The 144,179-nt window shown below is 48.8% G+C and overlaps 1 protein-coding gene across 1 annotated transcript; it reads left to right on the top strand.

The window, feature by feature from the left end:
• Positions 1-24,957: 24,957 nt before the first annotated feature.
• MCM6 (minichromosome maintenance complex component 6) lies at positions 24,958-114,145 on the top strand. Its single transcript, XM_085647531.1, has 17 exons — positions 24,958-25,195; positions 31,298-31,444; positions 33,255-33,365; positions 36,775-37,024; positions 37,378-37,543; positions 37,617-37,762; positions 38,146-38,296; positions 38,517-38,658; positions 39,761-39,902; positions 42,992-43,099; positions 43,182-43,337; positions 44,589-44,717; positions 51,054-51,215; positions 66,573-66,711; positions 66,800-66,964; positions 71,796-71,935; positions 113,557-114,145. The coding sequence occupies exons 1-17, from the start codon at positions 25,098-25,100 to the stop codon at positions 113,677-113,679; spliced, it is 2,475 nt and encodes an 824-aa protein (XP_085503657.1). The 5' UTR covers positions 24,958-25,097; the 3' UTR covers positions 113,680-114,145.
• The last annotated feature ends 30,034 nt before the right edge of the window (positions 114,146-144,179 follow it).

Below are 144,179 nucleotides of genomic sequence, written 5' to 3'. Positions count from 1 at the left end.
ATGGTGGGAGATTTTAATCACAAATTAAACCCAAAGAAGTTAGATACCTGGTATATGGAAATCTTGGAGTCTCATTATATAAATCAAGCAAAGTTCCCTGAAAGCCTCTCCTCAATCCACGATGTAAAGTTGGGAAATTACCTAGCGACAAAAAGCCTTTTTTGCTTAAACGGTAGGTTAGCCCAAGACTGTCCGGCGAAGAAAACTTTTAAACTGGGGACACAAAATTGCCCTATAGATTATGGTTTTATGCCAGTATGGAATTTTGTATTAGTAAAGGGCTTCAGGATCTGCCATAGAGAAGGCAGTGACCACAATATAATGGAATTAGAGCTTGTAGATCTCCATCAGACTGCCTGCGATAATGTAATCATACAACAGATGGATTATCCCAGGCGTATAACAACAAGGTTAACTGAAGAATACATAGAAAGGCTAACCAGGTTAAAACAAAATATTGACCTAGGATGTGTGAGTGGCCTAAACTTGGCATGGTATGTAGAGAAAATAGAACAAGTGGTACAAAGCCTTCGTATAGAACTCAGAATTGATGCAAGGGTTACTAAGAGTAAACAAAATACACCAGCTAGACAAGGAAAGTGGTTCAACACAGATTGCCTAAATAAGAAAAGGGAATTAAGAAGAGAAGTGCGCAGTCTGCGTAAAAAAATTGATCAGATCAGGGCCGAAAACCTTGTTAAGCTAAAGAGAGATTACACCATGCTAATTTGTAGTACAAAAAGAGCCCATAAGGAAACCTGTTGGGGAAAATTGTTGGAGGCAATCGAATCAAAGAACGTACGTCGGTTCTGGAAGCTGATACAATCAGCAACAGAACCTTTGGTTGCCTCAATAAATTGTGTGGTGGAAGAGGGTGCATGGGAGGAATATCTGCTGGAACTGTATACCCCGGAGAGAGAAATTGAAGAGGATGTATCACGGGACTGGAGTGGCCTAGTAGAAGACCTAAAAACAGATTTTTCAGTAGCAAACGTGTTTAACACGATAAAGATCTTGAAACTAACAAGAGCAGCAGGTCCGGATAACTTACCAGCCCTGATAATAAAATCAAAGTTGTCCTGGTGGGCAGAATTCTTCTCGCTTATGTGTTTAGTAATCTTAGAATCTGGGACAATCACAATAAACTGGAAGGGAGCGATAATAAGGCCGATACAAAAGAAAGGAGATGTCTATGCCCCAAAGAATTATAGATTAATTAACTTACTGGACATTGGCGAAAAGATCTTTGCTAAAATAATATTAGGTAAGTTAAAAGATTGGGCAGAGCAGGGATCAATTGTTCCAGTTGAACAGGGGGGCACTCCACTATAGACCATTGGCCCGGAAGTCGATAGAGCAAAATGGGAAGCTGTATTGCTGCTTTGTCGACTTTCGGGCATCCTTTGATTCTGTGGATCGTAATTGCCTCTGGGAAGACCTGAAAAAGTATGGAATCCTGGATGGTATACTAATGATTCTAAAAGAGTTACATAGAGGGAATTGGGCCCAGGTAATTAGAGATACGCAAGGGTCACTGACTCGTAAAATAACTGTAGGGAATGACCTTAGACAGGGGAGCGTCTTGGCCCCCTTGTTATTTGCAATTTTGTTTTGCAGACCTCCCTGCAGTATTAGAAGTAGAAAGAAGTGCTAGCCCTAGAATGAGTGGAAACAAAGTGTGCTGCCTTTTATACGCGGATGATCTTGTGATCCTTGATCAAACGGAGCTAGGACTCCAAAGGAAATTAACTGTTTTTAAGAACTACTTTGATAGAAGTTTTTTAAACGGTAAATATGGTAAAAACATAGGTCTTATGCTTTGGGAAAAGAGGCAAGAATTTTTGTTGGTTTTTAGGTCAAGACAAACTGGAGATAGTTAAGGAATATAGATACTTGGGGTCTCTGGTTTGATAATACACTAAAATGGTGTACTCACCTGGAGACCCAAAAAGCGAAAGTCTTCTCGTCAGTTTGCGGGTTGAAAAAATTCAATAAAGAATATGCTGACATGTCACATAGACCCCTGTTAAAGGCATTTCAAGCAATGATCCCCCCGCAAGTACTGTACGGGGCAGAAGTTCTTTACCTGAGTGGTAAATGCAGGTGGGATCATGAAGAAGGGAAGATCTTAAAAATGCTATTGCCATTACCAAGTTGCAAAATGATCCACGCTATCAGAATGGAGTTAGGGTTAATAGCATGGAGTGTACAGACCCAAATGTCTTTAAGACTCTGTAAACGCCAGGACCCAGATGGGGTGCAGAAGATCTCACATTGGTGCAGAGTGGAGATTCAATCTAGTAGCCTAAAATGGGCAAAGGATGCAAGAAGGAATCTCCAGAAAATAGCAGTGCACCTTAAGGTGAGACTTGTGCAGCAATCCCTGGATGTAGATTTCACAAAGAGTACCCTCAGATACCAAGGGCAGAAATATTCAAGGTCGTTGGACCTAGAATACATGAGAGCGAAAAAAATCAGTCCAGTGGTTAAGGAATTCATGAGTAAATGAAACATGGTTCCCGTACTTGGATATCTTGCCTAATCAAGGGCTAAGGCATGAAATTTTAAGGGTCCGAGTTGGCATTAATCCTTGGATGATGGAAGAAAAAATAAAAGCAGCAATGATTCAGACAGATGGTATTTGTAAATGTGGGCTAGGAACAAGAAACAACATTTTGCACGTATTGCTTGATTGACCTTGGTTTTAGCTATATGGAAATTGCTTTTACGCCCCTTATTTTTAAAACCCGAGATAAGCTTTCGTGCCCAAGCGGTCTGTCTACTTACGGAAATGCTATCTCTTGACATTGCAATCGCTATGGAAAAATATCTGAAAGCCATAAAAGATTTCGTAAGGGAGAAATTAAAGGAGGGGCATTGATTTTAATTTATCTAAGGCCTTTCCCATTAATGTGAGTTTTTAATAGTTTTAGGTGTATTTACAAACTGTGTATAATGAATTATGATTGTATGAGGATGCCATTTTTTACAAGTGTGTTTTATTAGTAACTTATTTGCTATAAAATGTATACTGTCACCGTTACTTGAGTTCCTATTGTGTTTAAAGACTATGGTCTAAATAAACAAAGTTTTCTCTCTCTCATATGCAAATCAGTCTTGACCATGTGCCTCACGGGAACAGTCCAGACCGAACTGCCAAGCCAGGTCCTCACTGGACCGGAAACAAGCATCCTGGTACCGGTTGTTCCTTTTGCATTTGTCACCCCGAGTGGGACGGGTATGCCCAGACATGGGTCCCGTGCTCTCCATGCTACTGGAGTCAAGCTATCCTTTCTGATGTGGGCTGAAAGCCCGAAACCGGTCCTAGGATGCTTGTTTCCAGTCCAGGGAGGACCTGGCCTGGCAGTTCGGGCTGGACTGTTCCCATTGGACGCAGGGTCAAGACTGATTTGCATATGGCTGGGTCCAAACTGGAATGGCATGGTGAGCAAAAATATTATGGATTTAGGCCCAGATCTCTGTACTAGGGTGAATGTATGACATTGTTCTGCATTCTGTCCATCAATTGTTCTTTTTCCACATATCCTGAATACAGCATGTCTAAAAGAGACAGTGCAAGTGCTGCCTAGGTGAGACCTAAAAACCGTGCTGCATATAGAAAAAAAACACTGATACAAAATAACACACTTATACAGGTAAGTAGTAAAGCTCTCACAGTACCTAATGAGCCATCCGCACAAATAGCCCTTGCAACATGTTTCAGGCCTAGTACACTGGAGCCTGGAAATGCAGTTCCACTGCTATGCTGACTTAGTATTTGAAACCCCTTGACAAGCCTCAACCTGATGTTCTACTACTTAAAAGTGTAGTCTAACATAGTCTGTAGCTAGGCCATATGATAAACTGGTATGTGTGTACAAGCAAAGACATGTAGTTTGAAGTTTTAGGTACAATTGCTAACTTATACATCATGTATTCTACATGCAGTTGAGTATCATGTAAGTAGTTATGAAACAGTGCAACTACTGATGTATTCGCTCAAACAGTGTTTCAAGCATGTACACCTTCACTCAGATGCGCTCACACAACTCTAATGTATCTAGCACTAATAAAGGCAGTGACATTCTCTCTTAAGCAACTCATTAGTGACTGACAAACCCAACAAAGTATGCCACCCCCTACATATAGATTCACAGAACCAGAAAGAGACCCAGAAATGTACTAAAATACTTTATTGCATATAGAATAAAAAGGGATTGATAGGAACTAAGACACTTATCCAGTTATGTAGTAAAACTGTACACAAGCAAGTGAACCATCTACACAAGTGACAAATGTAACACATGCAAATACTCACCTACACAGCCAACCAACTACACAAACAGTACAACAGTATTAAACCCACTGAGCTTTCCATACACCTACTTATAACCTCAGACACTCATCTATCTACCTACTTATACAGTAACTTCATCATTCATAGCACCAGTTGCACAACTTGTCCCTCACACAGTTAGTCTTACAACTCTCACACACATGCAACCACTACTTCATCCATTGACTTATACACCTAATTATACACCCACTTACTCATGAATCTAGTAACTGACACACCCACTTTCTGACGCATATAATAAGTGATTCCAGTCTTTTACTTGGGTATACAAATGTTTTAACTACTCTTTCACACAGTGTTTCACTTACTTACATAATTGTTTACTTATCTATGGAAACACTCATACACCTCTTTCTCATATACTTATACTTCCAATTTGTTTTATATTATAGCCATTAGTACACATTTTTACTCATCTACATACTAAGTCAAACATCCTTTCTGTCACTTTTTCAGTAACTCTGTAACTCGCTTATTTTTCCATGCACCACTTGTACAAATTCTCACTCACTAAAATTGGAACACATACAGCTACTCAATGTCATACTGTTAGAAATGGGATTTCTGGTTGGCTAGGGCTTGCGCCAAAGCCAGGCAGAAACCACCACTCTAGTCAGGGCTGGGGAGTTACACGCCAAAGATAACCCCTGCTCACCCCCTTGGTAGCTTGGCACGAGCAGTCAGGCTTATCCCGGAGGCAATGTGTAAAGCGTTTGCGCGCGCACCCAGCAACAATACCCAAGGCCCACCACAAAAGAAACTCCACACAAGGTATTATATAAAAATAGCCTTTGTATTATACCAAAACACATTAGAAAATAAATACACACTTTACAATGTGCCACTGGCACGGGCAGAATTTACAGGGGAATTATCTACATGGGACAGGGCCTCATGGACCACTGTCCGGAATAAGCACTTTTAGAACTAGCACTTTGTAGGACTAACACTTTAGAACATAGCACATATAATCACTGTAGCACCAATTAGAAAATGTAGCGCACAACCAGTAACCACTGGTAACAGGTAAGTACCACCTACGCAACCCTAACCACCTTAGGAAAATATTACGCAGGGAACCATGAACTCACTAGTATCACTATACTAGGTAACACAACCTCCTAAGCATAAACAGTTAGGAATAAAAATAAGCATAAAGGCAAGGTGCAGGCGCAAAAGTATACACGTTAAAAATCACCACGAACCCTAGGTGAGGGCACAACACGGGGAAACTGTCCCCAGGCCAACTTGGCCTTTCAGGGGCTCAAACGCCCTTTGTCCACAGAGTCAGGGCTGGACTGCGCACGCCAGAAACAACAGTGCACAACCTAAACGTTGCAGCTGCCCACTAAGGGCTGGGCAGCTGTGAAGGAACCTGGCACCGGCGTGCCTCTTGAGCCCTCTCTGGGCTCTGGGAGGCCCAGAACAGCGTGGGAGCCTCGTGGGCTCTAGATCGGCAAAAGAAATATGCCCCAGTCACGTTGGTGCCTCGTGGGCTCGACAACAAACACTGCGCAGGGCTGGAGCCACCTAGGCTCTGGGAATAACTGTGCCACGTTGGAGCCTGTCAGGGCTCTAAAACAAATAAGGCCCGTTGGAGTCCCTCTGGACTCTATCACAAATATGCCCCAAAACGTTGGAGCGGCCCGCTGCCTTCCGGGGCCGCTCTTCTCCCCAAAGCAAAGAATGTCCCCCTTCGTTGGAGCCTCACGGGGCTCGTGAAACAAACAATGCGGGCCCCGTCGTTGGAGCCTCTCGGGGGCTCGAGCACACTGCCCCAGACGTTGGAGCGCACTAGCGCTTTAAGCAAGCACTGCTGTGTACGTTGGAGCCCTCTAGGCTCTTAACCAATTACCAGCGCTGCGCGGGGCCGGGGAGAGACCTGCGGGGATGCCCCCACTTACCGTCTCTCTCAGCGTCGTCTCCACACTCGTGATCTCCCGGGCTGCTCCCGGGTGCGCTGCTCTCCGCACGGTCCTTCCCCTGGGACCGGGGCCTCAGCCTGCAGCACACGAAGGCGGGGCAGGCTTCCGGGTCTTCCTTAGCTCACGGGAGGCCCGGCTACTTCCGGGGGCGCGTCACCGAGACCCGCCCACCAGCAGGGCTTCCCTTAGTCTTTCCGGGTCGCCGCGGGCAGCGCGGCGGCCTTTAGGGCTCTTCGTGTTTCTTCCTCCTTGCACCAATACGGGGTAGGCTCCCGTTTTCAGATATCCCACAGCGGGGTGGGCACCCGCATTTTTGCTAGGTGCAAAGCGGGGTGGGCACCCGCGTAGAGAAGTAATTAAATAAGCGGGGTGGGCACCCGCCGAGCGCCACAATGTGGGGTGGGCACCCGCTTTAAATCGCGGCAGCCAGCGGGGGAATCCCTACGCCGGGGATTCCCTGACACAGACGATTGCAGCTTCGCGCTGCTGTCGGAAATCGCCAGGCGGCTTCTTATCGGCGCAAATAACTAGCGCTCTCACCAGGAAACAAATGTACGTCGCTCCCCAGGCTCTGCAGCACCCAGTTCCAGGGAGAAAGGGGAAAGCTCTCCTCAGCCAGGCAAAGTCCAGGGAAAGTCTTCAGATGCAGGGGGGCAAAGACTGGGCCCAGGGGCCAGCTCACAGGGCCCTCCAGCAGGGAGGCAGTCCCCGGTGGCGGTCTCTCCTGGCGCCCAGCAGCAGCAGGCCCCCCTCAAGTTAGGATCAGAAGAGAGAACATTTTACATGGGGTCACAGCCCCTTTTTATAGACAGGTTACCTTTGTTTCAAGGTGCAGGGAAGGGGCGAACCAGATGCAACTGGTTCCTGAGCACTTTGTTTTGCTCAGCCCCTCTCCCTATTCACAGGACAGGCCAGGGTCATCAGTCGCACCACAGGGGGCGGAGCCAGCATTGTGTGGGGAAAGCCCAGCCCTATTCAGGTCTCAGGTGTACTCCTCCCACCCATCTGGCTGCTGATCTCCCCATTCACCACTGGGTGACTCCTCCTGACTCTGGAGATTCCCTAGCCCATCACATGACCTCAGCCAGCCAATCGCCAGACAAGGCACTCATCTCACACTGCACACAGAAATGCCAACTTCTAGAAGTGGCACTTCCACACTAGGTACATTGACGCCGCACACATCATCACGCAGCATTTCATCACACGAGTCCGCACATACCAAACTCGCACCTGCACTCCCCACACATCAGGAACTACCAGGGACACATACATTCCCCCATGCATTCCTATGGGAGGGCAGGCCAACCTCACTACACGCACGCACTTTACCCTGGGACACAGTGGTAAAGTGCGCAGAAGCCAAAAATCACTAACACCAGGTCACAATAAAAAGCTAAAAGTTTAGGGGTGAACCTGCCAGAAGGGCCAAGTCCAACACATACAATCACATACAAAGACAGTCAGACACTGGTTTCATTTGTCTCATACTGAATCACTCACTAAATCATGTATTCATACACTCGGGTGTTGCCAAATAGAAGCACTCATACACTATTCAGACATCCATATTCTGACGTAGACACTTCTCACCCAAACACACAACCAATAACACACCCACTTTTTTCCTCATACAAGCATTCAACATCCATTTCACTCCTACACACCTATTCATATAATCTTTTAAATAGTTAATCTCATACTTACTCACTCATATAAACAACAATTCATGTAGTCTAGCACACATCTATACAATCAGTCATACACTCAACAAGAAAAGCAGTAGCAAATATACACATTTACTAATATACACACGTTCTTACACACCAAACCATTAAGCAACATGTATACACACTATGACAAACATAAATATAAAAAAAAAATCTTTCATGAACCAGAATAGGTGGTTCTAGAACAACAGGTTTTTTTTCACTGTTTTTTTAACTGTTTTGTTTAGCATTTTCAAAACTATTTCATGTTTTATTTGGTTTTTTCTACATTTTGAGAAAAAAAATATATGAAAAAAAAAACTTCGGACACAGTGGTGCCTTCCAGCAAAACAACAAACTTGAGGCAGGAAAATGTAAATAAAATTAACATTTGTGTGTCTTGATCAAAGTAATAATGATAGATATTGACTGTACACTGGCGCACACAAAATATTTTGGCACTTCTAGCAATGTATGCAAGCGTTTGCAAACTCAGGAACTGTCTGGGGCTGTGGAGATGTGAGTAAAGCTGCAGAAGATGTGCTTGGCAGATCTAACTCCCCATGAGCAGCTTGCACTCTTCTTTCTCCTGCAGCTAGCTCCTTTGCAAGACGACTGGAATGCATCATCTCCAGATGTTTTTTCATAAAGGACGTCCGGCAAGAATATTTTGGCTCCGACCATCTTGACAAAACTTCTCCACGTAGAGAGCACGTGACCCTTCTGGCATTTACCTTTTTCTCGCCTTCAGGGATGGTGAAGAAGGCCCTCACAATGCTTTCTTTTCTTTTCTTGGGAGATTCTAACTGCTCTTTAACATCTCCAAAAAACTCCTCGTCCTGTACATCAGCAGATGCAATCTTCCTTCTGATGAAAAGTAGCAGAAAACACCAAAAAAAACACCAATTAGTTGGACACAATACAAAAAGGTGTCAAACTGTACAGACACACCGAAAAGAAATGAAACATGAATTGGATCCTCCTTTTAACAGAATTGAAAGCTTTTTACCCAATCAAAGGTTTCTTTTCATATAACATGACGTTGCGACGGGGTCACTTTTCCATGGTGTTCCCGTCGCATATCTGTGACATGTACAATATCCGATTTAAAACAATGAATTTATAATAGAAAAAATATGTTTTCCATGTTTTACACCAACCTCTTAAACTAACAAACATATTTAATTTATATAGTACAATATTTATATCTTTTAGAAATCCAGCTGGAGTCGCATCCCCTGTGTGGACCCGGAAATACGTGATGGCAGGGTGAGCAACAGCATCGCAGACCCGTAAAATAGCTAAAAACCACTTTTAAAATAATATCTTCATATTTGTTTTAGTATTCTGTTAGTAAATCCTTTCCCTTAAAATTATCATTAAAAATCTTTTTGAATGTATTCTACACTATTAAATATACGCTAGGTCACGACCATATCGTGGCTTCCAAAACCCCCCAAAAAACAGATGTGAGACGGTGCGTCTCCGTAAACCTGATATAGGAATATACAAATACTTTTGCATTTTAATATTAAACCTTTTCTCACAGAGGTGCAAAAATAAGCAGTCACCTAAAGCCATATTTTTAGCACTTATCTGTACATACTTCAAACAGCAACTATAAATAGAAAGCACTTTTAATTGTGTTGAAGGGCTGCCTGGATGAATCATGACTGATAATTAAAGGGAATAAAGACAGAGAAGTCACATTACAAATGAATACATACTTTTTTATTTATAACCCTATTTAGTGTCAAGGTGAGGTCATTGCAGGCTCTTTGATCAGTACATAGCTGGATTTTTCTTTTGCCAACCATACTTTATATTCCTTTTCATGAAATGCATTCTCACACAACGGCAGTAAATGTAAAATACAAATGTAAGGGATGGGCAGAGTGGGGGTCCAGGCATAGCCGCCAAGGTTTCAGATTGCTTATGTGTGGCATTTTCATAATTTGAGTGTAATTATGAGTGACATTAAGCGATTATGAGTGACACTTTCTTGCAAGCAAAAATCAAGCAATGAAGACAAGGGAAACATATAAATATCAGAAATAACACCGATTTGAGCAACAAGAAACACTAAGGAGATCTTAACATTTCTGCAAAGCACCAGAAATGAAAGGACACTAACCTAGTACCCTTGTAAGCTGATCATAATATTAAACAACTGTGTAAGCAACAACAATTAAACAGATCCTGCCTTAGCCAGCCTGCGCCGACCTGGCTTCTCCCTGGCAATCAATCAAATTACTGCGCATGTCATGCAACTAAAAAAGGTACGCGCAGTAATTGAAATACTTCACATACAGGCTACTCTGATGTTGAAGAATTTCTTCACTGAAATGTGAACATGACATCCACTTGCCTAAAAACGTGGCTGACATCCAGTGGAGCGTGAATGACAGAGAATTAAAGAAGCACATGAACACCATGCATTGAAACCAGAATGGCATGCAACTAAACCTATGAAAGGTGTGTACTGAAATGCTAATGCACCATATATTGAAACGAGACTCCCATGCATTGAAAGTTCCGAATGGTAGGAAATGAAACATGAACAGCACAACACATGGAATGAAACATGCGAGAGACCCCAGTGAGGAGTCTGTGCCAGCCTCACCAACTGACGCTGAACTCCACTTAGTGCAGATTGCTAGGGACTGCAATTATGCAGATCTCAGCAGTAACTTTACTTACAGTAACAGGGCTGAATGATGACACACTCCTCAAGAACTAGTAAAATTAATATGGAAGTTGGCTCAGTGACACTAACTTACAACTTTGTGCAGACTGCAGACAGACTAGTTGTGACTACTGCAATTATGGCGAGCTCAGCAGCTGTAACTTTACTTACAGTAACAGGCTGAATGATGAATGATGGACGACAGAGGTATGGAAGCTGATATGTATGATGGCATAGTCAGAAGAGATGGGCTAATGATAGATAGACAGTGAGTGAGTCTTTAAACTCTGGATCAGATCACGTGAGACTGAGTGTGGAGGAGCGAGTCATTTGCAGGGAACAGCCAAAAAGTAATTGGGTGGCATACTGTTGGCGATTGCTTGAATTTAGTTTGTCACTAAAAATAGTGACGTGTGTAAAGGGGCTAAAAAGGTTTCCTAGAAACTTTCACAGATTTGTTCACAACGTGCTGTCGCAACAATTTGATTTCATGTTATTCTAATTTGAAACATACGTTCATCCCAGGAATTCAACTGTTACCCGTTTACAGGAGACTTTATGCATTCACTAGAAGAACATCGTAAGGTATGAGCTTAGTTATAAAGGAAAGGACTGCTCTGCCAAACCACCCGCTGAGGCTTGACAGAATTGTAGCACTTTGCTTTTCTGACTCATCCTGCAGGAATAGAGGTACAATTGGTGTATTATTGGGAACAAATGGCTTAGCAATCAGCCATATTTGGTTCTTATGAAGAAGTTAAAAGGTCATGAGTCAGAGTGGCACTTACTTTGAGTCAGGAGCGGCTGACGAACTGTATGAGCAAGCCGCGACGTGCTCCAGGCACTGGGCAGCGCAACCGTGGTCCAAGAGAGGACCCAACTAAAGTCGCGCTGCGGCGGCATATTCATGACTCCAGGCTGCACTGGACTGCACAATGTAGAGCGATCAGTCAGCTGAGGGCGAGGCACCCATTACACCCGCTAGGCCCTGATTTGGGCCGCAGAACACAACGTGGCGCGAGCTGCAGCGGCAGGCTCCCGGCGGCTGCACAGTGGCTCAGACTGCTAAACTTAAACTGTGCCTCTACCCTCACACTGCGATTGGACAAATGAGTGCTCAAGAGTTTACTGAATCTCGTGACGTTGTCAATCAGTAAATCTCAACTTGCCGCGCCGAGATGATGATGGGTGAAAGTTACATTTGTAGCAGGTCCAGAACGTGCTGAGTGAGCCAGCCCCCAACCAAGCCTGCTGCAAGAAGGGCATAGACACGCTGCCAGTTAAGAGCTTTTCACTCCGTGTGGTGCTAATTTAGCAGGCTCCGGCTTGCAGAGGAGGAGCTATAAATGTGTGACAATGCATTTCAGTGCGGTGATGTGGACCACCACACTGAAATGCGTTAGTCTAACGCCTGATGTATGGTATTTGGAAGGACTGCCCAGGGGGTACTGGAACCAGAAAAAAAAACTAAGCCTCTGTAACCAGTTGACAAAGGTTTAAAAATATGCTAATTATCTTTAAAGACCTGTGAAAAACTTGGTTGTGCCGGAGATAAGACTCCAGACACTGCCCAGCCGAGCCCACAGCAGGTCCGGCTGCAGCACGCTGGGCTGAGAGACACAATGAAGTCCTTTCAGCCCTATGGGCGTTGCGTGCCTGTATTTTACACTGGTATTTCAGGCTGTGTAGTCCTTTCCTTCTCTTCCTGTCAGCAGGTGCAATTCTCCTGAACCTTTGAGAGAAAAGCCAGCTGACTGGCAATTGTTGTAGAATCGAATTACGTACCTTTAAGTCTGCCCTGGACACACCATGTAGGGTGTGTCTCGAGATGCGTGTGGACTGGCAATTGTTGTAGAATAAAAAAATTAGCTAGCATTCGCGCCAAGAATTTTCAATTCTATTAAGGACACGGAGGCGAGGATTATGCTTCTCTTTCTTTTATTTGCTACTCACAGCAGCCAATGAAAATCGTTTTGTATGTAAATAAAACTACATTTCCCATGATGCTTGTCCATACATCACATCCTGTATAGCCCTATAAGAGCCACCGCATCCTGTTTCTGCTCCTCTTTCTTTAGTCGAACTTTGACAGTCAATAACATTAACAACACCAGTCCAAAATAAGGAACATCATACCCAACAATCATCCTCCAACGTGGAAGAAACCATAATCAAACTGGAAAGTTTATATCCTCCAAACCAGAAGTACTTCTGCTCCATCTTCTTTTTCAGAACCTGAAAGGAATGAGACAGGAAAAAACCCGTAACTTCTGCTTATACAGAATATCAAGTACATGTGGGTGGGTAATTATTACCAATCATTGTAATAAAACCGGGTGGGATAATCCTCGCCTCCGTGTCCTTAATAGAATTGAAAATTCTTGGCGTGAATGCTAGCTAATTTTTTATTCTATTACAGGACCGGAGGCTTCGGATTATGCTAGTTTAACGCTTATTAAAACATTACTACAACTATATCACCCACCGGTGTACAATAAACTGTTTAAATGTAGACTGAGAAAAAAACAGTTAGAAGAACTCAAGATGTCTGGAACAGTGGATCCGATCTCCAGGTGAAAACAGTTGAAAGTGATGAATTAATCTTGACGCTAAAAGGTCTATTGGACAAGGACCCTGAAACCAACAACCACTGAATTTCATTCGGTCGAGGCTGCTAAGTACTGTAATGTCGGAGCTACCTGGGGTACCAGTGTGGCATAGAGTGCTATTGTTGTGGAATGTATGCTGCAATGACCTAACTCTGGTGCCTTGAGGCAGAAGGCCCGAAGTCCTTCACTATCTCCACTAGGAAATGACCTCATACCTTCTAACTTGTTGATGGCTCTCATTGCTCATTGAAATTCGGGAATTGAGCCTATGACCTTTGGGTTAGGAGTCTGCAACCTTATCCACTAGGCTATGGTGCTACATCGTATGTTGGGTCGGAAGTGTCAAAGACCTGTGAGATGCCAATTTCACCATTACTATGGCAAGTTATAATCAAATCAGAAGTCCACTGTCCGAGACGGACAAAGGAATGAGATAATCCTGGAAAGTTCTAACCCAAAATACAAAGATACTGATTTTAAGTCGGGACCGGCCATTACACATTGCCTACCCGAAGGGAAGGGAAGCTGGAGAGGAAATCTGACGTCAGGAAATTTGCGAGGCTAAGTCCCATGTCTGTACCAAAATGAATATATATACATCCCGATAAGCACGAACCGAAGGCTGCCCTATACCCCTAAGGGAGCAATCACCGAATGTAGTCAAATGGTGAAGCACTAGATAATAGGTGAAACATTGGAAAGGGAGTTGATAAACTCTAGTAGGAATCACTAAATGGTCCGTGGAAAACTGGCATTGTGAAGAAAATCCTCTGGAAAGGATTTGTGTCTCTCGGGAGAGATGGAGCAGATGGCGTCGCTCATGGTGCTAAAGGTCCCATGCATAAGTGTTTGTCCTGGCAACCCTGCCTGGTCAAAAAAAAACTTTTTTGTGATCTTCACAACTAAGAAGAAGGAGGGTGGCGTGTACGTCAGGCGACTCCGGCACCGTAATTGGAATATCCGACCGTAGCACCCTGATCGTCGTCTAATGCGCCCTTCAGGGCGAAGCCCCGTTAAACGCGTGTGCGTGTGCACCGATGTCCGTTGGGTAACAAAATCCATGCCCAGGGGTTTGTATCAGTCAACATAATGAAGGCGGTAAACCAGGCTTGCTACACAGTGTTAGAGACTGTAATTTCTGAGGCCCTGGTGACCGACTCTAGGATGGGGATATCCTGAGCATCAACAAAGTTCTTCTAGGGGCTATTCTGCGCCCAGTATAAATCACATCCTCCTTGTATTTCACCCATGCCATGCTTAAGGGTGTCTACATGCAATATTGTAGTGCAAAGCACAGAATTACGGAGGAGTAGAGGGGGAGCCAACCCTATGCACACGAAAATGAAGAAGAATGTATCTAGCTCCTCAGCAAAACTGTAGCCCAAGTTGTTTCAGCCCACAAGGGCGTAAGAGCCATATATAGATTTCAGGAGCGTGTGCGCACTCCAAGGGCCAGCATGTTGTTGCAGCTGGGAAGGCGTAAAAGAAAAAACTGCTCCGTCTAATGTATGAGGCCGTATAAGCCTCGGAGCAAACGGGGGACGCGTGCAAAGTGCGTAACTCAAATGTCCAAATATATCTACATATATAGCCCAATTAGGCTACGTACCTCGGAGCGTGATCGGCTCCATCCCGCACTCGGCAACTAGGGAAAGCCTTTGGCGGTTAAGCGCGATGACGCGCAGCGAACATAAAATATTGCTGACATCCATCAAAGAAATTACTTTGTCAAATTTTTTTTTTTTACTTCAGGAAAAATATTATTGACAGAAGAACATTATAAAAAAACACCAGAAGTTGAACACATAACCTTGAGAATCAGAGTCAGATACCTCAACCACTACATCACAGCGACTCGTTAGGAACGCTGTTGGCAACAGCGCGGTATCCCCGCTCCCGAGGGGGTTGGGGGGGGGTCATGATTGTTTGCACCCCGCCAGGCAAATCCGTGTAATGCCAACGCACATCTTTGCTCCCGCGGGAGCCTCATATGCTGTGCCTGGGGCAACTACGTAGCACTATCACGCAGTAAGAAGGAGGGTATCAGGTTTCCCTACAGGTGGGACTTAAACCCACAAGCATTGGCTCGGAAGGCCTGTGCCTTATCTCCTAGGCCACCGAGGAATACATCTACCAAGCATGGAGTTTCAAGCGTGCCTCGCGGTATGGTGCCTGTGCCCACAATTGCTAATAAAAGCTGTAGAATACGTAACACAACCGTACTAGACAGTAACCCAATAGGACTATACACATGAAAACGTGAAAGTAAGCAGGCTCAGGGCACATCTGGCCAATGAGAGGAGCCTTGCCCCGAAAGACCGTGTGGGCTAAATGCTGTTTAAATTACTATTGCTTATATTTTCAATTGGAGAAAAACAAATACATTGAAATACCAGGAATTGAACACGTAACCTTGAGAGTAAGAGTCGAAAACCTTAACCATTAAGCCAGTGACTCAGCACGGCACGCTGCCGTAAAACTGGCTATGCATAGTATAAAGAATACGAGCTCACAGTTCGGATTCGAACCTGCTTCCTTTACATGCAGAAATGTCAAAAACAAAGCGCGAGTAGCGCGGTGAAGGAAAAAATGGCGGGGCGTGCCCGCTTAAACTATAATCACGCCGAAGGCAGAGCGGAGCTCTGAGTCCAGCAGGGAGAAAAGCGAAGCCCGATCAGGCCGCCAGTGTAACAATAACCTCCCGCTGCGAGCCACTCAAGACGCTCGCAGGCCAGCGGGAATGAAACAATGCCTGGTGGGGCCGTCCGCAGTAATCACACGCACTGCTCCCAGCGGGAGCGCCTCACAGGGGAGGGCTCCGTGAAGCTTATCGAGGTAGCGCCTCGAGGCCCCGTGATCTGGAAGAGCCGGGAACAAGGGGATCTGTTCTGTCCTGGCCCGGGCCATTGACATTCGGTTGAAAGGCACTGTGGAACCTCTACCTTATAGTGAGACTGAGGACCTAAGGCGGAAACTGAGTCACTGAAGCAAAGCAGCCCTCTGTGTCCCAGTCTCGTGTGATCTGGGGCTTGCGACACAAGACCTGGTAGCCATGGCCATATCCATCGCAGTGCTGGACTGCGATCTCCTGCTCTATGGCCGTGGACATAAGACCCTGGACCGCTTTAGACTGGAAGATGTCACAGATGATTATCTGGTGTCAATGTATGGCTTTCCCCGCAGGTTCATAGGCTTCCTGGTGGATCTCTTGGGGAGCAGTCTTTCACGTCGCACGCAGCGATCCAGGGCGATCAGTCCAGAAATTCAGATTCTGGCAGCCCTTGGCTTTTACACCTCTGGATCTTTTTAGACTCGGATGGGAGATGCCATCGGAATCAGCCAGGCCTCCATGAGCCGCTGTGTGGCCTATGGGACAGAGGCACTGGTTGAGCGCGCCTCTCAATACATCCATTTCCCAGTGGAGGAAGCCTCCTTGCAGGAGCTGAAGGATGAATTCTATGCGCTGGCAGGAATGCCTAACGTGCTGGGTGCCATGGACTGCATCCATGTAGCTATCAAAACACCTCACGCAGAGGACCTTTTATATGTGAACCGGAAGGGCTTGCATTCTCTGAACTGCCTGCTGGTCTGCGACGCCAAGGGGAAGATACTGAGCGCTGAGACGCATTGGCCAGGGAGCCTTCAGAACTGCACGGTGCTCCAGCAGTCGGCACTGACTCACCAGTTCAAAGAGGAGATGCATGTAGATGGCTGGTTGCTGGGTGATTGTTCATTTTATCTTCGCAGTTGGTTGATGACACCTATGCACATACCCCAGACACCTGCTGAGTTACACTACAACATGGCACACTCCGATACCCATGACATGATGGAACAGACCTTTCGATCAATACGTGCTCGGGTCAGCTGCTTAGACGGCTCCAAGGGCACTCTCCAGTACTCTCCCGAAAAGTCCAGTAACATCAATCTGGCATGCTGCGTCCTGCATAATATCGCCTTACAGCACGATCTTGGTGTGTTGTGTGCGCCAACATCCATAAATGCAGAGCAGCAGCAGCCAGAAGAAAATTTCGAGCATCTGGATGCACTGGATGTGAAGGCTGAGCGGATCCGCCAGAAACTTGTTCTCACTCACTTCAGTGGGGAGTGTGATGGCCTTACAAGGAAATGAGGGCGCAGCACACCAAGGGACACTTAAGCATGGAGAATCTGGATGCCAACAGATGTGTGGACACAGGCCTAGAAATCTGTTTAAAAGCATAAGTGAAATGATTTAATGCTGGTTTATTGGCCCTGAACATAGCTGGGGCCAAGATTGTGTAACATGGGTTTTAAACAGTTCTTTAGGCAGTAGGAAGGGGAAACTGCCATCACATTGCATGCGTTAGAACGCATGCGATTACAACTCGGTCGTTACAACAACTTGCTCTGGGGGGCGCTCTAAACTGAGGAATGGTATAATTCACTATTCCAACACCTTTCCTACTGTTGCACACACTGGAGTTGGAATAGTAAATTATACTATTCCTGAGTCCAGCGTGCCCCTTAGAGCAAGTCGTTGTAACGACTTGCGTTGTAATGGTACTGCGATTTAACAACGCGGCCGTTGTAACTACCGCATTGTAATCGCATACGTTGTAAACGCATGCGATGTAAAGGGCTATTTCGTAGGAAGACCGCATTCTCAGTCAATATTGTATCCCTTCCATGGTGTCGGTTTTGTCATTATTTGGAATAAATCATATTCTTTTAAGTCTGACATTCTGGCCTACATTACAATGAATATTTTGTTAATCACATTCTCATGCCTTGTTCTTTAGTCCTTTTTCTATTGTTTAAAATCAGTTCATAAGATTGCTTCTTTCTAGCAAAAGTGTTTGTTCTCTGGAAACAGCGAGGCTCCACTTAAGTTCATATGTGTTTCTCTCACTTTCGGTTGCACAAGTTTGTTGTAGGTGTTCTGATTTATTTTGATATTTTTTGTAAATTGTCTCCGGATATTGATCTTATGATCAGTTAGATATGTGTTCTTGATCAGGTTGAGGTTGGGTTTTCTACTACTAAATTAAGCTCTCTCTGGGAGAGGAGTTGGCCTAACGGCTAGGGCGCTCGACCTCGGACCTCGGGAACTGGGTTCAAGTCTCAGTAATGATGCCAAACGTCCTGTGATTCTGGGCAAATCACTTAATCTCCCCATGCCTAACAAAAAATGAATGTGTGTCCTCATGTAATGTAACTGGTGCTATGTAAAGCGCTCTGATACCTGATTGGAATCCGGTCAAGTTCGTGCTATATAAAACCCTGAAAAGAAAAGAAAAAACCCAGATCCCACCGCTCCACGCAGGGGCTTCTCAAGGTGCCCGCAGGCTGAAACACGTTAGCACCAGCGAGAGCTAACGCGGGAAAATTATTTCCCAACACTTATCAGATAAAGTACCATTGCCTATACATTTATTTCAGAAATCACAACCACTGAAAAACAAGGATGACATAATTGTTCACAGCGTGAAAAAGCGCACATACTCAAACACAATTAATGAATTTAGCGCGCTATAAGCGCAAACAAAAGTGCAAGATCGCAAAGTCATTTTAACAGTCAATTAAGACATAAATCACAATATAATGCATTGAGCACTTAACTTCCTGCTTGAGCAGCGAAGAAAGAGGAGCAGAAACAGAATGCGGTGGCTCTTATAGGGCTATACAGGATTTGATGTATGGACAAGCATCATGGGAAATGTAGTTTTATTTGCATACAAAACGATTTTCATTGGCTGAAGTGAGTAGCAAATAAAAGAAAGAGAAGCATAATCCGAAGCCTCCGTTCCTGTAATAGAATCGGATTACCATGATGCGTGTACGACAGCTACAACGACAACTTGTTTGTTGGTGGCGACTCATACGCTTTGACGCTGTAATGTCCGGCGCGCGTCTAGGCGTTCTAGCCTTCCACGCTGCCGGGGCGCGCTAGCGCTGACGCGTGACGTCAGACGCTAGCGAGTATAAAATAAAGAGGCGTGGCCTTGGAGGGCAGTCGGAGCCGCGTGTAAAACCAAAGTCACCGGCTCCTGTGTTTATTTAGCGCAAGCGCGCCGATATGCTGATTAGCATAAACCAAAACGCTACACTGGCGACGAAGGAGTGTTTTTGAACCCTGCTAAATGTGCCCATGTCCCCACAGGCTGAGTGTCTGCTCCATGCTGGTGGCCTGTGATTGCTGATCTCCCCGCCTGGAGGCCCTGCAGAGGTTGCTGGTGCTGCATGGGGGACGTGAGGTGAGAGCCCCATCCCTGGGCCCCCCTGGAGCGCTGTCCCACGCCCATTTGGTGGCTGAGAGCTAGCTTGGTGCTTGCCTGCTGATGCCTGTCCAGTGCCCCGGAGTAGGCCCACGCCCGGTTGAGGCGTCCTGGCTCCTAGGACCCTGCAGCTGGCTCCGTGAGTGACGCGTCCCCGCTCAGTGGAAGGGTGCAGGTGGGCCACACCAGAAGTGCGTAGGGCGTCAACCCTTTGCGTCTGTCTGGGGGAAGAGAATCAGACAGTCTCCGCAGCACGCTGAGCACGTGCCAAGATGGCGTTGATTCCCGCCCTGGAGCCGTTCATCGTCGATGGTGCCCCGTCGTCCCTCACCCCGCGCTGGAGGGATTGGACAGACTGCCTACAAATATACTTTGAGGGGGCCGGCATATCGAGAGAAAGACGCAAAGCGTTGCTACTGCATCTGGGAGGCAAGGACATCCACCGCATTTACAAGACCATCGTGGAGGCGACGCCGAAGACTTACCTCACACTGCTGAACGCTCTGAATGCCCATTTCGAACCCATGGCGAACAGAGACTATGAAAGATTTATCTTTCGTCAAGCCAATCAGGAGGAGGAAGAGTCTCTAGACGCGTTCCATGGCAGATTGAAGGAGCTAGCCAGCACGTGTGGGTTCCGAGATGAGCAGGAGGAGATCCGAGGGCAGATCATACAAGGGGGTTACTCATCCAAGCTCCGAGTCACCATCCTCCAGGAAGACGGCAAGCCCCTGGCGGACATCCTCACACTGGGCTGGTCAAAGGAGCTATCGCAGGCGAGGGCCTAGCACATGGAAGCAGCCCTGCATCGCCCCGTTAAGACGGAACAAGTCCAGGTGGCAGAACAGGTGAATGTGGTTCGGCCCAAGGTGAGACCTGCCGGAGGGAAAATACAACTGGACACAAAAAAGAAAGAATGCGGGTATTGCGAAGGCCAACCCCACCGCATACAAGACTGTCTGGCAAGAGGGAAGAAATGCAGCGCATGCGGGTGGATGAACCACTTCGCAGCGGTGTGCAGGTCCACCAGGGTCAAGAAAGAAGCTGCACATGCGGTGCGAGAAGAGGCGGATAGCGAGGACATGGACGATGACACCGGGGAGTACCCAGTCCACTACGTGTTCGCGATCAACCAGCCACAAAGGAAGAAGCGCAGACTTCCAAAATGTCGCATCGTGATCCACCAACAGAAAATAAAAGCGACCATTGATACAGGGGCGTCCATTGAGCTGATGGCCGCCAACGTCTATCACCAGCTACGCACCAAACCCCCGCTGCGAGAGGCAAAGATACGCGTATTTGCATATGGCCAGAAGACGCCCATCCCACTCATCGGGTGTTTCAAGACGGAACTGCAACACGGGGAGAGGAAAATAAGCACCACCATCTATGTCACGGAAGAAGGCAGTGGTATGCTGTTGAGCGGGCAATCGGCCGAAGAGCTGTGACTGATATCCTTCGCCATGGCGGTCCTGGAAGAGGAGCTGGATACCATCATGGAGGAGTTCGGGGAAGTGTTCAAAGGAATCGGGTGCCTAAAAGGGAAGGAGGTGTCCTTACACATTGATCCATCTGTCCAACCGGTGGCGCTGAGGCACAGGCGAATTGCATTCCATCTGAGGCAAAAGGTCGAAGAGGAGCTGGAGGCTCTGAAAAAACAAGGCATCATAGAGAAGGTCAGCGGACTAACCCCATGGGTGTCCCCGATCGTCATCGCCAGGAAGCCGAAACAGCCCAGACAGGTCCGCATCTGCATGGATATGCGCCTCCCCAACGCCGCCGTAAAAAGGGAACGACACCTGACACCCACCATTGATGACATCTTAGGGGAGTTGAATGGGGCCAGGTGGGGTTCGAAGATGGACCTCCGATCAGGCTACCACCAGCTGCCACTCCACCCAGACTCAAGGTACATAACCACCTTCTCCACCCATGTAGGCCTCAGACGGTATCGGCGCTTAAACTTCGGCATCTCGAGTGCCGCGGAGGTATTCCAAAATACCATTAGAGAAGTCCTCAGCGGGCTCCCTCGAGTGCTGAATGTAAGCGATGATATGCTGATCTATGCGTCAACCATAGAGGAACACCATCAGAGGTTGAGGGGAGTCCTCAAGAGGATCCAGGTGTCAGGCCTGACTCTGCACCGGGAGAAGTGCCAATTTTTGCAGAACAAGATTAGTTTCTTCGGGTACACGTTCTCGGATTCAGGAGTGGCCCCAGACCCGGACAAGGTGAAGGACGTTCAAGAAGCCCCAGCCCCAACCAACATCTCAGAGGCAAGAAGTTTCCTGGGCATGGTAAATTTCTGCGGGCGCTTCATCCCCGATCTCTCCAACCTCACCAAACCCCTGAGGGAATTGATGAAATCTACGACCACGTGGCAATGGGGCCCCGAACAAGAGCAAGCTTTTCAAGCAACTAAAGCAGCCCTTTCGGCGGACACCACCTTGTCGTACTTCGACCCGGCGAAGCCCACCAACGTGGCGGTGGACGCGAGCCCCTATGGTCTGGGAGCGGTGTTGGCTCAACTGCAAAGCAATGGAGAGTGGGCCCCCATCGCCTACGCAAGCCGGTCGTTGACCGAGACGGAACAACGCTACTCGCAGATTGAGCGAGAGGCCATCGCCATCCACTGGGCCTGTAGACATTTTCACGTATACGTGTATGGCCACCACTTCACGGTCGCGACTGATCATAAGCCCCTCATCCCTCTCTTCCAAGGGTCAGCATCGAAGCCACCACCCAGAATCGAACAATGGATACTCCAACTTCAAGGGTACGATTACCGGGTGGAGTACAAACCGGGGGCCACAAACCCGGCGGATTACCTGTCGAGGCACCCGCGGAAAGCCACCAGGGAGGAACGGGAAGAGGCGGAGGACACAGAAGAATATGTCCGGTTAGTGACGGAGCGATCACGACCCCTTCCGATGAGTCTAGCTGCCATCATCGAAGCATCAGAGAAGAGACGAATGTCTGCAAGCAGGGGCGGATGCCGTCAGGTCAGGGGATTGGAAGACCATCCAAGAATCGCTAAACAGGAGGACACCCCAAGCCAAAATGACACTGGAATCCATCCTGAGGGTAAAGGGGGAACTGTCCATTGACGGCCAAGGATGCCTTCTACGAGGCCCCAGACTGGTCATGCCGGCCAGCCTCGCCCAGCAGGCGGTAGACCTAGCCCATAGAGGACATTAGGGAATGGTGAAGACTAAGGGCAGGCTCAGAGCCAAGGTATGGTTCCCTGGCATGGATGCTATGGTAGAGCAGACCGTGAGAACCTGCAATTGGTGCCAACCGGACCGCCCTCACCCAGTGGTGACAGAAGAAAACCCCCAGAGGCCGTGGGAGTGTGTGAGTGTCGACTTCGGACACCTCCCAGATGGACGTTATGCACTATTCATCATCGATGACTTCACCAAGTATCCAGAGGTCGAAATAGTGGGGAGCCAGACAGCCACGGAGGTGATTGCGAAGTTTGAGAAAACCATCGCCACTCATGGCATATTTGAAGTGGTCAAGACGGACAACGGACCCCCCTTCCAGGGAAAAGAGTTCACCGAGTACCTCAGGAGCTGGGGGATCCATCATCGCAAGGTGACACCTCGCTGGCCACAGGCCAACGGAGAGGTGGAAAGATTTATGCGCACCCTCAATAAGACAATACGCATAGCTGTGGCGGATGGATCTCCTTTGGAAAGGGCGATTTACAGTTTTCTGAGGGAATACCGGATGACCCCCCACGTCACCACGGAGGCAGCGCCGGGAACAGCCACCATGGGATGAATAGTGAGTGATACGCTTCCACACCACCCGACCTGGGTTCCGGTACAGGCCAGTAACGAGAAGACTCTGGCCAATCGGACTCGCCAGCGGAGAGGAGCCAAGGAGTCGACGATCCAAAGGCAAGATCCAGTGTATGTCAAGGACCGGTACCCTGGAAGCAAGTTCAGACTCCCTTTCGAACCACGGCCATGGACTGTCACCCTGCCGAACCGGCACGATGGTGACCGCCCAGAGAGGAGCTGAAACTGTCACCAGGGATGTGTCCTTTTTCAAGAAAGTCCATCCTGGGACGCTTTTGGGTCCCGGGCTCGAGCCAGAGGGACGAAGCCCAAGCCAACTGAGCGGAGACCAGGAGGGGGAGGAGGGTCCGGATGAAGATGGTGACCCCAGAGATCATGACCCCCAGTCCCTGCCAGCCACTCCTGGGGGTAACCCTCCCAGCTGCTCCCCGTCCCTGGAGGAGCACAACACCCCAAAGTGCAGGACCCCCGAGGTGGCCCTGTCCAGAGGCGGCCAATCCCGCTATGGCCTTCGGAGGAATCCTGCGCCGTCGTCCAAGCTGGCTGACTATCTGGTGTAACCCGCAAGGACTGGCAGACTGGTAACAGATCCATCGTTCTTTGTGCCTCTTGCATTATTTGTTTGTTTTGATAAAGGTTGGAAGGAGTGTAATGTCCGGCGCGTGTCTAGGCGTTCTAGCCTTCCGCGCTGCCGGGGCGCGCTAGCGCTGATGCGTGATGTCAGACGCTAGCGAGTATAAAATAAAGAGGCGTGGCCCAAAGTCACCGGCTCCTGTGTTTATTTAACGCGAGCGCGCCGATATGCTGATTAGCATAAACCAAAACGCTACAGACGCTACAGGCTCGTAGTCATCTTTGATTACATGCTTATCCAGTTCAACTAAGCCAGAAAATTGATGTTTAAAAGCAATATGACAAAGTTCTGACGCGGCATCTACAGTAATCTGATCTCAAACATTTTTCTCTTGGACGTAGCTTTCGCTTCTGCACTAGTGGATCTACTACGATGTAGCATTAAAAAACGCTACTGTGGATGTAGTCCGTCCGCTGCGCTGCCGCCTCTGGTGCAGGAAACCAGGGTTCGAGTCTCGAGGTCGCGTCCACATCCTGTGATTCTGGGTAAATCACTTTAATCTCCCCGTGCCTGAATGTGTAATGTAAATAGGGTGCTATGTAAAGCGCTCCAATACCTTCGGGTCGAGTTCGCGCTATATAGATATGCACCAAAAAAAAATATGTCCTGACTTTACAGGTCTTTTTCGCCTGCAAGTGCTTTATGTTTCCTTAAAGGCAAAAGTGTGCCGTGTGTTTGTTATGTCGTAGTGTTTGCACGGTTGCTTTCGTAAGGAACATTAATTAACATTAATTATCCGTAAAGCATGAAATGGAAGGAATTTTTTTTGCCTGATATTAAGATGGCGCTTCGAGAAGCAACGTTCTTCTGACGCGCACCTACGTGAAACCATAGACATAAAGGACAACTTACTTCTACTTTGGACCCTGCTCTTCCATGTGATCTTGTTGCCCAGCCTCGTTCAGCTATTGGATAAAACTCCCGCGAAACTAAGTCGAGGGATTTGCCCAACAATGTTGCTATTGGTCTGGTGTGGCGCGAACGAGTCACGTGATGCAGTCTGTGGCGCGAAACTTTCTCATTGTACCGCAGGAAGTCTTTGGTTGTAGGGACGGAGAGTGGCTGGAGGTAATCGGGTCCTGGGATTAACGCGTTTAACCCCAGCTGCAGCAATATGGACGTTACTGAGCCCGCAAGCGGCATCGCGGCGCAGCAGGTGAAAGACGAGGTGGCCGAGAAGTGTCAGAAACTATTTTTGGACTTCTTGGAGGAGTGAGTACCACCCCCATGATCTTTCATGAAGAATGCATTTAGGTGCTGACCCATCCTTGAAATATCCGAAATTAGTTCATATGTCCCCTAGTGCGCGGTAGGGTCGGCAAACCAGAACGTGGGCTTTGGATTTTTGCTGTACTTCCTAACATGTAGTTACGCCGCTAATCCCCAAGCGTGAGTGGTTGATTAGTTGATTTTTAAAATGTGTCGCATTGTCTTTTCGGTGTCTTCACCTATTTGAAATCGCCGCACCCGGTAACTATACACATTTATGGCAGTCGACCTCATTGCATGGCGATTTACTGCACTAACCTGAAGGGTGTCGAACTGTTAAACACAAGGGCAGATTTACAAGTCCGTTGCGTCGCTTTTGTGACGCGGCGGCGTAAAACCAGCGCCATGCTGCGGGGTATTTACAATGTGACGCAGAGATGCGTCACGTTGTAAAGCCCTGCGCCGGAAGTAGGCGTTCCTGCGCAGGGAGGGGAGGGGGGGGGGGGGGATTCCGTCGCAGGAACGCCTCATTAAAGTGGCTGAGTGAAATCTACAAGATTTCACTCAGTCACTTTTGAGCCCATACTGCGTCAAAACCCTGCGCCTGCTTGAAGCAGGCGTAAGCATTGACACAGCATTGTGAAGATAGGGCACCCCAGAGTCTTGCTGGAGCTGTGCCGCGTTTGCGACGCAACTCCAGCAATGCGCTGCCTTTATGGCACAGATGCGTCATGCATCGGTCTATTTTTTTGCCCCATGGTGCCGGAGCCGTGACTCACAATAACTGGCGCATCCCTGCTGATATGCAGGGATGCGTCAGTTACTGTAAATCTGCCCCATAATGTGATTGGAGGAATGCTTGCTATTTCGTCAACCACAGGGAATTGCTGGGGGTAGCATCCCAATCCATTGTACTTTTGCTCACCATGCTCATTGTGGCCCTATCCTTATGCGAATCACTCTTAATTCTGCTCCTCATGGGAACAGCCCAGCCGGAACTGGCAGGTCCTCCCTGAACTGGAACACAAGCAACCAAGGATCAGTTTTGCATTATTTATGACCTTATCAGTCGGGTACAGCTTGGTTCCAGTCACATTGACAATTGGACCCAGGTCTGGGCATAAATAACCATGCCGCTTATGGATGTATGATATATTTCAGTACATGAAACATTCAAAGGGGATGGTAGGAATGCTTGCAGTTTGTCTAACCACAGGCAACTTCTCTGGTAGCATCCCAACCTACTGTTCTATTGCTTGCTGTGTCACCTTGGTTTCGACCCAGTCGTATGCAAATCAGTCTTGAGCTAGCTCGTCATGGGAACTGTCTAGCTCAGTGGTTCCCAAACTTTTGACTCCTGAGGACCCCCATTGAGTCACCACTGGAAGCCGGGGACCCCCAAGCAATTTTTAGGATTTAAGTTTCAAATATTAAAACAGTAATTTGAAAAACATTAACACACGTGTGTGCACACAAAACAAGTACTCGAATTACTAATGATTTTAGGTGCATATTTCCAAGCCCCTATCACCATGGGAACATCACTTTTTGAGACGTTCCAGTGGCGATAGGGGTGTCGCCTTATTTACAAGGCAGCGTTAAGCTACTTAACGTGGCTTACCGCTGTCTTGTAAATAAGACCCCCTTTCACCCAATGCTTAGCGTGAAAGGGGTGGGTGTGGCGGTGGGCGTTTCCCCTGCAACACCCATTGATTTTGACGCGGCGCCTATTTACAAGGGCAGCGTAAATGAGAGGCAGTGCCAAAATTAAGACCAGGGAAAACCTGGTCTTAACTTGGCAAAACAAGGAGAAATGCTTCATTTCTCCCCGTTTTTACAAAACGCCTTGGATTGTTTATGTTCAGCAATGTGACCCTTCCTGCACATCAAGGAGAAATGCTTCATTTCTCCCCGTTTTTACAAAACGCCTTGGATTGTTTATGTTCAGCAATGTGACCCTTCCTGCACATCAACAATCTTTAAAACAAAAATTACATTTTGTAACTTCCATATGTGCTGCATTAAGCAGCACACATAGAAGTGTCAAAACGCCATTTCAAGATTTTTTTATGTGCAGGAAGGGGAACCTTCCTGTACATAAACAATCTTCCCCTGTTAGGTGTAGCGCCAGCGCAGGGGAAACGCAGGGATGCACCATATTCTTGTAAATATGGTGCAGCCCTGCGTTTCTGAAGTGGTGGATTGTGTTGTTAAGCCAAAGAGGCCAACAGCACTCTCCGCCACGTCTGTATTTTATATTGAAAGAATTTGCAAGAAAACTAATAAAGTTAATGGGAAGGTTGGTGCTGCATCCACGTGACTAACTTTTCAATGGTTGGTTTTATTTCGCAGTACGAGGCTCCTGCTCCTGCCAGGGCCAGACTGGAAGTCCGAAGCAGCCCTGGCAAATGATTTCAGACCAGTCCCCATACCATGCACACCAAGTGCAATGAGTGAGCCTGACCACTACAAAGGGGGCTTTGGGAGGGTCTCCCCCCAAAACAATTAGGAAACAATGGTGCAGTCTACAACACATTTATCATTATATTGAATTGTATTAAATTTTAAAGAATAGTAAATGAAGACCTGACTATGCACCAGAATACGACAATCTTTCTGGGGGGCCTTCAATGATTCCCCCACTATCACCCTCCAACAGTGCTTCTCATCTCCCCATAGCCCCCCTGTCACCTGTATTTCATTTTTTATAGCATCTCTAATACCATTGTAGGATGTCAGAACACTTTACATCACACACATATAGGGACAGTGAATCTTGTGTGTAAATCAGTGTATAGAAAATATTACATAAGGCAAAGGGGACTACAAGGTGTAGAATTCACGTGTCATTCATACTGGTAGGCATTTTTAAAGAGTGCTTGGTCTGGAGAAGCACAAACTCAGGATTCAGAACATAACACAGTGGTTAGCATTGACTTTAACAATAAAAATGTATTTCCACCCAAATAAACCTTTTTTAGCAGCATCAGGATAATGAAAGACTGGGAAAAAACATATGTCACTAACTTGTACCTTGCAGTTTGCAAGCAGCTGTTTGACAGTTTATAGGTCACTGTGCTAGATTACGATTGTCACTTATGAACTGCACAGTAACAAAAGAATCTCTCTGACAAAAGCAGCAACCCACTGGCCTATGCATATAAAATACTGTTTTTTAAAATGCATGGTACAGGTTCTTTGCAGTAGGCATATTAACCCTCTGTGCTACATTAGTTAAGTCAAAACTGCCACTGGACAAAACTCATCTCTCTCCAGCAGGGACATTAATCACTGGTGTTATCGTGACACTTTTATTGTTCTTTGTAAACTGCTAATTAAACAAGATACTTTGCAGTGCTTTCAAAACTGCTGCCTGCGGACCCCCTAGGAATGTGTCGGGGACCCCTGGGGGTCCGCAGACCACAGTTTGGAAAACACTGGTCTAGCTCGAACTGCCAGGCCCTTCCTGAACTGGAACACAAGCAACCCAGGAACGGTTGCGCCCTAATTATGGGCTCATCGGCCAGGCACATCTTGGTTCCAGTGAGTATGGGACACTTGTCTGGACATATCCATGCCAGTTAGGGTGGTACATGAAGCAGATGTGAGTTTTGGCATTTTAGGCTGGACTGCTCCCATGAGGAGCAGATTCAAGACTGATTTGCATATGGCTGGGTCCGGGTGGCATGGTGAGCAAAAGAGCAATGGGTTGGGATGCTACCCCGAACGAATGCCAGTGGTTAGACAAATTGCAAGCAATCCTCCCATCACCGTTTGTGTTGTATGTAGAACTGTGCCATTGTGTAAATGTTTCACGTTTTAGGCAGAAATATTTATTCTGTTGTCCTGACTGTTCCGCTTTTTAGCCACTCTTCAACTGACTGCTTGTTTTACTGACATGATTGAAATTGTGATCTTCTGGAACACCACTTCACTGGAGACTCCACCTGGTGCTGGCAGAGCTAGGGCCCACGCCAAGAGCCTCAGGGTAGTCCTTGGCAAGAATCTCAATATAACCGCCTCATGCTTCCACACCCTGAAGAAGCTTAGGAAACCTTTTTCAATGGCCCCTAATCGGCACCTGTAAAACTTTCATGCAAGCCCACGTTGTAAGCAAGCTGGACTCCAGGAATACACTTTACGCTGGGATGAACAAGTGGCAGCCGGAATCACATCCAACCTCCTATGCAGTACTCTTATCACACCTCAAGGAGCTCCGTTAGCTGTCCATACACAAACAAACATGATTCAAACGCCTCATCCACACTTTTAAAGCACTACATAACACTGTCCCCTGCATACCTCAACTAGCACATCTACTTCCACAAACCCACCAGAAACCTCACTTCGTTTGGACTCCTACTGGCACCATTCCACCCCATATGGTAAACCAGAACATACGTTGAAGCCCTTTCCAATAATGCTCCTAAAGCGTGGAATGACATGCCACTACACAAATGTCTCCTCCTCATTTCTTAATTCCCCCTAAAAACTGAAGACCCGGCTTTTCTAGTATGCCCTAGGTTTGGCCTGACTCGCACCAGGATACCCTCCTGGGTAATAGTGTGCTCTACATAACGTAGCTTCTGGTTATTTCTTTCCCACTTTGTCACACTGAGTTGGATTTGTATCGATACGCATTCTGTTTATTTTGATGGTTAATTAGCCTAAACCGGTTTTCTTCTTTAACTCAAGTGCTTGGGTCTGGTGTTTTTGCTTGACAAGCTTTGATGCATCTTGTGCAGGTCAGGATGGGGTAAAGAGCATGAAGGATTACTTTCGTCAAGTTTCCCATTATTGTCCTTGAATATGGCAACTTTAATGATAAGGATGTGAAGCATTTTCTCTGGGCAATGAGGCAGCCAGTGATTACTGGGCGTCATCAGTGGTCGTACCGGCCCCACAACTCAGACTGCCGTCCCCGGTAATGGTTACTGGTACACTCTATTTACTAACTAAGCAAGTGCTCTAGTTGCTAACTAAGCAAATTGGAGATAAGCAGGCCAAGTGCATTGAAAACACCCTTGGTATGTACGCATGGATGATAGATTATCTTAAATACGAATGTAACGAATCCAAAACGCTATGGCCACTGCAGGGTGACCTGTGGATTTTTATGTTTTTAACAAGATACCTAAATAACTTATTTTATGGTGCCTAATGTTACTTTCTAAAGTCAAGTCTCTTAACAGACTTCCTAGTTATATGATGCAGCAATACGCAGTTCAGGATGCAACTAGTTAGTTGCCCAGCTTGTCACTTTAAACAAAGTCTTACTGGTGCACAAGTTGGGCTAGCGCCATTTGAGTCTGGAGATGCCAAAGTTTACAGGTATGTATCTTAAAACTTGCTGTTTGGGATTTGTGGTTGTTGGGTAATATCTGCAGTAAGGTGACCCACACTGCTCATAAGCAGTGTGGGTCCATGGTCTTGAAGCTCAAGGTCTGAGGCTCCTTCCAAAAGTACTTTCTTCGGCCACTATTACACTAATTAAACCCCCAAATTACATGAAAGCATCTTATTGAAAGGGGGTAAGTGCGGGCTTCCACAATAGAGAAGTAGCGTGTGGTCTGTGGGTGGTGTATTTTCGTCATAGTCAGTCCTGAAATGCACTCTGTGATCTTCATGCATGCTCTTTTCCGTTCTGGCCACTTGGTTTGTTCACTTCCTCGAGGTGGACTCCGTTCAACTTCCAGGCTGCTTTGCCTGACAATTTGCAAGCTGATATTTGTTTTCAATAGGATTGCAGTTATAAGATGTTTCCAAGACTTGAAGTTAAATAATTTATGCGGCGTTCGAAAGGCTTTGCTGCAGATCTTGGTGCCAAAATGCACTTAACTGCATAGGGTGTTATTTCATGACGTTTGGAGGTGTGCGGCATCTAGATTAATGTTTTTCTTCTCTTTTGCTGCATAACAGCTAGGTATGTAAGATAGTGTAACCCTTCTGCTTTTGTCATGTCTCTAACTTGTACACTAGCACAGCTGGCAAGGGCTCTGTGCATATAAAGGTTCTTTCAGTAAAAAAGCAGCCCTTTTATTGCACCCGCGCACTCTAGGCAAAATAAATGCTTCGATTAACAAGTACGTTCGCTGTTTCCTTCAGGTTCCAAAGCAGCGATGGTGAAGTTAAATACTTGCGAGACGCTGAGGAGTTAATTCGTCCAGAGAGGAACACCCTACTAGTCAGCTTCCTGGACCTGGAGCAGTTTAACCAGCAGTTGGCGACCACAATCCAGGAGGAATTCTACAGGTAAACTTGGTGTGATTGTCTGCTTTTCACTAGTTTTCTTAGTTTCCAGTTGAACGTTTATTGAAGGTACTTAGGGGCATATTATCCAGAAACGGGGTTAAAATTATCGCCAGAAAACTGCCGCTAAAGCAGCGATAATGGGCTTGATAATACATGCTCTTGAGAATTCCCATCGAAGTCCATGTTCTGGTGTCAACATAGGCTTCTATTGGAATTCTCTGCGGCATTTTATCAAGCCCATTATCGCCGCTTTAGCGGCAGTTTTTTGGCGCTAAAGCGGCGATAATGTAAACGCCTTGCTTGATAATATGCCCCTAAATGATCTGTAGCCCTAACTATATCGCATGCATATTCTTGACATGGCAAGTGTGGTGCACATGTATTACTGTAGTTGGGATGTATGTAGGTGTTTGTTTATTTTTCTCTTCTTTAGAACAGTTTTCCAAAACCAAAAATAAGTACTTAAGATACCATATTCTGCCACGAGATCCCAATTATACCTAAAAGGACACGGCTTGGGTATATAGTCAATATAGTATAGTTTGTAATCACCTGCCGAACCTCTCCATCTGTATTTGGAATTTAGTGGTTTATATTGTTTCCATTTATGCAATCTGGTATGAAGTTGTTGAAAGAGGGTCTTCTAGGCTGTGGTAAACACCGCTCTAATGTTCTTTGGGTTTTCGTTCTTTACAACAGCAAGGTGGTAGTTTATGATGAATTATTGGTGCAGTGTTCAGAGGCACGGATAGGGTGCAGCAGTTATCCCTCCACTCGTATAAGAATCAGTTGGTCAGGCAGCCAGAATTCCCTTATGTATATGCACATTAACTACGTTAGATGATTAAGTGTATTGTTTTTCTTGTATATTTGCCAACACTTGTTAAGTACACGCGCTGACAAGACTATCCTGCAATTAAGACATTTAGGGAGGGCATTCTATTTCCTAAACACATAGGTAAAGCATCCACATTTATTTAGTTGCTTGTTGCTGCTTAGCACGGTTTGTGTACATGGTCTTTCCTTAAATGTTTCACTACATAAAAGTAGTCTTTCTAGTTGGCTTGTATGTAGTCTACCTCGGAAGGTTTTGAGTGGTAAAATGCCAGCAAACCAAACATTTAAGCACATTAGTTATCGCTTTACATGCGTAAATGCAATATTTGGTGTAGGGGCATTTCCACGTAACTAGCTGATCTGCAATATAGCATTTTCAGCTTCTAATTTTTTTTCACTACTCCCTTTTAAATTCCATGTGAAGTGCAGTATTGCCTATTGATATTTTGAGTTTATGGCTTCTCTCTCTCTTACCCTGTGTCCTTTAGACCTGGCACTATTTGTAGTTTGGACCTGTAGAGTTCACTATGCTCTTAAGTCCTGCTTGCAGTGCTTTTCACCCACCTTTGCGTTCAGGTTCCCCCACCTCCCTCCTATTGGTGTGCTGATGGCCCCGTTGGACTGTTTTAACTTTGTCCGAACTTCATTTTGTGGAATCGAGCCACCAGCTGGGTGACGCTTGGCCTAGTGGCCCGAGCGGCTGACTCCGGAGTGTGAGGATCACGGTTCGATCCCCGGCGGCAGCTCGGCATCATGTGACTCTGGGCAATAGCTCACTTAATCTGCCAGTGATTAGCTCGTCGTGTTTTGTACAGCAAAATGTTTTTCTCTAAATGGATCAACTAGTACGGAACATTTCAATCATGCCTGTAAATGGCCCCTCTACTTGACTGTTCTTGGGCACATTGGAATTGTATTTGTCATTAGAACTACAACTATGGGGATTGGACACTAACACCATTTTGTCTTTCAGAGTGTATCCATACCTGTGCCGAGCCGTGAGAAGCTTTGCCAGAGACCATGGCAATGTTCCCCCAAACAAGGAGTTCTATGTGGCGTTTCAGGACCTGCCGACAAGACACAAGTAAGTTGGTGTTCGAATGGGTTGTTGAGGGCCTAATTTCTGTTTTAACACTTGTAGCGATACTGTTTTCTGGAATTTTGTTGCCCAAAATATTGTGCATCGCAGTTTGGGATTTCAAAGTTTGCACTCTATTGAGGATCCCGATCCTTGCTGCTGTAAAGGCCAGCCTTCTAAAGTTCAGGGCCCCACTTTTTAGGGAACTATTTTGTTTTGGGTGATCTACTGGGAGTCTGTGTTGGCTGAGGGATCTGTACTTAGTATTCTCTAGTTATAGTGGCTAGATGTCCATCCTTTGCAGAATTGATCCTCCCTTTTGGGAAGGAGGTGCTGTTGGGGAAGGAGGTGAGGGAGGTAGCGGTGCACTCATAAAGATTAGAGGTAGCCCTTGAGGACACACACAAATGTGTGGAGGAGCTTGGAGTTAATGAGAGGAAATACACGTCGCCCATATTTGTTAATTTGAAAGCGACTGACCTACGAAAAGGTGAATGGGTTTGGAAAGTTGCTATAGTTTCAGTGAGAGATCGTATGGGAAGGAGAGGCTCTGTTCGAAAGGTAACTTTTAATTTGCTTTATTTCTCTTTTGCTTTATTTCTCTTATGCATTTTGCACTACAATACCATAACAGATAACCATAGGAACCGTTATGCAGCATAGTTGTCCCCTGCTTCTCAGGGGTTCTAATACAAGCAATTTCCTCCCACCCAGGAGCTGGGGGGCGGGGGCAGCGACATGTATGCCCACACACATAGAATTAGAAATCTGTTAACAGTGCGGGTAACACTGGGTGGGGGGCAACAGTTAAGCACCAGGCCTCTGTCACACTTCTCACAAACCCCAGCGCCGAGGCTGTCTTGACCCCCTCACCCCATCCCCTTTTAGGTGGGGGGTGCGTGAAGCCAACAGCAAGGCTTGTCTCGGTCTCACTATTGTGAGGAGCCCCCACAGGACCCTCCTGGGGTCGGAATCCTCAACCACCGCTTCTCTATCCTCTCGAGGTCTACCATCGCACCTCATATCTCCAGGTCCCTCTCTGCATTGTCATCTGTGCAGACTGTTCGGAGGCTACATTCTTTAGCATCCGCCCATTCCAATTGGTCAGTTCTCAATTTACCCTGCGTCGGTGGTGTTGGGCTGGCCCAGTGGAAAACGATGCACCAGTCCCATTTGGGGAAATCTGTATCCCATATTCCTACGGTCTTTAGGGGGTGGGAAGAGTCTCAATAGGCAATGGCACATTTTCAGTTCAGCCCTGACTCCAGTTATCCGCTTCATATCCTGTAGTTTTTCCTCCGAAAGGGGTCTTCTCTCCTGGCACGTCCTCGTGGCGTGCTAAAGTGAGCCGGGTCTCTCTGCACCATGTACACCCAGCTGAACTCGTCTGGCAGACCCTGTGTAGCTTCTCAGGCGTCAGGTGAGCCTTGTGTAGGTAATACAATTGTCAGTTTAAATCTAGAGTTTCTGGTTGCTACTTGCATCTTTGTCCAAACGTTCCTCCACTCGGTCTGAGAGAAGGGCCCACAAGATCCCATTCCAATTTGCGCAGGCAGAATCCACATCTGTCTGCCTGTTGCTCGTAAGGTCAGTGCACAATCGAAAGATTATACCTTCAGTGAAACCAGAGTCCAAAACCACTGTCAGGACGTGGGAGTCTGTGTTCATCAGGGAACGTTGAGCATGTCCCGCACGGTCCAAGACACATGGACGTGTACTGCAGAAACTGCCCTGGTCCCACACCAAAATGTGTTCCTCCTTCCGCTAATGTCATGAAGGTACCATTCAGAAACTGGTCTCCTGCCCTTCTGACTACCCAGTGCAAAAAATCGATGGAATTGTGATGCGCGTGAAGGGGCACAGCCACCGAATGGCAAGGTTAGCATATGGGGCACATTTCAAAACCAGCATGACCATCTTTTCCCATGCCTCTGTGACTTGGGACACTACATAGATGGTACTTGCTGGCAGTCCGTGGCCCCACATGAGTAGTTTGAGGAGGTCCTCCGGCTTAACAGTCTCTTCCAGAAGTGCCATTTCTCAGTTGGGGCCATCGTTGCACCACAGTGTAGCATGCTGGAGGAGGCCTGCCAAATACTCCAACCTGAGGTCTGGGAGGCCCAGCCCACTCTGTAAGATCCAACTTCAGGACCTCTATTCTGACCCTGGTCCGTCTCATACCCAGACCAAGGACACCAAAAACCCATTTAGCTGTCGAAATGAGTTCAGTAGGACGCAAAACAAATCTTGCATAGTGTAGAGGCACTTGGGCTGCAGGACCATTTTACTGAGTGCCACTTTGCCTGTGACCGACAAGCGGGAGCGTGTTCCAGGAGGTGATGGAGGAAGTGAGACCGCGGACCACCCTACCCATATTTAACTCGTATTGTTGCAGGTGGTCATACGTTCTTTACTTTCCCAAATAAGGAAATTGCTGCTTCTCCGAGAGCAATCCCACCTCGGGGAGTTCTGTTGCCCTGCTACCAACCAAGGACCCAGAGGAAAAAAGCACTGTTTTATGGATGGGGGCGGCTCCTCTGCTAAGGTGGAGGAGCTTCACCCCACTGTCAGTGAGAAGGAAAAATGAAATAACATAGTTATCATTTTTATTTTAAACAGGTTCAGGGCTGGGTTAGGGAGTGGCTGGAGGCACAGGGGAGGAGTGGTTTGCCCATTTCAGATGAGCATGACTACTTGGCCCGACCTAACAGTCAAGCGCACTTTGTTTGTTCCCCACCTGGATGCCAGTACCCATCTGAGCGCCGATCCACAGCCCTCAGAGCAATCACAATGCTGCATTGGAGCGTTGTGATTGGCTTAGGGGAGTGCATTGCTTCATGGTTCTGCAGACCTGGTGGTAGAGTAGTAGGTGTCTGGGGGGCTTTACTAAGTGTCTGGGTGGTAAATATCACTGGGGTAATGAGTCCTTTGGAACGAGCCTGTTGCTATGTCCAAGCACTGAAGGAGCACAAAGTCTGACTAGGGATGGTAGTCCTATCAGAAGAGAGAGTTTAAGCCTGTGCTGCAGATTCAAGAAGTCCAGTGTATTGGTCAATAGAGTTCGGTGTTGCCAGGTGACCATTATGGTGGACCAGTATAAGCGTTTGTGGTCGAGTGGCAATTAAAATCTAAAGGTGTTACTTTGCCGCCTAGAAGCATTGTTTGTGGATTAATGCCTGACATGGAAGAGGGAGCTTGATGTTTGAAGGCGAGGAGTACCATGGAGGTGGACGCAAGTCAGAGGTTCAGAAATATATTAGATTATACATCTGATCTTTAGGCAGTGATCTGTTTGATTCTAAAACCTCGTTGTATTTTAGGTTGTTTAAACATACATTTTTGCATTGCTTGTGGCAGTAGTTTACACACCGTGTATATCGTACCTCACTGACCTTCCCTCTGATTGTCCCCACAGAATTCGAGAACTGACGACTCCCAGAGTCGGCTCCCTGCTGCGCATCAGTGGGCAGGTTGTCCGTACCCACCCTGTTCACCCCGAGCTCGTTAGTGGCACCTTCTTATGCCTGGACTGTCAGACGCTGATCAAAGACGTGGAGCAGCAATTCAAATACACACAGCCCAACATCTGTAAAAATCCTGTTTGTGCAAACCGCAGGAGGTTCATGCTGGACACCAATAAATCAAGATTTGTTGATTTTCAAAAGGTAGACTTTTGGTTAATTTTTCAATCAAACCTGTCTGGCATAAATTAACCAGTGTATACTTAAAAAAAGAATGTTGCTCAAATAGTTTACATTTTATCAGAAGAATTCACCCTGCACTAGTTTTTCCCCTGTACCCACCACCTTATGTCTGGGTTGGGGATATTTTATTTATACCACTGTGGTTTAATTGTATTCTTTTAACTCTATATGAAGGGAAGTAAACGTGAACTGCCCTAGTAGTTAATCCAGCAGATACAGTGCAGTAATCTGCCTACAATCCTTTGGCAATAAGTAACTTGACACAAATTACCATTAAATATGGTTTTGCTGTTTCTCTTGTGGTGATCTCGTAGGTGCGCATTCAAGAGACCCAGGCGGAGCTTCCTCGTGGCAGCATTCCTCGCAGTGTAGAAATAATCTTGCGCGCTGAAGCCGTGGAGTCGGCGCAGGCAGGAGACAAGTGTGACTTCACAGGGACGTTAATTGTTGTGCCAGACGTCTCTCAATTGGCCACTCCTGGTAAGATGGCTTCCCATTCTTCTGTGATTCAGGCCTGTGTTTAAAATTTTTATTGATTATCGGTTTATTTCAGGTGTGCGCGCGGAGACCAGTTCCCGGATTGGCGCTCCTGAAGGCTTCCAGAATGAAGGCGTGCAAGGACTCAAAGCCCTTGGAGTGAGGGACCTGTCTTACAAGCTGGTGTTCTTGGCCTGCTACGTGGCACCTACAAACCCCAGGGTGAGTTCTGAGTCAGGAAAATTCATCTGTGTTTTAATGAATGGTATGTTCTTTTCATATTTGGTGATTAAGCTGGTGTGAGGAAATTACCACCACGGTTCACCTTAACTTCTGCATCCATTGTAATCTGTGGTAAAACTTCGTTTGATCACCCTGTACTTAATGTGCCTCTTACAAGAATGTGCAAGTCATACCTTGCGTATTGTGATGCGACTTAAAAGCGCAGTGTGCCCTGTCCTGGTGCACTCTTCCTAGAGTGACGGTGGTTAATGCTGACTTCCTTTTCCGCTGAAGTGCAAATCCAAAGAGCCAGGGACGTTACAATAAGCTCTGGTATGTGGGCAAACTTCGTGAAAATTGACTAAGTTTTTCTTTCTCCTCAGTTTGGTGGAAAGGAGTTGAAAGATGAAGAACAGACTGCGGAGAGCATTAAAAACCAGATGTCGGCCAAGGAGTGGGAGAAGGTCTTCGAAATGAGTCAGGACAAAAATCTTTACCACAACCTGTGTACCAGCCTCTTTCCAACTGTTCATGGTAAATCATTTTTCCTTTACTGCCACAGTCTGATGTTGCTGTGGAAACTTACTAGAAATGAAGTATTGATACAGGCTTGTATGTTCTGTTTTGAATGAAAGACTTGTATAAGGTAGGTAGAGCATCTGCCATTGAATGGGCACCATGTAGTTGGATAGAGATTGGTTTTGATGTCTACAGTTGGAGAATCTATTGTTATTGTGCTTTGCATTTGATTTAGGTAACGATGAGGTAAAGAGGGGGATTTTGCTCATGCTGTTTGGTGGTGTTGGGAAGACCACAATGGAAGGCACTTCGTTGCGTGGGGACATCAACATTTGTATTGTTGGAGACCCAAGTACTGCCAAAAGCCAGTTTCTCAAGTAAGACTTTCACACCTTCTAATTTTGTTTTAACTGTTACATTTTTCAAAAATTATTTGCTTTTATCTCTAGGGGGAAACGCATATATGTCAGTCTTGACATTGGTTCACGTTTCAGGTCTTGGTGCATGCAGAAATCTTTGTCTTTAAGTTTGGAAAGAAATCTAGCTAGAAAGTTATTTTTAACATTAATACAGTTGCCTTCCGTTTAACCCAGCTTAATGCTCCACTTTCATCTGTTTATTGAGCTACATTTCACGTTTGCTAATGTATTCTTGCATGCAGGTCACAAATATTACTTAATTCAGGAATTCGCTTTTTGCTCACTTGTTACTGATTTTATTTTTAATGTATTTATACATCGTATGATTTGATAACTTATGAAAGGAGAGGGATAAAAACATGAGCGCGCTCTATGGAAGTGTTGGTATTATAAATATTAAAACTGCTTGCTAAATGCAATTTTGTGCACACTTGGTATTTAATATATACCCAACCTATTTCAATTGTGTGGACACTGATATCCCCTGTTATTACCTTCATCACCTGTACACCAACTCTTCCATCTTGCAAGCTTTCGATGAATTAAAAAAAAAAAAATGGATACGATCCCCGTTTTGTAAAGATCAAGCATTGCTTCGGCCTTGGATGGGGGCCAAAACATGTCTGTATCGTCTGTTTAATATAGTGGAAATCAAATTCCAATCCGTAGCATCAATCGGCCTTTGACTATAACAGTAATTGAGTGGTAATGGTAACTGTTATGGAGACGTTTAATTTAATTTTGCTGCCTCTTACCATTAAATTATATGTTCCCATACATTGTTATATTTCTCGTCCCATACCTTAACCTTATTATATTTATAGTATCTTAAACCTCCATATATTGGTGGTCTGACTAGTCCTACGGTAACTTTGTTTGCTTTATTGAATGCAGTATTACAGTAATCTAATACAGTTCTTGGAGCATAGTTTATTTAGTTTGATTTCAAATGTACAGTTAAATATTTAACTTATAAAGCTTTCACGTTTATGGATTGCCATGTGCTCGTTCATAAATGTGGTTATCTGTTTCTGGTTGAAACCTATTTACTCTTCCCTAGGCACGTCGAGGAGTTCAGCCCACGTGCTGTGTACACTAGTGGTAAAGCATCCTCTGCTGCTGGTCTCACTGCAGCTGTTGTAAGAGACGAGGAATCTCATGAATTTGTCATTGAGGCTGGAGCTCTGATGTTGGCTGATAATGTGAGTAGTGCTTGTGCAGTGGCTTAATGGCCTTAAAAGTTAAGACTAACCTAAACGTGGAAACTTTATTTTTGCTTGCATGTTTTTTTTAATTTAAAGTTTGTTTTTCTTGATTGCACAAAACATGGAATGATAAAATGTGATGCCTTTAACGCAGTGTATCTGAGGTGGCAGGGCTGAATATCTTGAACTTTCATGCTGAATATGGGTCTACTCAAACTGCATGAAAGCCGCTGCTATCCTGGTCCGCTTCGCCAAAGCCTTCACTCCTCCTACCTCACTGTTCTCCACGGCTGCTGTGTAGGAGTCTTGTGTTGCAGGGTGAGTGGGGGTCCACAGGCTGTAATGAGTCCACCAGCAACCTCACACCTTCTCAAACTTCCAGGCTCAGCCTTTCACTTCATACACTACTCATTCCGCAGCTATTCACACCAGCCAACCAATTCCTTAGTTTGGGCCAGTGGACTCCCTCAACATCTTGCGATGGCTCACTTTGCTAACACAAATCCCTCCCCCGTGAAGCTCAACAGTTCGACTCAGCAAGTGTCGCACAGATTACACAAAACTAATTGTGGGTTAGCTGGTATGGGAGTTGCACAGACTGACAGCTCTGTATCAACTGTCAGTATTTCTGTATCAGGGGGCACAAACATATAGTGCGGAGGAAACTGATTTCCACTGTGCGGCGGCTGCACGCGGGGGGGAGGGGGTTTAAGGGGGGCGTGCCCTGCTAATCTTAAATAGCCACCTTGTGTTATAGTGCACCCTATGGAGCACTTTCAGCTGGATAAGTCTCGAGCTCACCTCGCCTGCTACCTCCCGTGGATGCATTCAGTGTAGCCTCCAATCTATATCCTCTAGCTGTCTGCAGTCCAACACCCACACAGCTCTTGATGTTTTTTGTAGATTGTCAGGCCTTTTAAGTAGCGTGCAGTATGTGTGGCAGATGGCCTTACTGGTCATCTCCTCTGGCACCATTTCCAGTGGGTTGCTTGCTGGAAGATCGGATCAAACTCTGCATTGAGGGCATGGCTAATCTGTAGGTATTTATATTTCTGGGTGGCAGCTAAGCCATTTCCCCCCTGCAGGTCTTTTAAATTATCAGTTCCTTTCCCTTAACCATGTTGCCCAGTGTGTAGATGCCCATCAGGTCACACCATGTAAAAACCCATCAATATTCTCACTTCAGCAGTTGTACCCCTTCTGCAGCGGTGTAGCATGTGAGTCTACTCTGCAATCCCACATATTCAATGGCTCTATCCCGTGCCTCCAGAACACCCCTGATGAGTTCTAGAAGTGTTTTCCTATAATGTTTCCTGTATACAAAATGTACTGTGCGTATCAGTGTTCATTGGAATCCCCTCTACACTTGTTGCTGGTTCTTACTTGCGCCTACCACCTCTCCTGGGGTATAGGCTATCAAGCAGGACTCTCCTGCAATCTATCCTGGGCTTTTCTTTCAGTCTAACTCCAGGTGTAACCATCACCTTGCAGTCAGCCTTGAGGCCTCAGAGCCAGGTGTTTCTTGGCCTTCCTCCTTTCCCTTGAGTGTTCCAGGTCAGGGCTTGCCTGGTGGCGTTTGGTGCTTGCTTGTGAACAGTGTCCTATCCTGCCCAGCATCTTTTCATGATTTTTTGCTAGAAAGTCTGCTGCTTTAGGTCGTTTATGGTTCTTGTAGTCGTGTAAAGCACCATTCATCATCACCTGAAGCTTGGGATACAGATATGCACTGAAGTCTGACAGATACCACTGTTGTGTATCTCACTGTAGTGTTTGCAGTGCTATTCTAGCCCCATTCCCCCTCCCCCCGAGCAGTGTATGGTAATGTTGCATCTACCTTGTTGTGGACTTGTTCAGGGCTCGTCCTGAATTCTCTGGAGGGTATAAAAAATTTGGGAAATGTGGTCATTTAAAAAAAGCTGTTGCTCTATCAGTGAGTTTGGGGGGGGGGGGGGGGTCTCTGCCACCTGCCCAGGACTACCTCTAGGTGCCTTTCAAGGGACTATGACCTGTGTGGTTATTTCAGCGCATAAGTATCAGAACCCATCCCCTGATTACTTAATGTTGAGATTGGCTGGGGCAACTTTGTTGCACTTCCTCATCTAGAACAATGGAGACGTCTCCCAGCTTGGCTTTTATTGGCTCTTTAGCTTTTTAATAGAATACATTTGAAGGACCTTTTTATAAGTCTCCGTGCGGGCCAGAATGCTGCATGAATAAGCATGGTTTTAATAGCAGAACTTTCTCTCAAAAGCTGAAATGGAGTGGGTCAAGGCCACTTTGATGGCCCGGATAGGGGCAATTAGCATTTTGTATATTTGCAGTTATTGTTTACAAAAGTGTGAGGTTTGTGTTAACAGTCCTTGATGCTACAGGTGTGTATTTGCAATGATTTTAAGTACTTATGTAATAAAAAAAGTATTCATTCTTAAAGTAGCAGCACCCATTAACCCTTTGGGTGCCAGGCCTTTTCCCCCTCCTGTGCCTGGCGATTCCCTAGTGGGTGGGTGTCATGACGAGATGGTCTCGTCATGGGCACAGCGCGACTGTGCTCCATGACGAGACCATCTCGTCATGGGTACAGAAGAGGTTAACAGAAAAGACCGAACCCAATCATTTTAGAACCAGAAATAAGTGCACCTAGTGCATGGAGTCTAACACTTCCTCAGCGTCTAAGGCTATGAGGGCCTGTGGTTCCAGCACTACCATAAATTTTCTAGCCCGTTTCAGAATTGTCGGAGGATGAGTTTCTTTGCTCTGCTCCCCCACCACCAGCATATATCCCATTTGCTCCATGTACTAAGGGAGAAATTACATTCACTATGCGTAGCGCAGGCACTGTAGCTAGAATTTTGACTTTTCAGAGAAGTTGCTTTTTTCTAGTATACAGGTACCACTGGGTTTTGCTACTGCACTTTTGGGTCCTGTTAGTACACATTTCCTGTCTGGACCCTAGTCTTAACTGTAAAGTCAGGAAAGAGTAGTTGCCCCTTGCAGAAGTCATTATCTTGTTTTTATCAGCATACAAATTGTGCAGTTAAAACGATTAAATATTTGTCAAACAATCTGTTATGTACTTGCTGTTTCAGGGTGTTTGCTGCATTGATGAATTTGACAAAATGGATAATAGAGATCAAGTCGCCATCCACGAGGCCATGGAGCAGCAGACTATTTCGATCACTAAGGCTGGAGTTAAGGTACGTTGGTCCCCATTCTTTGCAGAGTGATGCACACTGGAAAACCACTTGTTTAATGCATTTGTTTTTTCCCCCCCCTCAGGCTACTCTGAATGCTCGAACCTCCATCTTGGCAGCTGCAAACCCCATTGGTGGGCGTTACGACCGATCAAAGTCTCTGAAGCAAAACATAAACCTGTCCGCTCCCATTATGTCCAGATTTGATCTCTTCTTCATTCTTGTGGACGAGTGTAATGAGGTAAAGTGCTCATTGTCTCTACATGTAAAGAGGATGTCTTAAGAGGGGGCTCTGCAATGGTGCTTTTGGTTCAAAAGGCCAGTTGCACATATTTACGTAAACTGTTGTTGGCTGTATAAAATGTCAATTAACAACCCAGCTTTTGTTTTCATTGGATTGCCGCTTCCTCACTGTTGGATCCTACATTACTTGTACTCTCAGTCCTACTCTCGTGCTCGCAAGTTTGTGGTGAGCAGCTCCTGTATATAGTGCCCTATAGCACCAGCGACACTAAATTCGCTCAGCTCGAACATCTATTTAATCATTCCTGGTTTGCTTGGATCGTGTTACCAATCCAAAGCTGTGATACTGTGCCTGGAGTGGTAAAAGGCCTTTGTCATTTTACAGCTCTACGTTGTTGGCACTGTGCAAATTTATGTTTAAGACTTTCAGGTAGAAATGGCAACAGACTTTGTCCCTGTCTAGCTCCGCATGCTTAGCACTATGCTAATTTTATGCTTAAACTTCACTAGAAAAACAGACATTTGACGTGAGAAAATTCAGCGTCACAGGTGTTGTAGGGCGCACTATACAGGAGCTGCTCTCCACCTAAACTTTGCAACTACCCAGAGTTCTCTGCTTTTTTGCATGCATAATTTGTGTCTAAGCCTGAAAGGTAATTGCTTTGTGTGTATCTGTGTGCGTTTATACATGGGTATAATATATATTTGTCCTGCCATGCACCGTTTTCTCATGTTAATAGCAAATCTTGCAGTGAGATCAACAATGTCGTGAGTGATGTAAAATATAGCGCAATAAGCAGTGTTTAAGTGTTAGGTTAGCTGAATCTGTAACCCTCTATTCTGTTGAAGAGCTTGTCAGTTTGGGTGCTGCTAAATATGGTCCCATTCATATTAGATACACAGTACAAAACTCTGAACTAGTGGTTTCAAACATTTAATAACGTACTACATCGGAATTTGGGTTAACTAAATGGGAATTTATAAACTTATAATCATTTAATGTGCATTTTGATGTATACTTTTTTGTGCTTGACTCCTGATGTACCTGAATTACATGACGAAATTACTAATAGCAGACAACTGCTTTCAGTAAGGCATTCCTATGTGGCCAAACTAAAGAAATAGTTTCTTTGGAGGTTTGCTGGAATTTGAAAGCCTGAATAGGTGAATTCAATGACTGTTGAGACCTGAAGAATGTTGTTGCATGCTTGTTCTTTGAGTAACTTCAACCCTTTTTTTTTTTTTTTAGGTCACAGATTATGCAATTGCCAGGCGTATTGTGGACCTTCATTCCAGGATCGAAGAGTCGATTGATCGGGTCTATTCTTTGGATGACATTAGAAGATACCTTCTGTTTGCAAGGCAGTTTAAACCAAAGGTAGCGTAAAGTGTACTCGTATCCCTAACTCTTCATGAGCATTTTGGATAGCTCACGGAGGCTTTCAGAGGGTATCAAACAGTGCCTTATTAGAGAATTTGCATCTCAGTTGGTATTGCTGTTCAAATCACTTTTCTTTCCCCTGATTACACCTCCACCCCTATACTAACTTGCAGGAAATCCCTGTAAAACAATTCAGTCATGGGATTTAATGAACACCATTGTTTTATCTTGCTTTATGTAGTCTGCAGTCAATGAGTATATGTATGAATGCAGCCTAAGAAATGGCTTAGTGTGGATCGTTCCTGTGGTGAGACTTTAGCCTGCTGTCTTACTGCTTGACTTATTACACATCTGGTGAGCAGCCCTTTAAGTGCTAGTTGAAACAGGCTGTTATGCCAAGTGGTTTCCGGCTGGCAGGGATGCAGCGAAGCCAGTCGGAATCCACTGAATGGGAGGAGTACTAAACACATGTCTGATAACCTGTCTCACCCATGGGTAGCTTGGCACCAAGCAGTCTAGCATTATCCTCAGGGCCGTAGTGTAAAGTATTGGCACAACAAAAAAACAAACGTTCCCAAAAAGAAAAAGCGTATGTGCAAAACAAGGCTCCTACTTGGCCTGCAATTTAATTGGTCATATTTTTTAGAAAGATCACTATCTCATTTGGGGTTACCACAATAAAGACTTTTCTGACGTTAACCCAGTACAACATGCAGTTTCAAAAAGACGTACTATTCAATACAGTCACAGTTAAAAAGAATTTTTATTAAAAACAATTTATATAGTTAAAGTGCTATGTGTAATTTTCCTCCCATTGAAGGTTACAATCTAATATTAAAAATGAAAACAGTCGACGCAGCGTTTCGGTGTTCAATGGTTTCACCTTCTTCAGGACCAAGAATTTTCATAAAATCTTAATTTTGCTAGAGATTAAGTTTTTCTCAGTTACATAATCCTCTTGGGGCACCTTATCAACTTAATGGTTTCGATATAGGGCATTTCTATAGATAAGTAGTTTTTCCTCTATCCGTTGACGCCACCGTTTTTGTGGTTAGAGATAAATGAATATGGATTGATATCATCTTTATCTATGGAGTTCTATTACAAAAGCAGGTTGAATACTTTTTGCGTTTTTTAGAATGGCTTCTTTTTGTTGTGATGCTCTTTATCGCATTCACGATGTCAGATTTGTTTCTGAAGATGTATACGCGGCCTCCCTGCGTCAACGGATATCCGGGGTTCTGGCACAACACCACCCTCAACACAAGGCGTACGCCACAAAGCATACAAACAGTATGTATAAAACGCTTGTCTTTGCATTACACAGACACACACAGGTGCGCGCGCACACAGGCGCGCACACACGCACCAAAGCGAGAAGCACATGGTTTATACACTTTACAGTTGTATGCAATTGTTGAACTTTCCCATTCACAGAGAGGTCAAACAGTCATAGGTCTTTGACTATCCCTCGTGTCCCAGCCCTTCAGTCATTCAAGTACACCAGCCAACGATACATTGCTCCTGCTGGTGCCCGTTAACTAGACAGTTGGAACCACCTAACACAAAGTTATTTACTTCATCCATCTGTATTAGACCTGCGGGCACCCAGCGGCTCAAATGGTTGCGACCCGGGAAGCTGGTGCGCTTCCAAGTCCTTTAGACATGTTCCCCTTAGTCTTGGCTCCCAGCTCAGGTTCCCCCAACACCACTCGAACACCATACACTCTGGAGCGCATGGTTCTGAACAAGGTTCCCTCGACTCTGCATGCTTCCTAACACTCCTTATTTCTCAACACCTCTGGTGCCTGCTGATCTTTGCAAACACACCCCTCTGCACAGCGTTATGATTTACGTCCGGACAGTCCTTGTCCAACCAACAATCACTTCCACCCTTTTCTACAATCTTGTGCAAACTGTGAGATTCTTTGTGTCCCTGGGGTCTCGTGGACAGGAGTCCAGCTAACCGGCCCTTGGAGAGTACTTCCAGACCAGGGCCACGTAAGTTGGCACTAGCTGCAGGCCAGAAACATCAGGCAAAATCCAGCAAGTTGTGATCCCTTTTCCTGGAGCATCACAAGCCCAAGTTGAAGTCCCTCCTGCCCTAAGGATACCTCGTATCGCTGTCCCAGTATTGAATCAGTGTAGTATTGTTCCAAATCTAAAAGCGTCCCAACTGCTGATGCCAGAGTCCCAATAGTTATGCCCTCGTGCCTTTGAAAATGCAGTCGGTTAAAGAGGCCACCTTTTGAAATGCGCAGGCCCTCTCTAAATTCTGTACTGTCATTCTACTCTGGGAGGTTAGATCACTTTCTTTAGTGGGGCCAAGTTGAAAAAGGCTTTATTATACAAAGTTGTTTTCTTACCCCTTGAAATGCGGTTCTAATTCCACTCCCTCATGACCATCCTGGCAGTGGTCTGCAGTTTCCCATGAGCCCCTAGTTAAGGCCTTCAATCGGGAATGCACAGGTGTAGCTGTCCCCAGCTGCAAGATGTTAAGTTGAGACCGGCTGATGGGCACATAGCCATGATCATCAAAATGCCCACTTTCCTCCAAAGTGACATTTCCACACATGTTATGTCTGGTCCACTCGCACTACCAGAGAGTATTCCTGATTACAAACTCATTGATTATGAACTCGTAGTTATCAAACATGATACTGCCACTTCTCTACCCATTGGAAATACTGCTCAGCCTTTCCCTACATTTCCCCCGTGCTAATCCAATGCTAGAAGCTGGCCCTGTCATACCGACAATACCACCTGGTGCTGGTCACAACCCTTGCATGTTACGCACACACCCTACTGTGAGAAAGTGCCCTCTTTCTGCATGGTTGCCCCCAATTTTCGGTGAACTGCTGATGTGCTTTGACTAAGTATGGCCTGGGCTCCTGCCAATCAGGTATTTGGGGCCTATGTTCTTTCCCTAAAACTGCGTTGAAAACAAAACCCAATTGGTATCTCTGGCCACAGGTCTCCCCAACCCCCCCCCCCCCCCCTCTCCTGGTAAATGGTGCCACAGGTACCCAGGGCACTGTGATCAGGGAAGACCTCCAAGGGCTGCAGCACTTATTGTGCCAACCTTGGAGGCCCTTTACCCTTAAACTTGCACACTGCCTTTGTAGGCTGCATGTCTTGGTTTAGAACAAAGTGAAGTAGACATGATACACTACCCTGTGTACCATGCCTGCAACCCACTGCCCTGGCATTGATCAGGCACCCTTCCAGCTGGGTACACTATACCAGTGGTGAGGGTACAGGAGCATGAGCCCTTTACCCCTACAGTGTTTAAGTCCATTCTTAACCATTGTAAGTGCAGTGCTGCCATTAAGAGTATATGGTGCTGCGAGTTTGTTATCAAACTTCTCAGCACATTAAACCCACACTGATGCTAGTGTGGGAATTAATGAAAAATGCACACTGAGGGCTTCTTAGAGATGCCACCTGAAAAACGACCTGTCGCCAGTGCCCAGGCTGAGTGGCTGCTTTCAGCTGCCACCACCAGACATGTTTGTGGACCCCTGGGGCGAGAACCTGCCGCTCTGCTGGTGGGGGGGGGGATAGGTTCCTGAAACAATGCACATTCTGGGATGAGGTGCCAAGCCTCCTCCCCCAGGATGGGCAGGGTCCACGAAGGGGAAGCTTCAAAGGCTAGCCGCCTTTGTGAGTTTCCCTTGGCAACTTGCTGCTTCCAGCAACTGTCCCCTGGTTCTGACCCCCCACTTTGGGCGGGAGAACCAGCGGGAAAACCAAGTGAGGAAGGGAGGTGTGCCCACCTCTGCCAACTCCACCCCTCAGGTGGGGGAGGCGAGGTGAAGCCCCACTCAGTCTCCGCTGTCTCGCAGATGTGGGGAGGAGGGGGACCCAGCCAAACAGGGTGAGGCTTATGCCCCCTCCCACTGGAGGATGGCATAAAAAAGGGGAAACTACCCCCTCCCGGGAAGGGACCCGTTGGTCCCAACCTTCTACCTACCTGTAACACCTCTAAATCTTGTATTTAGGGGCACCCCTGAACCCTGCTTCCTCAGAGAAGAAACTACAAGAAAAGAACTGAACAGCCGTGCTGAAGCTAAGGGGACGCCCACTGACTTGGCCCCAGCCCTGCCGGCCTGTCCCCACCCTGAGCCTGCAGAAGCGAAACTCCGATGCAGCCAGCAGCCTCAAGAAGCCAGAGGACCTGCCCTCCCTTCAAAAGAAAAGACTGTCTCCTGTGAACACCGTATTTGTTCACCAACAGACTCCAGGTCTGGCAAAGTCTGCACCCGATGCCCACAGCCTGAGTTCGAGTGGCCCAAAACCACGAGGTCTCCCCGGCGATCCTGACCCGAGATCCGGTTGCCCCTGACCTGCCTCCAGCAGATGCCTGCAGCCTCAAACTGGAAGGTCCCCCCCCCCCCCCCCCCCCCCCCCCCCCCTCCGCAACCAGGAGCTCGTAAGATACGACCCTAAAAGGCACCCTTGCACCTGACGGCCTTGGGTGGCCCAACCGACGGTGCCTAACCAACCCTGAGCATCCCAACTTACCTCCCCCAAGTGGTGGTCGCACCCAGAAGACCTTCGTCCCTGAGCCTGCAGTGTTTGCAAACTGGAGACTCCCCATTGAAAGCCACAGGTCTCCCAACGCCAAAACAGTACTGTGCACCCGGCTGCCTCAGTGCCACGGAGGGTATATCTTTTGTGCTGGCTTGAACCCCTATTTGCCCTGAGCTTAAGTCTAAGAGCTTTGTTCCCACAACCTTATGGCCTGCTAGTCAGCAACCACCAACTAGAGGCCCTCCATCCCCCATTGGATACCATTGGGCCTCAGCACTCTGCTTCCGGCCGCCCTAGTGCTGCTTAGGGTGTAGCAAGAGTGCATCCTTGACCCTGGGGGACCCCTGAGTCTACCACCAGAGTACCAACTCCTACAACCGAATACTTGAACCGAAAACCCAGAAAGCTAGAACAGGTATAGTTCTCTTTGACATATGGTTTTTCATCAAGTATTATTGGTATTGTCTAGGGTAAAAACTGGCAAGGCACAAGGGCAGACTGTGCCCACAGATGGGAGTCTTATTTAAATATCTGCATAACCACGGTCCTCTGTTCATTTTGGATTTTTTTTTTCTAAATTCTTTTCAGAAAGCTATTGTAAGAATACAGCAGGATCCCAAGACAGTGTCCTTGAGGGTCTCAAAGACACCTTTTCCTTTGTTCTTGACATGAAGAGCAGTTCAAATTAAGTGAATTACCATAAGCTCTTAAAGATAACATCAGATTTTCATGTCTGTGGGCTTAGCAGGGGAAACTAATAGGAGAACTAAGCAAGGGTGATGCCTTGCCTGGTGGGTTGTGGAGGGCAGTAACCTGACCAATAAAATTCAGATTATCAAGGGTGTGCTCTTGCACCACTTTTGGTTTACTTAATATGAAAAATAATGAAGTTATACTTTGGGAAAGATGTCCCTTTCTAGGTGGGGTCCAAGTACCAACTTGTTGCTAGTTTATGAAGTATTTTGTGAATGACAGAATCTACATATGTCTAAATCCTGCATATCTGGTGCACTATGGATTTAAGTTCACGTGTTTCAAGAACTTGAAAGCACAAATGAGGCAGTGGAGATGGCAGACTTTGACTTGACTGTCCTAATCAAGAAGCAATTGGCACCTAGGCACATCAAACTATTTGGGAAGGAAGGTGTTGCTGTTTCTTTTTTTTTTTTCCCCTGCCTCTGAGGACACTCAGAATTAGAAATGTATTAAAGGGTTGCTTGGTGTTTGTCCCAAACGCAAGAAACAACCTAAGCATTTATTCTTGTCCTTTTTTTAATAGGCTGCTTGAAATGACTGTTCTCTCTGACAGTGTTCATGTAAGACGTGTAGTGTAGTAAATGCCTTGGGTCTGTCATTCGGCAGAATGACCGTCATGTTTGCATTAAAGATTATATAGCTCTTGGGTATTGAGAGGATTTCTTAAGATTTGATTTACCTCCAGGATTCGTCAATTGGAATTGAATGAAGCTACTTTTATTTATTTTTAAATATGCAATGTAAATTTTGTGGTTTGCACTTTTATTCCTACCGGTTTCCTTATTTATCAAATTAAACTGTTTTATATGCGGAAAATATATACATCTTGTACTTTTTTTTTTTTTTTTTTTTGGCTCTGCATTTTTATCAAGACTCTTTGAAGAGGAAGATCAGCAAGACTGCATGAGTTTTAGGGTTTAATTACGCTTAACTGTTAAACAGTATACCGCAAAAATCTGTTTGCCAAGAGAATTAATCCTTAATTTTGAGGACTATTTTGTCGAAGACATTGCATGACTCAAAGGTGCTGTCATTTTATTGCAGATTTCGAAGGAATCTGAAGATTTTATTGTTGAGCAGTACAAGCGCTTGCGTCAGAGGGATGGCTCCGGAGTTACTAAGTCTTCCTGGAGGATCACGGTGCGACAGCTGGAGAGTATGATCCGTCTGTCTGAAGCCATGGCCAGAATGCATTGTTGTGATGAGGTAGGAAATGTGGACTTTATTTTTTGTCGGTTTGTGGTTTTGTCTAGTTTTATGCTTTGATCGGTTTCTAGTGTCTCTTGTGGGTTTTTCCCCCCACACTCAATGTAAGTCTAGAGTTATTTTTGCTTAACTGGTGGCGCTACGGTATCACTTTAAGGAAGACTAAAGGCATGGACAGGGGCTCTTGTCATACTTTCTCACCAGTTTTGTCATTTTAGTTCCAGCATCTCCCACTAGGTTACTTTTTTCTATTTAATTGGAAATTAACATTTCTGATTTAATAAAGTTTGCATGACACTCCTGAATCTACAGATTGGGAGTCCCTTCATATTCCATACTGCGATTAGAAGGTGCTAAAAATTCATTGGTATATTACACCCCCACTTGTACAGTCCTATAGACTGCCACTGTATTCTGAGGCATAACTCATTAGCTCCTTATTATAAATCATATTTTGAGCTCTTTAACTGGACCTAGAAAAAAATGAAGGCAATTAAATGTTATGACTTTAAAACAAAGGTTTTGGGCTCACTTGTTTAATGCTAGCAGTCCAAAGTCTGGGGTTACTAGTTTTAGAATTCTCTTGCATCATATATTGATTATCTGCTGTAGTCTAGTGGCACTGTTGAAGCTATATTCATACAATCTGACAATCAAAATAACCAGAAGCCTTTCCCAAAGATGGCAACTTCCAGTAATACAAGAGTATGTAGAGAACAACTTAAAAAAAAATGGGTCTTAAAGGCTGGTTCAACCATCCAACCTACCCAAAAATGTATGTTCGAGGCATATGAGCTGCAGATTGTACACTTAGCATAGATCGCCATCTGGTGTTGGGCCCGGATGTTTGCAGTTTGTTTTTGTTCTTTGGACAGTCTTTGGAAGTCACGAGTTCGGTGACTCCTCCTTCGGTCCGTACTGCGCATGGGCTTCAGCTCCATCCTCAGATTGTTTTTTTTCCGCCATCGGGCTCGGATGTGATACTTCGTGCTCCGGCTTCGAACTTCTACGGTTCCAGCCTCGACGTAAAATCCTCGTTCTTCGAGTTTCTTCATCTATCTTCATCTCTCGAAGCGGCACTTTTCTCCATTCCGCACATCGGCACCGGCCTTCGGGCCCTCCTCGACTCCGGTCCCGGCCGATGGAAAGGACTCCGTTCAAAAAGTGCCCAAAATGTGGGTCTAAATTTCCCCACACCGACCTCCATCAGGTGTGTAACCTTTGCCTCTCTCCAGAACACGAGGCTAGAGACTGCCCCGCCTGCAAGTCTTTTCGATCAAAAAAGACCATCCGGGACCGAAGAGCTCGACGCACCATGGCGCACTCATCGACCGCAGCTCCACCGGACATCTTCGGAGACGACGCCGGAGCTTCGGGGCAACTACACACCGAGCAGGAGGACGACGTCGTCCGCGCTTCCGAGGCCGACGACTCCGACGTGGAGGACATCACACCGGCGCAGCGGGTCGTGAATACTGTACCCCCCTCCCACCCCCGCGCCCAAAACCAAAGACTCAGGTTACACCCTCTCCTGCAGGCCTGGGTAAAACCAAGCACACAGCTTCTATCACCCCACCTTCGGGCCCGGTGTCGAAGCCTCAGAAGTCTCACGGCAGCTCGGGCTCGAGCCAGCCGACGCCTGGTGCCAAAAAACACCGTCCGGCACCGAAGAAAGTGACACCCAGCGAAGCCACCGGTGCCGAAACCTGGACTCTCGGTGCCGACAAAACACAAACACAAGTCCCTTGGCACCGACGCTCCGGCGCCGAAAACTACTTCGACGCCGAAAAAAACGGAGGTTCCAAAAAGACATGGCGCAGAGAAACCATCAAAACCCTTGGCTCCGAAAACATCGGCGCCAGCGGACGATTCGGTGCCACTGGACCTCTTTACACCAGACCCTTTGCAAAAGACCTTATTTAAGGATCCAAAGACTGGACTATTGACTTTAGTTGTCAAAAAAAGACAGTCTTTACACACCGGCTCCTCCACCGCCTAAGCGGAAGGACTCTGCTACTTCTCCTCTCAGAGTGCCCTCCCCACTACCTCCTCCACCTCCTCCACCCCCTCCCACATCTCCGCCACCCTTGCCTCATCATTCCCCGACCCCAGATCCGGATTACGGGGATCCAGATTATGATCCGGCGGATGCCCCAATGGACCCCACTCCACCAGGGACCTCAGACCCATGGGAAGACTACCAAAACCCTGACATACCGGATGTGCCTCAGGACGACCTATACCCATCCAGGCCGTCTCCCCCAGAGGACTCCTTAGGGTTTCACCACTTAGTGCAGAGAGCAGCACACTACCATGGGGTGGAAATGCATAGTGAACCAGTGGAAGACGACTTCTTACTGGATACATTTGACATTCAGGATAAGTCCACAGCTATCTTGCCCATGCTTAAAGGTGTCACCAAGCATGCTGCAGAGGTGTTCAAAGACCCTGTCAGGGCCAGGGTGTTGAACCCTAGATTAGAAAAAAAGTATAAGGCGGCACCCACAGACCCTACATACATTAAGGGCCCTGCTCCCTTAGAATCCCTGGTTGTGTCCACAGCTAGAAAGCGGTCTAACTCCCAGTCCTCAGGAGAAGCCCCACCGCCAGATAAGGAATCTAAACTTCTAGACACGTCTGGCAAACGCACCGCCTCACAAGCCGCGAACATCTGGCGCATTGCAAATACACAAGCGCTGCTTGCGCGCTATGACAGGGCACACTACGATGAGCTTGAGGCTCTTATGCAGCACCTCCCGGAAAAACACAAACGCAAAGCTCATGACCTGATACAGGAGGGTAAGCTGATTACTAACACCTCCATTAAATGTGCCCTCGATGCAGCCGACACTGCTTCTAGAGCCATAAATACTAGTGTCCTGCTTCGTCGTCATGTCTGGCTTAGGATCTCAGGATTCAAGCCCGAAGTCCAGGCATCCATCCTAAATCACCCCTTTGACCAACAAAATCTCTTCGGGCCGAAGGTGGACGAAGCATTAGAAAAGATGAAAAAAGACACAGACACAGCAAAGTCTATGGGGGCGTTACAATCACAGACCCCTAAACGCTCCTTTCGATGCTCATCCTTTCGCAGCACAGGCAGAGGCTACTCCACCGATAGCGCCTCTACCTCCTACAAATCCTCTCCTCAAAATATCTTTTCAAAGGGCTACCAAAGGGGTGGTTACAGAGGCAACAACAATAAGGGCAGGGGCAAAACTAACACCACCCGTTCTGCCACCCCGCCCGCACAATGACTTCCCTCCGCTCCCCCCAGACCATCCCACTCCGGTCGGGGGCAGACTACAAACCTTTATCCACGCATGGGAATCCATAACATCGGACAAATGGGTGACCCAAATTATTCGGTCAGGGTACTGTCTCGAGCTAACATCTACCCCACCCAATATCCCACCAAGGCACCGTCCAATGTCCCAAGAACATTCCACACTGCTCAAACGGGAGGTGCTCTCCCTCCTCCAAAAACACGCTATAGAGCAGGTCCCCGTCAATCAGCAAAATCTAGGGGTCTACTCTCTGTATTTCTTAATACCGAAAAAAGACTGGACCCTGAGGCCCATTCTGGACCTCCGGCCTCTAAATGCGTACATACATTCAGACCATTTCCACATGGTCACCCTGCAACAAGTCCTCCCGCTCCTCTGTCAGGGAGACTTTCTCACTACCTTGGATCTGAAAGACGCATACTTTCACATTCCAATACACCCTTCTCACAGAAAGTACCTCAGGTTTGTGGTGGACGGTCAACATTACCAGTTCACAGTTCTCCCCTTCGGGGTCTCCACCGCACCACGGGTGTTTACCAAATGCCTAGCAGTTGTAGCAGCACACCTCAGACGTCAACATATTCACGTCTTCCCTTACCTAGACGACTGGCTCATAAAAGCCGCGTCCTACAACCAATGTGTGCAACATACCAACAGCACCATCCAACTGCTCCACAAGCTAGGCTGCACGGTGAACTACCAAAAGTCCCACCTCCTACCATCTCACACAAAGCAATATCTCGGGGCCACTATAGACACCTCCAAAGGTATTGCCTATCCAATCTCAGCCAGAATCGCAAGCATACAAGCTTTGCGCCAAACGTTCCTCCCTCAACACTCTCTTCCAGCACGAGTGTTTATGAAGCTCATAGGGATGATGGCGTCTTGCATTTTCATAGTGCCCCATGCAAGACTTCACATGCGTCCACTCCAAGAGTGCCTAGCACGACAGTGGAACCAGGCCCAGGGACAGCTGACGGATCTGGTGTTGGTGGACGGCCGCACTCATCACTCTCTGCAGTGGTGGAACACCACAAACCTTTCCAAAGGGCGGCCGTTCCTGGCCCCGGTTCCTCAGGTGATTCTAACTGCGGACGCATCGCTCTCCGGCTGGGGAGCACACCTCTTACACCTCACAATGCAAGGTCTATGGACGCCACAGCAAAAGTCGCTCCACATCAACCATCTGGAGCTCTTGGCGATCTTTCTAGCCCTAAAATCCTTTCAAAAACAGATTTCGGCCAAAGCAGTCCTCATTCGCACAGACAATATGACTGCAATGTATTATATCCAAATACAGGGGGGGGGACACACTCTCCCCAGCTCTCCCGCTTAGCCCAGAGCATATGCAGATGGGCAATTCCTCAAAACATCTTTCTCCTGGCACAGCATGTTCCAGGCGTACAAAACACCATGGCAGATCTGCTCAGCAGACAAACGCAACAACTGCACGAATGGGAACTGCATCCACAGGTCCTTCACCCATTCTTCCAAAAGTGGGGGCATCCTCAGATAGACCTCTTCGCCACCCACGAAAACAAAAAATGCCCAAGCTTCGCCTCCAGATACCCACACCTATTGTCCAAAGGCAATGCGATATGGATGAACTGGTCAGGCAAATTTGCGTACGCCTTTCCACCTCTCCCTCTAATTCCATTAGTGGTACGGAAGCTACAGCAGCACTCCCTCACACTCATTCTGGTAGCTCCAACATGGGCCAGGCAGCCGTGGTACACCACCCTACTACAGCGCTCGTTGGTACCACATCAAAAACTGCACCTGTCCCCATGCCTCCTAACTCAGAACCATGGAGAAATCAGGCACCCGGACCCAGCTCAGCTCAACCTTGCAATCTGGCTCCTGAAATCTTAAAATTTGGGTACCTTAACCTTTCCCCTGATTGCATGAACATTATCAAGGAAGCCAGACGTCCTACCACTCGAGCAGGTTATGCTGCAAAGTGGAAGAGATTTGTAGTTTACTGCCGTAACAATACAATCAACCCCTTAGATGTATCCATACAGCACATCATATGCTATCTGCTCCATCTTCACAGGTGTAACCTGGCATATTCATCCATACGCCTACACCTAGCAGCGATTGCTGCTTATCTACAAAACAGACAGCATTTATCACTGTTCAGAGTGCCCGCTATTAAAGCCTTTATGGAAGGCCTTAAACGAGTAATTCCTCCCAGGGCACCACCTTCCCCTGTATGGAATCTAAATGTAGTTCTTACACGGCTAATGGGTCCACCCTTCGAACCAATGCATAAATGTGAGCTACAGTTCCTCACCTGGAAAACACCTTTCCTCGTAGCTATCACTTCCCTTAGAAGGGTTGGTGAAATACAAGCGTTCACTATACAGGAACCCTTCCTACAAATACATCACAGCAAGGTCATACTTCGTACAAATCCGAAGTTTCTGCCCAAGGTCATTTCCCCCTTCCATCTCAATCAATCGGTGGAATTACCTGTATTTTTCTCGCAACCTCAATCTGTTGCGGAAAGGGCCTTACACACACTTGATGTTAAAAGGGCTTTACTGTACTACATACAGAGAACGCAACCTTTCAGGAAGACTAAACAATTGTTTGTTTCCTTCTCTCCACCACATAAAGGCAACCCCATCTGTAAATCCGGGATAGCTAGGTGGATTGTAAAGTGCATACAAATTTGCTATCAAAAGGCAAAAAGAACATTATCTATTCCACCTAAAGCCCACTCTACTAGAAAGTTAGGGGCTTCTATGGCTTTTCTAGGGAACATACCCTTAGATGACATCTGCAAAGCAGCCACATGGTCAACACCGCACACCTTCACAAAACATTACTGTGTAGACGTGCATTCCAAGCAACAAGCTAGTGTGGGCCAGGCTGTACTAAAGACACTTTTTCAAACCGCTGCAACGGATACCGGTGGTCGCCGCTAAGGTTGGGTACTGCTATGTTCGAGGCAAGTGGGCTGCTGAATTCATCTGTGCATAGATCGCCGCCTAGTGTTGGGTCCGGATGTTTGCACGTTGTTGTCCTGGAAGAGTCTTCGAAGTATCCTGAGATAGGTGACTCCTCCCCTGGACCATAGTGCGCATGGGCATCCTCTCCATCCTCAGATTGTTTTTTTCCGCCATTGGGTTCGGATGTGCTTATCTTGACTCAAGTTAGGAAAAACTCTTTTCAGGCCAAAAGGCCTTTAGTTCGCGTCGGTACTGTTCCCGATCGGTATTGACAGTTACTTGTTAGTTTATTAACTTCAAAAACAACTTTTTCGCATCGACCATCGACACCATCGACGATGGAATCGAGGACACCATTCAAGCGGTGTCCTGTTTGCAATGCGAAATATCCCCATATCGACGTCCACCCGGTGTGCAACAAATGCCTTTCACCGGATCACGACGAATCCACATGTATGGCCTGTGCCCAATTCCGATCCAAGAAGACCCTTCGGAATCGACGAGCGGTGAGACTTGAAGCGCAGCAAGCGGCACCGACTAACATCTTCAGCGCCGAGGACGAAGATGTAGAAGGCGTGGAGAACCTGCCCTCCAGCCCCGCTTCCGAACACGATTCCGGATCGGAAGACATCGAAGAACAACTCTTTCACAGAGATGAAGACTACACCGAGGTAGGAGACTACGATGAGGCCTTAGGGGCCGAAGAAAGTGGCTCCGGTGATGAGCAAGGCCTACCCGTACAGACGGAGGATATCCCAGTGCGTCCGTCTATGGCTCCGGTCGAGGGATCGCCTGCGGGCCTTACCCAAGACCTATCTCGCAGTTCTTCAGCCCCGCCCTCGGGCCCGGCCTCGGACATTCAGCGACAGCCATTAGGACCCAAACCGGCTGGTTTCCCTTCATCGAAACCAAAAGTCGTGTCGGTTCCACAGAAACCAAAACTGAAAGTGGTACTGGTCGGATCGAAGGCCACTACACCTTCGACGCCAGCAAAACCCGTCTGCACCGACCGCACCAAAACGGGACTTCAGTGCCGAACTCGAAGCAGCAGACGTCGGCGCCGACACACGGAAAAAGGCCATCGGCACCGACAAACCGCCTCTGCACCAGGCACCGAAACAATTGGCTCCGGCCACGAAGGTCAAAATAGCCGCTGCGTCGCACACCCCTTCGAAAGCAGCACCTAAGGCACAATCATCGACGCCGTCAACGGCTACCGCCTCTCCTCGACTCGATGACCCCGTGGCCCCGAAGAAGCCCACGCCTGCCTCTACTGAACCGCTCGGCGCCAAACAACCGTCGGCACTCCAGGTGCGACAAGTTGCAGAGTCCTTGCAACGCATCAAAGAAAAGGCAGCCCTCCAGGACACGTCGGGCCCAGAGCCGAAAAAAGCTCAAAAAGCTTCTCCGGCGACACCTCATAAGAACTTGTGTCACCCAAACTAGGATCACACCTGCCGAACGCTCTCCTACGGAGACGTCACCATCTCACATCATCGATGCCGACACCGGCAGAATTATGCTCCACAAGCGGAGAATATCTTCCGAACACGCTTTGGACTCCTACCGGATCCCGCTGAAGAAAAAGCTGCCAGCAGATTCGGAGCCAGTTCTTTACAAACGTCTCCATACCTCCTACCCAGAGCCACAGTCCTTCTCCCCGACACACTCCGAAACCGACGTTTTGGAGGACTATATGGGTGACGACGTCCCCTACCCAAGAGGGATGGACCGTGAGGGCCAACAGGACCCTGACCAGGTTTGGGATGACCCTGTAGACACAGGTGCACCTATGGATACACAGGACACGCAGCTCTATGGCGTAAAAACGTCTCCCACAGAGGACACTGCCGCATTCAACGCCCTAATTGAACGTGCTGCGGAAAATCATGGTGTGCAACTCCACTCTGATACAATCGAGGATGACTTTCTAATGGGTACTTTCGCATCCTCAGAAAGGAATATCAAAACTCTACCCATGCTAAAAGGTGTCCTCAAACCAGCAAAGGACATTTTCAAAGAACCCACCAGGGCAAGAGTGATAAACCCCAGGATCGACAAAAAAAATAGGTCGGCGCCTGGGGACCCTACGTACATTAGAGGCCAGTTGCCTCTAGATTCCATCGTAGTCGCAAATGCTCGCAAACGGGCACACTCGCAAACAACTGGGGATGCTCCTCCCCCGGACAAAGAGTCCAAGGTGCTAGAGACCTCCGGCAAACAGGTTGCAGCCCAGGCAGCTAACATATGGCGTATTGCCAATACACAGGCGCTCCTAGCTCGCTACGATCGTGCACACTATGACACATTAGAAACCCTACTCCAACATCTCCCTGACCAATACAAAGAGTGAGCAGAGATCCTCATCAGGGAGGGACAACTCCTCACAAACGCATCCATTAAGTGCGCACTGGATGCCGCAGATACAGCTGCCAGAGCAATAAACACCAGCGTCATGCTACGACGACAGGCCTGGTTACGAATCTCCGGATTCAAACCTGAGGTTCAAAATAACATTCTCAATCAGCCGGTCAACCCAGACTACTTATTCGGGCCGGAAGTTGACGCCACCCTAGAGAAAATAAAGGACACAGACACTGCAAAGTCCATGGGGGCTCTCCAAACAGACCTTTCGGAGTGGCTCCTTTCGTCGCCCCGGGAATAGAGGAGCAGGCAGAGGACAGGGGTCACAGCAAACCTACAACAAGGGCAACACACAAAGTACCTACGATAAAAACACCCGGGTGGGTATCGTGGCTCCAGCACAAAGGGCAGAGGACGCGGATACGGCAATACCAGGTCTTCCCCCAAGAACAAACAGTGACGCCCTCTCCCTTCCTCCCGACCACAACACCTGTCGGGAAGGCTACAACGGTTCCTGTCCACGTGGAACTCCATCACCACGGACAGGTGGGTCAAAGATATTATCAAACACGGTTACTGCCTAGAATTAACCTCCACTCCACCCACAATACCGCCAAAACACCGTCCTATGTCCTCAGAGCACTTAGCGCTCTTACAGCAGGAAGTACTGAGTATGCTGGAAAAAGGCGCAATAGAGGTCGTACCTGTCCACGAGCAAGGCATGGGGATATACTCCCTGTACTTCTTAATACCAAAAAAGGACGGGTCACTCAGACCTATACTAGACCTGAGACCCCTCAACCGCTACATTCTGTCAGAGCATTTCCACATGCTCACCCTACAACAAGTCCTCCCGCTGCTCAGACAGGGAGACTTCCTAGCCACGCTAGATCTGACGCATATTTCCACATACCCCTCACACAGAAAATATCTCAGGTTCACTATTCAAGGGCAGCACTACCAATTCAAGGTTCTCCCCTTCGGCGTGACAACAGCACCCAGAATTCTCACAAAGTGCCTAGCTACTGTGGCTGCACATCTACGGAGGCAACACATTCACGTCTACCCTTACCTGGACGACTGGCTTGTTCAGGCAAAGTCAGCCCGGCAATGTGCCAGCCACATGTCCCACACCATTCACCTTCTTCACAGTTTGGGGTTCTCACTAAATTACCCAAAATCACATCTCCAACCCGCACACGTACAACAGTACCTAGGTGCAACCATAGACACTCTGGCAGCCACAGCTCAGCCAAATTTAGTGAGGATCAACCGCATACAAATGCTGATTTCCAAGTTCAAACCACAACACTCCCTTCCTGCGCGAGTGTTCATGCAGTTGATAGGCATGATGGCCTCCTGCATCTTCATAGTCCCACACGCGAGACTACATACACGCCCGCTTCAGGAGTGCTTAGCACGTCAATAGAATCAGGCTCATGGGCAACTGAAAGACCTAGTGTTGGTGAGCGGTCGGGCATACAACTCTCTGCATTGGTGGAACCCACAAAACCTTTGCAAGGGCCGACCGTTCCAAGAGCCTGTTCCACAAATAATACTGACAGCGGACGCGTCTCTCCAGGGATGGGGAGCTCATGTACTCAATTACATAGTGCAGGGACTATGGACAACACAACAAAAGAAGATGCACATCAACCTTCTGGAACTGATGGCAATCTTCCTAGCCATGAAGGCATTCAAAGTACATCTGTGCAACAAGGTCGTGTTGATCCGGACGGACAACATGACCGCCATGTACTACATACAAAAGCAGGGAGGAACACACTCTCCACAGTTGTCTCATCTGGCTCAGAGCATGTGGAAGTGGACCATTCAGAGAAACGTGTTCCTCATGGCGGAACACCTCCCCGGCAAGGACAACCAGATGGCGGATCTGCTCAGCAGACACAGCCACCAGATGCACGAGTGGGAGTTACACCCATCAGTACTCCAACCGTACTTCCAGCAGTGGGGTCATCCAGACATAGACCTATTAGCCACAAGCGAAAACGCAAAATGCCAAAGCTTTGCCGCCAGGTTCCCACATCCGCAGTCGCAGGGCAATGCGATATGGATGAACTGGTCCGGCAGATTTGCGTACGCTTTTCCCCCAGCACCGTTGATACCGCTGGTGGCGCGCAAACACAGACAACACTCACTGACACTCGTCCTGGTTGCTCCAACTTGGGCACGCCAACCATGGTACACCACCTTTCTCGAACTTTCCGTGGTGCCGCATCAAAGGCTGCGGATCAAACCCGCGCATTTGACGCAGAACCATGGAGAGATTCAGCACCCAGATCCACAACAGCTGAACCTGGCAATCTGGCTCCTGAAGTCCTAGAGTTTGGCTACCTGAATCTGCCACCTGACTGTATGGACATCATTAAGGAAGCTAGAAGACCCACTACCAGAGCTTGCTATGCAGCCAAATGGAAAAGGTTCGTAATTTATTGCAATGACATTAACCCGCTGGATGCATCCATCCAAAACATAATTTGTTACCTCTTACACCTATACCGATGCAATCTGGCATACACCTCAATACGTGTCCATTTGACCGCAATATCAGCCTATCTCCAGACCAGGCAGCACCTCTCTCTATTCAGAGTGCCTGCCATCAAAGCATTCTTGGAAGGACTCAAACGAGTAATTCCTCCAAGCCACCCACCAGCTCCAATGTGGAACCTCAACTTGGTCCTCACACGCCTGATGGGTCCACCCTTCGAACCTCTACACTCATGCGAGATTCAGTTCCTCACCTGGAAAGTAGCTTTCCTAGTAGCGATCACTTCTTCCAGGAGAGTTAGTGAACTCCAGGCACTAACCATTCAAGAGCCATTCATACAGGTTCACGCAAACAGGGTTGTACTACGTACCAACCCAAAATTCATGCCCAAAGTGATCTCGCAGTTCCACATGACTCAAACTATTGAACTGCCTGTTTTCTTTCAAAACCCACAAACTGTCGCAGAAAGAGCACTCCATACACTGGATGTAAAGAGCCCTCATGTACTATATAGACAGGACTAAAATCTTCAGGAAAACTAAACAACTTTCCGTTGCCTTTGCCCCACACCACAAAGGTAACGCCATCTCCAAAGCAGGTATAGCCAGATGGATCGTTAAATGTATTCAAATTTGCTATCAAAAGGCTAAACGCACATTAACGATTCCCCCACGAGCCCACTCAACACGTAAGTTAGGGGCCTCCATGGCTTTCCTGGGAAACATTCCTTTGCATGATATATGTAGAGCAGCCACCTGGTCCACTACACATTTACCAAACACTACTGTGTAGATGTGCAATCAAAACAGCAGGCAGCTGTAGGACAGGCTGTTCTCAAAACTCTTTTTCAGACCGCTGCAGCTGGCACTGGTGGCTGCCGCTAATAGTGGGTACTGCTATGTATTCTATGCACAGATATGAATTCAGCAGCCCACATGCCTCGAACTGAATGTGCTACTTACCAGTATGCATCTGTTCTTGGCATGTAGGGCTGCTGACATTCATATGAACCTGGGGGCAGGTGAGTCTTATGACAAGAGGCACCTGAAATGTAAGTGTGACTGTTCTAACATCCCTCCCAACTATTTCATTTTTGTGCATCTTTAATTTTCAAGCATGTACAAACCAAAACAAGCCGGTACTAATGTCTTCAGTATGATTTGACAATCCAGCCATAAGCCTCGATCATTTGATGCAAAAACTAGCATACGGCCAGGAATGACCGCTTCCTGGCAAATATTAAAGATGACCAAAGTCATCAGTTATTATTACTATGAATTTGTAGAGCGCATGGCTTCCCAGCGCTAAGACACCTAGTTTGGTGGGACTGGGAAGATCTTAGAGATATTGTTTGGACAGCCATGTTTTAATCACTTTACGAAACTGCAGTTCTTTGTCTAGCATTCGAAATTTGAGTGGCAGAGTTCCAGAGTTTGGGGACTTGGTGGAAAAAATATCTTCCTCCCCACCTCTCCCTTGTGGCCCTAGTTGGTTTTAGGAATCCTTCTGAACTTGATCTCAAGTACCTCATAGGAGTGTAAGGTGATAATCGACTTAATTTTCCCTGGGCCCCTGTTGTGTAGAGCTTTGTGTCCTGATCAGCACCTTAAGTTTGACTCTAGCCTCAAAATGGAACCTGTAGTTCCATTTTGATCCTCTTTATTTAGAACCTCTTTCGTGGATTTTCTGAAAGTCAGGCATGATGTATACCTCGTGGACCCCCTGATCAAAAAAAATGGTTCTAAGAAATTGAAGCAATTGTCCTAAATTTTGAAAGAATATCACCTCAAACCTGCAAATATGTTCAAGTTAAAATCCTTGCATGGAGTAGGTTCAGCCACCATTCAATGTAGCCTCCACCACTCTACGCAAACAGATGTTGTAAAACAGGAAAAAAATTGTGGCAGATGGAGTTCAGGTGGGAATCTGAAAATGGACATCTTAACTCAAACTTAACCCCTAAAGTAAGTTCAGGATGTTATCTTCAGCAAGGCACCTATAGTCTCTCGGGGGCTCAAAACGAGGTTGTCTGCTACTATGCCATGTTTTTAACATGTGCATCGCCAATAGTATAGTAGCCATGACTGGGAAAGTAAAACCTATCGTACAGCAGTGCAATTTGACAGGTTACATCCACATTTGTATGATACCTAGGACCTTTTTCATGGCAGTGTATTTGTAACAGATCAGCCAAGGAATAGGACAGTCCTCTGTGGTTAGGATGACTACCTTCCTGCTAATTAAGGGGACTGTCCATAAGCGGTCTGTTAATAAACTAACAGCCAGCATGCATTATACAGCTTTCATGCTATAGTGTATCTTTTGTATAGAGATGACTACCTCTTTCTGGGGTGTTGGTGCCAATATTGACTGTATGCACCAAGAGTTTGTTCATTTTGTCCATCTGTATCTCTTAAGACACCCACCAGATGCATTCACCCACTCATGTACATCCAGCAACCCGTCCATACAGCTTTGTGCGCTCAGACCATCTTCTCAATGAAAGCAGCCGTCAATCCATCTCCACTCATCCCCTCGCGGTCAGCCCATCCATTTGTCCACCGCAAACAATAACCAACATATGTAAATTTCACCTGATTGGGGCAATTTGTATGCAGATTTTGACCTCTTGGTGAGGAAAGGCACTCCGATATTTGAGTGTGGAAAGCAGAAAGGGCTGTGAGACATGATCCTCCGCAGCCACATTAGTTTGACACATTTTGACAGCCATCACTATATGCTCCCTTCCACTCACCATCTCCTTGCTGTTATCGCTTCTGTTGAACTCACTTGAATGGTTTACAAGTAAATGAGCAATGTGCAGTTCTAGATCAGTAGCCATGTGCTGATCTAAGTGATCAGTTAATTTCAGTTCCTCTGAACTTCAATGTGCGATCAGGCAAATCTAGTGTCTGTGCAGTATATATTTACCCAGAACGTTGGTCCTCAACTGACTTTTATTTTTTCCCATCTATATTCTGACTTAGTTTTTGGGTCACTTTTGGAATATGAAGCATGGAAGAATTTGGGATAGGTTTCAGCGCTCTTCACACCTGAATGTCTGTTCTTGCTCTTCCAGAGTTTCCTGTGACTTCTAAACATTAGACACGTGTGAAAGCAAGCTTGGGGGGATTTGGGGAGGCTTGAAAGGGAGAATGCTCACCACATGAATAGGAAATTTACAGAGGAGCAGCTATACATGAAGCAGTATCCTTGGCTTTAACTCTGGCTCGAGAGGCACATCTCACCTTGGTATTGTGAACCGGTAGAAGCTTCAGAATACGATAAATGCCACCACAATGAAACTCTGTGCTAAACCCTGGAGGTTGATATTTGGGGAGTGGTGATGGGTGACTATCCATTGGTGTACAGAGGTGAGGTGTGGTGCGTGAGGGGGTGATGAGAGGTACTTTAACACTATCTTGGGCATGTCCACTGCTTTTTAGCAGAAACATTTCTGTGCAGAGTTGGTGTAGATGCATGGACAGTTTGCGTGCATATCAATGTAGAGAAGAAAACCTATAGGTTAATAGGTTTGTGCTTCACCACAATGGGTAAAGCAGATTACTGTCGGAGCTGACCCATATTACCATTAAGAAGTTTTTCATGGAATCCATTGCTTAACCCTGGCCTGAATGCCACGCTGAAAATTCACTTGCTAGGTTCATGGAAAACACCATGCAAAAGCACTGGACCTACCTTATTTTTGAAGATGTCTACTAGGGACATTTACAGATCCATCACCAAGCTCAGACTAGTGTGGTGGACTTTCTTTCATAAGCTTTTAAATAGCGTCAGGCCTCCACTTTAATATAAATGATTCCTCGCCATATTCTTCCAGATTCCTACTGCTCATGCCTCAGCCCTCTGTTTTTTGGGAATCCACCAAATCACAAATGCAAAAAGCAAACCCAAAGTTTCTGCTTATGCTATTATCCACCTTAGAAGAATTGAGGTAAAACTTGCAGTAGATTTTGAGTGGCCAGTTGGTTACTTTGAGCATATGATGTTCCAGGAAAATGTGTTTATCATTCTTCTAAGTATCCAAGCTACTAAACATTTTGCCAACCATAATCCAATCCTGTGTACATTTTAACCTAACCTCTACACTGCTTTCTGGTGGAATTGCTTAATCAAGCAGTTTCCATTTACCTTTTTACTTTTTATTTTAAATGCTTGTAATGCCGGTGTGTTGTCCCACAGGATGGTGGCAGTTATTGTGCGGTTATCTTATTCTTAGGTTCAGCCAAAGCATGTTAAAGAGGCATTTCGGTTATTGAACAAATCAGTCATAAGGGTGGAGACACCGGATGTCAACTTGGACCAAGATGATGATGAGCAGGAGGTACCTGAGCATGAGGCCCATGCTGGAATAAATGGTAAGTTATTCTTGGGCACGTATGTAATGCACTTTATCATTGCAATAGCTTATGATATTAAAGTTCGGATTGCTGTTGCTTTGTGTAGGTCATGCTGGAATACCCAATGGCATTAATGGACATGTGAATGGAATTAATGGTCACGCTGAAGAGGAGCTGAAGGACGCAGCCCCCAAACCTTCCCTGAGGCTTGGGTTCTCTGAATATAGAAGGATCTCCAATCTGCTCGTTCAACACCTACGAAAGATGGAAGGTAAACCTCACTGGCAAATGATGATTTCTGGTGGCTTGTCTTGGTAGCTTGTGTTGGAGATATTCAAGACTCTTGATAGGGTAGTTAGTCACTTGTTCAGTTGATTTGCAATTAAGTCTTAGTTAATTGAGGAACAGAGGTCTGGTTAACACACAAAGCAACCATTCTGTACCCCACAATGAATTGTGACATGGCCATACCATTTAACACTTGAAAACAACCATTGTATTGAGAACTTGTTTGGAAGTCCCGGGACACGTGGGGTTACTGGGCTTAACATACTGCTGGAGGGCAAACTTGAGAGATTTGGCAGCAGTGTTTGGGGAAGAAAAGGAGTGCTGATCTTGTTGGCAGTGTTCCTTTGCACCACTCTGGTCTCCACAGTCTGCATTTTCTCTACGAGGGTTGCCACTGATGGTAATCAAGGCTCCCTTGAAAATCCGGAGTTTCCTGTACTGCTTTTGAACTTTGCAAGTGGGAGGAGAAAACCTTAAGGAACAAGTTGTAGTTTTACTGGCTGTATAAATCCCTGATTGAGAGATTTAAAGTGCCGTAAACAAGATGACCCTTGGGGCACCTATGATATAGACCCAGATCTGTAGCCAGCCAAACCTTCCCCTCCAGACGATACCACCTATCATGACAAAGGTACTGCGGCCACTTATCACAAGGTTCAACTCCACACCGAAACCACTGGAGGATGACTTATTTTTCTTCAAAGTTTTTCTTCTAGCCAGTGCTCAGAGCAATAACTGCAGAATCTCAGACGCATTTTATGACATACACCTGTTTTTCAAGGACCCCTTCAAGGCCCGGATCACCAGTCTTTTTAAAAAATTTTTTTATATATAAGCCATCCTCCTACCAATCCTACAAACCTAAAAGGCCAAGTACCACCCGACTTTAGCAGTCACCACAGCAAGGCCCTCTGAGGCACCCCCTCTAGTTAAAGAAAGTAAGAAGATACACTGGTGGTAAGAGCGTGGCTGCCCAGTCTGCCAGCCTCTGGAGAATTGGCAACTCTTTTGGCCTAGTCTCCTGCTATGACAGAGCCCACTGGGATGAGATGAAGGGGCTCCTCCAGCAACTCCCAGAGTAATGCAAAAAGCTGACTTATGAGATTGTATCGGACGGCAAACACATTGAAAATATTTGTATTTGCTGCACCCTCGATACAACTTACACTGCTGATAAAGTTTAAAACACCTTAGAGGATGTGCTTGACAGTCTCAGGTTTCAAACCTGAAGTACAGCAAAACATCCTTGGACTTCCCTGTGACTGGGAACACCTCTTTAGTTTTCTCAAGTAGAGTATCTACCAGAGGACCAAAGACAACGAAACTGCCATGTGTGCATTTCCTTTTGTTGCCCTGCTTACCGTGGAGGAGCAAAACCTCCTTTTGACACTTTAGAGTCACCAGGCGCAAACTATCTCACCTAGGGGATACTACCAATGCTGCTACAGAGGCATCTATTCTAGAGGCAGATGTAAAGGCTGTTTAAAACATCTGCGACACAACTTTAACTCACTAACTATCCCCCTGAACCTCCAGCACATGTAGGGGGTCTAATACAAGGGTTTTCTTCCCACCTGGCAGAACATCACCTCTGACCAATTAGTGTTGGATATTATCCAACATGGTTCTTGTCTGGAGCTCACTTCACACCTCCAAACAGTCCACCTGGCAAGCACAAACTTTCACTACTGTATATACAGTTACTCAAGGAAGAGTCAAGGAAGAGTCAAAGAGCCAGTACTATTTACACCAGCAAGGCACAGGAGTTTTTTCACTCAACTTCTTTATTCCCAAAAGGACAGGTCATTGAGACTAATCTTGTATCTCAGAACCCTAAACTTCTAAATTCCCTAAACCCACACTTTCATATGGTCCCTCTTCAAGCTGTCATCCGATTACTATAACTTCGTGGCCGCACTCTACCTCAGACTCCTTTTACATTCCTATTCATCCATCACATTGCTGCTATATCAGGTTTTTAATCAAAGACCAGCATATCCAGTTCACTGCTTTCCTATGGGTTCACAACCACCCCCAGAAACTTCACCAGTCTAGCAGAATTAGCTGCTAACATGCGCAGACAAAACATGCACACTTTTCCATATCTAGACTGGCTCATCAAAAGTGCGACTCTTCAAAAGTGCTTACAACACTCAAGCCACCATAAACCTACTTCATCAACTAGGCTTTACCATCAACTCCGTCAAATCCCACCTTCAACCACTTCAAATTCAACCATACTTGGAGCCATCCTTCCCTCACAAAGAGGGATGGCTTGCCCCAATGCTGCCTGATTTCAATCCTTCCAGGCACTCATTCCCCAGTTCATCCTAATCTGCATGTAACAATGGGGACAATCTTGCATCTCCTAGTTGATCGCTTCATACATAGCCAAAGTAACTGACTAAACATGCGTTTGATGCGTAGCGCACCAATGGTATCAAGCAGAGGGTCAATGGGAAGATCTAGTGTTGGTAGGCCGTCAAGCTTACCGCTCTCTGAAGACACTGTTGGTATTCCACCATTGCAATGGACCGCCTTTCCTAGACCCGAAGAGGACCGTAACAGACGCCTCCCTCAGGGTGAACACATTCTTAAGATCTAACTGTCCAGGGATGTTGGACACTCCGCCATCTCCCTAACCGACACCTAGAGCTGCTAGCTGTTCATCTAGCGCTCAAAGCCTTCCTTCCCCACCTCCTTGGCAAGGTAGTCCTGATCCAGACAATACAAGGAAGTCATGTTGTCTATCTCCAAAAGCAGCGGGGCATCATGTCCCCTCAGCTTTCTCATCTAGCCCAAAACATTTGGAGTTGGGCCCTCTGGTGCAACCTTTGCCTGTTGGCAGAATACCTTCTAGGAGTGGACAACAAGTTCACAAATCTCGGCAAGAGGCTCCAGCATGTCCCTAGAGTGAAAACTACCCCGCAAGTCCCCTCCCTATTCTTTCAGCGATGGGGGGTAAACTAGATATAAACCTTTTTGGCACAGCAGAATATGCCAGATGTCTAAACTTCATCTCCCAGGTTCCCACAGACCAGGGGCAACATACTATGGATGAGGTGGTCCGGGATATTTGCTTATGCTTTTCCACCTCTCTCGCTACTTTGTTCCTTGTCTGCAAAATTTGGCAGGCATCTCACCCTCATCCTGGTGGCTCCCACGTGAGCCCAGCAGCCATGGTTAACCATTCTCCTGGAACTTGGTGCTTTCCCCAGAACCATGGAGAATAGTCACCCAGACCCCATGTCCCTCGACCTTGGAATCTGGCTCCTGAAGTTCTAGAGTTTGAGAATGTACATACAGGGTTGTGGCAGATTTATATAGCCAAAGAGCCCACTACTGGTGCCTGTTGTGCTGCAAAATGGAATAGATTTGTTCATTGTCATTCCAAACACATTGCTCCTGTAGGGGTTCAAGACATGGTCTTTATTTTTACATACCTCTGGTTTAGCTTTTACATCTATTAGGCTACGTTTAGTGGCCATTGCCGCATATCTACAAATTAGACAACACACTTCTTCTTAAGAATTCCAGTTATCAAGGCCTTCCTTGAAGGTCTTAAGTCATTCCTCCTAGAATACCACCCGCCCCCACTTGGAATCTCTATATTGTATTAACCAGATAATGAGCTCCTCCACTCATGCGCCCTCCAGTTTTTATCCTGGAACATATATAGTTAGTAATTGCAATCACTTAACTCGGACCAGTCCGTGAACTTCAGGCATTCACTTAAGAACCCTTCTTCCATCTGCATATTGCTAGTGGAGTGATCCTGTGTATCGATACTAAATTTCTACCAAGGGTAGTGTCTCAATTTCACCTTGATCAGTCTATTGAGTTACTAGTTTCCCCCAACCTGATTCAGTTGCAAAAAGGATCCTACATACTTGGGTGTTAAATGAGCCCTCAAGTATTGCATCAAAACCAAAACCTTTAGATACAACAACTTTGTTGCTTTTTCAAAACCACATAGTCTGGGCCATATCTAAAGCAAGTATTGCATGTTAGATTGTTAAAGGTAAGCAAACCTGGTACACTAAAGCAAAAATAACTCTTAACTATCCCTTCTAAAGCTCACTCTCCTCGTAAAAGAGGAGCATCCCTGCCCTTTTTAGGCAGTATACCTAGAGCTGACATATGTAAGGCAGCTTCATGGTCTACACCACATACATTTTCAAAGTATTACTGTGTAGATGTGCTGGCCGTCAACAAGCCATTGTGGACCATGCTGCTATGTAATTATTTCTAAGAAATGTATTCGCACTGCATCTGAAGGAGTACTGCTTTAGTCTGTGCTAAGCTTGTGTATCTACAGCCACACATACCCCGAACAGCAAATGTTCCGTATCAGTAAGTATCTGTTTGTGGCATGTAGTGATATAGATTCATATGCACCCACCCTCCTCCCTGGTCACGTGCTGGTTACATATCTTGCACATTATCACAACTTTCACAGTAATGGACATCTCACTTTATTACACCCCGCTCTACATTCCAGCCTCACCTGCCTTGCAGGAAAACAATCTAACAGTGGAGCCTATGACAATGCGCATTACCATCAAGAAAAGTCACCATACCTCATGGCTTGAAAGACTTTCTTAGAAGAAAAACAACTTGCACACATCCAAGCCAACACTAGATGGCGGGATTATTCTAAGCATGTTAATCTACAGCACTACATGCCCAAACAGATGCTTCCTGGTAAGTAACACTTTCCTTCCTGCACTGGCCTTCGCACACATTTGTTTACAGAGACATTTGTGACTGATCCAGTCAACCAAGGTATTCATGATTTCTTTTTTCTGTTCTAGAAGAGGATGATGACTCTTTAAAAAGGACTGAGCTCATTAATTGGTACTTGAAGGAAATTGAATCTGAAATCGACTCTGAGGAGGAGCTGATAAACAAAAAGCAAGTCATCGAGAAAGTGATTCACCGGCTTGTACACTATGTAAGTGAACAGTTCTGCATATTACTCTGGTGGCGGTGCTCTGCAACTGTATTTGTTTTTGATGCGTGTGTAATATTTGTGCATTGGTTAGGGTGGGTTACCACTTTCAGTGGCTCTAAGCCCATGATTTTAAGGGGTTCTTGTTGGATTTTTTTTTTTTTTCTGTCTCTTCCTCATCTGCAACTGATGTACCCTAATTTGGGAAACCAAGCTTAGGTGGGTTTGAAAGGCACACTTCGGCTTCATATCAGCACTTCTATGGGTTATTCATGTGCACTATTCACAGGGTATCTAGTTGAAGATCATTCCTGCTGTCTGACAGTGATAATGCTGATTACACAAGACTAATTCTTTCTGTATGTTCGAGGCATGTGGGCTGCTGAATTCATATCTGTGCATAGATCGCCGCCTAGTGTTGGGTCCGGATGTTTGCACGTTGTTGTCCTGGAAGAGTCTTCGAAGTATCCTGGGATAGGTGACTCCTCCCCTGGACTACAGTGCGCATGGGCATCCTCTCCATCATCAGATTGTTTTTTTCCGCCATTGGGTTCGGATGTGCTTATCTTGAAAAACTTTTTCCAGGCCAAAAGGCCTTTAGTTCGCGTCGGTACTGTTCTCGATCGGTATCGATAGTATCTTTGTTAGTTTACTAACTTCCAGAACCAACTTTTTCGCATCTTTCCCGACCATCGACCCGTCATCGACGATGGAATCGAGGACACCATTCAAGCGGTGTCCTGTATGCAATGCGAAATATCCCCATGTCGACGTCCACCCGGTGTGCAACAAATGCCTTTCACCGGATCACGACGAGTCTACACGTATGGCCTGTGCACGATTCCGATCCAAGAAGACCCTCCGGAATCGACAAGCAGCGTGACTCGAAGCGCAGCAAGCGGCGCCGGCCCCGGCCAACATCTTCAGCGCCGAGGACGAAGATGTCGAAGACGTGGAGAACCTACCCTCCAGCCCCGCTTCCGAACACAACTCCGGATCGGAAGGCGTCGAAGAGCGACTCTTTCACAGAGATGAAGCCGACACCGAGGTAGGAGACTACAATGAGGCCTTAGGGGCCGAAGAGAGTAGCTCCGGTGACGAGCAAGGCCTACCCGTACAGACTGAGGATATCCCAGTGCACCAGTCTATGGCTCCGGTCGAGGGATCGCCTTCGGGCCTTACCCAAGACCTATCCTGCAGTTCTTCGGCCCCGCCCTCTGGCCCGGCCTCGCACATTCAGCGGCAGCCATTACTACACAAAACGGCTGGTTTCCCTTCTTCCAAACCGAAACCGGAAGCTGTATTGGTTCCCCAGAAACCGAAGCCAAAAGTAATGCTGGTCGGATCGAGGCCCACCACACCTTCGACGCCAGCAAAACCCGTCGGCACCGACCGCACCAAACGAGACTTCGGTGCCGAGCTTGCAGCAGCCGACGTCTGCGCCGACGCACGGAAAAAGACCTTCGGTGCCACCAAACCTACTCGGCTCCCGGCACCGAAACAATCGGCTCCGACCCCAAAGGTCAAACTGCCTGCTGTGTCTCACACCGCTTCGACAGCACCACCAAAGGCACCCTCGTCGACGGCCACTACCGCTCCTCGACTCGATGACCCACTGGCGCCGAAGAAGTCCACGCCCGCCTCTACAGAACCGGTCGGCGCAAAGGAATCGATGGCGCTCCAGGTGCGGCCCGTTGCTGCGCAACGCAGCAAACACAAAGCAGTCCTCCAGGACACGCCAGGCTCCGAGCCGATAAAAGCTCCACCAGCCTCTTCGGCACCAGCCAACATCACTTTTGGTCTGCCGCCATCCACGGCCCCAAAACTGTTCCACATCAGAACACGGGTCACCCACACCACGATCACGCCTGCCGAACGCTCTCCTGCAGAGACGTCTCCATCACACATCATCGACGCCGACACCGGCAGGATGATGCTCCACAAGAGGAGAATAACTTCCGAGACAGCTTTGGACTCCTACCGGATCCCGCTTAAGAAAAAGCAGCCAGTGGCTTTGGAACCAGTTCTTGACGAACCACTCCATTCCTCTTACCAAGATCCACAGTCCTTCTCTCCCACACACTCAAACAGACGTTTTGGAGGACTACATGGGTGACCACGTCCCCTACCCCGGAGAGATGGACCCTCAAGGCCAACAGGACCCTGACCAGGCTTGGGATGACCCTGTAGACTCGGGTGCACCTATGGATACACAGGACCCGCAACTCTATGGAGCAAAAACGTCTCCCACAGAGGACACTGCCACATTCAACGCCCTCATTGAACGTGCTGCGGCCAATCATGGTGTGCAACTCCACTCTGACACCGTCGAGGACGACTTTCTCATGGATACTTTCGCATCCTCAGAAAGAAATATAAAAACTCTACCCATGTTGAAGGGTGTCCTCAAACCAGCAAAGGACATCTTCAAGGAACCCACCAGGGCAAGAGTAATAAACCCCAGGATCGACAAGAAATACAGGTCGGCGCCTGGGGATCCTACCTACATTAGAGGCCAGTTACCTCTGGATTCCATAGTAGTGGCGAATGCTCGCAAACGGGCACACTCGCAAACAGGTGACGCTCCTCCCCCGGACAAAGAGTCCAAGGTGTTAGAGACCTCCGGCAGACGGGTTGCGGCCCAGGCAGCTAACATATGGCGCATTGCCAATACTCAGGCGCTCCTTGCTCGCTACGATCGAGCACACTACGACACATTAGAACAATTACTCCAACATCTCCCTGACCAATTCAAAGAAGGAGCAGAGATCCTCATCAGGGAGGGACAACTCCTCACAAACGCATCCATTAAGTGTGCACTGGATGCCGCGGATACAGCTGCCAGAGCCATAAACACTAGCGTCATGTTGCGACGACACGCCTGGTTGCGAATCTCCGGATTCAAACCTGAGGTACAAAATAACATCCTCAACCAGCCTGTCAACCCCGACTACTTATTCGGGCCAGAGGTTGACACCACCCTAGAGAAAATAAAAAAGGACACAGACACTGCAAAGTCCATGGGGGCTCTCCAAACGCAGTCCTTTCGGAGCGGCTCCTTTCGTCGCCCCGGAAATAGAGGAACAGGTAGAGGACAGGGGTCACAGCAGACCTACAACAAGGGTAACACACAAAGCTCCTACGATAAGAACACCCGGGGTGGTTATCGTGGCTCAAGCACAAAGGGCAGAGGACGCGGATACGGCAACACCAGGTCCTCCCCCAAGAACAAACCGTGACGCCCTCTCCCTTCCTCCCGACCACTTAACACCTGTCGGGGGAAGGCTACAAAGGTTCCTGTCCACGTGGAACTGCATCACCACGGACAGGTGGGTCACAGATATTGTCAAACACGGTTACTGCCTAGAATTAACCTCAACTCCGCCCGCAATACCTCCAAAACACCGTCCTATGTCCTCAGAGCACTTAACGCTCTTACAGCAGGAAGTGCTAAGTATGCTACTAAAAGGCGCAATAGAGGTCGTACCCGTCCACGAGCAAGGTACGGGGGTGTACTCCCTGTACTTTTTAATACCGAAAAAGGACGGGTCACTCAGACCTATACTAGACCTCAGACCCCTGAACCGCTACATTCTCTCCGAGCATTTTCACATGCTCACTTTACAGCAAGTCCTCCCGCTGCTCAAGCAGGGAGACTTCCTGGCCACACTGGACCTCAAAGATGCGTATTTCCACATACCCATTCACCCCTCACACAAAAAATACCTCCGGTTCACCGTTCAGGGGCAGCACTACCAATTCAAAGTCCTTCCCTTCGGCGTGACAACAGCACCCAGAGTTTTCACAAAGTGCCTAGCTACTGTGGCGGCACATCTACGGAGGCAGCACATACACGTCTACCCTTAACTGGACGACTGGCTTGTTCAAGCAAAGTCAGCCCAGCAATGTGCCAGCCACATGTCCCGCACCATTCACCTCCTTCACAGTCTGGGATTCTCACTAAATTACCCAAAATCCCATCTCCAACCCGCACACGTACAACAGTACCTAGGTGCGACTATAGACACTCTGGCGGCCACAGCTCAGCCAAATTTAGTGAGAATCAACAGCATGCAAATGCTGATTTCCAAGTTCAAACCACAACACCTTCCCGCGCGAGTGTTCATGCAGTTGATAGGCATGATGGCCTCCTGCATTTTCATAGTCCCACACGCGAGACTACATATGCGCCCGCTTCAGGAGTGCTTAGCACGTCAGTGGACTCAGGCTCAAGGACAGTTGAAAGACCTAGTGTTGGTGAGCGGTCGGGCATACAACTCTCTGCATTGGTGGAATCCACAAAACCTTTGCAAGGGCCGACCGTTCCAAGAGCCTGTTCCACAAATAATACTGACAGCGGACGCGTCTCTCCAGGGATGGGGAGCTCATGTACTCAACTACACAGTGCAGGGACTATGGACAACACAACAAAAGAAGATGCACATCAACCTCCTGGAATTGATGGCAATCTTCCTGGCAATAAAAGCATTCAAAGTACACTTGTGCAACAAAGTCGTGTTGATCCGGACGGACAACATGACTGCCATGTACTACATACAGAAGCAGGGAGGAACACACTCTCCACAGTTGTCTCATCTGGCTCAGAGCATGTGGAAGTGGGCCATTCAGAGGAACATGTTCCTCATGGCAGAACACCTCCCCGGCAAAGACAACCAGATGGCGGATCTGCTCAGCAGACACAGCCACCAGATGCACGAGTGGGAGTTACACCCATCAGTACTCCAACCGTACTTCCAGCAATGGGGTCATCCAGAGATAGACCTATTCGCCACAAGCGAAAACGCAAAATGCCAAAGCTTTGCCGCCAGGTTCCCACATCCACAGTCGCAGGGCAATGCGATATGGATGAACTGGTCCGGCAGATTTGCGTACGCTTTTCCCCCAGCGCTGTTGATACCGCTGGTGGCGCGCAAACACAGACAACACTCACTGACGCTCGTCCTGGTTGCTCCAACGTGGGCACGCCAGCCATGGTACACCACTTTTCTCGAACTTTCCGTGGTGCCGCATCAAAGGCTACGGATCAAACCCGCGCATTTGACGCAGAACCATGGAGAGATTCAGCACCCAGATCCGCAACAGCTGAACCTGGCAATCTGGCTCCTGAAGTCCTAGAGTTTGGCTACCTAAACCTGCCACCTGACTGTATGGACATCATTAAGGAAGCTAAAAGACCCACTACCAGAGCTTGCTATGCAGCCAAATGGAAAAGGTTCGTCATTTACTGCAATAATAATGACATTAACCCGCTAGACGCATCCATCCAAAACATAATTTGTTACCTCTTACACCTATACCGATGCAATCTGGCGTACACCTCTATACGTGTCCATTTGACCGCAATATCAGCCTATCTACAGACCAGGCAGCACCTCTCTTTATTCAAAGTGCCTGCCATCAAAGCATTCTTGGAAGGACTCAAACGAGTAATTCCTCCAAGCCACCCACCGGCTCCAATGTGGAACCTCAACTTGGTCCTCACACGCCTGATGGGTCCACCCTTTGAACCTCTACACTCATGCGAGATTAAATTCCTTACCTGGAAAGTAGCTTTCCTAGTGGCGATCACTTCTTTAAGAAGAGTTAGTGAACTCCTGGCACTAACCGTTCAAGAGCCATTTATACAGGTTCACGCCAACAGGGTCGTACTACGTACCAACCCCAAATTCATGCCCAAGGTCATATCGCAGTTCCACATGAATCAAACTATTGAACTGCCTGTTTTCTTCCAAAACCCACAGACTGTCGCAGAAAGAGCACTCCATACACTAGATGTGAAGAGAGCCCTCATGTACTATATCAACAGGACTAAGATCTTTAGGAAGACAAAACAACTTTTCGTTGCTTTTGCCCCACACCACAAAGGTAACGCTATCTCCAAAGCAGGTATAGCCAGATGGATCGTTAAATGTATTCAAATTTGCTATCAAAAGGCTAAACGCACATTAACGATTCCACCACGAGCCCACTCAACACGTAAGTTAGGGGCCTCCATGGCTTTCCTAGGAAACATCCCTTTGCATGATATATGTAGAGCAGCCACCTGGTCCACTACACACACCTTTACCAAACACTATTGTGTGGATGTGCAATCAAAACAGCAGGCAGCTGTAGGACAGGCTGTTCTCAAAACTCTTTTTCAGACCGCTGCAGCTGGCACTGGTAGCCGCCGCTAATAGGAGGTACTGCTATGTATTCTATGCACAGATATGAATTCAGCAGCCCACATGCCTCTAACTGAATATGCTACTTACCAGTATGCATCTGTTCTTGGCATGTAGGGCTGCTGACATTCATATCGCCCTCCCTCCTCCCCGGCGCCTGTAACAGCTGCAGCTCTCAGAATTACTGTAAGCATGGTCATCACTTTCTGTATCTACTCCATCACTGCCACAATGGCGAAAAACAATCTGAGGATGGAGAGGATGCCCATGCGCACTGTAGTCCAGGGGAGGAGTCACCTATCCCAGGATACTTCGAAGACTCTTCCAGGACAACAACGTGCAAACATCCGGACCCAACACTAGGCGGCGATCTATGCACAGATATGAATGTCAGCAGCCCTACATGCCAAGAACAGATGCATACTGGTAAGTAGCATATTCAATTCTAGCGCTTATTGCCTTCTGGTGTATCGAAGTGCAACCTTTCTGTGGCCAAAGTGTGTATCAAAGGGAGACTGGTGCTTGGATGTGTTGCAGTCAATATGGTTAGTTTAGCAGTTGATGCAAATTTATCACACTGCCACATCCTCGAGGCCACCTGTACCCAATCAGTTTTTTTTTAACTGCTTGTCAGTTAATTTTCATCTAGTTTGTTTGCTCTTAACATTCATCACCCATCGCTCCCACTAATTTTAGTAGTGCTGCAGCAAGTTCAAATGTTGGCCAGAGTGGGGCACTTTTGGAACCCCAAGCTACTCAACTGTCTTCCATGAAGTTTTGTGAAAGTGTCATGTTTCTGTATGAATGATTTACACTCCCTCACCACGTCGCTCTTACACCATGTAAGGTGCACACTAGTGGTGCAAAACCAGACCTTCTACTAACTTTGTTTTTGGGTTCACAATCCACCTTCTGACACTTTCCACCACTCCTTATCACCATTGCGTCCTCACCTCAACCCACCAGCTTCTAACCATCCACGCCTCACACTTTCCGTAGTCATGTAACCCAACTAAACCTTTTTCAGGTTTAAAGCAGAATACAACACACGATTTGCTGCTGGCAGCTCTACAACCACATCCTTTGATCTATCTACCTACCTCATTCTTTGAGTCATCACACTATATAAGCCATTGCAACTACCACACCTACGTGTTGCTCTCACTCAAAGCTTCCTACACTTGTATGCTGCTCAACACAAGACTCGGGAGAAAGAATAAGAGCATTATTTGACTGGATAACTAATGAAAACTTTAATACTTTTTATGATCAAAATATGGCTGGGAGATGACCTATCAGTTCTCCGAAATTCAACTTCATCAGGATATGAAAGCCAAATGCAGAACAGCAAATGGAAATCTGGAGGAAGCTTGGCACTAATGTTCAGAGACTCCATTCTATCCTCTAAATTTATAGACCTACTCAGTGGACTGTGAATCCTTTGCAGGAGACTGGTAGCAGGTGTGCATTTTACTACAGTTTCTCTGCTGTACTAGACCTCCTCCAAACCTGCTTAACCATTGCATCATTGGCTAACTGAGCATCTGGTTCAGCCATAAATGCGTCAGCCAAGAGCCATCATACTAAACCTGCAAACGTTTAAAACTGGTCTCTGGCTGCATGAACAGGCCATATCTTAGGCATGGTGCTGCCACTCCTAAATTCATCATGGTCAAATGAGGAGAAAATCCCATTTTCTGAAGTATGATTTTTATCTTTTAGGCTCAAACTACTGGCGCCACCTTCATGCAATCCTCTACCTTCTACTGTCAAAGGAACCAATTCAACATGACAGAACTGGGGTATCAACTGAATGCTCTCTACTATGATCAAATAACAAACATCAAACTGTTAAGTTGGTTTAAGGCATTAAATGAGCTGTCACCTTTCCAACTCTTATAGTCTTAAAACTATGCCACAGATTCACATATAAAGAAAAATGTAGCCGCTAACAATTGAACAAATTAAAAGTCCACTTGACAATCCACCTTGGAGACTTGGCGGGATCTACAAATCTAACATTAAAGCGAAATCCTAGTTTTTCGACACAATGCATCAGTCCCACTTAGAAAAACTAAAACTAGTAAAGGGAATCACCCATGACTGGATCTCTTCCTATCTTGCAAAGCATAATCTTGACCTCCATTTATCTCCTCTCTATTAAAACAGGCGTACCTAAAGGTTTTGATTGTTCCTCCACTCTGCTGCTTGTATTTCAGCACTCCTCCCAGAACTCGACCAATCTAAATTCACATTCTAAAACTATGCAGATGACCCAGATCATCATGAAATCAGAAGCTGGCTGATGTTGGTAGCTCAAGACTAGATGAGTCTCCAAGCCATTGTCCAGTGGATGCTAACAAATCACCCTAAACTCTGTGCATCCGTAACAGATTTTCACTTTTGGAGATTGGGAAAACCTACTTTGACAGTTGGACCTCAGGAACCACATGTAGGAATCTCACTGGTGATCAAGGCAGCAGCCTCTTCTGCTCAGTCATGTCTAGATCATGCAAATTGGCTTTAGCAAGGGGGTCTTTCATGGGTGTGACTGCGGAAAAGCATTCAAAACACCCCTGTGAGGCAGTACCTACAGGGAAATTCATGACTCATCTTCCTAGCCTTAATATCTCTCCAGTGACTTATTTACATGAGTATCTACTTTCCAAATCCTTTACATTTCTCTTAAGTGATCAGCTTCAAGGGTCCAGGTTCCTACAACTAAAGCTCAAAAGATACTCTGATAAGAACACAGCAATCTATATTGGCAGAGCTTAACATCCTGAATTAAAAGAGTATAGTTGTACAACTTTCTCTGTTTAAGATGCTATGCTTTGGTACTTCCTTGCAGATAGGCAACCATCTGTCATGGAAGAGGATGAACATTCCTTAGATCAAGTGTTTTTAGAAGAAGCGTTTTTAGAAGAAGCTTGCTCATTGTGACCTACCCTGTTCCCTATAGTTAAAGATGAACTATGGTGCAAGAGGTCTGTGTTCCTTAGAACTAATGTAGCATGTGTGCTGCACAATCTAACAACAATTCCGTAGTGAATGAAAGATATCAAAACTAAACGCAAGTTATCCAGTAATTGCGTAAAGGAGCAGCTTCGAATGTGACTGAACTGTTAAGGTTCAGCATAGTCTGGTACTAGCTAGTCCAAGGTGATTACATCAGGCGACAGACCTTGTACTCTGTTAATAAGTAATGGATTGTTAATCTGCCCTGGCATCCCACTTGGAATAAGGCTCACTATTACGAAATGCAATAATGTTTTCCATAAATTGGCATGAGACAGCTTGTGAATTACCTTTACTTGTCCTAGCATGCAATGCACTGCCATTGCATGTCCTTTGACATGAGCCAACAGTTTGTTGTATTGTGTATAGTTGTCCGTGTTCAGACAGTTTGTCAAGCAGATGATCAGGTGGGCAATTACACAAACTAATTGGCACATTACATCAGCTAATCACTGATAATTAATGACAGATTGTATCAGTCATGACCCTCTCAAATAGTTTTAAGCACCTCAAATTTATATAGCTGATTTCAAGAGGCAACTTTAATCTTGTGACTACTTTGTGGTAAGTAGCATGATTTGTAATTCAAATTCATGACTGTTTTAAGTATCCTGATCTGCTGATGGCCTCGACGCTCTCTTGAACGTAGGGACAACTACACGATACACATGACCAATTTAACGCTGATGTATGACTTTGGGTCTGATTTAATGTGGGTAGATGGCCCCTTGTTCCACCAGGAGGATGGAGTAAGTTACTCCAACCCCCCCCTCCTCCTCGTGGAGGGTTAAAAATGGGGTTGCTGGTTGGCTAGAGTATGCACCGAAGCCAGGCAGAACCCATCACACTACTCGAGGCAAGTAAGTTGCACATCAAAGATGACCTGTGCTTATTGGGGACTCTGGTAGCTTGGTACAGAGCAATACGGCTTATCGGAGGTAGTGTGTAAAGGGTTTGCACAACACACATTCAGAAAAACAATGACTGCAGCATAAGATTACACAGTATTATATGAAAATATATATAGTATACGGTACATAACATTGGCCAAAAGGGCATGAATCATAAATGTTCGTACTATGCGAATCCTGAGATACTCGTTATCCTGAACAATGCAAGAATCAAAGACATAACATCTGGGTATACAAATGCAGCCGCTTGGTTAGAAGAAAAGCACACAAATCACTAGTTCTTTTAAGTTCATGACCACTAATTAACACATACGGTGCAGTGTCCCTGCACTCCTATTAAACCTTATATGGGTATTACACCTCACCTGTAGGGCACAGGGCACCTACTAGTTGTATTACAATTTTACTCCAGTCCTCAAGTGATTTGGGTTTTAAAGTACGGACAGTTTCCATTGGCAGCCACAACCTCCGAAGTCTCACCCAGTCTTTTCCACATTAAGTGCCCCCTTTGTGCGTCCTCAAGGAGAGGGGCACACCTCAGAGTTCGGCAGGGAGACCTCGCTGACTCCCCTGCATGTATAATTGCCAAGTAACAGCTGCCCACAAATGTGCGGTGCAGCTATAGAAAAGTAGCCTAGCGAGGCCGATTTTAGGGGAGACTAGCTTGCTTCCGGGAGGTTGCGTGCCGGGAGTAATCACCCCAGGATCCCCAGCACATTCAATACCACCTTCAGGCAAGAGATGCTGTCGGAGTCTGCTTGGATGCAAGGGGGGGGGAGGGGGCGGGCGAGAGACTGGTGTCGAACCCGGGCTCCTAGGTCTTGCTGTTTGCCAAGAAGCACTGGAGTTGTCCTGGCAAGAGTGTTGCAACAGCTGCACTAAGGGGTTTTCACTTGCATAGCAATGCTGACAGTCTCTGAATTTTGGGCTCACCGGCAAGGGACCTAGGAAGCAGGGTAAGGAGGGCCTCCAAGTGGAGCCTGGGCAAACTTGCCACAGAGCGATGAGGTGATCACAGCGCTCCACTTGCAGTAACACCAGCTGGTGATTAGGCGCTCTCCCAAAATGTGAAGTGCTCGCTCTCGCAGAAGGGCCGCTGGATACATGCTGTGGGCATAAGGAGCTTGCAATCACGACTCCCAGCGGGCTCAGCACATGCTGTTTCCAAGCACAAGGCTAACGGCCTGCACTGGTCTTGTCAAGCTAAGAGTGGTTGACCACAGCTCCTCACGTAGCCTGCTGCTGCAGGACTCCCAAGAGGTAGTCTCACAACAGAGGTGCGAGGGGGGGGGGGCGACAGAGGGGGCAATGTTTGACCCTTGGAGAACACTTGATTCGGGCACAAACTAGTACAACAGGCCAGCACATAGGGCAGTTAGCAAAATGGTGTTTTCTCTTGGCAGCTGAACAGTCCTCTCACAATGTGCAAATTGTAGAGCCAGCAGCATCTGGTTACAATTCCCACACAGGATCTGGTTACTCCAGAGTCGTGGAGCAACAAGCAGAAATGCAGGCCAGATGTGTCCTTAAGTAGTTCAGCAGTCCTTCTGGCATAGGTTCAGTCCCAGATCCAAAAGTGCTTTTTCAGCATGGGGTCCGAGCCCCTATACTTTGTCGTTGTTCAAGGGGTCACCTCAAAGAAGCCTTTCAAGCAGTGGCGCCTCCACTGGATCCAAAGCAGTGGGGCAGGGAATGGGGGAATTTGGGTACAGACCAAATAAAATAATAAAATGGACTTTCCTGCAGCATTGCTCTGCTCCTGATCGGTCCTGGGCTGAACACACTGCATAGGCACCCATGTGGCAGTTCCTTATGCTGCTCTCATGCTGGGAATGCTATTCCCTGCATGAAAGCAGTGCTGGGATTGTCTGGGCACCGTGGTTCGGCACTCACTGTGCCTGGGAGCCTGTGGCTATACTCCAGCCGGCTGTGTAACAGCCTGGTGGAGAGAGGCTGGTCAAACAGTCATGCATACTTAGTAGTGCCCCACTGCTGTCGGATGCTTGGTCCCACCATATGAAGTGCTGCTGGCAGCCGCAGGTAAGAAGAAAAATTTATTATAAACCAATTTTATTTAAGTGTTTACCTCTGCTCCCACCTAGTGGGGCGACGCTCCTCTGCCGTAAGAGGAGCCACCCCTGCTTTCAAGTGCACAATCCCTTTCAACTCCACTATGGCTCCAGACATCAGTAGGGGATAAATCAGCCCTTTGTGTGAGGGCAGGACACCACCTATACAAATGTAAAGTGTGAATAACCTTCCCCCATTCCTAGCCCAGGAAGTCTAGCAGTATGCAGATGTAACCCTGTCACACCCAGCCCTTTCTTTGTTTTGGCTCTCTGGAAAGTATGCATCAAGTGTAGCTATCACCCAGACCTGGATGTAGATTGAAGTCCTAGGCACAGAGAATTGCCAACTTTCGTGGCATTTCTAAAGTAGTAATGTAAAATCCAATTAATCCAGTAAGCAGGATTTATTACCACTATTCTAAACATACCAAGCATAGCAACTCCACTCCTTCCTGATCAGGAATTGCCACTTAAAAAATATATTTGGAAATTCCCAATGCTAGCCTTGAGCGAAGTAGGCCTTGCAGTAGTGAAAAAACAAACTGGCTGTCACTACCAGGACATGCCACACATGAAGGCACATGTCTTAACTTTTACTTGCACAGCACCCTGCCCATAGGGCTACCTAGGACCAACCTTAGGGCTGACCTATATGTAATAAAAGGAGTTTGACTTGGCATTTAAAAATAGTTGCCAAGCCTTAAAGTGGCAGTAAACTGCGCCCGCAGGTCCTGTCCTGCAGGCCCACTAGTAGCATACAATTAGGCTTTCCTGTTTTCAGTTTCTATTTTTAGTAAATTCTTGTTCGAGGCATATGAGCTGCAGATCACACACTGAGGATAAGATCGCCATCTGGTGTTGGGCTCGGATGATTGCAGGTTGTTGTTGTCTTCGGAAGAAGCCTTTGGTCACGAGGTTGGTGACTCCTCCCCTGGACAACAGTGCGCATGGGCATCCACTCCATCGTTAGATTGTTTTTTTCCGCCATTGGGTTCGGATGAACTTTTTTCCGCTCCAGCAGAAAACTTCTAGCAATCGATTTAACTCTTTAATCTTCATTCCATCGACGTCGAAATCAACTCGGACCGGTTCCGGAAGCGGCTGATGGACAGGACACCCTTCAAAAAATGCCCCCAGTGTGGAGCGAAGTTCCCCCACAGTGACCACCACGAGGTTTGTAACCTCTGCATGTCGCCGGAACACAACGAATCGACCTGTCCAGCTTGTGCCACTTTCCGTTCGAAGAAGACCCTCCGGGACAGAAGAGCTCGACGCCATATTATGGCCAAACCAGCTCCAGAACCAGAGGACATCTTTGCTCAAGATGTTCCTGAAGATGACACCGAAGATCTCGATCGTGTCCGAGGCCGACGATCCCGATGACCTCATCACTCCAGGGCAGCGTGTGAGTACCACCCCCTGCCCCATACAAAAAGACAGTGGTCAAGACTCCGCCAGCTGGGCCCAGTCGTGACCGGAAATCCTCTTCAGAAGCCCCGCCCTCGTGCCCGGCTCCGAAGACATCTAAGCCTGTAGGTAGCTCGGGCTCGAGCAAACCTCATGTGATTGTGCCTTTAACACCCTCGGCACCGAAACAACCACTGTCGGCACCGAAACAGGCTTCAAGACCGAAATCTCCTTCGGCACCGAAACGTTCCTCGGCACCAAAGTCTCCACCGGCGCCGAAACGTTCTTCCACATCGATGCCTAAAAGTCCCTCGGCACCGAAAAATCCCTCGGCACCGAAAAATCCCTCGGCACCGAAAAATCCCTCGGCACCGAAAAATCCCTCGGCTCCGAAAAATCCCTCGGCTCCGAAAAATCCCTCGGCTCCGAAAAATCCCTCGGCTCCGAAAAATCCATCGGCTCCGAAAAATCCATCGGCTCCGAAAAATCCATCGGCTCCGAAAAATCCATCGGCTCCGAAAAATCCATCGGCTCCGAAAACATCCATCGGCTCCGAAAACATCCATCGGCTCCGAAAACTACGTCCACACCGAAAAAAGCTCATAAAGACCCGAAACGGCCGTCGCCGCCACCACCTTCGGAGCCAGATGAACTTTTTCGCCCAGATCCTACTCAAAAGCGGATCTACATCAATCCCGACACTGGACAAGTGACTGCCGTCCCATATAAAAAGCGGAAGCTGGACGTCACACCTCCTCCAGCTCCCATACGGAAAAAGGACTGTGCCACTTCACCACTTCGTCCTTCCTCTCCTGTATTACCTCCTAACCCATCCCCCCCCTCCTCCTCCTCCTTCTCCTTTACCCTTACCTTTACCATCTCCCTATCATTCACCTCCTCCACAGGATGATAATGATGACTTGGGGGGAGGGGCGGACCCTGATTTATTTAATGATCCTGTTGATCCACCCTTTTACATTTCCAGGCACAGCACCAGTAGATGACTGGTCTTATCCAATACCTGACATGCCTGACCCCACTACCTACCCCTCCAAGCCCTCCCCTCCTGATGACCATTTGGGGTTTGGACAACTAATAAATAGGGCAGCAACATTCCATGGTGTCACTATGCACACGGACCCCCTTGAAGAGGACTTTCTCCTCGATACTTTTGAGCAGTCACAAAAAACTGTTCACATACTGCCCATGATTAAAGGGGTTATAAAGCATGCCACTGAGGTCTTTAAAGACCCTGTTCGAGCGCGGGATCTCAACCCCCGCATCGAAAAAAAGTACCGACCAGCCCCGCAGGACCCTGCATACATTAAAGCCCAGCTCCCTTTAGACTCCTTGGTCGTATCAAATGCCAGAAAGCGCGTTAACTCACAGACCACTGGAGAAACGCCCCCCCCCCCAGACGAGAAGTCTAAGCTTTTAGAGGCTTCAGACAAACGAGTCGCCGCACAGGCAGCGAACCACTGGCGTATTGCCAATACCCAGGCCCTGTTAGCCCGGTATGACAGGGCGCATTATGACCAACTTGAGGACCTTATGCAACACCTGCCTGATCCCTTTAAATCCCAGGCCGCTGACCTCATTCAAGATGGCAAGTTAATATCTAATGCCTCTATTAAATGCGCCTTAGAGGAGGAGCCTAGCGCGCAACCAAGATGGCCGCGTAGGTGCGAGGCTCCCGAGGACCTCCGCGACCTCCTGAATTAATCCTGGCGATATCCTGTCCTTGTTGAGGGGACTGTGTCGGTGAACCCGAGCAGAGGCGCCACCCGTTTTTTGGGCTCGAATCGGACCCCGAACACCGGAGGGAGCATCGATTGAAGGTTGCGGCCTTCTCCTCGCCGGCCCCCCGGATTGGAGTAGTGGGGCGATCCGGGGACGAAGTGAATAACAGCGGCGAGTGGGGCTGGGCGACTCGCGTACCCCGCACTTTCACTTTCGCTTTTGCGCCCTCCTTGCCTCTGGCGGGGTTGGGCTGCGGAGCGGGGTGCGGTGGTGTTGCCTTGTCCAGGTGCCCGGCTGACCCGCCGGCGGTGGGTTGACCCGCGGCCCGGTGGTCGCCCCCGCCCCCCCCCCGACACCCGTGATTTGGTGTGGCGGCCCGTTTGGAGATCTTGGCACGACGGTGGAAGGGCCAGCATGTCCACCAAACAAGATGGCGACCGGGCGAAGATGAAGACTACCCGCTGTGGCACGGCGCACCAGGCCAATAGTATGGATCGCTATACGCTCCAGAAGGGTTCTCCGGAGACATCGCGGTCATCCCTGGTGGGCCCGACGGAGGCGCCTGCCCAACCGGTGGATCTGACCCTCCGGGACGTCATGGGCGCCATCGCAGAGATGAAGGCCTCAGTGGACCAGCGTTTCGATACCTTGGCGCAAAAAATTGACTCAGTCCTGGTGGATGTGGGCCTTGTGAGGGCAGACTTGTCAAAAACGAACGACCGAGTTGACTCCCTGGCCCACACCACAACGAGCCTCACTACGGACGTGGTGGCCCTCCAGAGGGAGGTGCGCCGGCTTGGCCAGGCGAGCGCCCTGATGGACCGGCGACTGGAGGATTCCGAGGGTCGGGCCCGGAGGAACAATGTTCGCATTATTGGTGTGCCGGAGGGCCGAGAGGCGGAGGCGGCAGATCTCTTCGTGGAAGAACTGATCCTGACCCATCTCCAGCCCCGGGGGCTGAGTAAGCTTTTTGCGGTGGAGCGTGCCCACCGGGTCCCTGGGGGCCGCCCTAAGACCGGTGCCCCGCCGCGGCCTATTATTGCCCGGATTTTTAATTTCCGGGACAGAGACGCCATCCTCCAGACCTCCAGGCAACAGGGACCGGTCAGGCTGGACAACATGGATGTACACTTCTACCCAGACTTTACTCCGGCGGTCCAGAAGCAGCGACAGAGCTTTTTTGGTATTAAACGTCGCCTAAGGGACCTAAACCTCAAGTACTCAATGCTCTTTCCGGCTAAGCTGAGGGTGGAGGTGGATGGCCGTACGCACTTCTTCGACCGGCCCGAGGTGCCTGGGGACTGGTTAGATACTTTGCCTGGAGATCGGGGTGGGGGGGGCGCGGCTGGCGGGGAGGGCCCGCCGGATCAGAATTGAGGGGTGACTGTATTGGCCTTGCTCTGGATATTGTTCCTTTACCATATATTGCTTTCGTATGTTCCCCTCCCATGGAGGTCGGGTGGGGTCTGCTGGGGGCTTCCCTCCTCCTCGGGGGGACTAGTTAGTACTTAGCTATGGGGCGACAGGCACACTGCACTTTGGGGGGGCTGTCTGGGCTCATGCAGGGGTGCAGGGAGGGGGGAGTTCTGTTGGGACCGGGGGGTGGGGGGGGTGTGTTGTTTGTTCGCACCGCAAGGCAAACCCGCAACTGTTTTGTTGTTTTTAAGATGCTCGGTGGGGGGCGACCGATTGTTTTGACTTATGATGGGGGGTAGGGATTTGATTGTGTTGTCATGGAATGTTAACGGCCTGGGGGATAGGATTAAGCGTGGTGTGGTCCTGCAGTATTTAAAACGTATTTCTCCAGATGTTGTCTTCCTGCAGGAGACACACCTTATAGGTAACACCTTTCATGCAATGAATCGGCGGGGATATCGTTTGGTGGCCCACTCCGGCTTCACTTCGGGCTCGCGGGGGGTGGGTATTATGGTCAAGAACTCGCTCCCGTTGGAGATCGACGAGGTGCGCCATGATGAGAGGGGACGTTACACTGTTCTAGTGGGACGAATGGAGGGTAGAGTGTTTATCTTTATATCAGTGTACGTCCCGCCTGGGTTACAAGCCACTACATTTGCGGACCTGGGGCGCCTCCTTCTGGACCTTCCGGGTGGCCTGTTGGTGGTTGGAGGGGACTTTAACGCGGTTGCCTCTGGGTCTATGGATCGCCATCCCCCTAGGGACCTCCCCCGGGCACAGGCGTGGCTGCCCGGCCTTTTAGACACGCTGGGCCTAGTGGATTGCTGGCGCTTAAAGCATCCCGTATTGCAACAGTACACCTTCCACTCGGGGGCCCATGGTAGCCTCTCGCGGCTTGATTACATCCTTGTCCCGGCGGCCCAGGCAGGGAGGGTGGGGGAGGTGCGCCATTTGGCACGGGGTATCTCAGACCACTCCCCATTGTTGTTGCATTTCGATGTCTTCCCGAGGGGGGATGGCAGAGTGGCCCCGATCAATGCATGGTATTTGCGCGACCCCACCATTCGTGCCGACTTGATCAACTCCTTACAGCGCTATTTCGATGAGAATGTGGGGTCGGTCCCGTCTGCCATCTCCCTGTGGGAGGCTTTCAAGGTGGTTCTTAGAGGGGAGGCCCTCTCCTTTATTTCCAATGCCCGGCGGCGCGAGCGGGAGGAGGTGACCCGGGTTGAGGCCGAGATTGCAGAACTGGAGGGTGACCTGGGGAGCGGGGTAACAGACGCCAAGTTGCATGTTTTGCACTTAAAGCAGGCGGCCTATCGGGCCCTCGTCACGGAGGCGGCCAGGGGCCTCAGTAGAGAGCAGCAGGGGCGATTGTATGATGTGGGTGACAAGGCTGGCAAATTGATTGCGTGGTTGGACAAGAGGGAAAGAGCGAGCCGCGTGGTGCCTTTGATTGAGAGCGTGGATGGTGTGTGCGTCACTGAGCCGGAAGCCATTGTCTCCTGCTTCGCGGACTATTTCCGCGAAGTCTACTCCCCGGTTTCTCCCTGCTCGGAGGAAGATTCCCATGCCTTGCTTCGGGACATCGCACTGCCCTCCCTTACGGTGGAGGACAGGGATTCGCTGGATGCCCCGCCCACCTCGGACGAAATTGCCTCGGCTATTCGCTCGGTTGCATCCGGCAAGGCCATGGGCCCCAATGGTATTCCCATTGAGCTATACAAGCTACGCCCGGATGTGTTGGCGCCCCACCTGCGCGCGATGTTCCTTGCGGCCCACTCGCAGGGCTCCCTCCCGCCGGACCAGCGTCTGGCTACAATTGTGGTGATCCATAAGGAGGGGAAGCCCCGTGAGCGGGTCACATCCTATAGGCCGATTTCGCTTCTGAACGCGGAGCCCAAAATCCTTGCCAAGGTGTTGGCCAACCAGTTGGTTGGCGTGGTGGGCGATTTGGTCCACCAAGACCAATCGGGCTTTATACCGCACCGCAACACGGCACTTAATCTGCGGCGCTTACACGGGGTGCTCGCGCGTGTCCCATTTGTGCGGGAGCCGGCCATCTTGGCGTCCTTGGACGCCACCATGGCGTTTGATACGCTCGAATGGCCATATATTTGGGCGATGCTGGCGAAGTTTGGGTTCGGCCCGGGTTTCGTCAGCTGGGTCAAATTGCTATATTCGGGCCCGTTGGCGCAGGTGGTGGTGAATGGGCGAGTATCTGCCCCATTCGCGCTGGGGCGGGGCACGCGACAGGGTTGTCCCCTGTCGCCTCTCCTGTTCGCCCTGGCCATGGAGCCCCTGGCGGAGTGGTTGCGGTGGCACCCTTCTATCCGTGGTCTCCGCTGGACCCCCGAGCATGAGGACCGCGTGTCCCTCTATGCTGACGATATCCTTTTGTATCTCGCCTCCCCGCGCAAGTCCCTGATCGTCCTGGTTGATGTTTTGCGCTCCTTCGGTCGCAACTCAGGCCTGGTCATCAACTGGGCGAAATCCTGTGTCTATGTGCTCTCCGGGGAGGCCCCGGTCTTGCCACGGGACTGTCCGATCCAGATTGCCTCCCAGGGTTTCCGGTACCTGGGTATATATATCACTCTTGACCCGGAGGCCCGCTATGAGCGGAACTTGCTGCCCCCCCTCCAGCGTCTGAGGGAGGACGTGGTGCGCTGGCGGCGTCTGCCGCTCTCGCCGCTCGGCCGAGCGGCCTTATTTAAAATGATGTCCCTGCCACGCTTCCTCTACGCTCTCCAGAATACCATGGACCTGGTCCCGGCACGCTACTTTCGCGAGGTGGAGGGCCTCCAGCGGCGCCTGTTCTGGGACGGGAGGCCGCGTATTGCTCTGGCTAAATTGACGCTCCCGTGGTACGATGGAGGGGTCGCCCTCCCGGACATCAAACGGTATTACTGGGCCTCCCAACTAGCTGCAATTAATCATGGCCTTTATGGGCCCGCCTTGAACCCGGCATTTGAGATGGACAGGACGCTTCTGCCCGGTGGCGATTATAATCGAGCGCTTTACTCTGGCGCGCCCGACTCCCGTTTGACGGGACCGACGCGTGTCATGGTGCGTGTCTGGCACGCGGCTAATGCAGCTATGGGGTGGAAGGACCGTTTGACCCGAGCGTCTCCGCTGTATGCATCTGAGAGGTTGGGCTCCCTGTGGACGTCGAAGGGCTTCGAGAAGTGGGACACGATCGGAATCAGCACGGTGGGAGATCTCTGGACGAGGGGGGGATTCAAAACTTTTGAGACGCTGCAGGCGGAGTTTCAGCTGCAGGGCAGTGAGTACTTTCGGTACCTACAGGTCCGCCATGCGCTGGGCTCCGTCTTCCCGGATGTTGCATCCATTCCGGAGTCTTCCCCCCTGGAGGACAGAGTGCTAGATGGCCATGTCCCGGACAGCACGATCTCCCTCATATACAAAAAATTGATTAACGATAGATCGTGTCTGCTGACTAGTCTCCGCGAGGCTTGGGTTGCCGACGGGCTGGAGCTGGACGACGAGGATTGGATCTCCGCGGTGGCCTCTCCGAAAGAGGTGGCCATCCCGGCTCGCCTTCGTTTCGTCCAGCTCAAGCTCCTTCACCGGGTCTACGTGACGGGGCCAAGGCTTTTACGTATGGGTTTTGCCGGTGATGGAATGTGTAAGCGTGGCTGTGGTGCGTTGGCGACTTTCATGCATATACTGTGGGAGTGCCCGAAGGTGGAGCGATTCTGGCGTGGTGTGCATGAGGTTCTACGAATGGTTACGCGTGTCGCGCTGCTGCCTGAAGCGAGGAGATGCTTGCTGAATGTCTGGGAACCAAATGACTACTCGGTCCCGCAGGCGCGGTGGGTGACTTTGGGATACATGATAGCCAAGCGTGATATTGCCCAATTGTGGGGATCCCAGAGGCCCCCTGCGGTGTCGGCCTGGAAAGAGCATATGGATTGGTGTATGTTTCGTGAAAAGGTGGTGTATGTGGCGAGGGGTAAGCCTGGGGCGTGGATGAAACTCTGGGGCCCCTGGAACGCCTACCGCGGGGGTATTTGTGAGCCGCCGCTGCTACCGGCGGCCTCGCCGGCTCCGTCTCCCTAGATGGCGCCCCTCCCTTGGCCGCGGGCGTGCGGTCCCCCAGTCCCTGATCTACTCCCGTCCCCCTCTTCAGAATTTTGCTGCTGGTTTGGATCCCCCACTTATGGAGCACGTGTTGTCACTTTGGATCGCGGGTTGCCTTGCGGTTTGTTTACGTTGTTTTGCTTTAAGAAAATGGAACCGTACTGTGGGCATGGAGCTGTGAGGCCTGCACCATTGATCACTCCTGTCTTCCTACTGTGCACCGCTGAGAAAGTTTTTTGCTGTATGTATGTAATATGCTTTTGATGCTCTAGCGGCCGGCCGTGTGGTTGTAGGCCCATACCTGTAACTTCTATAAACTGCAATAAACGGTTTCAAAAAAAAAAAAAAAAAAAAAAAAAAAAAAAATGCGCCTTAGATGCGGCAGACACTGCTTCTCGGGCGGTCAATACTAGCGTCTTACTCAGACGACATGCCTGGCTCCGTATTTCCGGCTTTAAACCAGAGGTTCAAACCGCAATTCTAGCTCAACCTTTCAACCAAGAGCAGTTATTTGGCCCTGCAGTGGACACTGCATAAGGAAAAAGGATAATGAGACTGCCAAGTCCATGGGAGCACTGCAGTCTCCTCAAAACCGGGGTTCCTTTCGTCGCTCCTTTTATAGAGGAGGCTCCAAAAACACAGCAACTGAGACCACGTCCACCTTTAAAAATTCTGGACAAACATCCCCTAACAGAGGATATTTCCGGGGAGGTTATAGGGGAAACAATAACAAAGGTCGAGGGCGGGGCAACAACAACAACACCCGCACCTCCCCAGCCACCAAACAGTGACTTGCCACCACTCCCCCAGACCATTCCACTCCGGTCGGGGGGTGACTCCAACAATTCCTACCTGTCTGGACTTCCATCACCACAGACAGATGGGTAAGACAAATTATCCAGTCTGGCTACTGCCTAGAACTCATACAATCCCCCCCCCAAACATACCACCCAAACAACGTCCAATGTCCTCACATAATCTCTCTCTCCTCAAACAAGAAGTTCAATCCCTGTTACAAAAACATGCGATAGAACCAGTCCCTCTTCAACATCGGGGAACAGGGGTGTATTCTCTATACTTCATTTTCATATGACCACCCTCCAACAAGTCCTCCCACTGTTACAACAGGGAGACTTCCTTGCCACATTGGACCTCAAGGACACGTACTTTCACATCCCTATGCATCCCGCTCACGGAAAATATCTACGATTTGTGGTAGATGGGCAACACTATCCATTTACAGTTCTCCCATTCGGAGTAACAGCACCCAGGGTGTTCACCAAGTGCTTAGCAGTCGTGGCAGCGCACCTCAGAAGACAACAGATCCATGTCTTCCCCTATCTGGACGATTGGCTCATAAAAGCCAATCCTCACCAAAAATGCGTTCTCCACACATCGCACGATTCAAACTCTCCACAATTTGGGGTTCACTATCAACTACCCCAAATCCCATCTACAACCTTCCCACTTACATCAGTATCTAGGAGCAACCATAGATACATCCAAAGCCATTGCTTATCCCAGCACTGCCAGGATAGCCAGTATACAAAATCTCATCTCTCAATTTCAAACTAATCCATCTCTTCCAGTAAGAGTGTTCATGCAGCTCCTAGGCATGATGGCGTCCTGCATCTCCATAGTCCCACACGCACTACTTCAGATGCGTCCCTTACAGGAATGTCTAGCACAACAGTGGAACCAAGCTCACGGACAACTTACCGATCTGGTGTTGGTGGACAGTCGCTTGCTTCGCTCACTGAAATGGTGGAATTCCATCAACCTGTCCAAAGGGCGACCGTTCTTAGAGCCTCTTCCACAAGTTGTGCTAACTACCGATGCATCTCTCACAGGGTGGGGAGCCCACCTCCTTCACCATACCACTCAGGGCAGATGGACCAGTCAACAAACTGCTCCACATCAACCACCTAGAACTCTTAGCAGTGTTCCTAGCACTAAAATCCTTTCAGGTTCACCTAAAGAACAAAACTGTCCTCATACGCACAGACAACATGACGACAATGTATTATATACAGAAACAGGGAGGGACACATTCTCTCCAACTGTCCCAACTGGCACAGCAAATCTGGAGATGGGCAATTCCCCTAAACATCTACCTGTTAGCAGAACATCTCCCAGGGATCCACAATCAAGTGGCCGACCTCCTAAGTCGCCACACACAGCAGATCCACGAATGGGAACTACACCCCAAGGTTCTACTCCCCTTCTTCCAAAAATGGGGACAACCAGACATAGACCTGTTCGCCACTCCCGAAAACACAAAATGCCCAACCTTCGCCGCCAGGTTTCCACACCCACAGTCGAAGGGCAATGCCCTATGGATGAACTGGTCAGGCAGATTTGCGTACGCTTTTCCGCCTCTCCCACTAGTTCCATTTGTGGTACGCAAACTGAAACAGTCACTAACACTAATACTAGGGGCTCCCACTTGGGCACGTCAACCGTGGTTGCCACACTTCTGGAACTATCTTTAGTTCCACATCAAAGGCTACGCCTCTCCCCGGATCTATTAACCCAGAACCATGGAGAAATCAGACACCCAGATCCTCAAACACTGAACCTAGCGATCTGGCTCCTGAGGTCTTAGAGTTCGGATACCTCAATCTCCCTCCAGACTGTATGAATATCATAAAGGAAGCCAGACGACCTACTACTAGAGGGTGTTATGCCGCTAAATGGAAACTATTTGCCATCTACTGCGCTAATAATGACATACATCCATTGGATGCTTCCATCCAAAACATCATTTGCTATCTACTACACTTGCAAAGATGCAATCTAGCGTATTCCTCTATACGTTTACACCTAGCAGCCTTGGCAGCCTACTTGCAAAATAGGCAACACCTGTCCCTCTTTAAGGTACCAGCCATTAAAGCATTTATGGAGGGTCTTAAAAGAATTATTCCTCCAAGGTTACCACCTTCCCCAGTGTGGAACCTTAATATTCTAACAAGGCTCATGGGTCCCCCATTTGAACCAATGCACAAATGCGAACTGCAGGTTCGAGGCATATGAGCTGCAGATCACACACTGAGGATAAGATCGCCATCTGGTGTTGGGCTCGGATGATTGCAGGTTGTTGTTGTCTTCGGAAGAAGCCTTTGGTCACGAGGTTGGTGACTCCTCCCCTGGACAACAGTGCGCATGGGCATCCACTCCATCGGCAGATTGTTTTTTTCTGCCATTGGGTTCGGATGAACTTTTTTCCGCTCCAGCAGAAAACTTCTAGCAATCATTTTAAATACTTAATCTTCATTCCATCGACGTCGAACTCAACTCGGACCGGTTCCGCAAGCGGCTGATGGACAGGACACCCTTCAAAAAATGCCCCCAGTGTGGAGCGAAGTTCCCCCACAGTGACCACCACGAGGTTTGTAACCTCTGCCTGTCGCCGGAACACAACGAGTCCACCTGTCCAGCTTGTTCCGCTTTCCGTTCGAAGAAGACCCTCCGGGACCGAAGAGCTCGACGCCATATTATGGCCAAACCAGCTCCAGAACCGGAGGACATCTTTGCTCAAGATGTTCCCGAAGACGACACCGAAGATCTCGATCGTGTCCGAGGCCGACGATTCCGATGACCTCATCACTCCAGGGCAGCGTGTGAGTACCACCCCCCTGCCCCTGCCCCATCCAAAAAAGCATTGGTCAAGACTCCGCCAGCTGGGCCCAGTCGCGACCGGAAATCCTCTTCAGAAGCCCCGCCCTCGGGCCCGGCTCCGAAGACATCTAAGCCTGTGGGTGGCTCGGGCTCGAGCAAACCTCACCTGATTGTGCCTTTAACACCCTCGGCACCCAAAAACCCACTGTCGGCACCGAAACAGGCTCCAAGACCGAAATCTCCTTCGGCACAGAAACGTTCCTCGGCACCGAAGTCTCCACCGGCACCGAGACGTTCTTCAACATCGATGCCTGAAAGTACATCGGCGCCGAAAACTCAGTCGGCGCCGAAAACTCAGTCGGCGCCGAAAACTCAGTCGGCGCCGCCGAAAAAAGCTCATAAAGACCCGAAGCGGACATCGCAGACACCACCTTCGGAGCCAGATGAACTTTTTCGACCAGATCCTACTCAAAAGCGGATCTACATCAATCCTAACACGGGACATGTGACTGCCATCCCATATAAAAAGCGGAAGCTGGACACTACACCTCCCCCAGCTCCCATACGGAAAAAGGACTGTGCTACTTCACCACTTCGTCCTTCCTCTCCTGTTTTACCTCCTAACCCGTCCCCCCCCCTCCTCCTCCTGATTCTCCTTTACCTTTACCTTTACCATCTCCCTATCATTCACCTCCTCCACAGGATGATAATGATGACTTAGGGGGAGGGGCGGACCCTGATTTATTTAATGATCCTGTTGATCCAAACGACCCTTTTACGTTCCCAGACCCAGCACCCATGGATGACTGGTCTTATCCTATACCTGACATGCCTGACCCCACTACCTACCCCTCCAAGCCCTCCCCTCCTGATGACCACCTAGGGTTCGGCCAACTTATAAATAGGGCAGCAACATTCCACGGCGTCACAATGCACACAGACGCCCTTGAAGAGGACTTTCTCCTTGATACCTTTGAGCAGTCACAAAAGACTGTTCACATACTGCCCATGATCAAAGGGGTTATAAAGCATGCTACTGAAGTCTTTAAGGACCCTGTTCGAGCTAGGGTTCTCAACCCACGCATCGAAAAAAAGTACCGACCAGCCCCGCAAGACCCTGCATACATTAAGGCCCAGCTCCCTTTAGACTCCTTAGTCGTATCAAATGCCAGGAAGCGCGCTAACTCACAGACAACTGGAGAAACGCCTCCCCCAGACAAAGAGTCTAAGCTTTTAGAAGCCTCAGGCAAACGGGTCGCCGCGCAGGCGGCTAACCATTGGCGTATTGCGAATACCCAGGCCCTGTTAGCCAGGTATGATAGAGCGCATTATGACCAACTTGAGGACCTTATGCAACATCTGCCTGAACCCTTTAAGTCCCAGGCCTCTGACCTCATCCAGGAAGGCAAATTAATATCTAATGCCTCCATTAAATGCGCCTTAGATGCAGCAGACACTGCTTCTAGAGCGGTCAATACTAGCGTCTTACTCAGACGACATGCCTGGCTCCGTATTTCCGGTTTTAAACCGGAGGTTCAAACCGCAATTCTAGCTCAACCTTTCAACCAAGAGCAACTATTTGGCCCTGCAGTGGATACTGCATTAGAAAAAATGAAAAAGGATAATGAAACTGCCAAGTCTATGGGAGCACTGCAGTCTCCTCAAAACCGGGGTTCCTTTCGTCGCTCCTTTTATAGAGGAGGCTCCAAAAACACATCAACTGAGACCACGTCCACCTTTAAAAATTCTGGACAAACATCCCCTAACAGAGGATATTTCCGGGGAGGTTATAGGGGAAACAATAACAAAGGTCGAGGGCGGGGCAACAACAACAACACCCGCACCTCACCAGCCACCAAACAGTGACTTGCCACCACTCCCCCCAGACCATTCCACTCCGGTCGGGGGGCGACTCCAACAATTCCTACCTGTCTGGACTTCCATCACCACAGACAGGTGGGTAAGACAAATTATCCAGTCTGGCTACTGCCTCGAACTCATACAATCCCCCCCAAACATACCGCCCAAACAACGTCCAATGTCCTCGCATCATCTCTCTCTCCTCAAACAAGAAGTTCAATCCCTGTTACAAAAACATGCGATAGAACCAGTCCCCCTTCAACATCAGGGAAAAGGGGTATATTCTCTATACTTCCTCATTCCCAAAAAGGACAAAACACTAAGGCCCATACTGGATCTCAGACTACTAAACCAGTATATACATTCGGATCATTTTCACATGACCACTCTCCAACAAGTCCTCCCACTTTTACAACAGGGAGACTTCCTCGCCACATTAGACCTCAAGGACGCATACTTTCACATCCCTATGCATCCCGCTCACAGAAAATATCTACGATTTGTGGTAGATGGGCAACACTATCAATTTACAGTTCTCCCATTCGGAGTAACAACGGCACCCAGAGTGTTCACCAAGTGCCTAGCAGTCGTGGCAGCGCATCTCAGAAGACAACAGATCCATGTCTTCCCCTATCTGGACGATTGGCTCATAAAAGCCAATACATACCAAAAATGCGTTCTCCACACTCATCGCACGATTCAAACTCTCCACGATTTGGGATTCACTATCAACTACCCCAAATCCCACCTACAACCTTCCCACTTACATCAGTATCTAGGAGCAACCATAGATACATCCAAAGCCATTGCCTATCCCAGCACTGCCAGGATAGCCAGTATACAAAATCTCATCTCTCAATTTCAAACTCATCCATCTCTTCCAGCAAGAGTGTTCATGCAGCTCCTAGGCATGATGGCGTCATGCATCTCCATAGTCCCACACGCACGACTTCAAATGCGTCCCTTACAGGAATGCTTAGCACAACAGTGGAACCAAGCTCACGGACAGCTTACCGATCTGGTGTTGGTGGACAGTCGCTCACTTCGCTCACTGAAATGGTGGAACACCATCAACCTGTCCAAAGGGAGACCGTTCTTAGAGCCTCTTCCACAAGTTGTGCTAACTACAGACGCATCTCTCACGGGGTGGGGAGCCCACCTCCTTCACCATACCACTCAGGGCAGATGGACCAGTCAACAAAAACTGCTCCACATCAACCACCTGGAACTCTTAGCAGTGTTCCTAGCACTAAAATCCTTTCAAATTCACCTAAAGAACAAAACTGTCCTCATACGCACAGACAACATGACGACAATGTATTATATACAGAAACAGGGAGGGACACACTCTCTCCAACTGTCCCAACTGGCACAGCAAATCTGGAGATGGGCAATTCCCCAAAACATCTACCTGTTAGCAGAACATCTCCCAGGGATCCACAATCAAGTGGCCGACCTCCTAAGTCGCCACACACAACAGATCCACGAATGGGAACTACACCCCAAGGTTCTACTCCCCTTCTTCCAAAAGTGGGGACAACCAGACATAGACCTGTTCGCCACTCCCGAAAACACAAAATGCCCAACCTTCGCCGCCAGGTTTCCACACCCACAGTCGAAGGGCAATGCTCTATGGATGAACTGGTCAGGCAGATTTGCGTACGCCTTTCCGCCTCTCCCACTAGTTCCATTTGTGGTACGCAAACTGAAACAACAGTCACTAACACTAATACTAGTGGCTCCCACTTGGGCACGTCAACCGTGGTTCACCACACTTCTGGAACTATCTTTAGTTCCACATCAAAAGCTACGCCTCTCCCCGGATCTGTTAACCCAGAACCATGGAGAAATCAGACACCCAGATCCTCAAACACTGAATCTAGCGATCTGGCTCCTGAGGTCCTAGAGTTCGGTTACCTCAATCTCCCTCCAGACTGTATGAATATCATAAAAGAAGCCAGACGCCCTACTACTAGAGCGTGTTATGCCGCTAAATGGAAACGATTTGCCATCTACTGCGCTAATAATGACATCCATCCATTGGATGCTTCCATCCAAAACATCATTTGCTATCTACTACACTTGCAAAGATGCAATCTAGCGTATTCCTCTATACGTTTACACCTAGCAGCCTTGGCAGCCTACTTGCAAAATAGGCAACACCTGTCCCTTTTTAAGGTACCAGCCATCAAAGCGTTTATGGAAGGTCTCAAAAGAATTCTTCCCCCAAGATTGCCACCTGCACCAGTGTGGAATCTCAATGTGGTTCTAACAAGACTCATGGGTCCCCCATTTGAACCTATGCACAAATGTGAATTGCAATTCCTAACATGGAAGGTAGCTTTCCTTATCGCAATCACTTCCCTGCGCAGAGTAAGTGAAATACAAGCCCTTACACTTGAGGAACCTTTCTTACAACTACACCGTAACAAAGTGGTTCTTAGGACAAACCCTAAATTTCTTCCAAAAGTGATTTCCCCTTTCCACCTTAACCAATCAGTAGAACTACCGGTCTTTTTCCCAAATCCAGACTCGGTAGCTGAAAGGGCCCTACATACCTTAGATGTCAAAAGAGCCTTGCTTTATTACATCGACAGGACAAAACCTTTTCGAAAGACAAAACAACTCTTTGTTGCTTTCGCGCCACCACACAAGGGCAACCCGATCTCCAAATCAGGAATAGCCCGGTGGATAGTTAAATGCATCCAAATATGCTACCTCAAGGCTAAACGTACACTTACAGTTCCCCCTAGGGCGCACTCCACGCGTAAAATAGGGGCTTCTATGGCCTTCTTAGGCAATATTCCCTTAGAAGACATTTGCAAGGCAGCCACATGGTCTACCACGCATACCTTCACTAAACACTATTGTGTTGACGTGCAGGCCAAACAACAGGCCTCCGTGGGCCAGGCTGTCCTAAAAACTTTATTTCAAGCTGCTGCAACGGATACAGGCGACCACCGCTAAGGGGAGCACTGCTGTATAATCTATCCTCAGTGTGTGATCTGCAGCTCATATGCCTCGAACGGAATATGCTACTTACCAGTATGCATCTGTTCTTGGCATGTAGAGCTGCAGAGTCACACACGCCCGCCCGCCTCCCCGGGACCTGTATCTGTTCCAGCATCCGTCTTACTTAGACATTACACATGGACATCCATTCTTTCTTTTCTATATACTCCATCTTTTCCCATCATGGCGAAAAACAATCTGCCGATGGAGTGGATGCCCATGCGCACTGTTGTCCAGGGGAGGAGTCACCAACGTCGTGACCAAAGGCTTCTTCCGAAGACAACAACAACCTGCAATCATCCGAGCCCAACACCAGATGGCGATCTTATCCTCAGTGTGTGACTCTGCAGCTCTACATGCCAAGAACAGATGCATACTGGTAAGTAGCATATTCCTTCCTAACATGGGAAGTGGCTTTCCTCGTCGCAATCACATCCCTGCGAAGAGTAAGTGAAATACAAGCCTTAACTCTTGAAGAACCCTTCCTACGACTACATCGTAACAAAGTGGTTCTTAGGACAAATCCTAAATTCCTCCCTAAAGTCATCTCCCCTTTCCATCTAAACCAGTCAGTCGAACTGCCAGTCTTCTTCCCTAATCCAGACTCAGTAGCTGAGAGGGCACTTCATACCTTAGATGTTAAAAGAGCCTTGCTTTATTACATCGACAGAACCAAACCTTTTCGAAAAACCAAGCAACTGTTTGTTGCTTTCGCTCCACCACATAAAGGCTACTCTATTTCCAAATAGGGTATCGCCAGGTGGATAGTTAAATGTATCCAAATATGTTACCAGAAAGCGAAACGTACTCTTACAGTTCCCCCTAGGGCGCACTCCACGCGTAAAATAGGGGCTTCTATGGCATTCTTAGGGAACATCCCCTTAGACATTTGCAAAGCAGCCACATGGTCTATTACACACACCTTCACTAAGCACTACTGTGTCGATGTGCAATCCAAACCACAAGCTTCAGTAGGCCAAGCTGTCCTAAACTCTATTCCAAACTGCTGCAAAGGATATAGGTGACCACCGCTTGGGGAGACACTGCTATATAGTCTATCCTTAGTGTGTGATCTGCAGCTCATATGCCTCGAACGGAATATGCTACTTACCAGTATGCATCTGTTCTTGGCATGTAGAGCTGCAGAGCCACACACGCCCACCCGCCTCCCCGGGACCTGTATCTGTTCCAGCATTGTCTTAATTAGACACTACACATGGAGTGTATAAGAAGTAAAGAGAAAGGATGTCCATTTCCCATCATGGCGAAAAACAATCTGAGGATGGAGTGGATGCCCATGCGCACTGTTGTCCAGAGGAGGAGTCGCCTATCTCGTGACCAAAGACTTCTTCCGAAGACGACGACAACCTGCAATCATCCGAGCCCAACACCAGATGGCGATCTTATCCTTAGTGTGTGGCTCTGCAGCTCTACATGCCAAGAACAGATGCATACTGGTAAGTAGCATATTCCTTTTTGATGCTGCCCCACATAGTGGCATAAATATGGGGTGGCGCCAAAATTAAGCCCAAAGATAGTGGTCTTAATGTTGCGCAACGAGGAGAAATGCTTGATTTCTTCTCGCTTTTGCTGTTTCTATGTGCTGCATTGTGCAGCACACATAGAACCGCATAATGCCAAGGTGTCCCTTCCTGCACATAAACAATCATTTTAAAAATGTCGAGTTGCAACTTGTTTGTGCTGCACAAAGCATCACACATAGAAATGACAACTCGCCATTGAATTGTTTAGGTGCAAAAGGAACACCCTCCTGCACATCAAACATTCCCACAACGCAGGCACCTTGGTGCAAAGGTGCCTTCGTTGGCGCTAGGCAGCTGTAATTAGCACCAGCGCATGGGGGAAACAGCTGCACCTTATTGTAAATACGGTGCAGCCCTGGATTCCAAAAGTGGTGGAGCGCGGCGTTTAGCCAATAAGGCCAACTCTGCGCTCAGTCACTTTTCTTGTAAATATACCCTAAAGTGTTTCAGGTGTTTATGGAAGTTTTACTTTTGTTATTGCTTGCTTTCTGCACTGAAAGTGCCTGGTACGGTATATAGACAGTGTACGTACAGTGTATGAAGTCCAAATAATTATTTGAAAATAACTTATCGTAGTAAACCATATAATTCTCTGGGACCGGTTTTGCAACACATGCGTTGAACTAGGAGCATATGCCTACAGTTATTGAAGCGGTCAACAATTTAAAAAAATTCTCCTTTACAGAAGGGATCCCCAACTTGTGCAGACTACCACCCTAAGGAGTCACTGACTTCAAATGCCATGGTGGTTGAATGGACATTTCTATGCATCATTAAAAGCCATTTCTCATTCATTGTAAAATAAACTTTCCTGAATTGCCCCTCAACATTTCTTTACTAAACAAGTGGCAAGCTTACTAACATGAAACATGTTGAGGTGCCAAAGTTGCAAAGTGTCGCCCAGCCTACTCTCAAGGAGATTTCACATCTACACCAATTATGCTGAACACTTGGTAAACAAAGGTGTTTTCAGACTCTAGCTTTTTGATTGTCTACTACGGCAGTCCTGTTTCCCTGTAAAAATCTAAGCATGCATGCAGTAGTGTTCTTTTTCACATCACTATCAATATGTGACTGAAGATCCTCACATTTCTTACCTTGGGCATGATCACTAAACACATTCTGTAAACGGTCACCACATGGATAATATAGCATTCAAGGCCTGTAGGACTAAGAACCACCGGCTAAATGACATACTTGGGATGACTCGTTGCAGCACAAAATTAGAACTATTTTCATTTTAGTTACACGCAGAACTAAACACTGCACCTGAATGGACTACAAAGTCAATAGCTTTCTTAACTCTGAGATTGTAAAGATGCTTTCAACATAATCTAGCACGTGGCAAGGAACTCCACCCGGGAAGCACTTAAGGTATTTTATTTTTTATTTTTTGACATGTAATCACAACTTTGCTATATACGTAGCTGAATCACTGAAAATACAAACCATATCACTTCAAGCTTTGAGCTTGATAAGAACTTTTTGCTGCATCCTACGGTGTTAGGGGAATTGCCAATCAATATGGACTTGCTAGAAAAGGGGGCTGATAGAATGGGTAAAACCTTTTGCTAAGTCTGTCGGTAAATGCGATGGTACATATTGGGAAAGATTCTTATGAAATAGACTGTTCGAGGCATGTGGGCTGCTGAATTCATATCTGTGCATAGATCGCCGCCTAGTGTTGGGTCCGGATGTTTGCACGTTGTTGTCCTGGAAGAGTCTTCGAAGTATCCTGGGATAGGTGACTCCTCCCCTGGACTACAGTGCGCATGGGCATACTCTCCATCCTCAGATTGTTTTTTTTCCGCCATTGGGTTCGGATGTGCTATCTTGACTCAAGTTAGGAAAATCTTTTTTCAGGCCAAAAGGCCTTTAGTTCGCGTCGGTACTGTTCTCGATCGGTATGGATAGTATCTTTGTTAGTTTACTAACTTCCAGAACAAACTTTCGCATCTTACCCGACCGTCGATTCGACATCAACGATGGAATCGAGGACACCATTCAAGAGGTGTCCGGTATGCAATGCGAAATATCCCCACGTCGACGTCCATCCGGTGTGCAACAAATGCCTTTCACCGGATCACGACAAATCTACATGCATGGCCTGTGCCAGATTTCGATCCAAGAAGACTCTACGGAATCGGCGAGACTCTAGGCGCGGCACCGGCCCTGGCCGACATCTTCAACGCCGACACCGAAGATGTCGAAGAAGTGGAGAACCTACCCTCCAGTCCAGTTTCCGAACATGACTCCGGATCGGAAGACGTCGACGAAACACTTTCGCAGAGATGAAGACGACACCGAGGTAGGAGACTACAATGAGGCCTTAGGGGCCGAAGAGAGTAGCTCCGGTGACGAGCAAGGCCTACCCGTTCAGACTGAAGAAAGCCCAGTGCAACAGTCTATGGCTCCGGTCGAGGGATCGCCTTCGGGCCTTACCCAAGACCTATCCCGCAGTTCTTCGGCCCCGCCCTCGGGCCCGGCCTCTGACATTCAGCGGCAGCCATTCATGCCCAAAACGGCTGGTTTCCCTTCTTCAAAACCGAAACCGAAAGCTGTATTGGTTCAATTGAAACCGAAACCGGCGCTGGTCGGATCGAGGCCCTCCACACCTTCGACGCCAGCAAAACACATCGGCACCGAGCGAACCAAACGAGACTTCGGTGCCGAACTCGAAGCGGCCGACGTCGGAGTCGACATAAGGAAGAAGGCATTCGGTACCACCAAACCTGCTCGGCTCCCGGCACTGACTCAATCGACTCCGACCCCAAAGGTCAAACAGCCTGCTGCGTCTCACACCGCTTCCATGGCGACACCAAAGCCACACATCCAAGAAGTCGACGGCCATTCCCGCCCCTCGACTCGATGACCCACCGGCGCCGAAAAAATCCACGACTGCCTCAACAGAACCGGTCGGTGCAAAAGACTCGAGGGCGCTCCAGACGCGACCCATGGCTGCGCAAAGCACCAAAAAGAAAATGGTCCTCCAGGACACGTCGGGCTCCGAACCAATTAAAGCTCCAGCAGCCTCTTCGACACCAGCCAACATTACTTTTGGCCTGCCACCATCCACGGCCCCGAAACTGTTCCAAATCAGGACACGGGTGACCCATACCACGATCACGCCTGCCGAACGCTCTGCGGAGACGTCTCCATCGCATCTAATCGACGCCGACACCGGCAGGATGATTATCCACAAACGGAAAATAACTTCGGAGCCGGCTTTGGACTCCTTCAGGATTCCACTTAAAAGAAAGCTGCCTGTGGCTTCAGAACCAGTTCTTTACGAACCTTTCCACTCACCCTACCAGGATCCACAATCCTTCTCTCCCACACACTCCGACACGGATGCGTTGGTGGACTACATGGGTGACCAAGTCCCCTACCCCGGAGACATGGACCCTGACGGCCAACAGGACCCTGATCAAACTTGGGATGACCCTGTGGACCCAGGTGCACCTATGGATGCACAAGACCCGCAACTCTATGGAGCAAAAACATCTCCCACAGAGGACACGGCAGCGTTCAACGCTCTAATTGAACGTGCTGCGGCCAATCATGGGGTGCAACTTCACTCGGACACCGTCTAGGACGACTTTCTTATGGATACTTTTGCATCCTCAGAGGAATATAAAAACTCTACCCATGTTGAAGGGTGTCCTCAAACCAGCAAAGGACATCTTCAAGGAACCCACCAGGGCAAGAGTGTTAAACCCCAGGATCGACAAATACAAATCAGCGCCTGGGGACCCTACTTAACATCAGAGGCCAATTACCTCTGGATTCCATTGTCGTTGCGAATGCTCGCAAGAGGGCACACTCACAAACAGGTGACGCTCCTCCCCCGGACAAAGAGTCCAAGGTGTTAGAGACCTCTGGCAAACGGGTTGCCGCCCAGGCAGCCAACATATGGCGCATTGCCAATACTCAAGCACTCCTCGCTCGCTATGATAGAGCGCACTACGACACAGAGCAACTAATCCAACATCTCCCTGACCACTACAGAGAAGGTGCAGAGATCCTCATCAGGGAGGGACAGCTCCTCACAAACGCATCCATCAAGTGCGCGCTGGATGCCGCAGACACAGCTGCCAGGGCCATAAACACTAGCGTCATGCTGCGACGACATGCCTGGTTACGAATCTCCGGATTCAAACCTGAGGTGCAAAACAACATACTCAACCAGCCTGACAACCCCGACTATTTATTCGGCCCGGAGGTTGACACCACCCTAGAGAAAATAAAAAAGGACACTGACACTGCAAAGTCCATGGGGGCTCTCCAGACTCAGTCCTTTCGGAGCGGCTCCTTTCGTCGCCCCGGAAATAGAGGAGCAGGTAGAGGACAGGGGTCACAGCAAACATACAACAAGGGCAATACACAAACCACCTACGATAAAAACACCCGGGGTGGATATCGTGGCTCCAGTACAAAGGGCAGAGGACGCGGCTACGGCAACACCAGGTCCTCCCCCAAGAACAAGCAGTGACGCCCTCTCCCTTCCTCCCGACCACATAACACCTGTCGGTGGAAGGCTACAAAGGTTCCTGTCCACGTGGAACTCCATCACCACGGACAGGTGGGTCAAAGATATTGTCAAATACGGTTACTGTCTAGAACTAACCTCCACTCCACCCACAATACCTCCAAAAAACCGTCCTATGTCCTCAGAGCACTTAACGCTCTTACAGCAGGAGGTGCAAAGTATGCTTCTAAAAGGCGCAATAGAGGTCGTACCCGTCCACGAGCAAGGTACGGGGGTGTACTCCCTGTGCTTTTTAATACCGAAAAAGGACGGGTCACTCAGACCTATATTAGACCTGAGACCCCTAAACAGATGCATTCTTTCTGAGCATTTTCACATGCTCACTCTACAGCAAGTCCTCCCGCTGCTCAAGCAGGGAGACTTTCTAGCCACACTGGACCTCAAGGATGCGTATTTCCACATACCCATTCACCCATCACACAAAAAATACCTCAGGTTCGCTGTTCAAGGGCAGCACTACCAATTCAAAGTCCTTCCCTTTGGCGTGACAACGGCACCAAGGGTGTTTACAAAGTGCCTAGCTACTGTGGCGGCACATCTACGGAGGCAGCACATACACGTCTACCCTTACCTGGACGACTGGCTCGTTCAAGCGAAGTCAGCCCAGCAATGTGCCAGCCACATGTCCCGCACCATTCACCTCCTTCACAGTCTGGGGTTCTCACTAAATTACCCAAAATCCCATCTACAGCCCGCACACGTACAACAGTACCTAGGTGCGACTATAGACACTCTGGCGGCCACAGCTCAGCCAAATTTGGTGAGAATCAACAGCATGCAAATGCTGATTTCAAAGTTCAAACCACAACACTCCCTTCCCGCGCGAGTGTTCATGCAGTTGATAGGCATGATGGCCTCCTGCAGCTTCATAGTCCCCCACGCGAGACTACATATGCGCCCGCTTCAGGAGTGCTTAGCACGTCAGTGGAATCAGGCTCAAGGACAGTTGAAAGACCTAGTGTTGGTGAGCGGTCGGGCATACAACTCTCTGCATTGGTGGAATCCACAAAACCTTTGCAAGGGCCGACCGTTCCAAGAGCCTGTCCCACAGATAATACTGACGGCGGACGTGTCTCTCCAGGGTTGGGGAGCTCATGTACTCCATTACACAGTGCAGGGACTATGGACACAACAACAAAAGAAGATGCACATCAACCTTCTAGAGCTGATGGCAATCTTCCTCGCTATGAAAGCATTCAAAGTACACTTGTGCAACAAAGTCGTGTTGATCCGGACGGACAACATGACTGCCATGTACTACATACAGAAGCAGGGAGGAACACACTCTCCACAGTTGTCTCATCTGGCTCAGAGCATGTGGAAGTGGGCCATTCAGAGGAACATATTCCTCATGGCAGAACATCTCCCCGGCAAGGACAACCAGATGGCGGATCTGCTCAGCAGACACAGCCACCAGATGCACGAGTGGGAGTTACACCCATCAGTACTCCAACCATACTTCCAGCAGTGGGGTCATCCAGAGATAGACCTATTCGCCACAAGCGAAAACGCAAAATGCCAAAGCTTTGCCGCCAGGTTCCCACATCCGCAGTCGCAGGGCAATGCAATATGGATGAACTGGTCCGGCAGATTTGCGTACGCTTTTCCCCCAGCACCACTGATACCGCTGGTGGCACGCAAACTGCTTCAACACTCACTGACGCTCGTCCTGGTTGCTCCAACGTGGGCACGCCAGCCGTGGTACACCACCTTTCTCGAACTTTCCGTGGTGCCGCATCAAAGGCTGCGGGTCAAACCCGAGCATTTGACGCAGAACCATGGAGAGATTCAGCACCCAGATCCGCAACAGCTGAACCTGGCAATCTGGCTCCTGAAGTCCTAGAGTTTGGCTACCTAAACCTGCCACCTGACTGTATGGACATCATTAAGGAGGCCAGGAGACCCACTACCAGAGCTTGCTATGCAGCAAAATGGAAGAGGTTCGTCATTTATTGCAATAATAATGACATTAACCCGCTAGATGCATCCATCCAAAACATTATTTGTTACCTATTACACCTATACCGATGCAATCTGGCGTACACCTCTATACGTGTCCATTTGACCGCAATATCAGCCTATCTGCACACCAGGCAGCACCTCTCTCTATTCAGAGTGCCTGCCATCAAAGCATTCTTGGAAGGACTCAAACGAGTCATTCCACCAAGCCACCCACCGGCTCCGATGTGGAACCTCAACTTGGTCCTCACACGCCTGATGGGTCCACCCTTTGAACCTCTACACTCATGCGAGATTCAATTCCTTACCTGGAAAGTAGCTTTCCTAGTAGCGATCACTTCTTTGAGAAGAGTTGGTGAACTCCAGGCACTAACCGTTCAAGAGCCATTTATACAGGTTCACGCCAACAGGGTCGTACTACGTACCAACCCCAAATTCATGCCAAAGGTGGTATCGCAGTTCCACATGAATCAAACCATTGAACTGCCCGTTTTCTTCAAAAACCCACAAACTGTCGCAGAAAGGGCACTCCATACACTAGATGTCAAAAGGGCCCTCATGTATTATATCGACAGGACCAAACCCTTTAGGAAAACACAACAACTTTTCGTTGCCTTTGCCCCACACCACAAAGGTAACGCTATCTCCAAAGCAGGAATAGCCAGATGGATCGTTAAATGTATTCAAATTTGCTATCAAAAGGCTAAACGCACATTAACGATTCCCCCACGAGCCCACTCAACACGTAAGTTAGGGGCCTCAATGGCTTTCCTAGGAAACATTCCTTTGCATGACATATGTAGAGCAGCCACCTGGTCCACTACACATACATTTACCAAACACTATTGTGTAGATGTGCAATCAAAACAGCAGGCAGCTGTAGGACAGGCTGTTCTCAAAACTCTTTTTCAGACCGCTGCAGCTGGCACTGGTAGCCGCCGCTAATAAGAGGGCACTGCTATATATTCTATGCACAGATATGAATTCAGCAGCCCACATGCCTCGAACTGAATATGCTACTTACCAGTATGCATCTGTTCTTGGCATGTAGGGCTGCTGACATTCATATCGCCCTCCCTCCTCCCCGGCGCCTGTCGCAGCTGCAGCTCTCAGAATTACTGTAAGCATGGTCATCACTTTCTATATCTACTCCATCACTGCCACAATGGCGAAAAACAATCTGAGGATGGAGAGGATGCCCATGCGCACTGTAGTCCAGGGGAGGAGTCACCTATCCCAGGATACTTCGAAGACTCTTCCAGGACAACAACGTGCAAACATCCGGACCCAACACTAGGCGGCGATCTATGCACAGATATGCATGTCAGCAGCCCTACATGCCAAGAACAGATGCATACTGGTAAGTAGCATATTCAATTTTACCTATCAGTGAAAATCAAACTTAGGAAATATTAAAATCATATTTGATATATTGGCTAATTCTACAGTTTATATGATTATTAAATAAGACCTAAAACATGCTTCTAAACCCTGCATCTTTAGACCAAAGACCACAAAACTGAAAACTCAAACCGAAGATCAATTTTAGTCATACCCCTAAACAACAAAACTCGAGCAGAATATTGTTACCCCTGTCTTTTTTGCTGCCTCCTTGCATAAGTTGCATTGTATTGGCCCATTCACAAATAAATGACTTTCACTCCATTTGCCTTCTTTGAATGCCATTTAGTTTTTGCAGGGTGTTTCAGTGTTTGTTTACATTGCTAAAACCCCACCGAAAGGGCAATAGCCATCATAGGTTTAAACCTAAAACAGGATAGCCTACATTTAATTTACAGGCCCTGGGTATATGGTATACCACTGCCATATTTGATTTACTTGCAAGTCCCTTAAACGGTTGTAAATCAATCATGCCATGAGAGGACACATGCACATAAGCCCTGAGTAGCAGTGGTTAAGTGCCCAGAGTCTTAAACCATCAAAAGTCAGAAAAATAGGCAGAGGAAGGCAAAGTTTGGGGATAATCTCACAATCTGCCAGGTCAAACGTGGAGGGACCACTCGCCACATTTATAGAAGACTGCCTAACACGCGGCCTGATCAGCTCCGTCGACGTCGCTTCTCCCCAGAGCCCTGGGGTGACGGTGAACACACTGTGGTCATCCCTCTCGACGACTTAGTCGACGTAATCGACGCCGGTGGAGAGTGGGGGCGTTTGCCGGTCTTCCTGCCCCTGGGTAGCCCCCCAGAGGCCTCAGCATGGGCAGAATCAGCCCCTCCTGACCCACCTTGTGCCTTCAGCCTTCTGTCCTCCAGGACTTGGAGCCTGATCTTCATTCTTTCCCTCAGGGTCCTGGCTGAGAACGAGTGGCAGATCTCACACTCTTCAGGCACATGGGACTGGGGAAGGCAGCCTATACACACCTTGTGTGGGTCGGACTTAGCCTTCTTCCTATCGCACTCTGGGCACTTGTCGAACAAGCCAGGCATGTTGACGGCACCAGAAGGAAGTCCGAACACTAAAACACTTGAAAAATTGACAAAACTCACCAATAAACCCTTGAAAAGGGAGAGCTCAATGCTCCAGGGTCCTGCTAGCAGGAGCCGGAAAAAAGAACTGAAAGTAAAAGGGACCTGCTGTGCATTCTGGGATACTGGAAAAGTTCTGGAAAGTTTTCTTAAAGGCACAGTATCCTGTTCTGAGCCACATAATGGCAGCCTATGGGGCTTGTCTGTCCAATCCTTCCTCTCTATCATTCCAGAGGCATTTGCTGGAAGAGGCAGGTTTTTCTCTGTGGAAAAAGCTGGACAGGCAGTGCTGTTGGTGGAATTCTTTCTAGTTGAAGTACTGGACAGTGTAGCCTGTGGATATAGGCTGCATTATCTGTCTTTGAAATTCTCTCTTCAGTGTAGATGCAGGTCTGCATGGCTTGACAATTTAAGAGATTATTTTTATTGCTCCGGGGTCCGCGCACATGGGCGGGACTATTCACTAGATTATGACTATACACAGAGATCCCCTACTACAGAACCGCCATCACAGTTCCTGCCAATGCATTTCTGTTTGGTGCAGGACAGTCATGCTGACGCAGGCCTGCACCAAACTGTTTATTTAAAAAAAAAAAGAAATCTTCCAAAACATGGTTTCATTTTCGAAAATGATGTATTGCTCCCCGCAACAATGGAGTCCTCTCCCATGACCAGGGGCTCATAACCATTTTATGATCCCTCAGTATCGGACAATCAAATAAGTGGCTGTCAGACCATCCTAATCCGGTGGGCAGACATATAGCCATTTCTCAAATGGCCCTTAGTCGGGATGTCGGAGGTTTGACTATGGCGGTGACAGTCACCACCATATCAAAGCCTATGGTCTGTCCACATTTAAATCGGATAGGCGGACCATTATGTCGGTAGTATGTTTACTCAGTCGCCTTTGCAATGGAGTATACATACCACCAACACAAGTTAGGCCATCAGTCTCCACCTTTCCCACATGGTAGTGTGCTCCCTTTCAAAATGTTTCCACGCCGCATCAGAGTAGTGAGAAATTTAATAACCAAATCTAATTAAACTGTTTATAGTAGTGCAATAGGGGATAGGTTTATTCAATGCCCTTGCATTCATAAGGCTTCATAGACGTAACTAAATGGCGATGCAGTTTTATAAAGTAATTTTTGCCTTTGGCTCCTTTTGTGTAGCAGAATTGACAATTCCGGTAATATCTAAATTGGCACATTGCAAAACGCCATGACACATACCTTGTCTACTTTGAATAAAGATCTATGAATGGGAAGTAGAGAGTTGATCAATTTTCTCAAATTTCGAAGCTGGCATTTAGTGCGCTCCTACTCGTTTGAGTAGTGTTATGGTTTTGTATGACCCAAGCCTTTGTAAACCATCAAGTATCCATGTTTGCAATGTCGCACCAGACTTTCCTGCCAGTATTTTCTGAGCAACCGTTCTCTCGCTAAACTTTGTTTCCAAGTCCCATTTGAAGAGTTAGACTGGTTGTAATAAACTAAATGAGAATTTCTCAAGTGCCAAAGAGCAAATAACACTTTATAAAAAGTAAGGTCCTATAATTTTGTCCCAGGGAAACCTGAGCACCAAATATTGTTTCAGTTGAAGTCTACCAGAAGGCGTACCCCACAATGTCCATTTCTCCAGAAAAGTAGTATGAATTTTCCTCATTTAGAAGGGATCAGGCCTTTTGCGATGAGAAATGTTTAATCTTCGCTTGAAATATTTTAAATTAGTTATTTTCTCTTACAGGATCACATTCTTATTGAGCTCACTCAAAGTGGATTGAAAGGTGATACGGAGGAGATGGAGATGGAAATTACAGAAAGCGACCCTTACTTGGTAGTTAATCCAAACTACGTGCTGGACGATTAATTGTTTCATATTGAAATATTGCACAATTTGACAGTCATGTGGGAGGTCACCATCTCGAATTGGACTCTGGTCAAAAGTTACGTCTGTATATATGCCGAGCATTCATTTTACTTGGATTTTATTTGTTTTAAAAGTCCTTTACCATGGGTTAAAGCTTTGAATTTTAATGTATTTCATGGTCTACAAAAAGGATTATGGAGTTTTACATTTCCACAATTTAATTAGCTCATCAATTGCTGCCCAATGTGGTTTGAGTATAAGCTTTGTGATGGCTTCTTTGAAGCTTTAATATTACTTTTCTGCTGTTAAGGTTTTATTAAAAAAGGCAATGTTTTTGTAACATTCTGTTTTAAACGCTGGCTATTTTTTTTGTGTAGCTTAAATCTTTTCAGCATGAAAAAAGTTAACTATTGGATCATACTGTATCTGTTTAAAAAAAAAAAATAATAAAAGCTTAGCCACACAATCCAGATGTAGTCCAAGGCTGGTTTATAAATATTGCTTTGAGGTTAAGTAGATTTGAAGTTTGAATTTGTGCCTTTTTCTCTAAACCGGCTGTTTTAATTCCATCACCCCTAGGCTGCCTGTCTTGTCTAAAATCTCCTTCCAGTATCTCAATTCTCGCTATCCCTTCTGTCCTGGCATCTCTTACTATTACTATGTGCCTTCTCATCTTCATTGATATTCCTCTGCTTGTTGCTCTGCTCGTTCTCTTTCAAACTTTTCAATTCTTTCTTCCTCCTACAGTCTCCCTTCACTTTTCTGACCTATAGCCTTGGCCTCCTTCATTATAAACCCTGCGTTCTTAGACCTGCCATTACTTGGGAGATGAATACAATAAAAAACAGATGTCTGATTCAACTTGTGTAGCCATGACCGATTTGAGCAAAAGGCTCTTTAGATTAGATTGTAGGCTACACAGTATGGATGGGGCATGGAGGTAGTGAGGAAATTGAACTCTGCATACCACAATTTCCATTTCTGTCTCCATTGCTGAGATACACTTGACTTGCTGGGAATTGAATCGGAGATGCGCAGATGATTGCAGTGGACCCATTGGCTCATTTTACCCTCACTGGAGTTTGTGTAGAACATGCAGGTTACACCGCTCCAAGTAGTACATAAACCCTCTGAAGCAGATTGGTCACATTTTCAACTTTTGATGCTGTGCTTAACATCAATCCATAATTTATTTCCAATATGGTCATCGGCTTTACACCATGTAAAATCGCAGCTATTAGCTTGCTTAATGCCGTGGTGTTTTACTTTTGTGTTATTCTTCCTGCACTTGCTCCATTTTTAGGTCTCGCCTGACCCAGCGCATACGCTGGTCTGGCGAGACTTTTTTTGAGGGCTCAAGTGCTACCATGGCCAGCCTAGAGCTACAGTGCAGGTGCGCGATTGGGAGCAGAGGCTGGCAAACCTCGTCATGCTCATTAAGCGCCCGCGATCACTTTCGCCTGCGATCACTTTCGCGGCACCCCTTTGATGATCTTGTTCAAAGAACATCAAAGAACATGTGTTAATGCTTTGCTGCGCCCGTTTGACTTACAATGTGCTTTCTCTTTCCACAAACTCGATGTTTGTGTTCCTTTATTTTGAGATGCTTTTAGTATTACTGTTTTGTGAGGAAATGTTACTGTGAAACTGGACAACGTTCAGTGTTTATTTCTGATCGCATCGGCTGCTTCATGTCCGTTGCACCATTCAGGGAGTCATTTCGTTGGCGCTTTCATGAGGACATGATGAGGAAGCTGGAAACTTTTGGCACATTCTCTTTAAAAGCTCAGCATGTTGGCCAATGGTTAATCGATTAGACCTTTAGATCTCAAAGCGCTATGGTGGGTGCAGCAGTTACAACTCATGAAATATGGGGTGCAACTAACGAGGAGGGGGTAGGTTTGAGTGCACATTGGCTGCAATCGAACTCTTAAGATGATGGGCTGTGTGTATCCATTATCAGCACTCACTCTTCGCTAAGTGATCTTGTTTTTGTTGTTGCGTTAATGTTTTGCTGCGCCCCTTTGACTTATAAATGCTTTCTCTTTCCACAAACTTTGTGTTCCTTTATTTTGAGATGCTTTTAGTATTGGTCACACACACAACCAAAACCCCACACAACCACGCGCACACCCACACCTGCCCCAACCCCGCCCCCACACCTGCCCCAACCCCGCCCCCACACCTGCCCCAACCCCGCCCCCACACCTGCCCCAACCCCGCCCCCACACCTGCCCCAACCCCGCCCCCACACCTGCCCCAACCCCGCCCCCACACCTGCCCCAACCCCGCCCCCACACCTGCCCCAACCCCGCCCCCACACCTGCCCCAACCCCGCCCCCACACCTGCCCCAACTGCGCCCCCACTCCCAACTGCGCCCCTGCCCCCAGACCCTGCCCCCCGCCCCCCCCCCCTCCCCCGAACTGGCATAGCCAATAGGTCTCTCCTTTGGGACCTTATAATTGTTTAGCCACGCAACAGTGGATGTTTTTGCACCCAAGGATATTGTGCTGCATAACTAAATACTTAAAAGGTCCAAAAAGCGAGACCTATTGGCTATACCAATGCTTGTTATATTCTTTGCTAGATCATTTTCATTGGTGGCTAGTTCATATTTCACAAATATTCAGTCCTCTTTGGTGTTCCTTGTATGATTTTTCCTACCCGTGGTGGGCTGACCCGCCCAAAAAAAATAGAAATGGCTGCTAATTGGTGGATTTTCATCTTCCTAAAAATTTGCTAAGTAACTTTGTGTAATAGAGGCAGTTGGAAAAAAAACCACAAAGATTATGGTATTGCACACCTATACACTATACTTTTCTTTCCTTCCTCTTAATTGCAATAAGTTGTATCACTGAATGTACTTTGGTGGGGTGGAAAATTCCAAAGTAATAGAACCAATCCATTCAACTGTAGAGCTAGACAGATTCTTTAGTCTTGGAGCTTTCAAGATCAAACTGATTGCACTAACCCTACGAGATCATGTAGCACTAAGATTTATCAATATAATGATGAAATGCCTCGGTCATGGCATGACCGCCATAGCAGTAAGTGGAAATAGTTTTTCCACTGTTAATATTGTTCTGCTCTCTGAACTTCCAGTCACAACTTGAAACCTTTACCAAGGTCCTTCCATTGGTTTACTGTGGCTATTCATTCATATGACCAGTTCATGTATCCAGTTCCGTTCTAGCATCTCTGGATGAGATTAACGGAGAATGCTGAATAATTCATGCAGTGGGATATTGTAGGATGCGGGGGTCTACAAAGTGCACTAAAATGAAGTACACGGCGGAGAGTCCAGGCAACCCTTATTGGTTCACAAGGGCTTGCTTTAACAACCCCAAAGTACTCTATTAGTGGTAGTGTGTGAGAGCAGCTTTAGGCTTAACAGAGGGGAGTGTTGAGTATTTGCTGTACAGTCAATAAATGGGACACACTCAAAGAAATCGGACACAAATAACATTTTAATATCTAGGCACCAAAATCTTTGTGATGAGGGAAGTACTTTTTAAGATGGGTTTTTAGCATTTAAATGGACAATACTGCATACGGCCACTTGTCAACGACTTACAGGACTGTTCTTCTGAACCTAGGTTAAGTAGGGGCAGAGGTCCAAGGCAGCATTAATGTCACCCAGGTCAGCTCTGTGCCGTTCTGGGTGCAGAGGTGCTTTTCTGGTTCCCGTTTAAGTCAGTGGGAAAAGTACCAGTAAGAAAGATGCTGCAATTTGGGACTGGGGACCAATCTGTTTGAACCCGAAGGGTGGCTCGGATCTCTGGTCTGTGTGTCCCGGGGACACCGTCTGTTCGCCTGTACTCTGGCTGGGGATTTGTGTGCAGTGTTAATTTGTCCGGCGGGAGGCTCTCGCGGTTGTCTCTCATGCAAAAGAGCCTGCAGGTGGGGACTGGTGGACCAATCCAACTAAAAGCTAAGGGGGGCTCAGCACTTAAGGTTCTCAGGACCCCATAGGCACCATCAATTCACGTGGACTCAGGCTGTGGTGCTCTGGTGCAGAGGTGCTTTTAAGTCTCTGGTTAGTGGTCAGACTTCGGGGGTGGACCTGGAGATTAGGACAAATCTGGAAGGCTGGCCTCTGCGGGGCTGACGTCCCTAGTCAGGTGGTTTGTATTTGTATAGTTGGTGTACATATTGGACTACTTACAAGTTTTGGCTGCTGCAAGGAGTGTGGTACCTCTGGTATTGGTGCTGGAGGGTCTAGCATCTCGTGCCTCTCTGGGGGAGACCGGGCTGACCTCTGGGAGCAGAGGACACCCCCAGGATGGTTGCTGCGTTGGAGAGTCTAATGGTCAGCAGTTCGGTAAACCGTAGCTTGTGTTACGGTACCTGCAGGATGCAGGGAAGTAGCTCAGCTACACCACAAGAGATCCTGGCTGTTTTATGAAGGGCTGGCTGACCTCCCAGGCTATTGGAGGTTGCGCAGTGGCAGGACGAGTCCTCACAATTATTGGGAGCAGCAGACAGGCTGGCAGGGTTGACCCCAAGTCACTCGCAGGTCCCCAATTCTTGCTGCCTTGGCTCTTTTGTCCTTGAGTCCCTCTATTCTTATTCTCTGGTGCCAGGTGCTCACCTAAATTCTAGATTTAGGTGCATTAAGTGGAGTGGCTTACCCTTGGTCACTGCACCCCCTAGATGACCACTTGCTGTAAAGAGTGGGCATAACCCGGTCTCGGAGTTTCTAGTTCCACCAAAACAATACGGTGGAATCCTTCCTTTATGGAACACATCAGGTAGCCCACCTTAGTGGTGTGACTAACCTGAGTGGGTTGTATGATAGAGGCAAGCATGGCTAAATCACGTGAGCCTCTACCACATAGCCCAAACCACGAATGCGTTTTAACTATGCATTCCTTTACCACGCAATTTCGTAGTAAATGCGTGAATGGTAAAGGGGTATGCTTGGCTATGGTATCCACTACGACCCCTACCCTAAGCTACAAACGCCCTCCCTGCCCCCCATCCACTACGACCCCCACCCTAAGCTACAAACGCCCTCCCTGTCCCCCCCCCCAATTTGGAGGCCCTAAACCTTCCCTGAAAACTAGCCATTCCCCTCACCGGAGCCCTAAAACCCTGCCCCTCAACATAGACTTCCCAACCCCCCCTTCCACGATGTCCTTAACTCTTAACATACACTACCCAGAACCCCCTCCCACCCCACCACGCTGTCTCTAACCCTTAACATACACCACCCCAACCACTGCCCTTAGGTCTAGAACCCTAACCCCTAATTAAACTACCCTAAACCTTAAAATTAACTTGCCCTTCCCTAAGCCCTAAAAACTAATCAGACTACCCAGTCCCCTCCCCTATCCCGCATGCCTAAAACCCCGCCTCTCAACATACACTATCCTGTACCCCCCCCACTCCCCCTGTGCTGTCCCTATCCCTTAACCTACACTAGCCGACCCATCCCACCCTGCGTGGTCCCTAAAACTACTCAAACCCCTTTCGGCCTAACACCTAATTTAATAAAAAACACACCGACCCTCCCCCAGCCCTAAAAACTAGCCCAGTCCGACTTACCTCACCCTTACCTCTGGTGCTCTTCCTGGGGATGTCTTCCTGCTTCCATCCAGTAGCTAGACCGCACACTGCCATAACCACGCATATGCGTGGCTAAGGCAAGTTTGGTTACGCTTGTGTCTTTGGAACACTTAAGGCTGAGGCTGCGGTGTTCCGACTGTTTCCTCCCTGTGTGCAACACGCCTACTGCACAGCTGATTTCCCACCTGTCCTGGTGCAAAATGGGCCTTGGGGCAGGGGGTGATATTCTCAAGGTCTGGAGGAAGCTGGGGTCACACATCAAAGGCGTCGGAGGCTTTGAAGCTTCTGGCCTTGATCTTCAGATCCATTTGCTTGCAGGAGGTGTTCACACCTCTTGACAGAGCAGGCATTGTTCCTGACCCCTGGGGGCATGGGCTCACCCCTGGGTGGGAGAGGGGGTTGAAACTTGTCCCAGTGTCAGACCGGCTTCAAGTCCTGCGGCACCTGTCACAAGATGTCTGTGATGGACCTGTGCCTGTGGTGTCTAGAGCACGACCATGCGGTCCCGAAAGTTGCTGGAGGCTCCATGTCACTCCCAGTCTCTTTTGAGAGGAAGGTCTCTGAGTGCGAGGAGGAGTGGGCTCTCCTCGAACGGCCTAATCAGGTCAGTCCAAACACAAGAAGGCGAAGAAGCACATGTGCCCTTCACCTCCTCCCTGTTGGCTAATGTGATGCGCCACTCAGTGTTGTCGCTCGAAGGCTCAGTCTCAGGTGCCTGTTCCAGGGACGACCACCTACCACCCTTTCCGGCATCCCCTGCTCAACTTCAACAATTTTACGAGGCCTTACACCTCGTCTTTGGGCAGCCCGATTCCACCAGCGTGCCTTTGGGTCCCGCGGAGTGGGTTGGGTGTCCTGGGTCTCGATGCCTGCGGGCCCCTGCAGATCCAGTTCGATGCTGGTCACTCTTACTGTACCTTCCATTGATCCGATCCCGACAACGCCCCCGGTGTCGACCGTGCCCCTGGCCAACGCTATCCTCATCCCAGAGTTGGACCTGGAGCAGGAGGGTACTTTTGCTCCCCTGTTCATCCCTGGTGTTCCCTACCGACCACAGGGTGGTGATGAGGGAGGGGTTGTCAGACCCTTTAACTGACCAGCTAAAAGAAAGGGACTGGCAAGAGGGCCTGGGCTTGCTTTTTCCCCCCTACCGTGGCTACGGAGGAGGGAGCATCCTATGCTGTGGTAGTAAGGGCAGCCAAGGTCTTGGGCCTTGAGCTCCCTTCAGTGGCAGTCAGGTCTAACTTGACAGGTGCTTCAGCCTTCGGCATCCTCTTCTGGACCCCTATTGCTGTTCTAGGAGGCTTTCACTGATGTCCTCCTGAGCACTTGGTCCAAGCCCAGCACAGGGGCTCCTGTGGAGAAGACAATTGCCCGCCCCCACTGCCCTGGGCGACCGTGTTCTTGACCACCACCCTTCAACTGAGAGCTTGTTGGTCCAAGCCTCTTCTTTAAAAGGTGCATTCCCTTCTGCCCCTCCACATAGGGAATCCATCCAAGAAGCTGGACCATCTTGGGAAGCATATATTCTCTTCCTCCAGCTTGGCACTGAGGGCGGTGAATACTGCGTGCCTCTTGGGCCGGTACTCCCATACCATCTGGGATACGGTCATGCAGGTGCTGCTTCAGTGCCTGGAGGAGGCCCGGGCCGTTCTCTCTCTCAGGCAGTGGTGGATGGGAGAGAAGCGGCCAAATTCATCATTAGATGTGGACTGGATACCACTGATTCTCTGGGTAGAATGATTGCAACATCCGTAGCCATTAGGCGCTACACCTGGTTGAGGACACCTGGCTTATCGGGTGATGTCCAGTCAACCTTGGACATGCCCTTTGGCTATTGTCTTATCTGAAAGGAAAACGTTAGTTAGATTCCTCACCTTAGAATATCCCCAGGCGTCGGACTGGATCCGGAAGATTTTTCGTCAGCAATACCCCTTGCGCGTCGCTAGGCGGCGTCTGCGGCTCCGCGTCCGCCGTCGGCGTCGTGCGCCGGAATGACGTCGTCGGAGTACTTAGACGCCGCTCTCGCGCGCTGACGTCAGTTCTTCTTTATTCCGCGCCAGTAAGCGCAGATCCAGGAGAGCTACCCCTTTAGTCAATTTTTGACTAACTTTTTTGACTCTTTGGTCAATTCTCGACTCTGGTGCCGGTAGGATGCCTGGTTTCAAGGCCTGCGACGACTGTCACTGACTGTCGGTGACCGATCATCACCGCTGGTACCTGTACTGCTTGGGCCTCGACCACGACGCGGCGTCGTGCTCCCATTGTATGGCCCTGAACTCGAAAGCTAGCCGGGAGCGGTCCCGCAAGCTTATCGAGCTTCGCCACTCGGCTCCGTGTCGCTCTCGATCCCGGTCCAGGAGGAGGTCCAAGGATCGGTCGCGGAGTCGCACTCTACATAGTCACTCGTCTGGCTCGAAGTCTTCGGGTAAGTCGAGGCACTCCAAGAAGCGACACCGCTCTTCGGACTCCCCTCGCCAGTCACGAGACTCGGCCGAGGGACCGGGTGGTTCCAACCCCGCGGCTCCGCAGGAGCCGCGCAAGTCCCCATACCCAACGGTCCCTGGGACTGACGCGACGCCGGCGGAGGTCAGTGCCTTCCTCTCTGCCATGTGGAGCCTGGTCCCGCTGTCGACGCCCGCTGGCGCGCCTTCGGGCCCCGCGGACTCGACTGGGCGACCTCGCATGCTGGCGGCACCGGTGCCGTTGGAGGCCCCGTCGACGCCGGTCGACCTCGTTAAGTCTCCTCCGCCGGCGCCGACACCGATACCACCCCCGACGCCGACTCCGGTCGACGTCGATCCCCGGTTCAGCCCCTGTCCGGTCCTGACGCCGATGCGGCGCCATCCGACGCCGCTAGAGACACATATTGTCTATCGACCGGCTCCGATCATTCCTCCTGTTTACCAGGAATCTGATGACGGGGGCGACTGGGAGGGGTCTGATGACCCTATGGCCCTTCAGAGCCAACTTGCACAGGACTGGGCAGATGAACTGGGGGAGGCCAGTGGGTTTGATACCTCACCGGACACTGGATTCATCTCTCCTCCGACTGTGGCTTCGGAGGAGGGTGCAGCTTTTTCTGTGGTGCTGCGCAAGGCCGCCGAAGCCCTTGGGCTTGAGCTGCCTGCCGTGGCTGAGAGGACATCCTCACTGAGGTGCTTCAGTCTGCCGCATGCTCCACTGAGCCTCTGCTGCCATTCAATGAGGCCCTCACTGACGTTCTGCAGGGCACCTGGTCCAAGCCCTCCACAGTCCCTGTGGATAGGAACGTTGCCAGGCGCCACCGCCCTGCTCCGGGCGACCCCAGTTTTCTGTCCCAACACCCCACCCCGAGAGTCTGGTTATCCAGGCCTCTACCTCCCAATCCTCCTTCCCGTCCGCTCCTCCGGACCGGGATTCCAAGAGACTGGAACAGTTTGGTAAGAAGCTGTTCTCTTCGCTCAGTTTGGGCCTGCGGTCTTTGAACACCGCCTGTCTCTTGGACCGTTATTCCCACTCTCTGTGGGATGCGGTGGAGGACGTACGTGCTGCCACTGTGCCCGGAGGAGGCCTGGGCGCGGCTCTCCTCGGCCCTGGCTGATGGGAGAGATGCAGCGCGCCATGCAATCCGATGTGGACTAGACACTACGGACTCGCTGGGTAGGGAGATTTCTACCACGGTGGCGCTTCGACGTCACGCCTGGCTGCGGTCCACGTCTTTTTCAGGGGATGTCCAGAGCACCCTCATGGACATGCCTTTTGATGGCGCTCGCCTTTTTGGTGACAAAGCGGACAGTGCGCTGGCTCGCTTCAAGGACTCCAAGGCTACGGCCACGTCCTTGGGCCTCTCGGCCCCGCGGCCACAAACTTCCACTTTTCGCTCCTTTCCTGGCCAAGGAAGGGGCACCTCCTCATGTCTGCCTAGCCACCGGCCGCAGAACCAGCCTGCACGCGGTCGCGGACGTGGTTTCCTCCGAGGCGGTACCGGAGGAAGACGCGGTCAGTCCACATCCACCCCGGCAGCATCCGCCTCAAAGCCTTCCTAGTCCGAGCTTTCAAGCCCATTCCACGCCAGTGGGCGGCAGAGTTCGCCATCACCTGCTCCACTGGCGTTCCATCACGTCGGACAGGTGGGTGCTGCAAATCGTCCGAAGGGGCTACTCCCTCCCCTTCGAGACGACCCCTCCAGCCATGCCACCGCAGCACCACCGTATCTCGGGGGATCATTTGAATCTTCTCCACGAGGAAGTTTCGGCCCTCTTGGGCAAGGGGGCCGTCGAGCGCGTTCCGAGCCCAGAAGTAGGTCGTGGTTGTTATTCCCACTACTTTCTGGTTCCCAAGAAGGGCAAAGGGGGCCTACGCCCGATCTTGGACCTCCGGAACGTCAATGCCTTCCTCCGGAAGGAACGGTTCAAAATGTTGACTTTGGCTCAGGTTCTAGCTGCCCTAGACCCTGGAGACTGGATGGTAGCGTTGGACTTGCAGGACGCATATTTCCACATCCCCGTCCTGCCGGCCCACCGGCGTTACCTGTGGTTCACGGTGGGTCAGGAGCACTTTCAGTTCACCGTGCTCCCCTTTGGCCTTACCAGTGCCCCTCGGGTGTTCACGAAAGTGATGGCGGTGGTCGCAGCTCATCTGCGCGGATCAGGGGTTCCAGTCTTCCCCTATCTCGACGACTGGTTGTTGAAGGCGGGCTCGCCCCAAGCAGTCGTCTCCCACCTCCAGACTACGGCGGATCTCCTGCATTTGCTGGGGTTTTCCATCAACGTGCCGAAGTCACACCTGAGTCCCTCTCAGAAGCTCCTCTTCATCGGAGCGGTTCTCGTTTCGGCGCAGTTCCGGGTCCATCCACCGGAGCAGCGGGTCCGGGATATACAGGCCCTGATTCCCATCTTTCGGCCTCTATCCTGGGTTTCGGTCAGGCTAGTGTTGTGGCTTCTGGGGCTGATGGCCTCCTGCATCCTACTAGTGCATCACGCCAGGCGGCGCATGCGGGCTCTGCAGTGGGACCTGAAGTTTCAGTGGGCCCAGCATCACGGCAACCTGTCCGACCATGTCTTGATCTCGGAGGGCACTGCACAGCAGTTGCAGTGGTGGCTCACGGACCGCGATTGGGTCACGGGCAAGAGCCTCTCCCTACCCCTACCGGAGCATGTCGTAGTGACGGATGCGTCCCTCCTGGGATGGGGTGGCCATATGGGAGAGGCTGAGATCAGAGGCCTCTGGTCTCCGGCGGAGTCTCGCCTCCACATCAACTTGTTGGAGCTGAGAGCGATCCGACTTGAACTGAAAGCCTTCCTTCCATCTGTCCGGGGTAGTGTCGTGCAGGTGTTCACGGACAACACCACCGCCATGTGGTATTGCAACAAACAGGGCGGGGTGGGGTCATGGACCCTTTGTCAGGAGGCTCTGCGCCTCTGGACATGGCTGGAACACCAGGGCAACATCTGGTGGGCTCTCTGAACACCAGAGCAGACGAACTCAGCCGGCGGTGCATGATGGATCACGAATGGCGTCTGAACTCCGAGGTGGCGCAAGGTCTCTTTCAGCAGTGGGGAGAGCCTTGGTTAGATCTATTCGCCACCGTCGAACGCGCAATGTCAGCAGTTCTGCGCGTTGGAATTTCCAAGGCGGCACTCGCTCGGCGACGCTTTTCGTCGCAAGTGGAGTTGTGGTCTGTTGTACGCCTTTCCGCCTATACCACTTCTGCCCAGAGTGCTGAAGAAGATCAAGCACGACCGGGCCCAAGTCATCTTGGTGGCTCCGGATTGGGCACGAAGGTACTGGTATCCCGAGCTACTCAGTATGTTGACCGATCCTCCGATACGTCTGCCCCTTTGGGAGGATGTTCTGTCGCAGCAGCAGGGGACGGTCCTCCACCCGAACCTGTCCAGCCTCCACCTCCATGCGTGGAGATTGAGCGGCGGCAGTTGATGCCATTTGACTTGCCTCCTGAAGTCTGTGATATCAATCTGGCAGCCAGGCGTCCCTCCACAAAGACGGTATACGCCAGCCGGTGGAACAAATTTGTGGCATGGTGCACAGCAAAGGCTGTGGATCCCCTTTCCGCCCCTCTTTCTGAGGTTCTCCGCTTTCTTCTTTCTTTGGCCTGGCAGGGCTCTGCCCTGGGCACCTTGAAAGGTTATCTTGCTGCTCTCTCTGCCTTCTTACGGCTTCCAGATCAGCCCTCTCTTTTCAAGTCCCCTGTAGTGTCACGCTTAAAGGCATTACTCACACGTTCCCTCCTGTCCCTTTCGTAATGCCTCAGTGGGACTTGAATCTTGTCTTGACATTCCTGATGTGCGCTCCCTTTGAGCCTCTTCACAATTGTCCACTTTGTCTTCTAACTCTTAAGACTGCTTTCCTGGTAGCCTCGGCTAGACGGGTGAGTGAGCTCCAGGCTCTATCGTCCAAGCCTCCTTTTCTATCTGTTCATCCGGACAAGGTTGTCCTTCGGCCTCGTCCTTCCTTTCTACCGAAAGTAGTGACCCCCTTTCATCTTGGGCAATCTGTCACCTTGCCCACCTTCTTTCCGCCTCCGCATCCTTCCAAAGAGGAAGAGCGGCTCCACCGTCTGGACCCAAAACGTGCGCTCTCCTTTTATTTGGACCGCACTAAACAGTTCCGAGTGGACGACCAGCTTTTCGTTGGCTACGTGGGTTCAAAGAAGGGAAAAGCTGTACACAAACGGACCATCTCCGGGTGGGTCGTTTTGTGTATAAAAATCTGTTATTCCTTGGCAAAAAAGGAACCGCCTGTTGGGCTGCGCGCCCATTCTACTCGGGCCACAGCGGCTACTACTGCTTTGGGACGGGGAGTCCCTTTGCAGGACATCTGTCAGGCGGCAACGTGGGCTTCGCTGCACAGGTTTGCCAGGCATTATTGCCTAGACAGCCAAGTCCGGAGGGACGGCTTCTTTGGCCGTTCTGTCCTCCAGGACTTTCTGGTGTGATCTTGGTTCGCAGACCCACCACCGGGGTTGGTATTGCTTGGGTATCTATTCTAAGGTGAGGAATCTAACTAACGTGTTTCTTTCAGATGAACAAGTTACTTACCTTCGGTAACGATGTATCTGTAAGAAACATTAGTTAGATTCCTCACCGACCCACCCATCCTCCCCGTTCTGCGAACTGACATCTAGGGTTAAGGCTATCCCTTTCAGGGCCCTAGATTTTTTGGCACCAGTGTCGGTCTCTTGCATGGCTCTGCGTTCCTGGCGCGGAAGGCTATGTACAAGAACTGACGTCAGCGCGCGAGGGCGGCGTCTAAGTACTCGACGTCATTCCGGCGCCCGACGACGGACGCGGAGCCGCAGACGACGCCTAGCGACGCGCAAGGGGTATTACTGACGAAAAATCTTCCGGATCCAGTCTGACGCCTGGGGATATTCTAAGGTGAGAAATCTAACTAATGTTTCTTACAGATACATCATTACCGAAGGTAAGTAACTTGTTCTTTGGTGACAAAGCTGTATCTGTAGATTCTAGAGCTACAGCCAGATCTTTGGGACTCGCTGTGCCATCTCGCCCACTCCAGTCTTTTAGTCTTTTGTGGCTATGAAGGGGCACCCAACCACGTTCGGCCCAGTCTAGCCACTGGTTCACACAAGCTGCCCAGACTGTGTGGCTGCGGACGTAGGACCCAGCGAACTTGCGGGTCTGAGAGACAGTGGGCGGGCCTGTTCAACCCCACCCCCTCTGCCGCAGCCTCCAAACCTTCCTAGTCTGACAGCCCTTTAACGGCCAGTTGGAGGCAGGATTCTCCGCCAGGAAGTCTCAGCTCTCTTGGCCAAGGGAGTTATAAAGTGCATGTGCCAGAAGTAGGTCATGGATGCTGTTCCAGCTACTTTCTGGTGCCCAAGAAGGACAAAGGCCTGCGTCCTATTCTAGACCTCAGGGCCCTCAACTGCTTCCTCCGGAAGGAGAAGTTCAAGATGGTAAAGTTGGCTCAGGTCATGTCTGCCCTCAACCCCGGAGATTGGATGGTGGCGTTGACTTGCAGGACGCTTATTTCCATATTTGCGTCTTGCCAGCCCACAGACGCTATCTACGGTTCGCAGTGGGCCACGAGCGCTGTCAGCTCCCGGTGCTCCCCTTCGGCTTTACCAGTGCCCCTCAGGTGTTCACAAAGGTGATGGCGGTCGCAGCTTATCTGCGCAGATCGGGGTTTCCAGTCTTCTCTTAACTCGATGACTGGCTGTTGAAGGTGGGCTCGCCCCAGGCGGTCTCCCACCTCAAGACTAGGGCGGACCTCCTGCATTCACTGGGGTTCACTCTAAACGTGCCAAAGTCACACTGGACTCCCTGTCAGATGATTTCTTTCATCAGAGCTGTTCTAGACAGTGTGGTTTCAGGCCTATCCTCCCAAGCAGTGTGTCCAGGATATTCAGGCTATGCTAAATGTTTCAGCCTCTATCCTGGATTTTAGTGAGAATGACTGAGGCTGCTGGGTCTCATGGCCTCCTGCATCCTGCTGGTGGATCACACTAGATGGCATTTGTGTGCCCTGCAGGCAGTAGGACCTGAAGTTGCAGCATCAAGGGAATCTTTCGAACTACATTCAGATCTGAGGGAGTTACACAACTGCAGTGGTGGTTAACGATCAAAGCATTAGTCAGAGGCGGATTTTTTTTTTTACCTACCCCCTCCCCCGTTCGTCAACCACATCTAACAGTGGTGACAGATGCATCACTCCTGGGATGCAGCGGCCATCTCCCAGGCGGAGATCAGAGGTGTCTGGTGGGGTCCGGACTCCATAATCAACCTGCTGAAACTCCTGGCATTCCGACTGGCAGTGAAGGCATTCTTTCCCTCTCTCAAAGGGAAAGTGGTGCAGGTGTTCAGACTCCACTGCCATGTGGTACTTAAACAAACTGGGTGGGGTCGTGGATCCTTTGTCAGGAGGCTCTTAGCCTCTGGACATGACTGGAACATCAGGGCATGGGCTCTGGTGGTACAACACCTGGCTGGTTCTATAAATGCCAGGGCGGACGAACTCTGCTGTTGGTGCTTAGTCGATCACGAATGGCGTCTTCATTCAAAGGTGGTGCAAGGTCTCGTTTAGTGCCGGGGAGTGCCTTGGTTAGATCTGTTTGGCACCGATGAAACACCCAATGTCCGCAGTATTGCAAGTTGGGGTTTACAAGGCGGCACTCGCTCAGCGACGCTTTTTGTCGCTAGTGGAACAGCGGCCTCCTGTACACCTTTCCTCCTGTACCACAGTGCTCAGGAAGATCAAGCGCGACCGGGCATAGGTTATTCTTATGGCTCTGGACTGGGCAAGAGGAGTCTGAAGGTCATGCTCAGGAGCTTGAGGTACCAATCTCTGATCAGACTGCCCCTTTGGGAGGATCTTCTGTCGCAGCAGGGGACTGTTCACCCAAACCTGTCCAGTCTCCACCTCCTTGCGTGGAGTTTGGGCGGAAGGTCGAAAGCAGTCAACTGTCGCTGCTCAAAGTCTGTAATGTCATCTTGGCAGCCATGCGTCCCTACTCTAAATCGGTATATGCATGTAGATGGAATAAATTTGTGGCATGGTGAACAGCAAAGGCTGTGGATCCCTTTTTGCCCCTCTTTCGGAGGTCCCTTTGTATATTTTCTTTAGCCCAGCAGGGCTCTGCTCTGGGCACTCTCAAAGGCTATCTAGCTGCTATCTCTGCTTTTGTTCGGCTGCCATTTCAGCCATCCTTATTCAAGTCTCCTAGTGTTATTTATTCTTTAAGGGCATTACATGTAGGACCATCTCACTTTGCCAACCTCTGCACCCATCCAAGGAGGAGTAGACTCCACCTTCTGGACCCTAAACATGCGCTATCATTCTACCTTGACCGCACCAAAGACTTCCGGGTGGATGATCAACTCTTTATTGGATATGTAGGTGCCAAGAAAGGCCGGGCTGTTAAACGTACCATCTCTCGATGGGTTGTCCTTAGCATTAAGATCTGCTATGCTTTATCGAAGGATCCTCCAGTGGGGTTGCATGCTCATTCCACCAGGGCTACAGCAGCAACCACTGCATTGGCACGTCGAGTCCCACTCCTTGATATCTACCAGGCGGCAACGTGGACATCTCTGCACACGTTTACCAGTCTTTACTGACTGGACAGCCAAGTCCGTAGGGACTATTTTGCCCGTTCGGGGCTCCAGGACTTTCTCATCTGAACTTGTTTTGCAGACCCTCCTCCGGGAATGGTATTGCTGGGGTATCTATTTTGAGGTAGGGAATCTGCAACTGTCTCTTTCAGATGGACAAGTTACTTAGCTTCGGTAACTATGTATTTGTAAGAGACATATGTTGTAGATTCCTTACCACCTCTCATCCTCCCTGCTCTGACAATTGGTGCGCCACACTAGGGCCCTGTTGTGGAGTCCCTATCCCTAGGAATCAATTCGCAGTGTCTTGCATGGCTCTGGTCTTCTGGTGTGGAAAGTCATGTCAGAATGGACGTCAGCGCGCAGGGGCGTCCAAGTAGGCACCGCCATGTCCTTCCGGTGACCACGACAACTGACGTGGAGTTGACCGACTCCACCTACCGACGCTCGGGGTACTGCTAAAGAAAAATCTCCAGATCGAGACTGATGCCTGGGGGGAAATTCTAAGGTAAGGAATCTACAACTAACATGTCTCTTATAGGTAAATCTTTACTAAAGGTAAGTAACTTGTTCTTTGATACCAAACACCTTAGGTTTCAGTGAAGCCATTATGTAGCTGGATAACTTGACCAGTGGCCAGTATATATCTTAACATGTCTTTCCTGTTCACTCGTAAAATCAAGTAGTCTGGACTAGACCTCACAGGGGCATATCTGCACATGCAGATATGCCCTCTAATAGGACATGATGCACCCTGTCTCCGAGCTGTAAGGCCTGCTGTAGGGGTAACATATATAATAGACAGTAACTTGGGCATGGCACACAGGGGTGTGTGCCATGTGTTTTCACCATGGTTTGCTCCATGTCACACAGCCTGCAATGGCATTCTGCATGCAAGTTGTGCGGGGGTCCTTTAGGGTGGCATAAGACTTGCTAAAGACCTTATGGACCCTCTGTGGTGCCCCTGCCCTGGGTACCAGGTGATACAATTTACTGGTAACTCACAAGGATGCTACAGTGTGCCAACTTTTAGTTTGTCTTGTTTGGGGAAAGCGCATTGGCACTGGGGCCTGGTTAGCAGGCCTCCTGTCAAACATCTGTATTGGTGAACAAAACGTGAGGGTGACCATGACAAAAACAGGCACTTCCCTACACCCCCTCTCCCCCCCCCCCCCCCCCCCCCCCCAAAAAAAAACTAGAATGAGACTAACCTTTTCCCAAGAGTTTTCGTTGTCTTCAGTGGAACAAAGACCTGAGATTAGCAATTCCAAGGCAGATGGCCTTTCAAGGTTCTGCAACTTAAAGTCCATTCCCTGTAGGGAGATGGACCGACTAACAGTGAATTATTTTTCAGCCATCTGAGAAGTCTCTGAAGATGACTCAGTCTACTGGGCCTTTAAGGTTGTGGGAGGAGGTCAGGGAGAGGTTCACTCTTAACTTACTGACCCTCATCTCAGACCATCAGCATGGTCCATTCAGCCCTGTCATGATAGGGTTTAAGGCGGTTCATATGGATGATCCTCTTGGGGTCCCTGGGAGTGCCAAGTTCCACCATATAGGTGGCCTCCCCTTTTCTCTCAAGGATAAGGTAGGGTCCACTCACTTTGTCCTGGAGGACCCAGGTTGCCACAGGCTCCAAAACCCACACCTACTGTCCTGGTTGGAACTCCACCAGTGTAGCCTTTTGATCAAACCAGAGTTTCTGGAGCTCTTGGCTTGCCTCAAGGCTTGTTATCTTGCACAGTGGTGTATTTTGTGAGGTGCTGTATGTACATCAATAGGGTATGCTGCATTAGCAAGATTTAATTTATAGGGAAATTGTCTACTATTCGTTGTCATCTGCTTCCAATCCCGGACAGAGGACTAAAAGGTTTTATAACATCTTCCCCAGGAGCCTTTCCACTGGAGAGCAGTCGTATCTCATCCCATACCTCTTTTTCTGATAAAGGATTGATTAAAATAGCAGCAGCTTCAGATGTCAGAGGCTAGTACCAGGCCTTTAAGAAAGTCATGAATCTGTTCCCAGACCTCACATTTCCACCATACCTTCCTGATACAAGGCGCAGTAATCATGAATTCAGTTTAATTTCACCCATCTAAGTAATCAGATGAGTCTGGGGATTCTTAACTGTAAATAGCCGGTTCGTATTCTTCTTTTTCTTAACTCGCCAGGCCAAGAAAACACCTATAAATTCCCCCTCCTCAAAAACCTGGTATTGGATAGTATGGTTATGTATTATCTCCATTTGGAGATAGAAATCTCTTGCTTCTTTTTGTATTTTCCCTGCCATCTTGTCTTTAAAGAAGTATCGGAGTGATCTGTAAGTGAAGCTTGGAAGGACATGTCTGCCTTGTGCAAAGTCCTGATCTCTTCCCTCTTTCTTTACTTTGTGCTTTGAAGGAACTAAAAACCCTTCGGATAGTATGCTTAAACGCCTCCCATAATGTGGATACATCTGCTGCCAGTTCATTTTCTCCAAATTTGTTCTGAATTTCTATATTGATCAGATTCATAGAATTAATCTTCTAAAATAATTCTTATCCACCTAATACTTTTACCATGTAGATAAAAAGAGCATCTAAGGATTACTGCAGAGGGATCTGAAAATCCACTCATAAGGGAGATGTCTGTGATAGAGGGGGTGTTTCTTAAGAACATATCAACCCTTGAGACGGAATGGAATGGTTCAGAATAGCATGTATAATAACACATAATTCCAAATGGGACCACATCTTTGAATTTTTCGTGTATGTATTTTGTATTGGGTACGTGACTGATTCAAGGAATCCATAGCAGAATCTGGTAAGAAATTAAAATTCTCTCCAATGATAACCTTTCCTATTCTGCTAGGGATACTGTCTGTTCACTTGATTTTGCTGCACAAATGAGACTTTAACCTTTTCCCTGTGCCGGACGTTGGCCCCCCTCTCTGGAGCTGGCTGCACGTCGAGAGTGGGTGCACGGCCTGCTGGCGGACCGCCACACTGCCCAGCGACGAGGTGAGGAGCTGGAGTGTCCCTGGGTGGAGGGGGTTCGGCCGTCGATCGGGTGGCAGGGGTCCATAGTCTTAAACCCCCCCCCCCCCAGGACTACGCGCATGCTGCTTCTCTGGCTGCTGGTGGTGGCCTTACAGGTGGATATTGATTGCGGCAGCCCCATGACTCGTGGTGCCACCCCTAGTGCGCTGGTGGTGGGCGAGGGGCACCTCGGCTGCTGATTCGAGCAGCGGTGCTGCTCAGTAGACCTACTCCATTCCGATGCGGCACTGCGGGTCTGGCAGGCGGAGCCCGTGGGGAAGTACGGGCCACCACATCAAGGGCTAGAGCTGAGGGGGTCTTCCTGTCTTTCCACCTCATCCCTGGCTGCCCAGCTCCCCATACACCTTGGAAGCAGAGCTCTGTGCTTTGTGCTGGCCTGGGCCCTGACTTTGGCTTTGACCCCCGCCCACCTGTGGGATCCTGTGCACCTGTGCTGGCCCCGGGGGGGGGGGGGCAAAGGGCATACTTGAGAAGAGCGGCGGGGTGCAGTGCAACATGGTCCTCTCCTCATTCACCTTCTCTGCCCTTCCTTCCTCCCGCCCGGATGCGGAGGTCCTGCTTGAACCTCCTGCCTTAATGAGGGGCAGACATGGGTAGAGACACGGCTTCGAAGACCCCCGCCACCCAGATTAAAATGGATCGATTCACTACCACGGAATCTGGGGTGGCTGGGGGAACTGTGGACAAAGACGCCCCCTCCTCTGCGGACCTGTCCACTACTCTCCAGGCTATCCATGCCTCGCAATCTTTGGTGGAGGGTAAGATTGCTGAGGTTCGGGTTGATGTGACTCTTATCCGACAGGATCTCCGCAACACCACGGCTCTGATTGATTAAAGAAACCGAATCCCGTGTATCCACTGTGGAGAATGAGGTCCAGCAACTTAAGGATCAGGTCGCTCACCTCCAGTCCCACACCCAGGAGCTTCACCGACTGGCCGAAGATGCTGAAAACAGGTCCTGTCGTAACAACCTTCGCTTGGTAGGATTTCTTGAGGATGTGGAGCGAGGCCGGGCAGCGGTTTTCGTGGAGCACTGGCTGCGTTCCTGGATGCCCGAGGGCTCCCTCTCCCTGTGGTTTGCGATCGAACGGGCGCACCGCTCACTTGTGCCCAAGCCACCGCCGGGAGCGCATCCCAGACCGATAATGCAAATTCTTAACTTCAAAGATCGTGACTCTGTACTGACCGAAGCCTGCAAGCAGCAACCCCTCAAGTATGAAGGTCAGACGATTATGATTTTCCCCGACTATACTCGTTAAGTCCAGGACCAGCGCCACTCGTTTGGGGAAGTCAAGCAGAGGCTGCATGCCCTCAACCTGCCATACCGGCTCCTCTTCCTGGCATGCCTACGGGTCGTGTTCCAAAACAGAACCCTCTTTAACTCACCCACAGAGGCATGGGCATGGGTGACAGAGGAGCGCCCTTTACGGCTCAACACCTGGAATTCATCTCCTACACCGGAGGCTGGAGGTGCCCCCCCGAGGGCCACAGCGCAATCGCTCATGTAGGCGGTGAGGCCAGAGACTGGCCCATTCAGATTCACCAAGAGGCCTCTCTTGCCAACTGACGCCCGGGACGCCCTCCGTGGTTCTCCTGACCGTGCGCCGATCTATTTCCTCGGGCCACTCAGACCCCGAGGGTGTTTCACCTCATCCATCACTGTTGGATCTACCAGACACGGATCTTTCTTGCAGTCTGCGCCTCATGGGACCTGCTTGAGCCCGTCCTTATCCTTCAGATGCTACTGACTCTGCGGCCGGGTGTCACATTCCTGTTACTTGTTAACTCTATCTCCTGATGGACACAGTCACGAACATCCTACTGAGAGGAGGGGTCCTCCACGATTCCTCATTCCCAAGCATTTTAGTTTGGTTCTCTTTGGTTGCTCATTGTTGGAGCGACAGATGCTTCTGAAATATAGGTAAGGGGCCGGGGGGGAGGGGAGGGGGAAGACTATTGTCCTGAATTGTTTTTGTTGTCTTATTTATTGTTCCAGTGTACATCTCCAGCTACATGACAAGCGCGCTGGACCCAGCACTGCAGAATTGCACCCACTACCTCGTGTGAATGCACCATTCCGTCCACACCGAACACCCCTGCTAGTTGTTGTCCTATGCCCACTTTCCCTATGGCTGACACCTCTATAGCTCAGGCCTTGCTTCACATCATGTCTTGGAATGTTAACGGCTTGCTGGATAAGGTTAAGCACACAGCGGTCCTGCGTTATGCCCAACGTTGCACTGTAGACATATTGCTGCTCCAGGAGACCCACCTGGTAGGCAACCACTGCCCTTTCATGGTGCGCAATGGTTATGGCAGAGTCTGCACTCCGACTTTAACTGGGCTTCACGAGGGGTGGCTGTCCTGGTGCAACGTGGTCTTCCACTTGTGGTGAGCAAATTAATCTATGACCCTAGGGGCTGCTTCCTTGTCTTGGAGGGGAGCCTTGGGGACCGGCCTCTGAACTTGCTCGCTGTATACTCCACCCCCCCTCCCCATTGATCTCCACACTCTCGCTACATTGGTTGCCTCCTTGCCTCTGGTGGCAACCATCATTGGAGGTGACTGCATCACAGTAATGGACCCGGGTCTTGACACTGGCACGGATCCTTCCGCTTCCAGAATCGCTCAATCTACCCTCCTCTCGAATTGGGTCGCCACCTTAGGCCTCTGGGACGCCTGGAGACTCTGGCACCCAACAACTCGACTCTACACCCACATGTCAGCGTCCCATCACACACACGTGCACAAATCGATTATTTTCTTGCCGGCCATGGACTGTTGGACACTTCAAGGTGTCACCATCCTCCCTAGAGGGCTTTCGGACCACTCTGGTGGCGATGCGGATGGACAGCATTTCTGCCTAGTCTTGCCCGATCTGGCGGCTGAACGCCTGGTTCCTCCAGGACAAGGACTTCAGGGTCCAGGTAGGAAACGAGCTCCACCATTACTTTATCCCTAATCACGGGTCGGTTTCCTCTCCTGGCACCCTATGGGAGGCCGGGAAGGCCACCATCCGGGGCATCGCTAAAGGCCAACTCAAACGGGTGAAGCAGGACTCCAGCCTCACACTCCTGGAGGCACAGGCTGTCCTAATTGATGCTCAATCCCCGGAAGCGAGAACTGAGGCCCAAGAGAGGAGACTGGCATTTCTGAGAGACGAGATTAAGCAGACCTCCCTGGAGGCTGCAAAACTGCTGTGGAGGTCCTCCGTCGCATGAGTGTATAGGTAGGGAGATAAAAATGGGAAACTCCTTTACTGTCTGGCCACTTATCCGATGGCCAATCGTATCATCCCTGAGGTGATTGGCTCGGATGGAGTGATCCAGCGAGCCCCCGTGGCAGTGGCCCAATGCTTCGCCTCCTACTATGCTACTCTTTACTCTGCACAGCTGCCTTCTCTCTCGCTCCCGGACCTCCTTCAGAATGCACAGTTTTCCCTCCTGCGCCTCAGTGAGTCTGAGACCTCCCTGTCACCCCAGAGGATGTTAATGATGCAATTTCGCGTATGGCTGCAGGTAAGACGCCTGGGCCGGACGGACTCCTGCATGAGTTCTATGCGTCCTTCCAGTACGTGCTGATTCCCCACCTTTTGGAGGTGTATCAGGAGGCGTCTGATCAAGGCTCATTCCCTCCTGAGACCGATACGGCCACCATAGTGGTGATCCTCAAGTCTCAGCCTCCCTCGAAGCACTGCTCTGATTACTGCCCGATCTCCCTCATTAACTCGGAGCTCAAAATATTCGCCTCCGTCCTAGCCAACCGCATATGACCCTACCTGGCCAAACTAGTTCACCCTGACCAATGTGGATTTGTGCCCTCCCAGGGAACCAGACACTGCCTCAGGCATCTCCATCTCGCCCTAGCGAATCGACAACTGACCCCCTACTTATCTCTCCTTCTCATAGACTTTGAGAAGGCATTTGACTCAGTGGATTGGCATTACCTGGAGGCGGTATTAGTGGAAATGGGTTTCGGAGACCCTTTCTGCTGCCTGGTTAAGGCGCTTTAATGTAAACCGAGAGCCAAGGTATTAGTCAACGGAGCCCTGTCGTGCCCCTTTCTTATCGGAAGAGGCAGGGATGCCCCCTCTCGCCCCTCCTGTTCGTGCTGGCAATGAAGCCCTTTGCCTGCTTTGCCCGATCTGACAAGCTCCTCACGGGATGGCGTTGGCCCGGTGTGGAGGAAGATAAGATCGCCCTCTATGCTGATGTTCTATTTCTAGCAGATCCAGCTTGGTCAGGACCCCTTTGCCTCCGGGCCCAGAGTCTTTTCGAATAAACTTCCCGGCCTTCGCTTGAACCCGGCTAAGTCCATCCTGGTCCCTCTTCACCTTTCGAGAGAGTGCTTTGATTGTCAATCGTTAATACCCCTTCAGCGACAATCCAAGTATCTGGGAATCTGGGTCGCCCTACTCCCCGATCTCGCTTGGTCACTCAATGTCACCCTGTTGGTGAAAAAAGATCGAGCTGATCTCCTCAAGTGGCAAACTCTGCTACTGAACCCTATGGGCAGAATAGCTCTATTTAAGATGAAGATCCTGCCCAGATTCCTTTATATGCTTCAGAACACACACACCTCTCCTTCTCACGGGTGTGGTTCCGGGAACTGGACAGCATAGCCATAAAGTTCTTGTGGGGAAGCCGAAGGCCTAGGCTGGCCCTCTCCCAGTGTCGGATCCCACCCTATGACGGTGGCCTAGGGATGACGAATCTCTACCTTTACTATTTAGCGACTCGGCTCATCACCGTGCATGATTGGTTTAACGGTGGCTGGTCTGACCCGGCATACCGCTTGGAGCGCCACACCCTGGGCCTGGCTAACATTCAAGGGATGTTGTATGGGTGCACTATTCCCCACACTTTACAAGAGGTCACGTGCGGAGTGCTTTTGGCCTGGCAGGCTTCTCTGCGTCACACCCACTGGTCTGATAAATTAACTCGACATACCGCACTGTGGTGTGGCACACAGCTCAGAGAGGTTGCCAATCTCTCTAGTTTAAGAACATGGGTTCTCATTAGCATTTTGCTTCTGGGAGATGTCTATGGTGGGAGTCACATACGCACTTTCCAAAAATTACAAACTCGCAACTCCCTCCATGCTTCCCAATTCTACCGGTACCTGCAGATACGCCATGCCCTCCAATCCCACATCTCTGAGGGTACCTCCCTGCCCGAATATAGCCTGCCCAAAGCCCAAACCATGACCGGTAACCTAGGGAAGGGAGGGATTTCCTGCATATATTGCCCCCTCACCAATAATACCCCCAACACAATATCCCAACTCAGAAACAAATGGGAGGGTTGGCTCGGGTCTCTGGATGACTGATTGGCGGGATGCTTTGATTGCACCCAAAACGGCCACAGCCTCAGCAAGACTTTGTCTAGTTCAAACATACTAACTTCCCACTGCCTATCTTACGCCGCTGCACCTCCATCATGCTGGGCTCTGACCCGATGCCTGCTGCACCCACTCCCCAGCTGACTTTTACCACATGGTATGGCTCTGCTCTGCAATCGCATGCTACTGGGAGTCAGTAACAAGGGAACTTACTGAGGTTCTCGGCTGGGAGGTTCCCCTTAACCCTGTGAATGTTCTTTTGGGTATTTTGGAGGGGATGGATGGTTCCAGAGCTGAAAAACTTTCTAAACATGGCTCTGATGGTAGCCAAGAGGGACACTGCAGCCAACTGGCTGAACTCTGCTGCCCCCACCATGAGGCGCTGGTGCATAGGGGTGGATTGGTGTGCTGCACAGTAGCGGCCCCTGTATGAGGCCAGAGGATGCCCAAAGAAATTTTGTAGAATGTGGGGCAGATGGGTTGGGGTGGTGGAGGATTGACATTCCTACTGGGTGTTCGAGGACTGGATTGGGTGCAGCTTTGTATTTGCCTTGTCTAATGATTCATCTCTGCTGATGTGATCTTCTCTTGTACATGTCTTGCACGTCTTACTCTGTGAACAGCTGGTGTTATCTCTTGTTGGTTTCTCATAAAATCGGTTATCAAAAAGAATTGTGGTGTTTAACATTTTGGGCTACCCCTTACACCCACATCTGCAAATACTTAATAGGGAAAGTGAGAGATAAGCGAGAGGAGAGCGGCTAGGTGTCCCATCCCTGCACTTCGTGGGCGTGTGCAAGCAGTGTTACATCATTTTATGTGATGCAGGCTCTGCAGCTGGGACTAGACTGGACATGCTTACCTGTTTATAGTGTGTATTTGTAGATGATGGCCAAATGCTTTCATAATAGTGCTTCACTTTACGTTTTTGTAGGCACTGGCTATAGAAGTGTCACTTTTACTTAATTTAATAATACTTGGAAAGGATAATTTAGTTTTGCCTTTATTAGAAGACCTCCCATGCAGGTCACAGCAGATGTCAGCAGCAAGTCTCAACTCATTGAGCCCTTTTGCTGGAGCACATTACTACTAAGAGTCAAGGTACCCTTGGAGCCTTCTTGTGGCTGTTCATAAGGCCTCCACCCTCACTGCTGCTTATGTCTTCGAGCTCTGCAGTGAACCAATTTAAGCATAACCCCTTCCCCCAACCTTTGGAGCACACTAGGTTGTTCATTGCACATTTAATACAATGGGGCATATTCCCAAGGACCTATCGCCGAGTTTGCGGCACTTTATTGTGGCCAAAGTGGCGATCAATTCAGCGCCCCATTCACAAGCTGGTGCTAACAGCCGATAATACCAGATTACCTGTGATAGCAGCTACAAAAAACATCCCCACAGATGACTCCTGCAACTAATGCTAATGGGATGCAGAGTAGGCGTTCCCGTGCAAAGAGCTGCAACTACACCACTTTGCAATATTCTCAACGACCAGCCAGATCGGCGATAAGATCACAAAACAGGAGATAAGGCGCGTTGGCAGCAGGGATTGAACACCTGCTCTGACCTGGTGTAAAGTCGGACGACAACCTGCACCACAAAAGGGAGCCCAGCCCAGAGCCACACCTGAAAAACAGATGCCATGGAGCTACTGATCATGCAGCTCGGAAACCCAAGAGGGCCACAACACCCCCCTCCCACCCCCTCCCTATCCCCGGGCCCCACCCCGCCCCCCCGGCCCCACCCCGCCCCCCGACAAAGATATACCACATCAACCTCAATCAATCATGATCAGAAAAATGTGCATGATGTCGCACAATGACAACAATCAACATTAATGTGTGGTCAGGAAAAGGAGAACCATTCATTCAAATGTTAATTTCCAAACGTCATTTTATTAAAATTAAACACAAAACAAATATTTGGAAGAGTCTTGGCGGGTCTTCTTTGGACAATCTGTAAGTCAAAGCCTGCAAGACAAAATCCAAGAATAGGTGTGTCATGCGCTCATCAAAGGACAGAGAGAGAAAGGGGGAGAGAAAGTGAGTGAAAGGGAGAGAAAGAGAAAGAAATAGAGAGAAAGAAAGGGAGCGAATGGGAGAGGGAGAGAGAGTGCCGACACTGCGGACCCAGGCCTCACTGCTCACCTGTTGCCACCAGTGTGTCGCCAACCACGTGTCGGTATACACTGCAGTCCACCAGGTCCCGTACCTGAAACAGAGTCCAGATTCATGAATGGCAGAGTTCACATAACTGCACATGCCATCATTGCTTGCCCGCCTGCCACTGCACACCCAGGCTGCTGCACCCCAGCGGTGATTGCCCGCCCCTGCGCACAAAGGCCTCATGCTCACCTTCTGCCACCGGCATGTCTCCAAGAGGGCCCACCACGTGCCGCTGAAAGCTCCAAGCCCCGGGCCCGTGACCGTGACCCTGGCAGCCTCCACACCATGCAGTCCCGCACCGTGGGCCACAAGGTCACACACGTGATTCTGGGTCTTGATTTCGCAATGGCTGAGAACATATCAGTGCACACAGCATCATCGCAGGCTGCACACCCGCTCAGCCCTATAGGTGCCACTAATTCTGTGAACCGCAAGACCACGCAACATGGCGGTCGGCAAGCGCAGGCCAACTGGCTCAGGCCTACACTACGGACCAGCATGGCACAAATCCTTACCATTCCAGAGCGCCAGGACGGTCCATCATCGCAGGCTGCACACCCGCTCAGCACTTAAGGTGCCCCTACCTCAGTGCACCAAAAGTCACCCTCCCCTGGCGGTAGGCCCGTGCCGGCCGTAGTGAATTCTGTGCCACCAAGTCTGTGCAATGCAAGTCATGGGCCCTTTCTGATTGAGTCTCGTGGTGCGGACGCCATAATGTCACCTCCGGCAGTGGGGAATGTGATGCGGTAGTGCTCTAGGCCCTCATGTATTGAAAATAACCACACGCATGCACCCAGAAAGAGAGTGGAAATGGCGTACAGCACGTGCGCCCGGCCCTTTTGATTGGCAGGGTCACATGTCCTGTGATGCGTGTGCTGGATGGGTGTGGCGTGGGTGTGTACCAGCCGTGAGGGAGTGGCTGTGGCATGCTGACAACTAGACCTGTGATCAGCACATCACTACAGGGAAGACCTGTAACATGTAGCCTTGTCGTCGTCCCCCCCCCCCCCCCCCCCCCCCCCCTCACCCCCTGTGAGCGTAGTGGGCTGGCCTGGCATATACCAGTCTAGGGTAGAGGTGTGAACAATGACCCCGGGGCACTGGGGGTGGTCCCGTCCTGGCCTGGACAAGGAAGTGACTGATGCGTGTGTCTCTGTTGTGGTGTCCGCGCCACACGGCCCGCAATCGGAAATGTTGCAACCTGTGACTAAAGTCCCACAACATGAGCAACATGGACGTAAGAGGGACTCACCAACCCCTCATCCATCCATACTTACACACTTGAATGATCATAGACATGACGCATCTGTGTGAAAATGAATGTTTAATGCACTTTCAGTGGAGTGTTGTAGCTGGAGCAGCACAGGGCCATGCAAACCCCACTTTACATTGTTGGTGCGTGGTAGGTCAGCCGGAGACCTTTAGGGAATGACAAGTTCATCGGCAGAGGAAGAGTCCAGGCCGCAGTCTGATTGCTCTGTCATTGGTAACGAAACAGAAAACCGCAGTCCATGTCTAGGTCCAAGATGAGTGTCTCAGAGTGTATCGGGGGGAGTGGAAGGTGATGATGCGGAGGGCAGAACCAAGCAGAAACAGGCCATATCGCGGGGATGTATGCTACCGCTTCCTTACCACCAAGGCAGATTCATCCGCATCTTCGTCCTCTGATGTCTCATGTGCCTCACATGTGGGTGGTGGTGGTCTGTCCCCAGCACTGTGTGGCAGTGACACCTCAGGGACCAGGGTTGGAATGTCTGCCGCACTGTGAGGCACTGACACTTCAGGGTGTGGAGATGTGGATGGAGTGCAGCAGCATTCATCCACGCCAGGCCTTGTGGCAGCAATGCCATGAGGAGGGTCTTCAGGGCATTGAGGACCCCAGCTACCTCTCGCTGGTGTGCAGCCGTGGCAACCGCTCTTTCCGCCTGCGTCTGATCCATGTTCTCCATGATCCTCCTAATGTGTCCCCACGCCCGGGTGACCTCGCTGGAGCCACTCAGACTAGACCGTTGTTCTTGTCTCAGAGTCAGGACTCCAGCGATGTCAGCCATGGGTCGTTGGAGAGCATGGAGTGGACTGTGGGTGTCTGTTAGGGACTGTGAGTGGTCCCTGATGGGACTTAGTCACCCACGTATGGCATCTAGTTTGTCTGCCATGCGGTCGAACCCCACCCGCACCTGTTCAGCCAACTTCTCCTGGCACCTCAAAACACTGTGTTGGAAGGCCATGTGTTGTTCTTGGGGATCCTGGGAGGCAGCCGTGGTGGTGGGTGCTGCCTGCTGTGTGATCTGTGCAGGGGGTGGGTCTCAGCGATGCAGCTGGGCTTCTCTGCTCCTGGAGGTGAGTTGACGTACCTGTTGATGAACTCTTGAAGGGCATCGGTATTGAAGGTGTGGTGGTCCTCTTCATCATCAGAGAAGAGAGGTTCGGTCTGCTCAGCAGGAGGTGTTGGTTTTCCACCTGCAATGTGAAGTGGAGATGCAGTTTAACATTGTGTTCACGAGTATGTTGACGCATTGTACATGTTTACATGCAGACTGCATGTAAATATACTTTGTGTCTGTTTGGGAGGAGCTGCCTATTTCATGCGGGACAGTGGACATTTCGACAACATCACGGATGTGTGTTTGTACTTGTACATTATCAACGCACATTTCCCTGCTATGCCAAATGTGATTGGCCAGTATCTACAGACAAGCGGCTCCAGTTGGTCCCCTGTTCTGTTTTGGACGTGTTGCGGTTTGTACCACATTGTTGTCAATGTTGATGTGCTCTGCATGTTATGTGTGTGCGCAGCATATTACGAGAGTCGCCTCTGCAGCTCTGATTTTGCTGCCCCTTATCCCTTTCATGCGGTGTGCCTTTGACTTCTGTGCTTCTACAGTGCTGAGATGTGGCATACTTGGGTACATTGGTCTCTTGATGGGAGTTGGGGGTCTGGGGCATGGTGTGTCTGCAGCTGTGTTGTTGATGTCAGGGGTTGTTTGTGCAAGTGGATGTGTCAGGGTGTGACCTGCTTTTGTACGGATGTGGTCCACACTCAGCCACCTCAGTGTCGTTGCGTGCAGCAGTTCATGGTATATTGACTGCAGTAATGCTATTCGTCATGCAGTGTCACTTGCATTGTCAGTGTTGCTCACAGACATTGCTGGGGTTGACTTATGTGCATGGGTAGGTTGTGAGATTGGTGGTGTGTGGGACGTGCACACTCTGGGCACGTAGTCGACGGGGGCTACTTGCTGTTCCTAGGGGCGCTGCAGTGTGCCTAGGGGATGAGGGACATGCTCCAGAGTCACTGTGGGTGTGCAGTGTGCTCTGCTTAATTGTGCATGTGTGCCATTGTGGCCATCTCCTCCCGTCACTGGTCGTTACTCACCCTGTTGTCAGGTCATGTTGAGCAGTGTCCAGTCCCCCAACTCCTGCCACCGTCTCCCCACTGATGACTGTGGACACTATTTACTCCATCTCATCCAGCTCCTCCTGTGGCGCTGGTCTCCCACCTCCAGTCTGCATTGCTGCCTTCTGGTTGTTTTCGAGTTTCTGCTTGGTTTTGCTCTTCACAACATTCCAGCGCCTCTTGACCTCTTCCATTGTCCTCTTCAGCACTCCGACTGCATTCACCTTGTCCTCGATGGACTGCCATATCCCATTTTTTGTTGCCAATGACACAGTGGAGGTGACGAACAGTAGTTGATGGTGTTCTATCACCTCCGTTATCATGATCTTGTTTTCCTGCGGACTGAACCGCGTCTTCCTCTTTTTCTTGTCCTTGCCTTTTCCTGTCCCCAAGGTCCTGGCCTGGGCCTCCATGGGGGTTGTGGGGTTCTGGTTGTCCTCTGTACTTGCTCCAGGTCCCTCCATTGTGCTTCGTGTTTTTTAATTATTTTTTTTTCTCTACTTTTATAGTGATTTTTCCCGCCTGACGTGTGTGGATTGCAGGCCTGGCGCAGCTTAACGTTGATTTTTTTTATCGCGCTTGTGCCAATCGCACATTTTTTCACGTTGGGGTTTGGATTTTTATCGCCGTTTCGGTGACTTTATCGCGGACATTTGACGTGTTATCGGGAGACTATCACATGGTACCCCCGTGTTGGAAATTCCACGTTGACACTGTGTTATTTTCATGGGATAGACTGCGATGTTGAAAGGTGCGTTAAGCTAATTTTTCAATAATTATCACACGTTCTTCAGAATATCCCCCAATGACCACTGTCACTTCCAAACAGCTGCCATTTTAAAGGGACTTTAAATAGGACAGCAAGGGCCCTTCTAAACAGATTAGCAATTCTGTAATGAGAACCACATACATCA

The sequence above is a fragment of the Triturus cristatus genome, chromosome 3_2, assembly GCF_964204655.1.
Source record: "Triturus cristatus chromosome 3_2, aTriCri1.1, whole genome shotgun sequence".
Classification (NCBI taxonomy): Eukaryota; Metazoa; Chordata; class Amphibia; order Caudata; family Salamandridae; genus Triturus; species Triturus cristatus.
The sequence above is the reverse complement of the archived record's forward strand: the minus strand, read 5'-3'. Positions and strand labels throughout refer to the sequence as shown.

What these genes read in the sequence shown, in the direction of transcription:
- MCM6 (XM_085647531.1), top strand. Translation starts at nt 25,098, where the DNA reads ATGGACGTTACTGAGCCCGCAAGCGGCATCGCGGCGCAGCAGGTGAAA. An exon ending in CCTCTTTCCAACTGTTCATG is followed by an intron (nt 38,297 to 38,516) that starts GTAAATCATTTT and finishes CATTTGATTTAG; the next exon opens with GTAACGATGAGGTAAAGAGG. An exon ending in ACACCTACGAAAGATGGAAG is followed by an intron (nt 66,965 to 71,795) that starts GTAAACCTCACT and finishes TTTCTGTTCTAG; the next exon opens with AAGAGGATGATGACTCTTTA.